This window comes from Malania oleifera, chromosome 10, assembly GCF_029873635.1.
Source record: "Malania oleifera isolate guangnan ecotype guangnan chromosome 10, ASM2987363v1, whole genome shotgun sequence".
NCBI lineage: Eukaryota > Viridiplantae > Streptophyta > Magnoliopsida > Santalales > Ximeniaceae > Malania > Malania oleifera.
This window is the reverse complement of record NC_080426.1, coordinates 50,947,447-51,091,625: the sequence shown is the minus strand read 5'-3', so window position 1 is coordinate 51,091,625 and position 144,179 is coordinate 50,947,447. Positions and strand designations below refer to the sequence as shown.

Below are 144,179 nucleotides of genomic sequence, written 5' to 3'. Positions count from 1 at the left end.
AGATACGTTTGCCAAGTTTAAGTTGTGGAAAACTGAAGTGGAAAACCAGAGCGGAAGGAGAATAAAATACCTTAAATCAGACAATGGGACCGAGTACGCTTATAAGAACTCAAACTGTGATATGTGGGTTTAAATAATAAAGAGAAGGGCAAAATTGGAATTTGAGCAAGCTTCATCGATGAAGCCAGATTTCGTCGACGAAGGCTTTGTTCTACTCGTCGACGAAGTTCAGAGGCTCGTCGACGAAGAGAAGTCAAGAGATTTTGAGAAATCAAGGATCTCAAGTTCGTCGATGAGATCACCGTCTCTTCGACGAAGTGACTACAAGGCCTCGTCAATGAGGTCTCCATTCGTCGACGAGGGCGGCTGAGTCAAAGGGCTATAAGTATCCAATTTAGTTGCTTCCAAGCTAAGTTAACTAAAAAACCTCTCCCTTTCTCTCTAGAACTCATCCTACTCTCTCTCTCTCTCTAGATTCCTTCGCCGTTCGTCGCTGGAATCAACGATCTGACATTACCACAAGGATCAGGGACAGATTCTCTACAAAACCTATGAATTGGAATCCTGTTTCGGAGATTTTTGGGTTTCGGCTTAAAATCTGGGTAAGACTCGATTTTCTTTTCTGATCCTGTAGTTTGATAGAGGACAGAGTCGTGAGTATTTTTTGTACTGTGTTTTGTAGATTTTGAGGACTCGGTTCATTGTTTAGGAGCCGTAGAGTTCGGGATTGGTCTTTTGGGGAAAAAGTAAAGGGAATTGTGTTTATATTGGTTATTTTTGAAATCGAACTTGGTAGAACTGTGGTTCATGTCTTTTGTGTGTTTTGGCTACTCATTTGGGGGGGATCAAACGGGGAAAAACTATGGGTTTTTCATGATTACAGTTTTGGGAAAAAGGGGGCGATAGGCTGCATTCCTTGGTTTTGTTGAAAACCAAACGTATATGTTGATTTATACTATGTTATAGGGATGGTTGTGCCTTGACTTGTTTAAACTGTATGTGTTTGGAAAACCATGATTTTTGATTACCAAGTGGGCGTGGTTTGTTTGGTTATATGAGCATGCATGTTTATGTTATATTTGGTTAAAATGCAGTAGGAACGAGGTTCCAAATTGTTCCAGGTACGAAAGAGTGTTCGGTTTTATATCCGAGGGCGTGTGTTGATCGCCTGCCATGTAGGTAAGAGTGTCCGGCTCTATATCCGAGAGCGTGAGCCTATACCAGTTGATCACCAAAGGTTGTGGATCCATCAGTTTAGACCCGGTACGATGCCATGGGAATCTGGGGCTAGTCATGTGCCGATGGTGCCGTGTTTCGCAAGTTGGCTACGGGCCAACGCCATATGTCGCAGGTCGACTTTAGGCCGAAGGGTGTGACGACACCAAGATTGCTGATCATGTGTGTGTGTGTGTGTGTATGCACTGTTGTGAAATTAGTATTGGAACTGCATCTAATTGTATATGTGTTGCGTCATGATAACACTCAAATGCCACATACCGATATAACATGTATTCTTCCTTACTAAGAGGTGCTCACCCCTGCTGTACGTACATATTTTTCAGATCCTTCGAGTAATTGGAACTAGCGTCCTTGTGTTAGGAGCGTAGTGGCTGGTGTACTACGGGTAGCGCTTGGGTAAGTGCTAGGACTTGTGTTATGTGGGTTGCCATTTTTAGATATGTTGGGCACCCGGTTGTACGTTGTATGATAGAACCTTGTATCTGCTCTTGTATAGACTCTTGTATGGTACCATGTATGTATAGAATGACATTTTTCCGCTGCGTATATTCTGTGTTTGGATGTGTATAGGGTGTCTGGGAACCCCATGGGGTCGGACCCTCATCCTTTGTACTATATCTTTGGATGATTTATTAGATAGAGGGACAGGTTAGATTACATTTTCACCCTTGGGTCCCATTTCTGGTTTTGGGGCGTGACAACGCTGATTCTAAGTTCATAGATTTTTGTTAGCAGCGGGGCATTAGGAGACACTTCACTATTCGTCGGACACCTCAACAAAATGATATGGCTAAAATAATGAATCAGACTCTAGTTGAGAAAGCTCAGTGTCTCAGGCTTAATGTAGGGTTAGCGAAGAAATTCTGGGCCGAGACAGTTAGTATGGCCTGTTTCTTGGTAAACCGATTGCCAGGGGCATCATTAGAGGGAAAAGTGTCAAAGGAGGTATGGAGGGGAAATGCAGTAGACTACTCCAGATTGAAGGTGTGCGGTTATTCGGCCTATGTACACGTTTCTAGTGAAGAGAGATTGAAACTTGACTCAAAGTCTATATGCTGCATCTTTTTAGGGTATTAGAAAGGTGGGAAGGGGTTCAAATTGTGGGATCTAATGACAAACAAGGTGGTGATCAGTAGAGATTTAGTTTTCAATGAGAAAGCTATGGTGAAGCGTACTCAAAAGATGAAGTAGGTAACCAGACTCGACTCTAGGGCCAACAAAAGCCTAACTGAGCGCTTGTGACCTCTAAATTCAGGGTTTCTTTTCCCCACGTCAAAGTTGTAACCAAATTTTCATACGTATGAGAAGTAAGTAAGAAATTCAGTAGCATCAATGTCTTGTCTTCCTCTTCGAACTCCACATCAACTTGCATCAAATCACTTATAATCTAATTGAATGCATTGATGTGTTGGTTGAATCCAAACCCTCTGCCATCTTAAGCCGATACAATTTCTGCCTAGGATACAACTTGTTCGTCAAAGACTTAGACATATACTGACTTTCAAGTTTCTTCCAAATAGCCGTCGGAGATTCCTCATCCATGATTTGATACAACATGTCATCATCCAGAAAAAGCCTAATAGTCATCACAGCCTTTTCTTCCAACTCTTTCCAACTTGTTTCGTCAATGCCTTCCAGTTGACTTCTGTATAATGCCTTCACCATACCCTATTGCAACAACAAATCCTTAACCCTCCTCTGCCATAGTCTAAAATTTTTCCATCTATCGAGCTTGACAACATCAAACTTTACAGAAGAAATCCCATAAGTCACTGTAACCAAATGCTTTGATACCAATTTGTTATCTAAATCAATGCGCAATGGAAACAAACAAACCATTCGAATCAATGCAGCAACCAACGATGAACAATATAGAAACACACAATCATACAGATTATAATAAAAGCAATAAAACAATGACATAAGGATTTACGTGGTTTGGCAATGCCTACATCCATGGGAGCAAATGGTTGTGAATTTTCACTATCTTGTGTCAAAAGACATAGAGTTAAGACATGCAATAATGCATGTGTGCTAACCCTCTTGAACCTCCGAAAGTTTTCCCCCCTGAAATCCAACCTATTCAACTTCCTAATCCAAAATTCGAAAAACAGCACTGATTAACCAAGCAAAATCGTCGACGGTTTCATACAAACCGTCGACGGTTTAATGTTGAGACCAAACCGTTAACATAATTCTGCAAAGTTGTTGACTATTTCTTTTTACCCTGAACAAAACTGTCAATGGTTTTAGGCAAATTATCATCGATTTCTAGCAAACTGTCGCCGTTTTAATGTCGAGACCAAACCGTCTATATAACTCTACAAAGCCATCGATTGTTTCTTTTTACCCTGAGCAAAACCGTCAACGATTTCTTCCTACAAGCCGTCTTCTCTATTTTTTCACCATGTTTTCTTTGTACATGTGTTCCACTTAATATATATGAGCCGCAAATTACAACAATTTTCCTTTCTTTTTTTTTTCCCCCACGTAGAATCCTTAATCCAAACAAATCCTAAAAATTTACAAAAAAACAAAATCAATAAAACAGCACCATTTTGATATACTTTTAAAAATTACACACAAAAGTTCTTAATGAAATGGTGCTGTTTCAACGCCTTTATATTTTCTTTTTCTATTTTCTAAATAAAAAGAAAACACAAAATTGTATTGTTTCGAGTGCATGTGCGCATGTAAGAAAAATATGTATCATTACTTTTGGAATCCGAAAGGGATGCCATTGCCCCGCCTTCAAGTTTGATCATTGGATTATTTACTAAATTTTTTTCAACAAAAAAACAAGTAAAGGCACAATACAAAGAGTGTCTAAGCATCCTCTCCTTCTAATATTTGGTGAGATATATTTTCCCAACCCAATTTACATTTTCCAATAACTGAGATACTACACGCGCATATATAAACTTTCTTTAAAGACAATGAAAAGCTTTAAATACTAAAAAGGGAAATATAAAATGAAAATCTTTTTTTTTTCCTTAAGTAAAACTTTAAGTTTTTGTTGCTTTCTTTTTTAAAAAAATTTCTTTTTGTTTTTCATTTTTCTTGTTATCTCGAACAAATGGGGTGTCAACACATATCAATGCTTAGTTGTCGAAGTAGAAACAATTAAGATATATTATAAATTACGTTCTATATTCTTGCTTGGTTTTATGATTTATAAAGTTAGCTTACAATTCTCTCATGAAAATTTTCTAACATGGCAAGGAGCAAATTGGGCAATCCTCCTTTCACCGAAAAAGGGCATGAGAAGGAAAAGGAGGAGAGGAGAGGAGAGGTCGACCCACCCTCTTCAAATCTAAAACAGCGTTGTTTCTTGTCATCCTTAGTGCATCTGTACATTGCATTTATGTGTGGGTTGTCACACGCGAATACATGCATCCACACACCTAATTTATTTATTTATTTATTTTTATTTGAAAGAGCACTTCTACCTATGTATAGGAAAAATAGTAAAAAATTCAAAATAAATCCCAACAAGGCTAAAAATAATTGGTAAGAAAAATCATATATATATATATATATATAACGGTTTATATTAAGTTTGATCTTAATTTAAGATCTTGACAGATTAAGGTCAAAGAAGAAATCATTGGTTTTTACAACCTTAGTAGGATTGTATGAATGGATAGTTATACCATTTGGATTAAAGAACGCTCCAAGAATTTTTCAAAGCCATGAGCTCCGAATTTTCCTAAAATGCCATTGAACTAAAATAGAGAGATAAAAGAGAAGTAACGACCCAAAATCAGGGAGAAAAATGAGATAAAGGAAAAGAAAAAAAACACTCATATGTTTTCCATAAAATATTTCTTTAAGGAAATATAAGTAGCAAGTGGATCTAGTGCTAGTGATCCCTACTTGCAAAGAAGTAGGGCCATCCTTTGACTGGGTCCACATCCATTTTGGCTTTCCATGTCCATTTGGCAGTTTCCAATTGGATGAGGACCACAGATGCACTGGTTATGCTACTAGTCCAAGAATACCTATAATTTTTCTAGCATATATTATGTGGCTATGTGCTGATGTATGGATAGTAAAGTCTACACCATGGCACACTGATTTCATCAATAGCCCATTAACCTTACCGCATAAATGGAATGGAATTTTGACCAAAACTCTATGTGCGTCTACAAAGTGGTTTCATTGTCTTAATAAAGCAGCAAAGGTGTTGAGATGTTACTATTGTAAATTGCCTTTTGGTAGGCCTGCTTTCTGTAATTCACTTATTTTAGAAAATTAAAAACATATAATATATTAAAATATTTTTTATGGGTATTTTATGCCTTGTAGTTTTGCATCCAAACACAAACACAAACAAATTATCACAGTTTATAATTAATACTAAATAATAATACCCATATTTTTTTTATAAAAAAAACCTTAATTTTGTCCAAAAATTAGTCCAATTTGATTATAAATAACACCCATAATTTTTTTAAAAAAAAATTTACAATAATATTAAATTAATTTGTACTGTTTTAATCGTTTGGATTAAGGATTTTGTTTAGACAAAGAAGAGGAAATGAAAATAAGGAGATAACTTATTTGCTTTTGTATTTTCCTTCTATATAATAGTAAACAAATAAAAAGTTAAAAAAAAAATAAGTAAAAATATAATATCAATAGGAATGCTAGAACACTAACCTTGAGCAACTAAAAGTCTTCCTATCCTAAAAAATATTTTAGAATATCGTAAGTCCACGACAAACCCAAGAGCCAATGGTGTAGTGTGTTAGGTATGCAACAATTATGAAGTTGCCATCTTAGCTTTATATTTATTAAAATATAATATAATATAAAAATAATAATAAAATTTTCAAAAGTTTTAAACAATCTTAAATATGTAATCAGAATCGAAGCTGTCAAATATGACGCTAATATATTTTTCTTTGACGTTTACCAGATCTTTCTCGAGATTTCAAAATTTTCACTCTCCTACCCATGAGATTGGATCGAAAAAAAATGTAAACTTTTCAATGTATTTTTTTGTAAAGGGTATAAGTGTCTTAAAGTTTTAATTTTAGAAGAAATTTGCATAATTTTAAAATTTTAAAGTAGATTTACATTTTCTATCAATTTTTTTAAATAATAAAAATCCATGAAATCTTTTAGAAATTTGAAAGAAAGTTTGTAATCTATTTTTTCCAACAAGTGTTTTACATTAAAATATGAAAGCAATTTGAAGCATTGTGAGTTGTGGGTTGGAGCAAAGATGGACTCTTTGTCGACTGATGTCATCAAATCGGATGGTTCAACTTTCCTTTACAGCCACAAAATAGATCCCATTGTTTCTTTTCCTTCTATTATTATTATTATTATTATTTCCATTCATATGAAGACTATGAGCTCAATTTACAAGCTATTTAATAATTTGGAGTAATAGCATGTGTAAATTTTGTTACTAAAAAATAATAATAATAACCAAAGAACTTATCATAGTTAATGAGAGTTTATTCTTGGGGTTCATTTTATTTTTCTCGTTAAGGGTTTATTCTCGGGTATTATGTTATTTTATTTTTTGTTAAGGGGCTATTTGGATTAAACATTTTGATTGGGGGAAAGGAAAGAAAAAGAAAATATGAAAAAAAATAAATTAGAAAACTCATTTTTTATCATATTTTTTTTCTATATTTGCTACTAAAAATGAACATTTATTTTAATATAATTAAATTTAAAAAAAATCAACAGTAAATGATGTAAAAATAATATTTTTCTTCGTTGATCTAATATAACTTTTATTTTTATTTTTTTATTTTTCTCGATAACCGAACATAAAAATATAAATTCTTTTTTATTTTCCCTTCCTTTCCTCTAATATTTTTTCAAGTTTCAAACAAAAATTAAGATAATTAATTATTAGAAAAATGAACATTAATTTTAAAGTACAACCTAATAAAGTGCATTAAATTCGAATATCAGGTTGCCCTCTTGAAAGTGAAAATAAAATGAAAATAAATATAACCAATCTTTTATTTAAAGAACATTAAACTTTAAAAAATGGCACCTACCAAAGAGCAAAACAAAACAATATTAATTTCTTCCATCATTAAATAATAAATTTATTTTTATGAAGGAAATTTCTTAAACTTAGTTCGATTTTTAAATACTTAAAAAATCTCTCTAACTATCCATAAATACACTCTTAAACAAATTAAAATGTCTTTGAACTCTTATTTATTTTCTCTAGAAATGTTTCTTTGAATTAAAAATAAAATTAAAGTATTTTCTATAATCATCTTTAACTGTGTTTTAATGAAAATCAAAATGCCTTTCATTTCTTATTTAATTTCTCTATAATTTTTTTTTTTTTTTCAAATTAACTTTTTATAAATTCATGTGATTTTTAAATTCGCAGCCTCAAACAGGTGCAAAGGCATATGAGAAAAAGGAGAACTACACTAATTGATGAGCTTGTTATTCAATTGTGGGCCGGCCCATTTTTCAAATCTCAGATCAACATACTTCGACGGCAACCCAACCATCTAGCCGAATTTTAGGCCCACCAAAGTTACCCCTACCTCGCGCTACCCATAGAACAAAGCATAGGCCATTGGGCCTAAGGCCCATTTGCTGACAATCCCGAAGAAGATGAGCAGAAGCTTTAGATTTTTTTTTATCAGTAAAAGTAAAGTATATTACTCAAAATATTATGTACGAGTATACTAGGCATTCCTAGGATTCTAATGAAAGGGAAAAGTTATGATACAATTTTCGCGACGTCCCGAACCCGACCCAGAGAACCACTCTAGAGAAAAGGGGTTCGGCTGCAAACAGGAAAAAATGGAAATGTGTGATTTTGAAAAAGATTTTTCGAGAAAAATGATGTGTGATGGAATCGCCACTAACCTTTTGGAGTGCGGTAAAAACACTTGATTGCTATCCCATTAGTGGTAGAATCGGTCTACTTTATCAGAGTCAGATTCAGGAGTACGGTTACGCTAGGGGAAGGTATTAGCACCCCCTACGTGCCCGTTCTTACGAATAGTATCAGATTAATCAAAAATTACCCCAAAATAAATCGAATAAACCTTTTAAAATTACTCCCTTTCAAAAATAAAAAAAAAAAAGAAAATACTATATAGGTATTCCTCAGAATCGGCGCAATTCAATACTCTGAAAAGTCTATGCCCTTGGCTACAATCATCGGAAAGGAAAATTAAGAAAATAGGATACAAAGTACGCTCCCGAAGATTTTGAAATCTGTAGGTTTTTCTAAGTAGGAAAATATTATTCCGGGAGATTTTTGAAATTTGTTCGAGACGGAAATGATTTTCTGTGCCTAAAAAACATTTTCGTGATTTTTTAGAAGTGTGAAAACATTTTTTGTGATTTTCTGTGATTTTTCCCGAACTTCAAAAATAACACAAATAAGATCAATTGAAATTAAAGTACGAAAATGTTTTTGGGATTTTTGAGAATTTTGTGATTTTTTGTGAATTTTCTGAATATCTAAATAATAATAAATAGAGAAAAGCGGCGTAAACCGGTTCAGGGAATGACAAACAGATCAAGCATTGACCAGTCCAGAAAAAAACCAATTTAAGGTTTTGGTCGAGACCATAGTTCAACACACGTTGCCGTACGCGTGAGCTATGTGTATTCAAGTGTATGTTAGTGTATGAATGATGCATGATACATGTGTGAGCATAAATGAGAATAGGCATGCTTGTGCAGGAGAATGTGTGTGGTGCCATGTGGTGAATGAGCATGCATATGCATGCATGCACGAATGAAAAATGACACATGAGATGTGTGAGCGGGTGTGCATATGCACGCATGAATAAGGACATGGATAATGATATAATGCATGTAAAAGAACGAATCCGCATGCATGCATGATATAAGATGGATAGGCATATGACGCATGCATGCATGAATGCATGTATATTATGCATGTGAGTATGTGAAAGTGTGTGTGGCTATGAGTGTAATTGTGTGTATGAATGTGTCTAAATACTAGGGCATGCATGAGTGTATGTAAGTGGTGCCAAAACAAACTCCACAACTCAACATCTCTCTAGCATTTCAACAAACAGCTTGCATGCATCAAACAAATTCCCACTTTATCAACACATTTTTTAAAAGCACCAACGAGACATTGTGAACTATGCTACTCATCCCCAAACCAATCAAGAACCAACAAATTAAAAAACTTGATGTAGCAATTCTAACAAAACCGAACAAACATAAGCACCCCAAATGCTAAATATCATAAAAGTAATAGGATCATAACTCAACAAGTTTGGTTTGGGCATTTTATCAAATAGGTGACAGGTGTTTGGAATCTAAGCACAAGTGCAAGGAAATGGGCACTGACCTGGGCATTTTATCAAACAGGTGATAGGCTTCTTTGAATTATAGCAATGCACAGGGGCAGATTTTTTATGACAAAATCCATTCACATACAGATGGAAAAAAATTTAGAACCGGATAAAATTGAACACAAGGGAGTTATTGATCCTGCTTGTTGCAACAGCAAATCATCTGCTTCACACCAAAGGTGAAAGCAAGAAGAGCATGCTCACGGGTCTGACCATCCTTGAGAAATACCAGCTTCAAAACCACCAGTTGTCGAGTCAATGATGGGGACAGCACAGTTCGCCTGTGAGGTACCAGTGATCGTGTTCTTGATAAAGTCACAGTGTCCAGGAGCATCAATGGCAGTGTAGTATTATTTCGGTGGTCTCATATTTCCACAGGACAATATCAACGGTGATACTGTTGGGCTTTTGTGGAGCCTAATTGTGTCTTAATTTGGATGACGACCTGACCTCTGTTTAATTAGAGATTTCTATCCTAAAGCTTAGTCCATGGAGCGAAAGCTTGGGCCGTGACCCCCGGGAAAAATTTTTGTAGCCCATTTGGAACGGAACCCTAGGCGCAACATATAAAAAGGGTGCTTTCGGGTGATTAGTGTTCGTGTGGTTGTATCCGCGAGAGCGAGAGAATTGTATCACCGCACTCTCTGTGCTTTCTTCCTGATAATATTGAAATCCCTGCAACTTCGTGGATGTAGGCAAAATTACCGAATCACGTAAATATTGTCTTGTGCGTGTGATTGAATTTTTCTTTGGCATTATTCTTTCTCTATTTGTTTCTCACACGTTTCGGGAATTTGTTCATATATTCCTAACAGATACCACGTTCACGCTCAGCCATGAGCTTGTCCGGCACCCACGCATACTTGAAAGAACGCTTGTTCATCTCAGCAGCAAACCTTTCAATAAGACGCTTGTCAATATCTCCAAGCTTGTAGATCAAGTGCCCGGTGGTGGTTGACTTGCCAGAGTTTGGTGAGGTCGGGAGCTGATGGTAAGGGAACCGAGGGAGAGGGAGAGCAGGTGAGAGTGAGGGAGATCTGGAGCTGACGATATTGGCCGTGAGTGAGAGCGAGAGGCCGAGTGGGTAGCTACTGTTGGTGGTTATGTGGTGTTCGGGTGGTTATAGTCGTGAGTTGGTGCTGCGGTTGGTGAGGGTTGGCGAACAAAGTGAAGCACTTGACTGGTTTGAGCAAGCTTGACAATGGTGAGAAACAGATGCCGAATGAGATGGGAGAGCTTGAGGGTGGTCTGCGATGGACTGGGGTGACAGTGATGAGGGTTCTGTGAGAGATGAAGGGAGATTAATCCGAGGGAGAGCAGGAGAGTGCAAGTGAATGGAGGTGCTGGCGTTTGGTGGTGTTGCCTAGAACAAATGGAAGCAGAAGGAGAATGTGGAGAGGGTGGCAGGGCTGTTATGGCTGGTTTGAGTGAGCTTGATGCGGAAGAGGAGGAGATACCGAGGAGATGGTGAGAGATAGAGAACGGGGAATTCGAGGGTGGAGAGTGGATAGTTGAACAGTGAGGGTGAGAGGCGGAGCGGAGTGATGGTAGCTCGCAGAGGGTGGCGATGGGGGAACTGAGCTATGGCAGAGCCGAGAGAGTGGAGGTGGGTCTGGAGATGTGAGCGTTGCGGCGGATCTGGTGAAGATGGAATGGAGGTTCCGTTTTCTGGTGCGTGCCCAGTGAGTGATAGAAGAGGGGCGAGAGGAGAGGAGTGAATGGTGAAAGGGAAAATGAACAGTGCCCCTGCCAGAGAATAGCAAAATCAATGAAAGAGCTCCCCCTCCGCGTGAAATGAATGGGTCTGTCCCCTTTTCTTGCGTGTGCCACTGACTCCCTTGATTGAGGTCTGTGGGTAAAACAAATTGGCGCCAGGAATTTTTTTTGTTTGCTGTTCCTTTATTCCCGCGAGGGAATATCAACCACATGCGCACATGGCCATTTCCGTTGGAAGCTATGCAATTTTTTTATTTTTTTTTATTGTTTTTCGCTATTATTTTTTATTTGCTTGGCATTTTTTCTTTTTATTCTTTTTACACATTTTCTTTTATATTCATTATTTTTGTGGACCAAATTTTGTTTTTCCTAAAAAGAAAGACCCGGATTTAAAAATCAAAACCCAGTTCCCGAAATTTGGAAGGACCCGGACTCAGAAAGACGACTCAGTAAAAATTCATTTTAAAAATTAGATGACTCGACTCCTAAAAATTTGAAAACTTGGAAAAACTCCGAGGCTCAAACCGAAGCACCGAGACTCGGTTAAAGACACCGAAACTCGACTAAAAGCACTGGGACTCAAATAAAAATAACGAGACTTGATAGAGAACATCGGGACTCAATTTGAAATACCGAGGCTCGGTAGGCATACTGGGACTCGGTTTAAAAACAACGGGGCTCGGTAGGCACACCGAAACTCAATTAAAGGGGTCCTCCAATTTTCAAAATTCGAAGTGAGATTTTATTGCACCGGGTCCTTCCAGGAAAATGGCATAGTTAAAATTGGGGTGTCGACAACAATCTAACCTGACATACTCAAGGCAACCAACCATTTAGACAATCATATTACAGTCAAAAAAACAAATCTCCAATATAGGAGTAGATCATCCAACTCAATATCTCAACTCCTCGAGGTATGGAAATTTCTCATAAACAGTTCTATAAACATGCATCTGAATATGTTTGATGATAACATCAATGGTGTATCCTTCCCTTCAAATTTCTTCATGTTTTTGAAGTGTCAAATCCCATAAACAGTAGAGGCCAGGCAGGCTCTTTTTCCTCTGACGTCCTTATGAAACCATTTCAATGCTGTTTTCAATGATGTCATGGAACGTTTTCATCCAAGCCAATCCCTTAGGTTGTTCCAAACTTCTGAACTAACCTTGCATCTGAAAAATAAGTCATCCACTCTCCAATTCAACATTGCACGGAGTGCAGGGCTTGATCTTTTCATCTCCCGAGAGCTTGTCACTCGTTAGCAACTTGGTTTTTGCTCCCAGCCAAAGGGCAGAGGCATTGTAGGTGGGACATATTTCATACGTTATAAATAATAATTAATATTTTTTTAGGTAAGAAGGATGAAATTTTTAGCAAATTATTTAAAATTATTGTTAACACAATAAGGTACAAATTTTAACTATTTTTATAATAATTTAAACTCTAAATGAAATTCTACAACTTGTACAACTAATCATTACATATATATATATATATATATATATATATATTGTAAGAAATTGATTTTTTAAATTTTATTAAAAATTTTCTAAAATAGAGTTGGGTTATGTTGTATTATATGACTCATATTGAGTGGAACACATGTATAGAGAAAGCAGACCGATGTCGTAAGTGGAGCAGAGCAGAGGGACATCATAAATCTTTTGGGCTTGTAATATATTATTTTATTGGTAGGGACAATTAATGGGTACGGTATAAGGATATTTGAAAAAATTTTCTAATACCTCTATACGGCTATAATTAGTATAAATACATATTATACAACCCTACTTTCGATATAGTGAAATTCAGCCGCTAATCACTCCTACGAATGTAGGCAGATTACCGAACGACGTTAAATCCGTGTGTATTTATTATTTTATCCATCTCTTTGTTTTTCATACTATTCATCATAATGGTCGCATGTTTCACAACAGTTTAGGCATAACTATAATAATTTTTTAAACAAATTATTAGTCGCTACTAATAATATTATCATTACAAATAAGAACTTAGTCATAAGAAAGAAATATAATTAACCCAATAAGAAAAAAAAAAATAGTCATTTTGTATCCTCATTTCTTGGTTTGCAGATTTCATCAATTTTGTATATGTGGCTACGTCCCAGACCCACCAAAGGTGCAGCTGTGACTGGGAAAGATGGGATGAATTATGATAATGTTTGATTGATGTATTTTTTAAAAAAAAAAAATTAAACTATATTATGAAATATTAAAATATATCATTCAACAATATTTATTTGCAATCACATGCAAATGACACATTCACTATTGCTTGCGTGAGTGTTATTAATTAAATGAAGAGAATATAATTTTATAACTCAACTCTTTCAAATCATTTCTCATAAAAAAGAAATGATCCGGCTAATTTTACAAATGCCCATTTAAAATGAAATATTAGGACATTTGGTTGCATAGAAGTGTTCAACTCTTTTCATGTTAGGAGGGAAGGGCTAAAGGGATTGATTGGGTAATCTTCAAAGTAACAATTGCAACAAGTTGTCAATTTAGACATTCTAAATTTGGTTGTTCGTGAAATGTAATGTTGGAGTATGTGACTCATATTAAGTGGAATACATGCTCAAGGAAAGAATGGTGAAGCAAGAATATGAAAGTTGAGCTACAGGAAGAAAGCGTCAATGATTTCAGTCTGAAATAATTCATTCTTAACATTAAACTGTCGACGGTATTGTTTGGCACTGATTACGGGATTTGAATCGGGAAGATCAGTAGATTGAGGATCTTAGAGGATTTTCCTCCGAAAATTGTTACAGGGATACTTTAGATACATTTTAAGTCTTATGTACGCATAGAGTTGGTATTTAAACAATATTTTGTAACCTTTATTGAGATTGAAAGTGAAAATCAATCTCTTACTCCTGTGGACGTAGGCACATCGTCAAATGATGTAATTCTTATGTCGTGTGCTTTTATTGTTTTTCTTTATTCTCTTTGTGATTAATTATTTTCGTATTGTTTATTGTTAATTATTACATTGCACATTTCGAATCTATTTGTGTTTGGGTTGTACATTCGTAACATGTAATTTTTTAAATGATCGATAAACAAGTGATCAATCTATGATCTAACCCTTACGTCATAAAATATATATATATATATATATATATATATATATAAAAAGAAATAGAAAACAAATATTTGATCACACTGTTGGTTTAGATTTGACTATGAAAAATAAAATTAAAACAAAAAGGACGAAGGAAAAATTATTTCATGCCTTGTGGCTTTTGAATTTAGGTTAAGCCTACTCTTCGAAAAACAATAGCTTGCCGACAGCTTGTCTCACATATATATTGCCACGGGATGCGGATGCGGGAGTGCAAGTCCTTCTGCATGCCCCTCCTGTGTCATCTCTCTCTCTCTCTCTCTCCATGCCCTGATGCCCATTAGTTTTTTGTTTTTTTCATTTGTGAGCAAAGAAGCTTTCATTACTTCCTTCCCTTTCAGCACAGCAAGACTTCTCAAACTTCCACTCATTCTAAGCTACTTGTTGAGAAAGCTATGTCCAATCATTTGCCTTGTGCCCAAAGAGACTCTGCATCAATCATAAACCTCTCTTAAACCCTCTATATAAGGTAAGTCACTCTTCAACCTGATCCAGTTCTCCATTTAAGGCATGTGTTGAATTCGATAAGCTTGTGGATTGTGGCCATATACATGATAGGCCTCAACTAGCTGTCTTTCATTAATAGGATTTTCCTACTGGTTTTGTTTTGTTTTTTTGTACCAAGTACTCTGCTCTGGGAGGGGGGTTGGGAGGATGAGGCAGGCTTCCGAAGTTAATGTTGCGGGATTCCGGTCAGTGTTGGCCATCTGGACGGTGACCATAGCCCTGCTGAGCTGCTCAAGTGATTCTAAATGTGAGTTTGAGGCGATCTTCAACTTCGGCGACTCGAATTCCGACACCGGCGGGTTCTGGGCAGCCTTCCCGGCTCAGTCAGGGCCCTTCGGCATGACCTACTTCAAGAGACCGTCCGGTCGAGCTTCAGATGGGAGGCTTGTCATTGATTTCCTAGGTAAGCTTTGGTAATTCTTCTTCATACACATTTCTGCGGTAATTGGAGTCCTTGACAAAAATTGAAGTCGAGCTGCTAAGGAAGCCTAATTTTGATTTTGTTATATTTAGATCTCTCCATTGATGTAATGCCCAAGTCTGCAATCTCAATTCCCACCTTAAATCTTCCACTTCTTGAGAGATTCCCTTCTGCCATTTCGGATTCCAATGTTCGGTAAATTTTCCACTTCTTTTGCCTTCTTTTCTTTTTCTAGACCATGACTAGGCCAACAGCCCATGCCAGAAGACAAAACACCAAGCTGGAAAAAGTTGAAAACTATTTGTTAATTTCCTCACTCGGTCACTCATCAATTATACATTTATATGAGTTACGCGTGGGGCTACCCTACCTTCACCACTTTTGTCCTTAGCTTGTTTTGGTTTTGGCCCGGCGTGCACCATTTGGTCAATCTCTGCCTCAGACCCTAAGTTCAAGTTCTTCATGTTTTTTCGTTTACTCTACCTTTGCGTCTGCGACGTCAGGCAGACCTGCGACTGCGAGAGCGAGAGCCGAGAAGATTTGCAGAAGAGCGGCGATCAAATATCCCTATTCTCGTGAACTTAAACGGGTCATCAGCGGATATCCAACTTGAACCATTTATAAACGGGTCATTTTTTATTAAATTTAAACTCAATTTAAAAGGAGTAACACCACTCATTTTGATCTATTTTGTCACCCGAGTTCAAAAATTTAGACCTAATTTCAGAATTGGGTGGATTTAAATAAAATAGTATAAAATTGTGTTAAATTTCTTCCAAATCTATACTAATTCAAATCCAAACTTTAAAATTTATGCTTCCATCATTAGCTTAGGTTTTTTTATTTGGTCCACCTCGTTCATTCTGCAAACCGAAGACGCAATGAAAGAAGATCGTGTCCAAAAAAACAATGTGAGAACGAATTCAAAATTTTTTATGAACTTACGTATTCTCTGGCAGCTCAAGCTCTGGGGTTGCCATTTCTGAGCCCATACTTGCTGTCAATTGGATCGGACTATAGACATGGGGCCAACTATGCAACATTGGCATCTACAGTTTTGCTGCCAAACACATCCCTCTTTGTTACCGGGATCAGCCCTTTCTCTCTTGCCATTCAGCTCAATCAAATGAAGGAGTTCAAGGCCAAAGTCGATGAACTTCACTCTGCTGGTGCAAAGGGTATGACTCCATGCTTGAATCCATTCATTAGTCTTGCTTCAGATTTAAAAATAGCCTATTACTCATTAGTTGTTCATGTTGTATTAACTGATTTTATAAGCTTGAATTTAGGATCAATTACCAATCTTCCTCCACCAGATGTCTTTGGGAAATCGATCTATGCATTTTACATAGGTCAAAACGATTTCACGTCGAACCTAGCAGCTATCGGTATTGAAGGAGTTAAGCAGTACCTTCCCCAAGTCGTATCCCAAATTGCTGGCGCCATCAAGGTTAGTTTAGTGTTTAGAGAGTCTTAGGCCTCATAGATGTGATGCTGCATTTTTCAGTGTCTTAACTAATGGTAATATTGCTTAATGAAAATTTTCTAGGAGTTGTATGGATTAGGCGGGCGCACGTTTCTGGTGCTTAATCTCGCTCCAGTGGGCTGTTATCCGGCGTTCCTGGTGGAGCTTCCGCACAATAGTTCAGATATTGATGCATTCGGGTGCATGATTTCTTACAACAATGCAGTATTGGACTATAATAAAATGCTAAAGGAAGCACTGGCTAAAACTAGAGAAGCTCTCCATTACGCCTCTCTAATTTATGTGGACACTCATTCTGTACTGCTAGAGCTCTTCCAACACCCCACATCTCATGGTATGTTTCTGCTTAACCAAAAATTAATCTGTGAAAATTAATCTCATTTGGTTGTCTTTTAGTAACTTACAATCTAGCTTGTGAGTAGTAGCATTTATTTCATGATATTAAACTAGAATTTAAAGATCTGGAAAGCCTGTCAATCGGACTATGCATCTTTGTGGCACATTATTAATTTACTACATGTGCTAACAACGAAAATGGCTAGAGACTGTTGATTATGGCCATTGTTTTCCTCATTGTGTATTGATTTGAAGCACTATTAAATTGTTTTATTTCGAAACAGGTCTCCAGTATGGTACAAAAGCTTGCTGCGGATATGGGGGAGGTGCCTACAACTTTGATCCTCGAGTTTTTTGTGGAAATAAGAAAGTCATTGATGGGAAGAATGTCACAGCAGAAGCTTGCAGTGACCCATCCAACTATGTAAGCTGGGATGGGATACATTCCACAGAAGCTGCAAACAAGCTAATTACATGGGCCATTCTCAATGGCTCTCATTTTGATCCCCCTTTCTCAATTCACCAGCTCTGTGATCTCCATCCTATAAGTTAATCCCATCATTTCAATTCAGATATTCAACAACAACAATGAACAAACAAGTATATTAACCTGTTGTTAATCTATTGAACCCAATTATTTTGGGTTCAAAAACATTTACTCAATCTCCATGACTTGACAAATGAATCCCTTTGTTGGCTTTTTGGTTGCAGCCTTGCCCTGATGTTTCCCCTTTTGCAGGCCTCAACAGTGATACCTTCTCTCATTCAACATGACCCAAAGCAAACAAAAAAAGAAAAAGAGAGGGAGAGAGAGAGAGATCAGAGAGTGAGAGCACATACTCCACTAAACAACTGAATGATCTATGTTCATTCAAATCTTGCCATTAAATGAATCCAATGAAAGTGGAAAAACAGTAAAGGGTGGTAATAGACCAACCTCTCAATCTAATTGCTGCTGCATATGCTCATACAATCTTTGTATTCTGAATCTGAAAAAAAAAATGGTATATTCAATTTGGCAAAGTGGGAAGCAGAAAAAAGAAGGGAAAAAAAAAGAGTAAAAATACACAAAGAAATGAAATCTGCCTAGAGAAAATCTCCATTTTCAAGGGCTGGTTGGGTTCTAATCACTGTTGCAGAAGGCATTTTGCTTCTCCCAATCCAAATTGTATCGAGAGTCACACCCTGTTCAGCCCCTCTCTCCATTTCTGCGATCTTCCTCTTCCTCACCACCTTAAAAACCATCATCCCTACCAAACTCATCAACCCAAATCCGACAAAGCCTCCTCCCAAACCTATCACCCACCATTTCCACACCCTCTCTTTCTTCTCAGGTACTGGTGAAGGAATGACAACGGCAAAATGACCCTGACCCTTGGCATAACATGTGTTTGGAGTCGTCATGTTGAAGAACTTAATCGATCCATGGTTGCCAAACTTGACACATTTCATAGTCACATTCTTATTGTCCAGTGCCGGTGATGGAGGAAAGCGTACTGAAATGGGGTCTCCCATGAAGCTGAGCTCAAGCTTCTTGTTGTGTGTTGGGCCCGAATTTGAAGAATTATAGGCTGCAAAGCCGATCACTGGAGTAATAAGAGAAAAACTGGGCACTTTGTAGTAATGAGAAGACCAGTTGCCTAAGTTTTCATAGACTATATCTAGTATCTTCACAAATGGCATTGGTATGATCCTTGGTGGGATATTGATGGAGCTGAAATTTGTTCCTCTTGCCCAGAAAGTCCCGCTTCGGATCCGAACAACCGAAACATCCATGCCGGAAAAATTAGCAGGGAGGGACAGAGCACCTCTGCGATGTTTCGCTAATGAATTAGAAGCATAGTGATGGAGAAACGAATGCAAAGAATCAGGATTAAAGGTGTCTGAGCCTTCAGCAGAGAATGACAATGCCTGCATTAACAGAAAGATGAACCAAAAAGCTTTCGCCCCTTTCATGCCAGGATGCTTGGAAGGAATTGGTCGACGTCGTTTGAAACTTGAAAGATGATGAAAAGGCAACGGCATCAGAGCTCTTCTAGATTCAAATTTTTCAGAATCATCTCTGCATGGATCCCTGCACAAAGGGTTGCTTTCTTTTGCAATATGAAAGATTGGATTAATCGAAGCTGCGATCTCCTGCTTGAAAATTTTCTGGCGCGCCAAACAATCCAATGAGAGCCCACTGCAAATGAAAATTATGGACTCGTCGTGATTAACCTTTCAAATTAATGCATGGGGTGCCGATGAAGATCACAGCTCATATTAATTTGTTGGCATGCAGTGATTTTCTTGGCATGCCAGGAAATTAGAAGGCAAATGGAGTTTGAAAAGGGGTCGGTCGGGGAGATTGATGGAAATTTTAAGAATGGGACATTAAAAATTAAGAAAGGGTCAATTGGATGCTCTGGCTTTTGTCTGTGTTGTGTGTTTGTGTGAAAGTTGAAATGGGTAGCCTTGTCAAACTTCCACCCAAAAAAGGAGGGTCTTTTGAGCTGTTCCTTGGTGTTCTTTTACTATTATTTTTAAATTTTTATTTTACATTTTATATAAATATTTTTTTCTAGAAAAAATTTATTCTTAAATCGACAAATAATTGAACAGGTGACTTGAATTTTCTGGAACAGGTGAAAAAAATAGGAAGTGGTTTAAATAGGGCTTGGGCCCTCAGGTGGGTGGATGTGGGCCAAGTGTTAGGCTTGGCCCAATTTAGGACCCTTGTGGCCCAACCAAAGGCTCAGGTTGGACCTGTCTGTATGGGCTCAAAGATTTAATGTAGCGCCTAAAGCCCAGCACCCGAGCTCACGAAGCTTAGGGTTATTTTAATTTTTCATTAAGTTGTTTTAGATTCACGATACTAATAATATTTCGGTATAAAATGATATTATTCCTAAAACCTTCTCACATTAAATGCTAATTGCACATTATTCCATAAACTAAGATAATTACCACATTCCAACTCAAGCATTTATAATATTCAATATCACACCATTTTAAAATGCCTCGATTCTCAAATTCAATGACCAATGAGGGTAGCTTATTTTAGATTTTTTTTTTCCCTGTATTTTAGTCTCCTTATTTTGGAATAATATATTTTTATCTTTTAAAATATTGTGTTGTCCCTTTGTTATATATATATATATATGTATAGTCTAAAGTAGTGTGCATGTGGGAGGGTATATATATATATATATAGTCTAAAGTAGTGTGCATGTGGGAGGGTAGGAGGTTGTATGCATAATCCATGAAACGTGGATATAAAGATAGGAAATCAGCCAATCAGGAACCTCAATCTATCCACGTGTCACTGTCTGAATTTGAAAATTTTCCCATTAATAATAATAATAATAAAAATCCTTCGGATAGAGTAACAATGAATGAACCAAAACCCTTTCCTCTCCTTGTCAACGCCTCCCCTCACAACACCCATTTCACATTTGCATCGCAGATTGATACAGAGAGAGAGAGAGAGAGAGAGAGAGAGAGAGAGAGAGAGAGAGAGTAAAGGGGTAGAGTAGGGAGGAATTGTCTGTGAGGCCATCCATGGCAACTGCTTATGCGGCGGCTGCACCACCCACTTCCATGGCGGCGGCCACTCTGTTGACCCCGCGTGTCCCCTCCGCCACCCGCTGCGCCGCCTTCCCGTCCCTTCCTCCTCCGCCTCCTCGCTTCTGCGCCACCTCTTCCCGTCCCTCTTCTGTCGCACCCATTTCAGGTATTTCCCCAATTAGTTAATGCGCTGCCTCATCCTCAAAGGCACAACTTTTTTGCTCAACAATGGTTAATTTGTGCCTTTTTGTGTTTCAAATGCCTCCTCTTCGTTAATGAAAGCGAGAAGGTTTTCCCGAATTGACACTGGATGATACCCTTTTTGTTTTGTTTATTTGCATTTTTCTGAATTCTAGTCCCAAGTTCGACGGAGCCTAGCTGTGTGCTTTGATTCATGGTTTCCTTTGTTTTATTGATTATTTTTCCCCCCTGGTGGTGGGATATGGGCAATTTTCATTTTAAACTGTGGCTTCGTAATTAAGGTTGTTTTCTATGTACTTTTGCTGATTTGTGGAACATATAATGCTTGAAAGCAACAATTTGATTTTGAGTTGATGTGATGGATATGAATTAATCAGTCTAAACAAATGCAGCAGCAAGCTACTGTTTGTTCCTGGGTCAGTAGCAACTTTTCAAGAAAACAAAATTAAAAACAACTTACTTAAACAAAAAACAGTTCTATATTAGTTATGGAGAAACATCAATCCTAAATGGCTTGTATGCAGCATAGTTTGCACTATTATTATTATTATTATTATTATTATCTTTTTTTAAGACATAAACTATTAAGAATGCAGACTATAAATATACATGAAAATGAAAATAAAAATACATGGGCAAGAAAAATTACATAAAGACAGATGAATTGTCAGAAGTCATATTAATTTTAGTACTGCCCTGTTCCCTCTCTGGTTGTGGTTCTCCTGGCAAGCTGTGAATATTGCCATGCTTCTATCCCTTGTCAGTATAAATAAGCTCCGTGGCCTCAATGGTTTTCTAGGTATAGAAATGCCTCCTGTTTTACTTGTCTAACTTCATAACTGAGAACCTCTGGGGAATTGGAAGGTGGGAAAGGGCTGGAAGCTCCAGATTGCCAATTTTATTGTTACCTAAATATTTGTAGCATCTTTGGAGACTATGCATGTGCTTATTTATAAACCACATTTGGAGTGTTTTCTCTGTTAGAGATAATCAGAAAGCATTACAATTAACATCTTCAGTTTTTAGATGAATTGGGTCTCTTTGGGCAAAGGTCTAGAGTTCTATCCTAACCCCCGTCATTCTTCTTATTTAATTAAAATTTCGGTATAAGGCATGGTGGTTGTGGTTTCTCCACACTTCAAGTCCAATGGGCTTGTGCAAAATCGTTCTTGGGGCTTCATCTAACAACATGAGCTTTTAGGAGAATTCCTTCTTTGGCAATCTACAAAAATTTTGGTTCTGCATGTTCTACCCCGAATCTCTTTTGAGGCTAAATCAGCCTTTTGCATCTAGGATCAAGCATGTGAGGTGAATTGGTAATGGCATTGTGTTTATGGATGTTAGCAGGAAGGAATTATAGTGCAAAATTTTAGCTATTGTGAAAGGGAGAATCTGGTGGCTGATGTCCATGATGATGAAATGTGTTACTTCAGGAATAGATCCCCTAAAAGATTTAGCTGTGTATACTATGTTGCATGCTGCTTAAGGAATATGTACTCCTATATTTATATGGAGTGGAGTTTGAATCTGCAGAAAAACGGATCTTTAGGAGCATCACTTTAATGTCATTCAAACATGTGTCAAATGTGGTGGAAAATTTTCTGAATTAGTTTGTTGCTGTGAATCATTGTTACTTAGAATGATATCATGTAAATTATGGTGAATCTAGGTGTCAAGTAGTTCTAATGTGGATAAAAAGAAGTGTGGGGTGACAGTAACACCATGCACTTGGATCTTGCAACGCTTTATTTGGTGATATGGTGGCTTTATTTTCACTGTTTGTACTCATGAAGGATATGGACATCAATATGCATAAAAATGAAGTTCTTAAAGCTAGCATACTTGGGCAACGAATCATTGTGAGAATGCCAATGTATTTTAAGATATGAAAGAATGATGTTGTAAAATTTCTGTCTTTAATTGGGGAAGAAAAATTTGGGACACCGTCAAATGGATTCTACTTGACTTACATTTGATAAAGATAAGCTATTGAGTTTGAAAAGGCTACACAAAAATTCCTTCATGTGCCTCCTATTAACCCTACCTCTCTTAAATTATTTTTGTTTTAGATGTGCTTGGACAATCAGTGAGGATCAGGTGGGTTCTGTCACCAATTTAACTCTCAAGTGCATCATACTTTATTACATGTGGCTGGAAATTCAAGTTTCCTATATTCATAAAAAGTTGATCAATCTTGTAATAACCAATTGATACACTTGGATTGAAGGGAGATCTCATGCATGTCAAGCATACGATGTCGCTGTTGTGATTGGATCGCTGTTATAAATTAGGAGTTGCTTCAAAGGATGCCAATTCAAGTTATATTTATCATGAAAAAAAATGAACTTACATGAAATTGGAATCATAATTATCTCCATCTTATTGCAAAAGTTCACTTATGATTTTCCTGTTCTCTGTGGACCAGAGCCTCGCAGGTTTTCATTGCTCCTGGTTAGAGCAACTTCCTCAGAAGAAACATCTGGTGCTGTTGATGCTGGAGAGTTATTTGAAGACTTGAAGGGGAAGGTTAGAAACAAAGCTGATATAGGTTGCATTAAAACCAGTGCTTGTCATTTCTCTTCTGCAATGTGTTTTCTGAATGTGTTTGTGCTCCATGTTTCCATTTCTTTCTAATACATACCATACATTATGTTACCATCAATAGTGGGATGCAGTTGAAAATAAGTCTACAGTAATTCTTTATGGAGGTGGGGCAATAGTTGCAGTTTGGCTATCTTCAATTGTTGTTGGTGCCATCAATTCTGTCCCATTGGTATGTTCTTTGATTTGATGAAATGCCTACGTCAATTTTTGAAGTTGGGTTAAACGTATTATTCTCATCATTTTTTCTTTGCATCCCCATTTTTACCAGCTTCCGAAGATCATGGAGTTGGTAGGACTTGGATATACAGGCTGGTTTGTGTACCGGTACCTTTTGTTCAAGGTAAAGATCATGACATTCTTTAAATTTATGTGTCACTTGGACTAAAAGGATTATCATTTTATAGCACATATGTTTAGTCATTAGACTGGTAACCCTTATGAATGTTTCACATGAGCTTCTCATTTAGCTTGGCATATGATTTTTACAATTTCCAATTTCCCTACACACTCTAAAATTTCGCTTTTAGAAATTTGAATTGACTTTTGTAGTATGTCTCATGTGCTATGCCCCCTATCTCAAAGCTTCAACCTTGATTTCAGCATTAAACTCAGGTTTAGCAGACGTCCAAAAATTTCCCACAAGCTTATGTCTCGTGTAAAATTCAACTCAACTGACAACAGAAGCATCTTTCCAATAATTTCTTCTTCTTCCTAAGCTAGTATAATATTGTGTTAAAAGTATATTTTTTCCCTAAGTTGCTATATAAGCTTGTGACCATATTGCTTTTGTTACTGACCATATAAATGCTTGTAACAAATGACATTTTGTTCTCAGTCGAGCAGAAAAGAATTAGCTACGGACATTGAAGCACTAAAGAAGAAGATTGCTGGAACAGAGTAGACCCACATGATTGGGTGCCTACTCTAGTTCTTTGTATGTCTGTTTTTGAATTCCATAATGTAGAGTTCTGCTGTGTTATAGTGTTCTTGTAGAATTGTATTTCCCAAGCTCATCTGCGGAATAAGATTTGGCGATTTTTATTTACGTCTTGCTCAGGACAGATAAAATATTGTGAAGGCCACTTCTGTCATTGAAATTGAAAATAAGATGTTAATGCTCAAAACAAATGGCAGCGTGTTGTTAAGTTGGCATCAATTGTCCTGTGGCCAAAGCAATAGGGTGTGTAGGTAATGAAATGCACATGTTGGAGATGATGTTACATTATCATTTGACACTAATCTTATTAAGTTTTTTTTTTTTTTTCTTTTTTTAATGTTGACAAAGATTGTTCTATCTATATCATACCATATGATTTTTTTTTTTAAATCACTGCTAAGAACAACATGATCTTCAATGTCAAGTATCTACACGACTGTTTCTAAGAACAATGATCTTTTAGCAAATATATTATAAATATCTTTTCAAAATAAGCATAATCATATTAAGATAGGATTAACATAGATTAATATCGAGTAATTACATTATTATTTTCAGTTTTGTAGAGTGAAAATTGAGAATATTTTTAATGTGGAAATGGTGTGAGAACTCAAGTTATCCCTTTTAGAAATGCAAGATTCCTACTGAAGTGAGGGGTTCCAAACATAGGTTGGAAAAGGGAGTGTGAAATCATAGAATAATGGAAATTGTAGAAAAGAGTGGGGTGGGAAGGGAGAGCAGTGACTAGAAAAATAGATGTGTGTGTGTGTGTGTGTGTGTGTGTGAGAGAGAGAGAGAGAGAGAGAGAGAGAGAGAGAGGCAATTAAAGATGAGGAAAAGAAAGATAAAATGACACCAACGCCAAAACTAAATTATTTGGTTCACTTTCCTAAATGCTTAATTTTGAAAAGATAGGTAAAATGACACCAACGCCAAAGCTAAATTATTTGGCTTTCCTAAATGCTTAATCCTGAATATTTAGCCAATATTAAAAACTTAAATCCCATATGTTACAACTTGACTTTCAATCTTGCAATCTTCGACAATGTCCTTAATATAGTTCAGATTTTGGACCGAAAAATATAGGAACTGCGTACTAAGGACATACTATTGGTGAAAGTGTTGTGATAGAATCACGTAGTAAAAGAGGCTTCTTGAGAATTAAAACCAGAAATACGAGGCTTCTTGGGAATTAGAACCAAAAATACGCTAGAAGTACCCACAACTTTTCAGAGAGACTCAGCATTAGACAATTCAGTACGGCGGCACAGGTAAGTGTTGATTTTGTTTGCAGGTTGGATAAGGTAGGTTGTGTAGTTTTGTCAGTTATTTACGGTTTCGTATATGAATTATCTTTGGGAGAGTTTTGTTTGATATTGTAATCTCCCAAGGCATTGTGTAACCATGGTATTCCTTCGCCACAAGTGAGAGTATTTAATAAACTTGAGACGGGGCCACTATGTGGTGGCTACCGACTCTTCTGTAGAGATGGATTGTGAATTAAGGATGTTATCAGTAATAGTTAGCAAATTTTGAGAATGAAATTTTTATAAGGGGGGAAGATTGTAGAAACCTGAACCCAGAAAATAAAAGGAAATAAATAAGAAAAGAAGAAAGAGAAATTTAAAAAGGGCAAAGCAGTAAGACTCGTCGACGAATCCCCTATTTTCATTGACGAGAGCCCTTCTATGTCTCGTCGACGAAGTTTAGGTGTCGTCGATGAAGAAATCCTGAAAGTCAGGAAATTTCAGGCTTAAGGTTCATCGACGAACCCTTTCTTTCGTTGACGAATGTTCTTCTGCAACTCATCGACAAATGCTCCATTTCATCGACTAAGTCGACTGAGTCAGTGGCCTATAAATAGGCCTTAAATTACTTGTTGATTAAGAAAAACAAAATCTCTCTCTCTCTCTCTCTCTCTCTCTCTCTCTCTCTCTCTCTCTCTCTCTCTCTCTCTCTCTCTCTCTCTCTCTCTCTCTCTCTCTCTCTCTTTAAACCTGCGAACCTTGCCCTTCTCTTTACGATTTCTCGTCATACGTCGCCCAAGTCAATGATCGGAAGTCACCATGAAGTTCTAGGGGCAAATCTTTATAAGTTAATCGAAACGAAATCGTGTTTTGGGGTTTTCCAAGCATCACCGCAAAGTTGAGGTAAATGTAGAAATGAGTTATTTATTTAGCAGTTAATTGATTAAATGGGGTGTATGGGTCTAGGGATGTTTAATGATTATTATTCTGGGGTTGAATTGTTTGAACTGGGGAAATGTGTTTTCAAAGTTTTGGAGCCCGTGTCGGCGTGGGTTGGGCTTTAGGAGCGTCGTAGGAACTCTCTCTCGGTAAACAAGTAAAGGGATTAAGTTAAGTCAGGTTCTTATTAAAGTTGAACCGATTAAACTACTATATTATATTATATATATATATATATATATATATATATATATATATATATATATATGATTTCAAGGGTTATTTTGAAAACCGACCATTCAAAGTGGGCTTTATAAATTTAGGATATATGATATGGTATTTTGAATAAAACGAATGGTGGAGAACTGAGTTTTATCTTACGAACTTCAAACTGTGTTTTCCTGATTGTTTAAATGGCTATGTTCAAAATACTGAAATTGTGTGGCAGGTGAATAATTTGTAAGGTTTAGTGTATAACCAAATTTTGGGTATGGTTGTGAAATACTGAATTGTTTGTGAAAATACTAGAACTGCCTTTACGAAATACCGGGTTTTATTTAACGGCCGAGGGCTGGGTTTTATTTAACAGCTGTGAGCTGAATTTTATTTAACGGTCAAGGGCCGAGTTTATTTAACAGCTGTGAGTCAGGTTTTATTTAATGGCCATGGGCCAGGTTGTATATGACGGCTGAGAGCCAGGTTTATTTAACGGATGGGGGCCAGGTTTTATGAAATGGAAGATTTTATACGAAATGAAATTTATACTATAGTTTACAATTTAAATTGCTTGATATGATTTAAGAACCTCGAGGACCAGTTGTATTGTGAGCACGATACTGTTGCTAGAAAATTATTATTTGGTCATGTGCGCCCACACTGTACTGAAAGGTGTAAGGTGGTTTCAGCTGATTAGCCTACGTAAAGGTGGTACCTTCGCTAGGGTTTGGACCAGGAAGTAGTAAGACAATCGAACCTGCAAATGTGTTGCAGATGCCTGCAGGTGTATTAGCAGATGGATACTTTGACTTTGTCTGGGTTGATCCCCAGGGCTAAGTCCAGCCTTCAAGCTGCACAACCTGTTATGGGGGTTAAGCATGTCGTTTAGTCTCAGGGAGTGTCTTTTCAACATATATGTTAATTTATCTAAATGGTGTTATTATTTATTGAACCGGTTTATACTGTGAAAATGAAAAAGGGTATTTTCAACTGTGCAGGGTGAGTATAATATATAAATGCTATTTTTGGTTAAATGGAGAATGGGATGTTTTCTATATACACCAAAACTCATGCTGACCACACACTGATATTAATTAAATCTGCCTTACTGAGAAATATCTCACCCTAATATACATATCATTTTTCAGGACCATCTCGATATCGAGTTTAGCAAGCTCTGGGGCAAAGCGGTAGCTAGTTTTTTCCGAGTGTCTGTAAGAACTATGTTGTATGTAAGTTATGTCGTAAGTCTTCGGATATGTAATATAGTTGTATGGACTGAGATAGTGTATCTTCAGTTCTAGTTGGCGTTATGGGTATCTAGAAACCCCTATGTATAATATTAGTTTAGAACTCTGGTAATGTTTTGGATAATGTATTATTTATATCCGCTGCTTTTATTTTATGAACAAGGTATCAGGAATACAGATGTTACTAAAGTAGCACCTCGGGCCCCACATGGCGGGTTCGAGGCGTTACACCAAGTGTTCGAAAGAATGACACAAAGGAGCGGGTGATTCACATTGCTATAGCTTATAGAACTAGATTTGATCGAACTATAGCAGATATGTTGGAATGGTTTGTTGAGGTTTGTAACACCCCAACCCCAAGGGGTCTGGGATATTAACTTTTTACTATTGATTTACAGCGGAAGCAAATAAACTCAATTTTTATTATACCAGAGCACTAATTATCCATATTACAATCATTTATTTCAAAGAAGAAAAATTATACAAGTATAAATATCTGACAACATACTAATATTTCTAAACAAATCTTTATTTTTCTATCTCCACCCGCATGCTTGCTAAGCTTGATTTCTAACATGCTCTTTAGAGTTATCTGAAATAAAAATATGATTGGAGTGAGACGACGCTCAGTAAGTAAATAAGATTATTATTAGTGTATGGCCAAAATGAGTTTTTTTTAAAAATTTCTTAAAATAATATTTAATATTATAACTTCAAAACTGTCTCTAGAATAAATATAAATTTAAAAATTTCTGCATAAAACTTTTACCATCAACTATAAAAAAATTTTTAATCATATACTATAACTGTTAAATTAAACTTTTAATTTTAAAACTATATAAATATTTAATGATAAATATACATATACTTTTCCTTATACGTTTTCTTTAGATCGTCATTTAAGCACTAGAATGATCCTTTTCATGTAAACTTACACTTTTCCTTCAAATTATCAGTAACTTTGTACACGTAATTAACTATGTATAAACATATATTATAAAAATCATTCTTAGGCTTGTTTGTCGTAAATCATGTTTAACCCCATGACTGGGTTGTGCGGTCCGAAGACTGGACTTAGCTGGCTGGCCAACCAAACTAAATCAACGTACATAAACTTTAAGTGAGATTTTCCTTATTAAGTCCTGGTCCGGAACCAGGTATGCACTCAAGAGAAATCCACTAACATAAATAACCACTCTGTAAACAGTGTGGGTGCACTCTGATCCGTATAAACTTTAAGCTGCGGTACCGAGCATCTGTAACTTTGAACTTTCGTTGCCATAAGGGGTTTTAAAATCATCTTATTATAATTTAAGCAATTTAAAATAATATTGTGAAAATCTCATCTTTACTCATATTTTCATAAAAAATGTAACGTAGAAATAAACTCATGCCACACAATTTTTGTGTTAAAAATATATATAATTTTATTTTTGAATAGAAATAAATGCTGAAAATTTACCCGAGGGGATTAGAACATTTCTTAACCCAAAAATAGATGCAAGTATATTAAAGATAGAACTGGTATAATTAAATACGCGTAAAAATAAACTGATGGAAATTTTGTGGAACTAATTAACATAATTGAAATTTGCTTATAAAATAAACTCGGGTATGAATTTTAAATAAAAAAAAAAAAACTAACATAATCAAAATTTACTTACCTTCTTCCTTACGAACATTGTAACTATCTCTAAGAAATGAGATCGGAAAGAGTGAGTGATTGAGAATTTATTCAAAAATTCTCTCTCCACCACAAATTCTTTCACTCACTAATCCTTTTCTTCCTTAAAAAATTATTGTGAAAAATGAAGGTTGAGAGCTCCCTATTTATAGGAAAATTTTAGGGAAGAAATGAAATTTATAAAAGTGTGGTGAGATGGGTGAAATTATAATTTTTTTAAAATTAAAGAATGGGCAAGGGATGGGCAAGGTATGGGTTGAGTATAGGATGGGGATGGAGGCCATGTGGGAGTGCTTGCCATCATTCCCATTAAATAAATTTTTAATTAATCACTTACCTAATTAATTAGTCAATTAGTTAATTAATTATTTTATTATTTTATTATCTTTCTTAATCATTATTATCATTATTATTATCATTGTTTTTACTTTTAAACTATTTTTAGTATTTATTTATTTTATTATTTATTTTTGAACAAAAATTAAATTTGAATTTTGAAAACTTATGTGGGCCCCACATGGTCTTGTGGGCCCCACACAACTTCGAGACTCGAATGAATCCTACGTAACTCGAATAACTCTTATACGATTTTATGCATCCTACATAACTTTGAGACTCGTGTAAACCTCCATACGGCTTCGAGACTCATATGGGCCCCACACAGTCTTGTGGGCCTCGTATAGGATACCTATATTATTATTATTTTATCATATATTTCTACAAATTATATCACTCAAAACATTATTTTATGTACTTATTTACGTATATAAACAGTGTCTTGTGGTTCCGGGACTCACACAGTCTTGTGGGCCCCACATATGATACCTATATTATTATCATCTTATTATGTATTTTTACAAATTATGTCTGTCAAAATACTATTTTATGTATATATACTTATTTACGTGTACAAACAGTATCTATCCTGTTTATCCTATGAAATTCCATTTTGATCAGGCCGACCTCCAGGGAGCGACTGAGCCGCAATGGTCTCTGAGCACTCGCTAAGACAAGGTCTTTCTTAGGCATCAAACATGGAATCAAGGATCCTATAGAAAAACACTTCTGTATTGATATTAACTTAATGACCATTTTTATTATTTTATTATTATTGTACTTTAATTATATATATATATTTTTGGGTCATCACAAGGTTCATTTGGAGATGTTGATTTCGCTGATTTTAACAAGGAGGATGTTGTTTGTGCGTTTGTTCGCATTGTCTTGAGTTTGTCGAAATTTCAGTGTTTTTGGTTTCTCTTTTTCTGATCGGATTTCCTAATTTTTGATTGCCTGTTGCGTTGCTTCAGTTTTCATTTCTATCTGGTTCTGGTGTTTGCTTATTGTTTAGCTCACTTTGAGGTGGTCCATGTTCCGGCGCCCGTGTTATAATGCAGTTGCATTATCGGAGTTCGATGCCTCTATTTTCTTCGATTTTATAGTTGCAAAGATTGCTGGTCTAGAGCCTCGCACTTCAGAGTGACTTCGTAGCTCTCCACTCTCATCTCTGGTTTGATCTACTAGTCACTATCGTTGTCTCCATCTCGTCTCCGGCTCACTTGTATTTGGTCTGATCTACTATTCAGCCATTCCCTCGCTCTGGCTATGCCGTGTCTCGTCACTCCTCCTCAGAGATAGTTGATCTCTTCATCTAAAGCAACTTCTGATCTTGCCTCGAAGTGTTTGATATATTTCAGTTGATGCAGATTTCTTGATCTGCTTTGTCTTTTTCTTTTTCAGATATTTTTTCTGATAGACGGTGTGTTACGACCTACTTAATTTCCACACACACACACACACACACACACACACACACACATATATATATATATATATATATATGTTTTTATTATTATTTTAAAAAATCACAAAACTCGACTCAGCAGATCATAATTCGTCTATACCCGTGGGAACCAGGGTTACATCAGAACACGTAACAGAAGCCTAAGCAGCAGGAAACATACAATCACAATATTATAAATACGAAAACATCCATCACATCAACATAAATACCAGAGTCACTATATCCATTGTATTTCAGTATATACATCATAAAAACAAGATCTAGAGACATTTCCCACAAAATCCAACTGTCCCTACTAAAACTTACCCTTCAAAGAGGGCAGATAAACAACACTAGATCGGCGGGGCTTTTCCCGCTTTCCTATCAGGGGCTCCTGAAAAGTTTATAAAATTTTGGGGTGAGACACCTCTAAGTAAGGGAAATAAAGTAATACTAGTGTGTGGCAACATGAGTATTCCGTGTTATACATATACCATACAGAACATATTCAGTAACTATGTTGTCAAATCTAGGAAAACATATATATCATCAAAACATGGCAGAACATACTGCATTTTCATAAACATATTTCATCTCATATAATAATAATAATAATAATAATAATAATAATAATAATAATAATAATAATACAAAAACATTCTTGATAGGTTAGCTGACTGTTGTCATGTATTACCCCCACATTACTGGGTTGTGTGGCCCAAAGGCGAGACCTGACAATGGTTGGCCGACCACTGCCAAGTCAAAAGTACAGTTTGTAAGTCTAATGGGTCTGCCTGACTTGGTCCGTACATCAGGGGCGCTCACACACTTCTTAAAACCACATTGACCATCCAATCTCACACAACTCCGTACAGCGGCGTTAACACAAATATCATGATCATGAAGACCATGGACACATAGCAACGGTACCATGTAAGTGCTAGCCTAGACCAAGTCTACTAGGTTCTGATATCATATAACATATACTGAAACTGTGATATATGGATATCTCATATTATTAATTATCAGATCAATCATATTATTTTGCATATTTACGTACATCATGAAAAATCATCGGCCTATACGCTGGTATTTCACATTTTACCATAACTCAGCCCATACGCCAGCAAATCATAGCACAGTCCGCACTGGCAAATCATTTTCATAACTCAGCCCGTACGCCAGCAAACATATCTATAGCTCAGCCTATACGCTAGCAAATCATACACATAACTCGGCTCGTACGTCGGCAAATCATACACATAGTTCGGCTCGTACGCCGGCAAATATATAAAAATCTCAGCCTATATGCCGGTTTTCCATTATAAAAATTTGTACCATTCACACATTCCCAGAAAATAGTATTTCATAACAATTTTTACTCATGCCACACTAACAGGTTTTTTACATATTCAACACACCATCATTTCCAACAGTATTTTCCCAAATATAAATCATATATATATATATATATATTTATTTCCTGAAATCAAATGCTATAACAATATACATATTTTCATAAAATACTAGCTTAGTTTATCCCCTTACCTGATTCCTGAAAAGCCCCTAAGAAAATCTATCACGCACCCGCAGGGTTCCCTGTTCAACACCCTGAAAACGAAATTTCCCAAAACTAAAGTTCAATATTCCTACGCGTACTACGCTTCCTTTAACTGTCAAAAATAAAAATATTGAGTAGAAAGCCTTACCCCGGATTTGGGATGGTTTCCACCTCAGTCCCACCGACGATCCGCTCCAGTAGACTTGCAGAGAACTTTCCCAGGAGCGTCGTGGTGGCTTCAGATAGTCGAACCGGCGGAAATTTGGCCTGAAATCGAAGAGAGAAGGAAGAGAAACCGTGTGAGGAGAGAGAGAGAGAGATTCGGCACAGGAAAATGAAGTGAAAATCACGTTTAACCCTATTTATTCTGCAGGATTCATCGACGAACCACGTCACTTCGTCAATAAGTCCTGTAGAAAGTTCGTCGACGAACTCCAACCCTCGTCGATGAATTTCAGGTTTCCAAAAATCCTCTCTCGGTATCTTCTCATCAATGAGGATAGAATTCATCGACGAGCTCCTGTTATAACCTCGTCGACGAGTCCCCTGTATTCGTCGACAAGGAGCTGAAAAATTCCTCGGGATTATCCTTTTCAAAATGCAACGTCGTCGACTGCCTCCTTCTGTTTCTAGTTTCCATTTCCCTTTCTTTTTATTATTTAAATACCATTATTCTTCGGGCCATTACATTCTCCCCTCCTTATAAAATTTCATCCTCAAAATTTACATTTTTACGTAACTCATCATCCTTTAATAAGAAAAGGGTCTACTTATTTTATTTCTTACCCTCACTTATGGCTGAGGAATATCGTGGTTACATTTCGAATCCTGGGAGTTTACATACACAAAAGAAAAATTCTCCCAAAACTAACATGCTACACTAATTAAATCATTACATGTACCTGCAAAAGAAATATTACTTAACTACTTAAGTTTCTTGAAATAGTTGTGGGTACTTCTGCTTCATCTGCTCCTCAGACTCCCAAGAAGCCTCTTCAACGGTATGATTCCTCCATAAAACTTTCACTTGAGGAATCTCCTTGTTACGTAACTCTTGTACTTTCCTATCCAGAATCTGTACTGGTACCTCCTCATACACCAGTAAATCACTAAACTCTAATTCATCATAACTGATGATATGAAAAGGATCTGGGACATATTTCCTCAACATAGCAATATGGAATACGTCGTGGATCCTGGACAACACAGGTGGTAAAGCTAGCCTGTAGGCTACCGACCCCACTTCATCTAGAATCTCAAATTGACCGATAAACCTAGGATTAAGTTTACCCTTCTTTCCAAATCGCATAACCCTTTTCATCAGAACTATCTTCAAAAACACATGATTACCCACATCAAATTCCAGATTTCTATGGCGATTATCAGCATAACTTTTCTGTCGGCTCTGAGCTGCACAGATCCTATCTCTAATAAGCGAAACCTTATCACGCTTTTGCTGCACAAGCTCTGGCCCCACTACTCGCCGCTCACTCACTTCATCCCAAAATAAAGGAGAACGACATCTCCTACCATATAAAGCCTTAAACAGTGTCATGCCAATGCTGGTTTGATAACTATTATTATACGCAAACTCTACTAGTGGTATGAACTGAGTCCAACTACCTCCGAAATCCAATACGCACGCACAAAACATATCCGCTAATGTCCGTATCGTCCTCTCAGTCTGCCCATCTAACTGAGGATGGAATGCCGTGCTAAATGACACTTGAGACCCTAGTGCTTCCTGCAGACTTTTCCAAAAACGTGATGCAAAATGTGGGTCTCGATCTGACACAATCGATACTGGCACCTCGTGAGAATGAACTATCTCCTGAGTGTAGATCTCCGCTAAATGGTTGAGGGAATATCTGATCTTGATATTTATAAAGTTGGCGGTCTTAGTCAAACGGTCAACAATCACCCAGATGGCATTCTGGTCATGTAATGCCGTTGGCAGTCCTGACACGAAGTCTATAGACATATGATCCCACTTCCACTCTGGGATAAATAACGGCTGCAATTGCCCTGCCGGCCTCTGGTGCTCAGCCTTTACCTACTGGCACATTAGACACTGCCCTACATACTCGGCAATCTCTTTCTTCATACCACTCCACCAGTACGACTCTCACAGATCCCTGTACATCTTCGTACTATCGGGATGAACTGTATACAAAGATCTGTAAGCCTCCTCTAAAATAGTCTTCCTGATCTCAATTTCGGCAGGAACGCATAATCTGGAATGGAACTGTAAAGTTCTGTCATTTGCAATACTGAATTCCTCCCTCTAACCACTCTGTACTCTGTCTATCACCTTTGCTAATTCTGAGTCTTCTTTCTAGGCGGCTTTAATTTTCTCCTGCAGAATAGGCTGCACCACTAAACTGGCAATGTGAGCCTAAGAGCCACTCTCAACTAATTCAATGTCAAATCTCTCCAAATCCATTATAATCAGATACTAGATCTTCATAGTCGCCAACGTTGATTCCCTAGACTTCTTGCTCAACGCATCAACTACCACATTTGCTTTCCCCGGGTGATAACTAATGGCACAATCAAAATCCTTAATTAACTCTAACCACCTTCTCTGTCTCATATTCAGTTCCTTCTGCGTGAAGAAATACTTTAAACTCTTGTGGTCGGAGAAAATCTCACACTGCTCGCTATACAGGTATTGCCTCCAAATTTTCAATGCATGTACCACTGCAGCCAATTCAAGATCATGTGTAGGGTAGTTCTTTTCATATTCTTTCAACTGCCTGGACGCATACGCCACTACCCTGCCATGCTGCATCAATACACAGCCAAGTCCCTTCAAGGACGTATCACTGTAAATGACATACCCCTCATCCCCTGATGGGATAACCAATACTGGTGTTGTGACTAATCTTTACTTCAGTTCTTGAAAACTCTGCTCACAATTGTCATCCCACTCAAATCTGACATTCTTCCTCGTCATTCGTGCCAAAGGTCCTGACAAAGCTGAGAATCCCTCGACAAAACGACGGTAATAGCCAGCTAGCCCCAAGAAACTCCTGATCTCCTAGACATTTCTTGGTCTAATCCAATTCACTACCGCCTCAATCTTGCTAGGATCCACAAAACACCGTCTCCAGATACAACATGCCCCAAGAACACGACCTTCTCAAGCCAAAATTCACATTTACTGAACTTGGCGTACAACTTCTTTTTCCGAAGTGTCTGCAAAACCTGCCTCAAGTGCGTCTCATGCTCCTCATAACTCCTTGAATATACTAGTACATCATCAATAAAAACAACAACAAACTGGTCTAGGTATTGGTGGAAGACTCTGTTCATCAAGTCCATAAATACCGCAGAAGCATTCGTCAAACCAAACGGCATAACAAGAAACTCGTAATGCCCCTGCCTGGTTCTGAAGGCTGTTTTCGAGACATCTTCTGCTTTCACTTTTACCTGATGGTAGCTGGATCTAAGGTCAATCTTCGAATACACCCGTGTACCCTGGAGCTGGTCAAACAAATCATCGATACGAAGTAGAGGATACTTGTTCTTGATTGTCACTTTATTAATCTCCCTATGGTCTATGCACATCCTCATAGTCCCGTCTTTCTTCTTCACAAATAAAACTAGAGCTCCTCACAGAGATACACTGGGTCGTATAAAGCCCTTATCAAGTAGATCTTACAACTGATTCTTCAATTCTGCCAATTCTGCTGGCGCCATCCGATAAGGTACTTTAGAAATCGGCGCTGTACCAGAAGGTAGATCAATAGGGAAATCTAGCTCACGATCGGGTGGCAAGCCTGGAAACTCATCTGGGAAAACATCTGTAAACTCCTTTACTACAGGCGTGCTAGCAAGTTTCAATTCATTCTCTAAAATCTCCTTCACAACAGCCACAAACCCCTGACAACCACTCAGCAGTAGTTTTCTGGTCTGGATAGCTGAAACTAGCTGAGGCGGGGATTGCACTCGCGACCTTACGAACTTGAATTCTGCTTCCCCCGGAGATCTAAATATCACTTCTCGTGCTCGGAAATCTATGCTTGCAGAATTAGCTGCTAGCCAATCCATGCCAAATATAATATCAAACCCGTGCATGTCTAACACTATCAGGTCAGTAGACAAAATCTTTCCTTGAATATCAACTGGACAACCTCGGAGCACCCTACTACACCTCACTGCTGACCCAGTCGGTGTAGATACCAATAATTCAACATCTAATGATTGTGTTTCAACCCCACATAATTTACACACACCCCCAAGACACAAACGAATATGTAGCACCTGAATCAAACAACGTAGTAACTTTAAAAGAAAGAATAATAACCATACCTATCACCACGTCACCGGTCGTCTCAACCTCACCCGGCATCAAAGTAAACACCCTAGATGGAGCCGTATTTCTCTGCTGGCCCCCACGTGGCGCCTGATAACCTCACCGGTATGGTTTGGGAGCTGAAACTGCATATGGTGGGGTAGGGCAGTCTCGCACCATGTGCCCCGATCTACCACAGCGATAGCACACTACACCACCAGCTCGATACTCTCCCTAGTGCCTCCTTCCACAAGTCTGACAGACTGGAGGACCCTACCCTGTCTGCACCTCGTGTCCTCCCGTCTCCAGCTTCTACCCTCTGTTATGATTTCCTCTCCTCCACTGACCCGACCTATGACACTGCTGGTAGCTCGTAGATGCGGATCTCTTCCTCTGTCCCTACTCCTCTACATCAAGATGCTCACCAATCTCTGCCAAGGTTACCCTGTCGACTAACTCAACAAAGCCCTGGATCCGCAGCACCACCACCTTCTTGAATATACTCCGCCTCAAACCCCTCTCAAACTGCCTCGCCTTCTTCACTTCATTAGAAACAATGTACAGGGCGAAATGAGAGAGCTCGATGAAACGTGCCGCATACTGCTAGACGAGTAGCTGTCCCTGCTTCAGACTTAGGAACTCTTCTACCTTAGCCTCCTTAACAGTAGTTAGAAAATATCTATCAAAGAACAATTCTTTGAACCGGTCCCATGTCATGGCTATTGGAGTCACCCTCTACTGCTCAAGTAGTCTCACCACAGTCCACCACCTCTTAGCCTCTCCTGTCAGTCTATAGGTGGCAAAGAGGACCCTCTGTTCCTCAGTACACTGCAATACAACCAAGATTTTCTCTATCTCTTGCATCCAGTTCTCAGCGACTGCAGGATCCACTTCACCTGAGAATGTTGGACCATTCATCTTCGTAAATTTCTCTATGGTGCACCCATGGCCTGCAGATGGATCACCTTGCTCCCTCGAGCTCCTAGTGATCTCAGCCATAACTTGCTGAGCCACGCTACGTAATTCTACGTCAGAGTCAGTCCCAGCTGTACCTGATGGTCTTGCTCCATCACTGCCACTCGCATGGGCACTATTTCCTCCTGGATCCATCATGAAAAATAGCAGTTACAACTCAATAATCCTATCCTCATATTTTACCCACCTATCCTCACCACTTATCTCAACATTTCTAACTCATTTCTAATCCTCAGTCTTACATTCTAGGAATAAAACCCGACAATAGCTTGCTATGGTTTTCCTAAAATCGTCACCCCAAGAAAAACACAAAAACTACCACAGAAGTCCTGCTTCTAGACTGTAGAACAAAACCTCAAATCATTTCCTAAACTCTGGTATTGTTTCCACTGCATTCTAAATTCTACAGAACCTAGCAACCTAGGCTCTGATACCAAACTGTGATGACCTGCTTAATTTCCATATATATATATATATATATGTGTGTGTGTGTGTGTGTGTGTGTTTTTTTTTTTTTTTTTTTTTATATATATATTTTACAAAATCACAAAACTCGACTCAGCAGATCATAATTCGCCTGGACCCGTGGGTACCAGGGATACATCAGAACACGTAACGAAAGCTTAAGCAGCAAAAAACATATAATCACAATATTATAAATGCGAAAACATCCATTACATTACCATAAATACCAGAGTCACTATATCCACTATATTTCAGTATATACATCCTAAAAACAAGATCTATGGACATTTTCCACAAAATCCAACTGTCCCTACTAAAACTTACCCTTCAAAGAGGGCAAATAAACAGCACTAGATCAGCAGGGCTTTTCCCGTTTTCTTATCAGGGGCTCATGAAAATTTTATAAAATTTTGAGGTGAGACACCTCTCAGTAAGGGAAATAAACTAATACTAGTGTGTGGCAACATGAGTATTCCGTGTTATACATATACCATACAGAACATATTCAGTAACTATTTTGTCAAATTTGGGAAAACATATATATCATCAAAACATGGCAGAACATACTGTATTTTCATAAACATATTTCATCTCATATAATAATAATAATAATAATAATACAAAAACATTCTTGATAGGTTAGCTGACTGTTGTCATGTATTACCCCCACATTACTGGGTTGTGTGGCCCAAAGGCGAGACTTGATAATGGTTGGCCGACCACTGCCAAGTCAAAAGTACAGTTTGTAAGTTTAATGGGTCTGCCTAACCTGGTCCGTACACCAGGGGCTCTCACACACTTCTTAAAACCACATCGACCATCCAATCTCACACACTCCGTACAGCGACGTTAACACAAATATCTTGATCATGAAAACTATGGACACATAGCAACGGTGCCGTGCAAGTGCTAGTTTAGACCAAGCCAACCAGGTTCTGATATCATATAACATATACTGAAACTGTGATACATGGATATCTTATATCATTAATTATCAGATCAATCATATCATTTTGCATATTTACGTACATCATGAAAAATCATCGGCCCATACGTCGATATTTCACATTTTACCATAGCTCGACCCGTACGCCGGCAAATCATAGCACAGCCTGTACGCTGGCAAATCATTTCCATAACTCAGCCCATACGCCAGCAAACATATCATAGTTCAGCCTGTACACTAGCAAATCATACACATAGTTCGCCCCGTACGCTGGCAAATCATACACATACCTCAGCCTGTACGCCGGCAAATATATAAAAATCTCGACCCATATGCAGGTTTTCCATTATAAAAATCTATACCATTCACACATTCCCAGAAAACAGTATTTCATAACAATTTTTACTCATGCCACACTAACAGGTTTTTCGCATATTCAATATACCATCATTTCCAACAGTATTTTCCCAAATATAAATCATATATATATGTATTTATTTCCTGAAATCAAATGCTATAACAATATACATATTTTCATAAAATACTAGCTTAGTTTATCCCCTTACCTGATTCCTGAAAAGCCCATAAGAAAATTTGTCCCGCACCCGCAGGGTTCCCCGTTCAACACCCTGAAAACGAAATTTCTCAGAACTAAAGTTCAGTATTCCTACGCGTACTACGCTTCCTTTAACTATCAAAAATCCAAATATTGAGTAGAAAGCCTTACCGCGGGATTTGGGATGGTTTCAACCTCAGTCCCACCAACGATCCGCTTCGGTAGACTTACAGAGAACTTTCCTAGGAGTATCGTGGTGGCTTCAGATCATCGAACCGGTGGAAATTTGGCCTGAAATCAAAGAGAGAAGGAAGAGAAACCGTGTGAGGAGAGAGGGAGAGATTCGGCGCAGGAAAATAAATTGAAAATCACGTTTAACCTTATTTATACTGCCGGATTCATTGACGAGCCACGTCACCTCATCAACGAGTCCTGTAGAAAGTTTGTCGACGAACTCCAACCCTCGTCGATGAATTTCAGGCTTCCAAAAATCCTCTCTCAGTATCTTCTTGTCGATGAATCCTATCCTCGTCGACGAGCTCCTGTTATATGTCGGCGAGTCCCCTATATTCATCGATGAAGAGCTGAAAAATTCCTTGGGATTATCCTTTCCAAAATGCAACGTCGTCGACTGCATCCTTCTGTTTCTGGTTTCCATTTTCCTTTCTTTTTATTATTTAAATACCATTATTCTTCGAGTCGTTACACGGTGCTATCTTTGATCAACGTTGAGTATTTTCTATTAAATGTCAAGTTCCAGTGGTTCTTGTTTCGCATTATCAATTCGTTGAGTTCGATTAAAGAATTCGTATTATACACGAGCTAGAGTTTCTTCATTTTTCTTGAAGGAAAATTTTCCTTCGTTTTTGTTTCGCTGTTGCCTTTGACTTGGCCATATTTTTGGTCTTTACTTTGCAGCAATTTTCTTCTTCGTCGGCATCTCATCATCCGACATCGTTGTCTTCCTCGCCTGCTCTATGCATCGACATGTCATCGCATGACATTGTTGTCTTCCTCGCCAGCTCTTGTGCACCAGCATCTCCTCCTGTGGATCATCTCCATCTATGCTTCACATCAATCTTTTTTTTTTTTCATCATCTTTTACCGCAAGATGGAGATGTTAAATCTTTATTTACCATCTCCATCTTGAAGGGGCGTGTTAAAAGATGTATATTCTTGATTTGTTAGTTTAGTTAATTGTTTAGTTAAAGTTGTTATTTAATTCTTGAGTTGTTAAGTTTAGTTATGGGTTATTATATATATATATACCTTTGTAATCTTCTCTTTGAATACAATTTTGGAATATACATTTTATTTATTTAATAATTTCGAATAAAATTTAGGGGTGCGTTTGGATCAAGGATTTTTTGGTACGAAAAGAAAAAGAAAGGAAAATGGGAAGGTTACTTATTTTTCATTATATTTTTATCTTTATATAAATACTAATAAAAATGAAAGTTTATTCTAATATGATTAAAAATTAACAAAAATTAAAGGTGAATGGTGTATAAAATCAAAATTTTGTTTAATAATTTAATATATTTTTTATTTTCTTTTTCAATTTTTGATAACTGAATATGAAAAATTGGATTCGTTTATGTTTTTTTTTTCTTTCCCTGATATTTTTTAAGTTCCAAACAAGGTATGAGGAAATCACATTATTTTCAATACCAAACTGGCTCCTAACCTAATCAATTTTGTTTGTTCAATAATATGAAAATCAAATCGATCAAATTTGTCATTTTCTTTAATGTATATTTGAAATTTGCATGACATTATGTATAATGAATAAATAACATTAATTTTAGAAACTTAGTATCAATATGCACATATTGGAAGTGTTAAATGGTTGGACCGGTTTTTTAATGTTATAATTCAATTTTTAGTTTAGTTAGTTCTTTCAAGTACTAACCTCCCCCCCCCCCCCCCAAAAAAAACCTCGTCCCAGAACTTTTAAGATCCAAATGATGCATGTGCTCCATACTTTGGGGCCCAGACAAGCAACAGACTTGCCTTACGATGCCCGAGGATAGACTAAAAAAAGAAAATACGAAAAAAATGGCATTTTTTCGAGTTTCCCTAATGATGACGGGATCAAAATGACATAAAAAAAGTCAATGAATTGGAGGAAACCCTGTGAAATTGTCCTAAAAGTATGTGATATGTTACGTCCTTCTTGTCTTCTGCAGCGGCAACTCATACTCAAGCAGTAGCACTGGTCTTGGTGGTAGGGCAGTAGGTGTCAAGGCAGTAGGATTAGTGCCTACCAGATAGAGGCTCAGAGCTATTGTTGATCCTAAGTACCAGTCAAAAATTTGTATCCTTTTTTCATTATATTATGCATGGATCAGATATATCGTGGCAAATTCTTTAGAAAAAATTGTATCTTCCACAGTGGAATCTAATAAGTGAGATTTCGAGTAAGTGTTTACATAATCTTCTTATGTCTGAAGAAATGATTCATCGAAATAATGAGTCACCACTGATATTGATACATCTGAGATCGCCAAATGTTCGGGAATTCCTCTATTCAATCCTTTCCTTCTTCTTGTTGCTAGATATCTCACTCGTACATATCTTCTCTTTGTTTCCCAAGCTTCTAGTGAGTTACAGATGGAGTTAGATCGTAAAAGGTCGAATACAGTACCTTGAAAATGCAGAGTGCATTTTTCTTCTTGATACAGAGAAGGGGGATCCTTTTAGGGGTAGTTCACGAAGGGACATCCAACTTACATACCTGACTCAACATTCTTGGAAAACAAATTGAATCAAGGGTCCGGAGGAGAATTGGCCATTCAATCTTGTGAACTAATGGAGACTGAAATTAGAGAGAGTTTACCTTATTTTTTATTAAGGGGAAAGGGCTTTTTTATAGATTAAGAGGTGAGTAAGGGGGGTGGAGCTTGAGGCAGTAGGAATGAAGGAGGCAGGAAGCTACCACTTCTAGAATGCAAGCTTATCCTTGACTTTTTTTTTTTAGAGCGTATTGCTATTTTTAAATAATAAAAAAAGGTTTATGGATGAAGTAATCAGAGTGACAAATGGTTACGGTTGCGGAAACCGGATAAAGTCGAGAACCGTCGGTTACCTTTTGAATCAAAGAAGCAATGAGCCCGTTGCTTATGTCACATGGTTTGGGTGCTGGCCACATGGGGGAGGATCAAAAAGTGTGTCGACGCAGTTGGGCGCATAGCCGTTGTCGTTTGACTCATTGCCATCGGTGAAATGAATCAATTCTCATCTTTGGTTCAACTCGGGAAATGTTTTGAATTCATGTTGTCAGTCTCAACTGGACATCTATGAGTGAAAACTCAAGTTCAACCCAAAATCCCGGTACACGGAAAATGGATGTCTCAGATAGATTGGTACCATTATCATTATATCATTATAGATGACACTAACAAAGATAAAGTGACAGAGATAGAAAATAAATCAATTTCTCATATGTGACATCTACTCATGATTCCAAAAACTTAATTATTTCCTTCTTTTCAGCATCTTTTCTAGGCAAATCAACCAATGAAAGAGTTACCCATTTAATGTTTAGCATGGCATTCTTTATCTTCAGTTAATAATAAGTAAAGTCAAGAATAATAATTGAACTCAATCCTTTTCCTTCTTCTTGTTGCTGGATATCTTATTCGTACACATCTTCTCTTTCTTTCCCAAGCCTTTAGTGAGTTACAGAAGGAGTTAGAAAAGGTAAAATCTTTGATGATTCCATCTTACATGATTGAGTAAAAAGGCTTTCCATTTTTCTTTTTCAGATCTCTCATCTGGTCAATGGTACACATTCTTTTATTCAACACCATGCCTGAAACGAGTTGAAGGAGGAGGGGGAGTATATGGTTTACCAACTAAAGCACCTCTGAATTTTGAGTGAGACGACAGTTTTTAAGTAGGCATTTGGTAGGTGCTAGGCATTGAAAAATCGATGGAAGGGACAAATTGCCATGGTCGGCTTAATGGTTTGTACACGGATGAAGCGGTGACATAGATGATATCATTAAAAACTTGATCGAAGAACCAACGTTTATTAAAGAAGCTATAGAGTCGATTACAAAAAGTACTAGTTTGAAAGGTTCATTGTAACTAATCTGCTACGAGATTTATATTATACGCAATAGAAGTACCTAAAGTACTAAACAAAATAGGTATTAGCTTGGTAATGATTGGAGCAGCAAACTCGAATTGGGCAAGGTTACTCTATTTAGGAGAAGATGAATCGGCCAGTTAACAATGACTTTTGAGCCGGGACCTTGATGAAAGACATCGCTTCTAAACTCATAAAGAAGACCAGAGAAATGTCACCCGGCCCCAAAAAAAAAAACTCTTAAGAATATTCGATTATAATTATGTGGATAGAATCCAACCGTTTTAAATATACAATCAAACCGTTCGAACCGAAATAGTTTGGTTCGGGTCGATCAGTGCAATAGGAGTTGGAAAACAGAAAAAGTTGTCTTCGTGAAGTCCTTGGAGCCCTAGAAACGAATAGTTCCACCCGGCGAAGCCCTTAGCACTGAGAAGCAGTCCTCGTCGGCGATTCCTCTCAGTCGGTCGGCGGTCGCTTGCGATCGACCATTGTTGGCTCTCCTTTTCTATATATAAGAAATAAGCCTTTTTACATCCATTTTGTCTCAAAAGGTCTAGTGATTGCTCTTGAAGATGATCCGAAGAATCACTACTCATGCAAATTCTAAACTTTTGACATCTTCCATTGACACAATGAACCACCAATTTTTGCAACGATGCTCCGTGAGTGGAACTGCAAAAGGAAAAGCAAAGATAAAGACTGGACAGCCATTGAAGAGATCAAAGCTGACTACAAAGAAAGGCACTGCAGATTCTGCTCCAAAAGGTCCTGCTCGTAGGAGTGAAATGGAGCAATTGATTGATGAATGCATAAACGCTCCAACACCTCTTAGGCACTTAACGGCCAAACAGAGAGCACGAGAAGCTGAGCGTGAAAAGCTAGGGCTTATTAGCAAAGACCGCCAGCGTGAAATTGATATGCTGAAAAAAAGGGCAAAGAAAGGCGGAGAGGAACCGCCAGTTATAATGGGAACTCCTGGGTTGGATTATATCACACTGGGTTTGGTTGATGCTGAAAAAATTCCACAGTATGAACTGACGGTTGAGGACGGGCGGCGGTTAGCAAAGGAGTACAGTAGAGTGTTGATGAGGCGGCACCGGGTGAGGCAGGCAGCAGAATCAACATTGTTGCGGTTGAAGAAAGAGGCGATTGAGGCATTGCCGGAGCATTTGAAAGCAGCAGCACTTGTCCCAGATTTGACACCATTTCCAGCAAATCGATTCATGGCAACGTTGACGCCACCAATAGAAGGGTATATTGATAAGGTCAAGGAGGCAGCAAAGAGAAGCTCTGCGAAGGAGAAGATTAGATGATGGGAGGTTAGTGACCTTATTTTGCACTTCTGTTCTATGACTGATGACCTGGTTGCTTGAGCATTTCATATAATTAGTTTTTTTTTTTTTGGTTTTGGACTACCGATTTTTTTCATTTTTTGAACACTTAAATTGGTGAATCTAGTTTCTGATTGAAGAGTGCAAACCTTTGGGAAATATACTACTTTGATGAAAGGATACTTCTTTTTATAATAATCATACTTGAGTTTCTTGCTTCTACAATGTAGAAGGATGCAAAGTTGTAGTTAGCATGATTCATTTTCCTTTTGAAAGATATTGCCTATGGATGAGTAAATGATGGAGAATCCACATTATATCTTCTGGTGAGACAATGCAGTATCTGTCACGCATCTGTTGAGATTATTGAAGAATGATTGGATGTTTTGCTTGTTGTCTTAGCCAATGATTAAACACTGTTTAACATGAAGATTCAATTTTTCACTTTCTATAGTGCACACATGAAGGGTTGTCACTGCACAATTTGTTGCATACTTTCTTTGCTAGAGTCTATCGCAATGTTATATTATATGCATGTGATTTGTGGCTAGCATTAAATGTTTGAGATCAATTTGTTTTCTGGTCAGTCTTCTGTCCAATTAAAAAGGTTAGCTGGGGTCTTTTACTTGAAATGCTCTTTTTTCTTGCTTTGGTGAAGCATGGGTGAAGCCTAGGCGTGTAAGGGATCCCTTACTTGTAGGGTTTGGGGAACGCAGAAATAGAAGAGTGTTATGGCGCTGTGCGATTTTGGCAATCCTGTAGACTCTTTGGATTGAGAGGAATGCTAGAACTTTCAAGGGTCCTCCTAGATCTCCTATCTCATTATGGGATACAGTAGCATACTGGTGCTTTGGTGTTTCTGTGGGGCCATGGGCTTTTTCTTTCGGTTGTTTCTGGGGCTGTCTCTGTCTGACCTTCAAAGAGATTGGATGGCATCTTTAGCTTAGTTTGTTTGTGTTATTTCCACTTTCTTGTGATTTTTTGGAGGCCATCTTGTGCCCTGTGCCTTGTAACTGCCTTCTATTCTGTTAACAAAACTTTCTCTTACCCAATAAAAAGAAAAACATGAATTGGTTCATGGGGTAGGTATGAAATGAGTCCAAAAGTGCTAAAATTCATGACATCTGTGAGTATCTTGATTAATTAGTTCTTGTTCAGTCGGGTTGTATTAGTTTATCCCTTCATATCTATGCACTTATGTTCTTGCTAAATATAATTTGAATCTGCCCTACATTTGTCTTTCAATGATGTATCTTATTTATTGAAACATTTTTGCTGTTCTAAATACACTTTGTCTTGCAAGAAGTAACTGAGAATGCATATAGGACTAGATATGACCTGATAGAGGTTTTAGAAGGTTTTCTAAAATTGGTATGCAAGAATAATTTCCAAACAATTTAAAAAAATTTGTCCAAATTCGGCATCAACATTGGTTACTAGATCACATGGAACATTAGCTCTGCAAAATGAATGTTAAATAGACTGCTTAACAAGTCTTATATATATTTGGAGAGCTCTCCTCAAGCTTCTCAGGAATCCTTGTTAATGCTTATTTCTTTGGACAGTGCACCATTTAAAATTATGCTGGCAGATTGCCCCTTGGTCAGACATATTAGTACCTGGAGCCTGGAGGGACAATGAGAGACAGCTTGCATCTCTTTCCTATAAAACTCATGTTGGGGCTGAGATGCCCCAAAAGAAAATTTAAGATAGAATTCATTGGGAGTATTTAACCTTTATACTTATATGGCAGTTACAGTGGTTAGCTTCCTTTGTCTTATGTTGTGTAAGTCTTGGATATGTAAGTATGAGAGGATGGTTATACTAGCCAAAATCTGTTCCGATAGTTCCATTTATCAAAGAAGTAGTTGTTTTTAATTCAATGAATTGGTAAATCCCTCCAATTTTTTTCCCAACTTTTTTTTTGGTGTTTGGTGGGGGTGGGGTGAGGATGATTGGGATTGGGGGTTGGGAGATATTTAAAAATGAGAGTGGATTCCAAAAGGTTTAAGATAAAATGGTACATGCTCAAGCTGTGAGTATGGCTTTCATGTACTTGGCATTCAACAATGGTGGAGGACCAATGATCAATTTGAGTTACACTAGGTGTGTAGTTCTGTTGAGGTGGCTGAAAGAAGCATTTTCATGCATATACACATTGCACAAGGACAAGGGGCTTCTGGTGAAGTTGGTAAGGTATTGCCAAAGGAAGGAAGAGTTATTGTATTCAGGGAGGTGAGAGGAAATGAAGTTAGAAATCTGACTGTGCTCGGCAGGTTGTAAGGGAGGAGGGTGGATCTATGTAGGTGTTAAAGTTGGAGCACTAGCCTTTGAAGGCCCTGAAATTAGTATTGGAGGAGTGGTGGAGATCATGGTTTTAAATAGCAGCTATGATCATCACATAGCAGCGTTATGTAAAGAATTTTTTGGGGTTCTGATACTGTTACACACTGCTATGGCAGTGGGAATAAAAATCACAGCTGTAGCAGGGCAGCAGCTGCGACTAACCACCACCATTGCATATGGCTGCTACAGGCCAAAGGCTAGGGGTGAGCAAACTATCGGTTCGGTGAAATTCGGTTTATTAACCGAATCAATCGAAAATTTCTGTTAATCATTTCCATTAACCGAACTGACCGAATAAGGGGTATTAATCGAACCTCACCCGACCGAATTACCTATTTGAGTAATTCGGTTAACCGAATTTAACTGAAATTATTTAAAACTAATTATTAAAAACAGAATTTTGGTGAAGCTTAATTATTTAACATATATTAATTTATATTTTAAATTTAATTAATTATTAAATCGGTTAACCGAATTTATATTTCCTATTCGCCGAACCGAAAATCGATTCATCGAATTTTGGTGAAGCTTAACCGAACCGAACCGACCGAACTGATTTTTTTACCTGAACCGAACCGACCAATTTCAGTTGGTTAAATTGGTTAATTCGGGTTTCCCCGAATTATGTTCACCCCTACCAAAGGCTGCTACTAGAGTTTTACAACTATATAAGTGTTATTTTTTTTTTTTTGATCAAAGGGTAAATGTATTGATCAAAATGAGTATTTACATGGTGTTGCATACCCAGATATAGGGGGGAAATGAGCCCCATCAAAATTACAAGCAGTAAGTCAACACTCAGGAGCACAAGAGAACCTGAGCAATCTAGGGGCCTTTTGGCCAATTACTACAATCCAAAACTCATACAACAAGATCCAAAATGAGATTAAACTCCTCCATCTGTGTGTAGCCCAAATCTTTCTTATACCACTGTGTATATATGTTTCTGAATGATCACAATCAGCTCCTTTGGGGATATGGATTTTCCTTCAAACCATTTCCTATTTCTGGCATTCCATATGAGATAAACAGTAGAGGCCAGACCAACTCTCTTGCCTACTGAATGAATCCCAGTGCCCCTGACCTCCTTTCGTAGCCATTTCATTGCAGCTCTGAGTGTTGAAATACCCTTGTTGAGCCCCAGCCAACTTCTAATAGTGTTCCAAACCTGATAGGAGAAACTGCAATTAAAAAATATATGATCAATGGATTCATGTTCCTGGCAGCAAAAGGAACAATACAGGTCTCCTTCAAAACCAATAAACCTATCACAAGTAGGTAGTTTCCTTATAATTCCTAGCCAAAGAGTGAAAGCATGTTTAGGGGTACTTCCACTCTTCCAAACCACCTTGGACCAATGAATCATAGTTCCGTTAGTTCTCCAGAAGTTATAGCAAATGGAAGAGCTAGTATGGTCGAGGTCCCATTCCTCAAAAAGCTGAAGCACTGCATCCAAGTGGTTGGCACATCTTGACATAATCTGGTTCTTAATTCCAATGAGCTTTTTGTATGGTGGGGAGTCATCATGTTTTATCCTGGCCTCCCAAAGACTTGAACCTTTCAAGTAGATTTGATTAACCCATTTGGACCAGAGAGAGTCTTTTTTAGAGTGGATATTCCAAAGGGTTTTTGTGAGCAAGGAAAGATTCCAGGCTTTTAGATCCATCACCCCCAGACCACCTTCTGATTTTGGTAGACACACATCCTTCCAACCAACCAAAGGCTTCTTCCTCCCACCCCAAAGAAAGGCCCTGCATAATTGACAACATGCTCCAAAACTTTATTAGGGATTGGGAAAATAGATAACCAAAAGCATTCAACACCCTGAATGACAGATTTAATTAACTCAAGTTTCCCTGCATAGGATAAAGTGAAGCCAGGCCAGCCCTTGAACAAATCAGCAATCCTATTTATCAGAGGAGAGTAATGACTAGAGTTCAGTCTGGATGTAGCCAAAGGGATCCCAAGGTATCGAAAAAGAAAGATCCAACGTTGAAACCTGTAGCCTGTTTGAAGCCCTCAAGGTCATATTCTTTTATACCTGCATCAAATAGGTGAGATTTCATACAGTTAGCTATCAATCCAGAGCACTTTGAGAAACCCTCCAGACAGTCCATAAGGGCATTAACCGAAGCAACATCCCCTTTAGAGAAGAGAATCAGGTCATCAGCGAAGGCCAAGTGAGTGATCTTGAGACTCTTACATCTAGGATGGAATTTAAAATCAAGGTTAACCCCTAGGGATTTCAACATCCTTGAGAAATATTCAAAACAAATCACAAATAGCAATGGGGACAGAGGATCACCTTGGCGAAGGCTCTTACCCCCCTTGAAGAAACCGAATATACTCCCATTAATGGAAATAGAGTATGAGGTGGTGGAGACACATTCCATAATCCAATTTACCATGGTAGGAGGGAAGTTTAGATGGACCAGCATTTCTTTAAGGAATCTCCATGAGATAGAGTCGTATGCCTTTTTAAGATCAATCTTCAGCATACACCTTGGAGAGATCCTTTTCCTTGCATATTTCCTTGCAAGTTCCTGAACAATATATATGTTTTCAACCATGCTTCTTTTCTCAATAAATGCAAATTGTGCTGGGTTTATAATTCCTTCCAATGCAGGCTTGATTCTTGAAGCAATGATTTTAGCTATTACCTTGTAAAAGACGTTGCAACAAGCAATTGGTCTATAGTCACCCACATAATTAGCATGGTTGGATTTAGGGATCAAAGCAATCACAGTGTGATTCACCTGTTTCAATAGCTTTCCAGTGGTAAAAAATTCCTTTACTGCACTTGTGAAATCAATCCCCACTATGTTCCAGGCTTTTTTGAAGAAGCATGCTGTGAAGCCATCAGGACCAGGGGATTTGCTATCCCTGATATTGAAAAGGGACATCTTAATCTCCTCCTTCGATATTGGAGCCATCATATTAGCATGTTGAGAGTCTTTAATCAGAGGACCCCTTGTATCTGTGTTCCCATCTATCCTTTCACAGTCCCTTTCCTTTCCCAGCAGCTGGCTGTAAAAATTCAAGAACTCCTCAGCTACCTGAGCTTGGGAACTGGTCTGGTCCCCATTTAATTTGGTAACCGCTGAGATGTAATTCCTATTCCTTCGACTTCTCATTAGGCTATGGAAGAAAGCAGTGCCTTTGTCACTTTCCTTTAGGTATCTACATTTGGCAATCCAAGTGATGAACAATCTGTTGGCTTCTGCAAGTCTAATAGCTTCAGATTTTTTTTCATTCAGAAGTAGCTGCAGGTAACCATCCGAGGGATTGTCGTGCAGATTTTGTTGTAGCTCGATCACATCATTGCCAGCCTTCTCTGCTCTAGCCGAAATGTGGGAGAAATGGGATGCATTAAGAGCCTTTAGAGGTTTTTTCAGGCCCTGAAGTCTCCTCACCAATTTGAATTGCTCAAAGCCCTGGACCTGCGCATCCCAACCTTGTTTAATAATGTCCAGAAAATTATGGTTTAGAGTCCACATGTTGAAAAATTTAAAAGATCGCCTTCCCAGACACCCCTCTTCAAACAGGGAAATGAAGCACATCGAGTGATCAGAGAGAATCCCAGGGAAAAGGAATTCAGCTTTAGCCCTCATACCCTCCGGAATCCATCTTTGATTAGCAATCACCCTGTCCAATTTGCTCCAAACCATACCATTTGTCCAAGTAAGGAAACACCCTGATGATCTCAGATCAGAGAGACCAGAGTTGAAGAAGCTATCACCCATATCTCTAGTGTCATAATCAGAGACAGGACGACCATTCTCTTTCTTAGCAGCTGAAAGAACACAGTTGAAATCCCCCAGAAGAAGCCAAGGGGAGGGGAGCTTACTAAGCTGATATATGCTATGCCACAGAGCTCGTATGGCCATGATTGTATTGAAGCTATACACAAAGCTAACATTGAATTTGTTAGAAGTTACTAAACATTCAATGCAACAGTGGATAACTTGGAGGTTCATGTCAATCATCTGAAGAATAACTTTCTGAGGGTTCCACATCACAAGAATTCTCCCTGCCTTATGGAGATCGAAGTTGTTGATTTGCTTCCAGCTCCTGAATCTTTTTCTCATCATTTCATTTAAGTTTTCAGTAGACATCTTAGTTTCTAGAATGCCTATGACATCTAGCTTATTCCTTCTCATGAGCCTAGAAACCCCATTTTGCTTCAGGGGTTTGTTTAGACCCCTGATATTCCAACTTGCAATATTCATCGGGCTTTAGAAGGGGCACTCAACCCCTTACCAAAAGCAAGTGGATTATAATGTGGACCTTTCCCTTTCTTCTTTCTTTTGACAGGTTGGAAATCATCAACCTTACCTTTTCCTTTTCCATTGGCATTTTGGTTCTGCTGTTGCCCAGGGGGATTTAAAACATTCACATTATCATTCTTCTCTTCCATTCTAACCTCCTCTATGGATTTGTCATTGTCAGGAACTGGAGGACCAAGGCAGATATTATTATTCTCCTCTGCTACATCTACAACAGCAAACTTTGAGGAAGCCTTACTATTATTTTCAAACTCTTCAGAGGGGACTTCAGGGACTAGAATCGTCTTTCCATCATCTGCATTTTTGCCTTCTTCCACCATCCTCATAGGACAAGGAGAAGCAACCTTTTCATTGTCTGACCTTGCACTTCCAGCGGCATCAGCCACGTCCATAGTGTTTGGTAGCTTGGCATTCATCTTGGGTCTGTATTGAGCAACCATAGGTTTTTTGACTCCACCTCTGGGACCACAAAAAGCCTCAGTGTGGCCAATGGACTTGCACTTTTGACAAAACCACGGAAGACTTTCATACACTATTTCTTGGGAGATCTCAACTTCATCAGGAAGAAGAATCTTAACTCTGTGCTTAACTTCTTTTGCTATGTCTTTCTCTACCATGGCTCGAGCATAGGAAATTCTACCCTTGGTAGTGGTTAGTTTATCCATACATAGAGGTCTACCAATTGCAGAACAGATCCTGCCAATAGCTTCAGGAGACCACAGTTCAAAAGGGAGATCCTTTAGTTGAACCCAGACAGGAACAACCGTTCTATGCTCCAAGCCAAATTGAAAGAATTTTGGCATTTTCTTGAGGATTAGAGTTCTTCCATATATAGAGTAAGGACCATTCTGTAAGACCTCATTAAGATCTTCCTCCCTTTGGAACTTAAGAACAATCCAGCCCTTATCATGTTGAGTAAAAACTACATTGACCTTCCAGGACCTTAGTAAGGAATTGAGAGCCATCTTACCAAGGAATTTCCCTGTAAAATACCCTACAAGATGTTTGTTTGTTATCCCCTCTGAATTAATCGCAGAATGAGGGATATGAATAGAATCACCAATATGCTCAAAAGCTGGGAGGGGATCACAGTTTGAGGGATTTCGGTTGTTGGCAAAAAGCTCAGCCTAAGCAATCTTTTTATTATGTCTAAGGGTTGTTCTCTCACCGTCAGGACCCTTCGGATCTTGTGTATTCTTTGAGGGGCCATCCTCATCAGCATCCAGATCATGACCCAACTCACTGCATAGTGGCACACTTTTTCTCTTTCTTTCGAGTCTTGCTTTTCAGAGACTAGGGGGTTCGCATCACAAGTTACATGGGGATGGACACTGTTATCCTTAGCAATGCGTGGTAGGCTAGGAGCCCTAATCCCCTTCTTAGGAATTAGGCCATTCTCCTTCTCAAGGGCTGGGGCTAAGGCCCCCTAAGGATCCGAGACCCCAAACTGATAATTGATAGCAACCTCCTTCAGACATCCTTCACTTGCATTACTCGATGAGGAACAGGATTCCTCACTTGGTCTCTGAATTTGCAGTAGAGGATTAGATGATTCCTGAGTCTTATCCTCAGGTTCCTGGGCTTCCTTCAGTTGCTCCCCAGCAAGCCGAGAGAACTTAGCCATTATCTCATGTTTTTTCTTTTTCATCCATAGATCCTTATTTCCACATTTTATTACAATGAATTTCAAGGCCTCCTCAACTTCCTTCTTGGATCCATCATCTTTACTCTCTCTTCGTTGAGCCCTAAGGGTTTCCTTCCGACCCATCTGGTTCGTACAGACAGGAAAGAAATTCAAATTTGACTTGGGCGGGAAAACCCCAGTCGTCTTCCAGCACTTGATTTCTTCATAGCTCTTCTAGATGGCCACCTCTCTAGTTGATAACCCAGCAGGAAATCAACCTCGGGGATCAGTACCAACACGATTTCAGCAAGGATATCACAGAATCACCCCAAAGCCATGCGCCTCTCTAGAGAGAGGAGAGAGCTTCTCTCTCTAACATGGCTTTTTTTCTTAACTATATAAGTGTTATTGTTATACTTGCTTTTTGTTTTTTTTTTTATTTTTTCCTTTTGTAAATCAATCCCAATCATTTGTGTGAAGAGGAGGGGGAGGAGAATTTCATAATGAGGATGATAACAGTATATTGTTATTTTTTTTTTGTAAATTTTCGCAATAGATGCATTAATAACAAGTTGATATGAAGTTACGAACATCGTTTGTTAAGAAAATTTTATTTATTTTTTTAATATTAGTATTGGTATTTCTTTTCTATATTGTTCGACTTCAATATTCTTTCCTTTGCAAGTATTTGTCTTGTTCAAGTTGTTAATACAAATTTATTTGTTATGATAAATTTTATGATTATAATCTTGTAATTTTTAAAGTTTATATTATACAATATGACTTGTTGGTCTAAATCTATTGCTTATTTTTTACTTAAATTAATAAATTAATGGAACTTGTTTAATTTATTTTATGTTTGATGTGCCTAATAGATTAATATTGTGTACTATATTTCAAGATAATTTATTTTGATTTATTAATTTATTTATCACTCATATGAATAATAGAAAGTGAAAAAATATAAATTTTTATCTGTAGGATTTTGAAAAACAATGTAAATAAAAAATACTTAAAACATATTGTTCTTGCTTAAAAATGTTATTAAGTTGAGCTAAAGGATCAAAGATACATTAAAATCTTGTTAGGGAGGGCTCAGCGCTTAAACCATGCAAATATACAAATATAGACAAGGTTATGCGTGCTTAAAAAAAATCACATCTGTTACACCTGTTTCCCATTCTCTAACATCTGCTACTCATGCTTTTCAGCACATCCGTTACTGTTTCACTACCTACCTGCTACTTGCAAGTTGCAATTTGAAACCAAGGTGGAGATGCAGTGAATTTGACATGTCATATGATTCTTGCAAGGAAAGACTGCTGTTCTTAAAGTTGTTTTCAACACTGACTTTCCAGTGTCTAGTTAAGGCACATTTTGCAATGGGTGGATCGGAGCTGGGAATCCATCCTTGAGTGGTTGTCAAGATCCTCTACAGGTACCTTATTCATGGTTGAATGCTCTTTTGTGAAAGTGGCTAGCTGGTTAGGAAGGTGGAGAAGTACTGTTGTAAATATGAAGGACATCCAGTTTCTTTATATATTGGTATGTGGTAGGTCCTCACGGCACCACAGCAGGGTCTTAAAATCTGCTGTCAAGAATCAAGATGGTGCTGACCAGTTTATTGGGTAAGCCAGGTCATTTGTGGTGCCAACTGCCAAATGCTGTTTGAAGTGTTGGAGAGTTTCTGCCCGCAAATCTGGAATTTGATAGAGAGATGACTGAGATGGGCTTCTCCAAGAAACTGCTCCAGCTACAGTGAAGGCAAGGATGGTTAATGGATGAGAAGCTTTCTTCCCTTCTGAAGCACCCCAAAGAGTCTTCCTGAAACTTTGCCCATCTTTTTCTCCACTAATTCTAGAATAGGAAAAATTGACATAAAGCCATAGAGGAGTTGGACGACTTGGAAGGGTGCTCTTTGTAAGTGTATCTACCCCTGCAGACAAGTACTATTTGTTCCACCTCCTCTAAATTCTTTTGAAGCCTTTCTATTTCTAACACTGCATTCAAGATCATCTTGGATTCTAAGGTTGAGTCCAGAGGGAGCCCAAATTTATAAGTTGGCAGAGAGCCAATTTTGTAATCCAAAAACACGGGCAGCTCCTCCAGATCCTTCTCATTGATTGTGACAGTTAACCTTAACCTTAAATCTGCTTCGCAGTGAAGAAGCACATAACTAAGGATTCTCTACTGAACCTTGTTGATAACATAGTTACCAGAATTGCTGCAACACCTGGAACAAAGTTTGATTGAAATAGATAATTATCTGTTGAAAATTACCCAAAATCCAAAGATTTGATTGGTTGTATAAAATATGACGTAATTAGATGCCCTAACTTTATAATTTCTCTGGATTGCTTGGGGTCTTGATCCCGATCCTGATCACGATTCTGGTCCCAAAAAGAGGCAATCCAAATTTAACCAAAAGGAGGTTGGGTGGGGGATGTGAGATTTAGGAGTCCTAGAAGAAGAAGATCTGAAGCAATTTGTGCCCTAAGCCTGAAAAACATCAGCTTCTCTGGGAGTGGGATTCAACATAGAACATACTATCCTGAAGTCCTTGGAGTCATCTTCATGGAGTGGAGAGAGAAAGAGAGAGGGGGGGGGGGGGGGTGGGGAACAGATGACGAGAAACAAGAATTCCCCATTTTTCTTATTTTATTTATTATTTTATAAAAATAACTGATGGTATTGTTATCTGGGAACAAAATGAGGGAAGTTGAAATAAATTTCCCAGAAAGTGAGTCAGATATCCTCTTGGTTTAGTTATTATCTTTGCTCGAGTTAATTTTAAAAGATGTGTAATATATTGATTGATTTATTTGAATAAAAAAAAAAAAACTCCACTTATTGACTTTGTAGTCATTTGTTTTTTTTTTTTTTTTGAAGCATCAGCATAATATATTCATTAATATAAATATCTCATTCCATAGGATGAATTTTCAGTACATTATCCTTACATAATAGGAGTCCAAAGGGACAGTCCTTAGTGAATTCCTTGCTGCCTTTTTTAACACGCAGGGCCATATGATGTTACAAGTCAAAGGATTACACATTAATTTGATGGGAAAAAAGTAATTCTAATAATGTAATTGAATAACGATGGTAATGGTTTAGGCTTTGTTGTTTGTACAATAGAAAAATCACAAAAATAAATTCTGAAAAATTTCTTATTTGTCTATTGTTAGTTTAATGCAATTTTTATGCTGCACAACTTGTTCTGAAATAGCATTCTATTAAGTGACCCAATAAGTGTCTTAAAGGATGAGATGATCCAAAATAGGTACCAACTGAGAGTACTTGCTTATACGACGTACCAAACTAAGTGGCATACCTCATCCCTGTACTTGTACCATGACCCGCAAAGCACCTCATTCAGGTAACTTGTTAATAGAAAATGATAAGAGTGATCTGTAAATAAGAGATGTGAAATTATAATGTACCAAAATAAGTGGCATACCTTGCCCCCGTACTTGTACCGTGACCTATAAAGCACCTCATTCAGGTAACTTGTTAATAGAAAAATAGAAAGTGTCATCTGCAATTAAGAGATGTGAAATTGTGACATCCTCCTTTAGGGCATTACACATGAAGCCCTATCTTCACCATAATGAAGAATAAACCCGCCTTGTGTCCCTCATTACTAACACACCCCGTTCATAGTACTAAAGCAATACAGGGAGCTCTTACTTACCAAAACAATTGGTGAATTGTCTAGTTTTATTTTGGCAGCAAAGTGAAGCTTTTAGAGGATAAGTTAAAAAGTGTGGACCCTGGATGCTTTGAGTGACAAAAATTGGCAAGAAGAAACTTTTGGAGGAAATCCTCAGTGTTGACTCTTAAAGATGTGAAGAAAGGGTTCTGGCCTTCTGGGAAGAAGAAAGAGAAAGATACAAAGAATGTGGAAAAGACGGGAATTTCATAGAGATAATTACCTAGGCCTCTTTGGCTCCAGAAAGGTGGGAAAACACTAGATTCATTAATGAAGTGGCCAATGCATACAAGATGTTACTTCATGGAGGCAGCGGAGATAGGTGGGCAGATTCTTCAAGAGGGAGAAATAAAGGAATGCATCAAGGGTATTTACAGAAGCATTTTGAACTAGAGTTTAAGTTTTAGTTCTAAACTGGAAGGATTAGAGGAGGAGGGGTTTTCATTGAAAGGACTATTTGGAGATCTGGTGGTATTTTAACAGTTAAATTCTCAGCTTTGATGAATGGACCCTTGACTGTTTGTTCTGTTTTAATTTCCATCACCAGAATGAATGGCAAGAGGGTGGAGCTTTCCTTGCCACTCCAAAAAACACACCCTGCAAATGAGAATCTCAAGTATCTCCGTTATGTAGTGATCTTCCTTGTTCATTACCCTTTTTGAGGCTAGATCATTTGTGTCCTGGTCGCATTCCCCTTGTCTTTGGCCTTCTGTGGCTTTTTTTAGCTTTTGCTACAATTATCCTTGTTCATCCGCCTGAAAACTTTCAATTAACTGTCAATGGTTTCCTATTTACTGATCAATTGCACGGTACAGTACATCCTGGACAGCTGTCTACCACTCACTCAGATGGGTCCCATGAGTATTTTTTCAAAGCCAAAAACGTTTCACCCTGTCCTATTCATTGATCAGCTGTCTGTTGCACCCTGGAATGTGTCTTACCACTCACTCAAATGGACCCCATAAGTATTTTCAAAACCAAAAAAAGACCCACTGATTCTTTGATGGAATTGTTATCAGGCGAGTCTTCACAAAGAACACAAAATCAGATTTTTGTGCGATTTGAAGGTGTGCGCCTCGATTAATTTGATAAACACATTTTGATGTCTTATGGTGCAGGCAAAACTAAGGGCAAAAATCAATATTAATCAGAATTTGGTGATGGATGGTGGTTGCTGAAGTCAGAAGGCATGTTTTGTGGCATGAGTAAAATCATCGAAAACCTGAGTAATGGATGCCTTCGTCTTGTTCAAAATAGAGGTAAATGACTTTCAAAATTTGGCATTTTGTAGATGGCTCAATGTCAGTTGTTTGAGAGGAAGCGATTGTTTCCCAAATAAAGGAAATGTTGTTCAGTGTAAAAGAACTTACATATATCGACTCTGGTCACATCGGTCTCTGGTGAGACGTTTTACATGAAACCTTTTTAATTCCTTGCTATCCTGCAGCTTGGGTTAGGATTACCTCATGACCACAGCGAGCTTGTTTGCCTGGAAAGGGCAGAGAAGTTGGTTTCCTTCCATGTATTCATATTCTTTTGGTTCCAGTATCCCAAATTTGTGCATTTTACATCCACCACGTTTTTAAGCAATCGCCTTTTGGGACTGTAGAGGACTCTTAACCAAAAATACTAGAGAAAGCAAGGGTGTGTTACTGAAAAATAGTTCATTTGTTGATGGGAGCATAGATTTGCGTGGATCTGAACGAAACTCATACAATTGTTAAGATAAATTTTTTATTATTCACATGAAAAGTGAAAAATGTTTTCACAATTAAATGTGCTCTATTTCTCTTTCTTCAAGTTGAGAACAGTGATACTGATGAGAAAGACGGATGGTAGTGTCATTGGACGGATGGATGGTAGAAACTAAAATGTTACCCAGTATTATGTGTTACACGTTGAGTAATAGGGGTTTATTAATTATGGGACAATTTTTTAAGTTATTTGTGTTAAACTCAATTAATTATGAGTCACTAAAATTTTAATATATCTTTAATTTTTTAGGCATTTTTTATGTGATTGAACCTAAAATGATAATAAAAAAATTAAAATAAAACCTTATATTAAAGGCTAACATGTACGTCCAAATTGTAGTATTTATTTTTAGATTTTTCCAATGCTTGTGTAAAGTATTTGCATAATCTCTAACAATGCATGTGTATATTGTAAGTTGAGCTTATTTACCATTTAATGTTATAATACAAATTAAACCGTTTTTTTTTTTTTGGGTGCTATATGAGTAACAAATGTTTAGAACTGAATAAAATAATTAATCACATGAAAATGTAGTTGAAATAATATATGTTGTTTCAATAAGTTTAGAAAGCCAAATACTATGAAGAGACTTTTGTCTTTGGGATTATAATTATTTGGATTGAGTTAGGCTTTAAGCAGTAAATACAAATAGTATTAATTTTACAGGGACAAGAACTGGATGCGGAGACTTCTCAAGCCATAATAATAATAAAGTTATATACTTATGTATTCATATTTATTCATTTGTTCCCACAAATTAGCAATTCACAAATATAAACAAAAACAATTAATTAATAGAAATAAATGAGCCTCTCTCTCTCTCTCTCTCTCTCTCTCTCTCTCTCTCTCTCTCTCTCTCTCTCTCTCTCTCTCCATATTTCCAATTCTTCTTTAAAAAATGAAACAATTTGTTTGGGGGAAACAAAAATATTTTTTAAAAGGATCACTAAATCTATAATTTGTCAACTTTAAAATTTATAATTTTGTAAATTCAGAACTACCAAAAGCTATTAGTAAGTACTCTGTCATGCAGATGAGGGGCTCCTTTTTTAAGGGGGAAGAAGAATTAATTGATGAAAGTTTATTATCTTACCTTGGTACTTCTTTTTTAACCCTGTACGAAGCTGTATCAGGTAATCTTTTGAATTCCACTATTATGCTTGGTGTCTAGATGGAACTTCTATGAACACTCCTTAATGAGCTTCTTTGGGCTTCCTTAGAATTTTAACCTTCACACAACAACGTTTAAGTGGAATAAAAGACATAAAGAGAGAAAAGTTTGGAACTGAATAAAACTTTTATTAATGTATCATAATTTTTCTTCCCCGAAAGGATCGTAGGTTCCTTTAAATAGACTTTTTAAGGGATAAGCACAATCACTTTGCTTTCTTATTGATAGACATAAAGAAAAAGAAAAGGCAAATGACATCAAAATGATTATCCACCTTTTGACTAAGTTGCTAAAAAAACAAAACATCAACAACTTTATCAAAAGTAACTTTAAATAAAAGCAACTTTAATAAAGTGTAATTATACTGATATGACCCTACGAATTGTCCGTTTGACGAGGCCTAGGATATGACATAGTTTTGGACAAATATCTGTATCTCATATTTGGCAAAGATCTCGTCCATCTTCAGAGATCTTTTAGTGCTTCGATGATTTCTTCATCATGTTCCTTTCTTGCTAACTCTACTAGAATAATTTGGAGATCACTTTTCATAGCCTGTGTTGAAGGAAGATGACACTCCTAATTTTTAATTTGATTAATCAATTTCTTTGCCTCTATTGCAAGTTCTGCTAAACTAGCTTCTTCAAATTTCTTGAGGTATTTTCCTTCAATAGCAATTAGAGTTTTATGATCTGCAAAGAAAATACAATCTAAAGTCATTCTAACTTCAAGAAGATAAAGTCCCCATTAATTCTGAACCAATTCATAGAATTTCTTGTGTTTCTGGAAATCTTTCCAGACTACTCCTTTCTAATCTTCTAGAAAAAGATTCCAAAACAAAACTTTTCCTGTTTTTAATTCAATTGGCTCAATGTACCCAATCCACCATAACCTTCCTGGATTAGTGAAATTTAATATATATTTTACCATGATAGTAGGAAATTAAAAGTCTGTCCTGTTTTGTTGAATCCAAAAAACTGAATATCTCCTGTTCTTAAAGCTTTCTGAGTTGCGATTAAATACTCAGGGTTTATATTCTTAGGAATGTGTAGTTTTGGAATACACAATCCGCTTCTCATCCAAAATTGCTTTAATTTCGGGTACTCTGAAATTCCAAATACTGCTCGGATAGTAAATTTGTATTTTTTTAAGTTGAATCTCCATTTCTTCCTTGAGCTTGATCTACTGATGAGTGAGTTTTGCTGTATTTTCCCTCTTAACTACTCCGAAGTTTTCTGAAATAGTAGCTTCAAATTCTTCCATAATTTTAATTACTTCTTTTAAACAGACTGAAAAAAGATATATTTGCTGGAATTGTTGGATTATTAATTATCTCTTCTAGAAAATTTCTCTTTTCTTTAGAGATTTTTAGAGTCCTTCTCAGAAAATCTTTAATGACAAAATCAACTTCGATTGTTTCTCTATCCTTACTGGATTTTGAAACTTTCTTGTTGATAACAACTGAATCATTTTTCTGTTTTTCTTTGATTGCCAACATGCTTTCTCCTTTTACCCTCCTGGTTCTAGGATTTTAGATACACTGTGTGTTGTAATGACCATACTGGCTACAAATAAAACATTGAATATGACTTTTGTCACTAGTTTTTTCTTCTTTTCTAGATTAGCTTCCTTTCTTCATCTGGCTTTGTTCTAAAATTGGAACTAGACGTTCTCTCTTCTGAGAAACACTTTCTCTTCCTTTATTACTTCCTTCTCCCTTTCTGAGGTTGGAAGTTAACTGTCTCTGTTTGTCTACAAATTTTGCAACTGGGCAATCTGCCACCTTATGCCTTTCTTGACAAATTGCACAATTTAGCTAGCTTCTACTGCTACTGCTTTCCATTAGTTCTGCAAGAATTCAAATATTTGGTTATGAGTATCAGCAATAATATTATCTCTTCCTTTAATTTATTGTACATTAAATGAGTAATATTGTAATTCATTTCTCCATCTAACCAATCTTGCTTGAGTGCATTGTTTTAACTTAATTCCAATGAAGTGCTTTACATATGAACTATCTGTCCTAACGATGAATGGTTTACCCAATAAAAGTTCATTAGCCCTAATTCTTTTAAGGATTGCCAATAATTCTTTTTTATAAACTAAGTAATTTAATTCTATTCCATTAAAACATCCACTCCAATAGCTGTTGAGGTGTTCTATGTTGTCAATTTTTCTAATTTTTAAAACACAACTCCATGCAATATCTAAAGTATCGGTTTTCAGAATTATATCTAACTCTGTACCATCTGAATATTCTAATTTTGGTAGATTCTGAACTTCTTTTTTCAAGGCTTTTACTACTTCGGTATCTTCCGAAGTCCAATTCTAAGGGTTCTTTACTGAAACCTTTTTCTAAATTGGTGTTGCATTTTCTGCTAAATTCTTAATAAATTTTCTAATGTAATTTAATATTTCTAGAAGGCATTGACACTGCCTTTTGTTTTCAAATTCATTAGGAAAATCACATAACCTTTCTATTATATGAGGCTGAAGTTCCTCTTCACTTCCCCAAATTTTTAATCCTAAAAATTCAATCTAAGGTTGCATCCATATGGTTCTTTCTAGTCTGTTCAAAAGAAGTAATTGAAATAATGGAAGAATTTGAAGTTACTATTTCAAAAAACTTTAGAGTAGTTAATTGGGAAAATACAGCAGAACTCATTTATTAGTAGATCAATCTCAAGGTAGAGAAGTGAAGGTAGAGATGGAGATTTAACCGTTACTTCTTTCTCTATTACCTTTACAGTTTCTCTGTAAGGTATCCATGATGTCTGATATGCTTCGGCTCAACTTGCTTGAGACATTCTTAATTCTTGACAATCCCTACTTTCTAACAGGATTTCCATATCTGCCGTCTGTACTACATTTTCTTCTTCTCCTGATAAAGAAAAAACCAAATTTGGTGCTTTGTTAGAAACTCTCATCATTGCTAATCTTAATTGATTTAGCTTGAGAAAATAAGGAGATTCTTCTTCTGAATCATCTTCTCCATCTTCCGATTCAGAGTATTCTGAGAAAATAGAGTAAATACTTTCATCATCTGAATCTATTTCCTCCCCCAAATTGGCTCATATAATAATTTTTAGGAATCTTCCATTAAAATCAACAAAGTGGTCTATCAATTGTGGAATTATTTCTTTTATTTAAAAATTCAACTATGTGATAAATTATTAGGTAGTAAAATTTTGTCACTTTTTTGACCTTTTGGGTATTTGACTTATGCTCTGTACTTATAAATTAAAATATATTCCTGACTAACATCAACCCACAAGCCATAGTTGTGCATGCATATTTAATTGATCCATTTTTAATTAATTAAACTATTTTTAAATTAAAAATTATAAAAAATTAAAATTAAGGTTTTGGAGGCAAGAAGGGGCTTTTTTTTTTTTCTTATATTTTATTTTTTAAAAAAATTAATAAAATAGATTGACTACACAGCTATTGAGCTAAGATATATATATAATGCCGTTTCACTTCATCTCAGTAGCATTTTTTAGGAGGCTCTATTGTTATCCTTTCTTTGTCTTATACATGTTATGGTTTCAGCTCAAACATGTATTCATGAAATATTGGTCATATAAGAACACACATATTATATTTCAACTTTATAGGATGCCTCTTATGAAACAAAATTATGAAATTTAATGAGTCAAAACGAGTAATATTTCACCATAATTTGGTAGAGACTAATACCTTGGCAGGTAAAGAAGTTGGTTCAAGAAATTAGGATTGGATTAGTAACTTGGAATATAAGGACACTTACGGGGAAAAACATGGAAATTGTGGACACAATGATTAGAAGAAGAATTAATATAATTTGCCTTCAAAAAACTAAGTGGGTAGGGGACAAAGCTAGAGAAATTGATAAATCAGGATTTAAACTTTGGTACACTGGAAAAGAAAAACCTAAGAATAGAGTAAGAATTATTGTAGGCAAAAACTTAAAAGATAGTGTTGTTGATATAAACAAAGTAGAGGATAGAATTATAAAAATCAAGATGGTATTAGGCCAAGAGATAATAAATATAATTATTGCTTATGCTCCTCAAGTCTGCTTAGTATAGAATCTTAAGAGACAATTTTGGCAATATATGGATAGTATTATGCAAAGCATACTAAGGATTAATAAAATATTTATAGGAGGAGATCTGAATGGACACTTTCGAAGGGATAATAAATATAATTATTGCTTATGCTCCTCAAGTCGGCTTAGTATAGAATCTTAAGAGACAATTTTGGCAATATATGGATAGTATTATGCAAAGCATACTAAGGACTGATAAAATATTTATAGGTGGAGATCTGAATGAACACGTTGGAAGGGATAATAAAAGTTATGAGAGGATACATAGAGGATATGGATATTGAGACAAAAATGAGTATGGGGAGATGATCTTAGACTTTGCTATGTCATATGATTTTAGTATAATGAATACTTGCTTTAAGAAGAGAGAAGGATTTAGCCACTCAGGCATAAGCTCAAGTAGTAAGGAGGTTCACCAGACGACCTTGGAAAAATGTGAAGTCTGGGGTTCAAACCTTACCGCTTGCAGCGTACATCCACGATTTACCTCCTACGTGTTGGCTGAGGGCATGACTGGCGTAGGTGTGAGATTATTCTGGCGCGTAAGTCAAGGAAACCTAGCGTATCAAAAAAAAAAAAGAAAATAGAAGAACACTTAATAACCTTTAAAAGTAGACAAAATAAAAGTCAAATAGATTTTTTTTTTTTAACTAGGAGGGTAGATTGTTTATCATGTAAGGATTGTAAATTTATTCCAGGTGAAAGCCTAACCACATAACATAGAGTCTTAGTGTTAGATATATGTATTAAGAAATGGAAGAAAAATAATAAAATAAATTAGTGTAAGAGAACTAGGTGATGGAACCTAAAGGGAGAAAATATAATAAAATTTAAAAATAAAATGATCAAAATGGGTATTGGACTATAGAGGGTGGGATAGATACAAATACTCTTTGGAGTAGATTAGCTAACTCTATTTAAAAGATAACAAAAGAGATTTTAGGTGAATCAAGAGTATGATTCTTGAATAGGAAAAAAAGTTAGTGGTGGGATAAAATGTCCAAAAAGTTGTAAAGACAAAAAAAAATGGTATAAAACATGGTAAAAATGTAGAAACATAAATAACTTTGAAAAGTATAAGGAGGTGAGAAAAGATGCAAAAAAGGTCATTAGTGAGGCTAAATAGAGATCATTTAATAGTTTGCATGATAGATTAGATACAAAAGAAAAGGAAAGAGATAAATTTAAACTTTCCAAAGCTAGAGATAGGAAGAGTAGGGATTTAGGAAATATAAAATGTGAGGATGATATTGTCTTGTTTAAGGATGAAGACATTAAAGAAAGATGGTAAAGTTACTTTAGTAAGTTGTTTAATAAAAACCAAATAGAAGACTTAAACTTAGATTTGACAAATGAGAAAAAATAATAAAAATATGAGATTTATTCGTAAAATTAGAATTAACGAAGTTAAGTTTGCACTAAAAGGATGAAAAATGAGAAAGCTATAGGACTGGATAACATCCCAATTGAAGTTTGGAAATGCTTAGGTGATAATGGAATTATATGGTTAATTAATTTATTAAATACAATTATAGAAACTAAGAAAATGCCAGATGAATGGAGGAAAAACACTTTAATACCTATGTACAAAAATAAAGAAGATATTCAAAATTGTAATAACTATCATGAAATTAAACTTATAAGTCATATGACGAAATTATGGGAAAAAGGTAATTGAACAAAGATTAAGGTTAGAAACTAAGGTCTTAGAAGGTTTTATACTAATGTCATTAAGAATATGTACGATGGAGTAATAACTAGTGTAAGGACTATAAATAGAGAAACTAGAGAATTTCCAATCACCATAGGTATACATCAAGGATCTGCTTTGAGCTCTTATCTTTTTACTTTAGCGATCGGCCAATTGACTAAGAATATTCAAAATGAGGTTCCATGTTGTATGTTGTTTGCAGATGATATTGTATTAATTGATGAAATTAGGGACGAAGTAGATGCTGAGTTAGAATTACGGAGAGAAGCTTTAGAATTTAGAGGCTTTAGGATATACAGAAATAAGACTAAATATATGAAATGTAATTTTAGTAATGGTAGGAGGAATATTGGAGACAAAGTTAAACTTGATGATGAAGAAATAATAACACTTATAGATTTTGATACCTTGGATCTATTATGCAAGTTGAAGGAAAAATTGAAAATGATGTAATTCATAGAGTAAAGTAGGTTGAGTAAAATAGAGAAGTGCTTCCAGTGTGCCGTGTGATCGTAGAATACTCTTAAAATTAAAAGCGAAGTTTTATATGATGGCTATAAAACCAGTTATGCTATATAGATCAAAATATTGGGCTATGAACAACTAAATATCCAAAAAGTAAAAGTTTCTGAAATGAAAATGCTTAGATGGATGAGTGGTATAACACTGAAAGATAAATTAAGGAATGAGCATATCCACGGTAAGTTAAGTGTAGCTACTATAAAAGATAAGATAAGGGAGGGACGACTTAGATGGTACAAACACTTGTAACATAGGCCACATAGTGTGTTAGTGAGGAAGAGTGAGTTAGTTACCATGGGAGGAAGTAGAAGGGGTAGGGGTAGGGATAGACCTAAAATAACTTGGAAGGAGATAGTGAGTAAAGATTTAATAGTCATGAATTTGTCAAAAGAAATGACCCATAATCGAAAAATTGGCGGAAAAGGATTCATATAGCCGACCCCACCTTGTGGGACTTAACGCTTGTTTTTGTTGTTGTTGTTATTTTACTTTAATTGTTCTACTTTCAAATTTTACTTTACAATAAAAATTTTATTGGACATTATAATTAAAAATAGTAAAATTATTTTGTATTTGGCTTTATTACAATTTTTTTAAAAATTTATGGTTTTTTTTTATTTTAACTATATTTAAATTCATATGATCATCTACTTTTGATTTTAATTTAAAAGTGTATAAAATAAATAATTTAAACCAAAAAATTATTTATAGATATTAAAATTTTAGGCAACAAGTTGCCAAAACAACTGAAAATCATAAAATTTGATTTTCAATTATTTGGCAAATAACTGAAAATTGACAAAAGAAGTAAAAATTGACAACATAAACGAATCTGTTTTTATAATTTGTTTCTTCACTATGGCAAAACAAACAAAAACAAAAAACAATGACGATACCAAATAGGTTCTAGACTAGCATTCCATGTTATGCACTATTAGGTGTGTTGGAATTGGTGTATTCCCAAGAGGGGAGGGGGGTGAATTGGAATTTTAAAATTTCTTCCTAAGTTAAATAAGATATCAGTAATACACAGCCTAGGATCTTTTTAAGCATATACCAATTGCGTAGATAAAAATAATATGCAGAAATTAAATCATGCGCAACATTCATAATATATCAAATATAATATATATGTGAAGGAATATAAAGTGCTAGAAATTAAAAGTAGACACACGATATGTTATCGGGGTTCAACCAATACTGCCTATGTCCCCGTCTCAGCTCGCAAGTCCTAGGATTCCACTAAAGCTCACTTAACGGGTGGAGCGACACCGTATACAACACTAGGTGAACATATAATATTTTCATTTTCACATATTTATTCAATCAGTAATTTTTAAAAAATAACTGTTATAATTTATTCCCTTTACCTGACTTACTAAGAGGCCTGCAACAACCCTAAATCCACGCCCACAGCGTTCAAAGCTCAAAGTCCTAAAATTCATATTTCCTCAGTTCAAACAACATCAACCCTAGAATTATTATCATTAAAACATATCCAGACCCAAACACTCTATTAAATCAATTAAATACCAACATTTAACATCCTTACCTCAACTATGGAGTGGTGCCTGGAATTCCAAAATTGAAAATCTACTTTGATTAAACCGCTAGGGATCACTTCTAGGATCTCATGGTAGCTTCTGATCGTCAATTTGAGCTATAATCGAAGCACAATCGTAGAGAGAAGGGAGAGGGTGTTGTAGGGTTCCGAGAGAGAGAGAGAGAGAGAGAGAGAGAGAGAGAGAGAGAGAGAGAGAGAGAGAGAGAGAGAGATTTTTGTTTGTTTAAAGCAAATGAAGCTCGCAGCCCCCCTTTAAAATCAGCACTGTAGACAAAACCGTCGACAATTTTCTACACCCCTCAAAATCGTCGACGGTTTGGGTCTTTAACCCACTCTATTTACCGTTTTACCTGTAACTAGCCTATAGTAAATACAAAATTGTCAACGATTTTTCTAGTCTCCCACCAAACCAAAAACCTTCTTTTCTTTTACTTTCTCATTAATTCAATTTTCTGAGTCTTTACAGTGCTTTCCCCCAGTACATACATTTCACTCAGAATATAAGCCACATCCCCAACAATATCCACCTTGACGAATATTCACCACTTAGGACAAATCCGAAAGCATAATCCCCGCTGCTCCACCCGGGCTAGTAAATTGGGACCCACCTCTCGTCTAATACTTGGAGACATAAACCAAGTCCAAGAAATGCTTGAACTTGACCGTGATAATAGGAACTTAACCTAACTGAACACTCAGCTCCTTGAACGGACCTCTTAACCACAATGCCACCTTGGTAGCCTCAGCCACTACTAAAAACTCCAATCCAGTCGTAACTAGCGTACCCTGAGACTGTACTATGGACTTCCAACAATTAGGCTTTCCCACAACATACCCCGTTGCAAGCCTCCTATCATTCAAGTCCCCTGTGTAGTTTGTATTTGTGAACCTCACAACTGACAGAACCCTCTATTGCCGGCCGAAATACCCCATTGCACTAGCATAGGAAACCTTTGACACGACTTGAACTTCATTGTTTATCCTTGAGTACTGAGCGGTAGACTGTTTACTTAGATTCGCCAATGGTGTACTAGAGACCGGTTTAACATTAACCATGCTAAACCTCTCCAACACCTAATCCACAAAATCACCCTGAGATAACCACAATCTCCGTGTAGTTTTATCCACATAGTCACCCTGAGATAACTCCAATCTCCCTACAGTTATGACCATAGTCACCTCGAGATAATCCCAATCTCCCTGTAACTTTATCCTCGCGAATCTTCAACACAAGAATACTCTTGGCAGCCCCCAACACCTTCATGTCAACTTCCTTTCTCAACGGAGTCCTCGACTGATTTACCTTAGTTGAAACATTTTCAGAAATCGACATGTCACTTATATAAAACAACAGAATAATTATCCATTTGCAGCCTATCTTCCTCTCCCCCTTTAGGAGCACCACCAACCCCCACCGGTCTGATTCTTATATAGTAACTTCATCTCCTCCACCATGGCACCTATCCACATACCCTTCTCTTGGTCGTGCATTGCCTTATGAAATGTAGTAGGATCCTTCCTAGTAGTAATGGTTGCATAAGACATCAAATCATACCTGGGCGGTGACCTGATAGTGCCTCTAAGCCCATTGTGATCCTGCTGGTCTCCCGAGCTTGAACTCACTGCATTTATGCCCTGAGTCCGTAACTCCACCTACATCACAATCTCATTTCTACTCCAATTTATCCTGTGATATTGCAAGTATCCTAAGCCGATACTCCCTGCACTTGTGGTCTCCAATGTCACCTGCACAACATGCTCATCGCTGCTGCTACTACAAATTTCTAGCACTCGTTTCTCTTCATATACCTGAGTACGTTGTTGCATGACTTTAACCCCAAAAGTCATGTCTCCACCTATCGCAACCTTGTTTGCCATTGGATCACCCAACTTGAACCCATCTTTCTTATATACCTGAAAGATGCACCGTTTAGACATCACACCAAGCCTAGATATCACCTAACTAGAAATGTGCATGGTTGGACCTCCAAACTCTCTCAAGCTAGAGAAGTCTACCACATGATCTATCCAAACTTCTCCTACAACTCTCCCATCCAGTGATACCTTTGGTGATCGATTAACCAACAAACATGTCAAACTCACTGACTTTACCAAGAAGTCCCTTGTAAGCCCTACATACACCATGCCCTACTCACAAAACTCAATAAACGCCAGTGTACTCGACAACAATATCTGACTTGGGGAACTCTCTCCCGGTTTGATACTCCACCTCAGCCACAAGTTATACCTGGCAAACAACTTCAACTTGTGCTGCATGAGATACCCCCAGACCTTTCGTAATAGCCTCATGAAATGCCCATGTCCAACCTGTTGGAATTGGTGTATTCCCAAGAGGGGGGGGGGTGAATTGGAGATTTAAAAAATTTCTTCCCAGGTTAAACCAGGTAACAACAGTATTTCGCAACCTAGGATCTGTCTAAGCATTTCCCAATATCACAAATAAATTATTGAGCAAATATTTGAACTAATAAACTAGTCTCAGTATTATAAATCATTCAATTGTGTAATGTAAACATGTCAGAGAAATAAATAATAACATGCAGGTGTAGAAAATAAATTGTAGAAAAATAAATGCTACACTAGATATGTTATCGGGGTTTGGCCAATGCTGCCTACGTCCCCGCCTCAAGCTCACAAGCAAGAGGAATCCATTAATGCTCACTTATCAGGTGGAGCAACACCGTTTACAATACTAGGTCAAATTACCAGGGTTGACCTCAACCTTTTCAACCGATCCTTATGGGCTAGATCAACACCCCCTCAGGCCACACCTGCAATATAACAAATAATCAATACAAATTTGTGTACAATTTCAATACCTCTAACACAAGCAAATATGTACCAGTATAACCAATGTATTTCAATATAATAGGATTTATAAGCTTAGTGAAGATAATATTACAGCTCTCAAGATAATGCAAATATTGCAATCAAAGTGTGAGAGTGTATGCGTAGAGATCTTTTATTCAAAATAACAATATCAATCACAATGTTCAATATCAAAGATCCGAAACACATAAGCAAAAATATTGTAAATGATTTTCAAAAGTTAAGCACACGAGATATTTTGAAAACCAGCTTATCAAAAATATTTTCTTCAAAACACAAGACAAGCTCTTGAGTCTTGCAACAAGAATGCAAAGACTCACTAGCTTAAGAAAGTTTCCCCAAAAATGAATATATGAATGAAATCTCCAGGAAAAACTTTTTGGCTTACTCTCAATAAAATCAACAAACAATCAAGTGTATGAGAGCATAAGCTAGTAGTAACAGTATATGATATCTTAAGATACTCTCACTAAAGGCATTTTTGCAAAAGAATGAGAAAGGGCAAAGTATGTAAGCTTGTATGAGAATAAATAGCTCAAGGAATTTTAGAGAAAATTTTTGTTAATCAAGGATCTAATTCTCTATCTAATTTTTGAAAATGAAGGTATATATATAGCCTCTAACAAAAAATATAACCATTTGGACGCAAAAGGAATTATTAAAAATATTTAATCAATTTTTTACCTCAATTACCCTTAATTACCCGCAGTAAAAATGTGGCAACCTGAAAGGTTTGGTCGACCATATTAAGGATTCGGTTGACCACTTTAGGAGCTTCGATTGGCCGTGGAGTTTTTCAACTAAGAATATGGTTGACCGTATTTGGGCGATTTTGAACCGTTCGTAGGTTCGGTCGACCAACAAAGAGGACGGTCGACTACTCATGTAACGACCAGGAAAATATTGATATTTAAATATTAAAGAGGGAGAAAAATGAAAACAAGAATAGAAGAGGGCCGTATACTTCGTCGACGAACGCGATAATAATTGGGGATAATAATAATAATTTCAAGGAATTGCGAACTCATCGACAAATATAGGGCTTCGTTAATGAGTGTATAAGGAAATTCATCGACGAATACAGGGCCTCGTCGACAAGAAAATATCGAGAGGGGTTCTGGGGGCAGCCTGAATTTCGTTGACGAATACAGGGCCTTGTCGACGAATTTATTGAAAGATTCGTTGATGAATTTTTTAACCATTCATAACGCTCCTCTCTCTTTCTCCCCTCTCTCTCTACGACTCTCTCTCACTTCTCTCTTCGTTTTGGGGCCGGTTTCTTGCCGGATCGACGATTTGAGGCTACCACGATGCTTTTGGCGAGATTCTCTGCAAGTCTGCTGGAGCTGATCGCTGGAAAAATTGAGTTGAATTTCGTCCCATTCTGAGGGTAAGACATTTAATTTAGTATTTGCCTTTTCCCCAGTTATAAGAAATGTTGTAGGTAAGAAAATACTGATATTTTGTTCTGGGGGATTGTGTTTTCAGGATGTTGAGTTAGGAACCCTACGGGTATAGAGCCAGAATTTTATAGGGGTTTTTCAAACTTAAGGTAAGGGAAATACGCTATACTATGATTTTTCATAATGTTATCAAAGATTTCAAAGACACATATTTATACCAGTTTATTATACAGTATTTATAAAATATGAGTTAAATGCTTGTGTGGCTTGAGTAGATTTTTATGTAATGAAGAATTTATACAGCTTTTATAAAGTATCATACTATACTGAGTACACGGATATAAATGGTATATACAATTTATATAGTTTTCCAGTATATGAGATTACACAGAATATACAAATATAGATTTATATACATAGAGAGTATACAGAGAAATTTACATGCATATATAGTTTTTATATGAGTAGTTTCATGAAACAGACATATATATATATATATATATATATATATATATATATACACATGTATATAATTTTATTCAGATCAGTATAATATCACAGTTTTATACAGAATAGTATATACAGAGTTATAGTATGCCATGTTTCCTATTACCATAACATACAGAGTATACAGTCAGAGTATATAGATAGAGTATACAGACAGAAATACAGAGGTAGCATCAAGATGCTACAGATGTAGTACACAGAGATTACAATATTTACAGTACAGAAAGATAGCGTTATGGTAATTTTGGAAACATGAAGAAAACAGTAAAAGAGTATATATGTATATATGTATATTATATCAGATCCCTGTGGAAAGATTACAAACAGATACATTATAGATATAGAATACAGAGCACGGTACCATTGCTAGATACAGATAGAGTGCAACCACATATCTCAGATAGTGTGTGGGTACTGTCAGCCGTGCTCGGAGAGTATGCAACTCTCCAGTTCCCTGGGTGGAGGGGGCCGCTTTGTGAGGTAGTAGCCAGTCTCGAGCTTAGGAGAGGATGCAGTTTGGCTGGACTGAGGTAATGTAGAGTATATTGACTTATCTGGAGGGTCGACCAGATGAAGTCCTGCCTACAGGCCGCACAACCCTGTCATGAAGGGTCAAATCATGACGTACAGAGTCTCAGGGATAAAACATAGATATGTATATGTATACAATTTTTATAGTATATAATGAGTATAGTATGATATTATCAGTATGAAAAGTAGATAAATACAGACGATACAGTATGTTTTAAATTTAGAAAGAAAAATATGTTTTACAGATTATTTGTTATATTACAGTTCAGTTATTATTTAAAAGTATCCTTAACTTTGTTGCCACACACTAGCAATAGTATATTTCCACTTACTGAGCGTCGACTCACCCCATTACTTTAACATTTTTTAGGTGAGCCAGTTAGGCGAGCAGATCAGGCTCGCGAATAGAGAGTAGTTTGATTACCCTGGTCATAGGGTAAGTTTTTGACAGAGTTGTGTATATTTTTGAGTAGATGATGCTGGGGGGTATTTTTGTATGGCTATGGTCTGTATATACTAGATTCTGGTATTGTATAGTATATATATGTGAATGGTTATATAATATGTGTTCTCGCTGCTTAGGTATGGATGTAGATATACAGATATATATAATGGCAAGAATTTTGAGGTTGTTACAACTTATATGGTTCAGTCATCCGTGGCCAAAGAGAACTAAAAAACTTGGTTGACCGAGTGTACGGGGTTTCAAGCATGTGGCGGTTCAGTCAAGCGAGGACACTATGTTCAGAAACTGGACGCTCGATCGTGCGAAGTCAAAATATTGACTTTCGTATGGTTCGGTCGACCGTAGCATTCATACTGCACAGGTTCGGTTGACTGAGGCTTAATCTCCTTAGCCAATAGTGGTTCAGTCGACCTAGCATAGTATAACTAGACTGGTTCGGTCGACCAAGGCCCTTTCAATGGTCATTTTAGGTCCTGATTTTTATTAGAAGTCACCCCTGTTCACATAAGTGTAACTTTTGAGTTATATGGGACTTTTCATGTGATGTTTAGGGACCTAAGGTCAGTCTATGGCTTAGGTATTTAAATTAAACCCAAAAATCCGGCGTCAGTCGACCGAAGTCAGGTTTGGTTCCCTACGATCACTCTATGGCCTTTTGAGCATTTAAACCCTATCATGCATGTAGATGCATTACTACAGATCATATTAAATATTATAGATCCAAAAGAATAAATGCAAATACAATAAGCAAATGGTCTTCATTCTTTTTGTTCCTCAATCTCTTGGCTCTTAAAATGCCATATGTGATGTGATCTTTGCATTCCTTATGATTTCCTTATGTTCCTACCCTCAGTGCATGCAAAGGATGATCCTATTTCAAGAGCTCGGTGTACAAGTAAGAACCATTGGATTTTTCATAATCAAAACGGGAAGGACTCATAGAGTCAACATAACCCATGATGTTGTCCTTATCGGTCCCCAAATATCCATAACAATGTAGTTACGAATATCCTCTGTTTTGTGTGTGGTTGATTTACACAAAATGGTATTATCTGACTCAGAACTCTCAGCTACAGCTACAGCTCCACCTACAACTAAGTTACCCAACAGTTCTTAGAAATTCCCTGCTTTCCTTTGTCCCTTCATTACCATCAATACACCATCACAAACCATCATCGTCCCACCTTTTGACTTGTAATTATACCCGTTACAATCTAAAGCACCCAATGATATTATGTTCTTTCGTAGATCAGGTACATGCCTTACCCCACACAACATCCTTACTACACCATCGCATATCTTGATCCTGATATCCCCCATTCCGACAACTTTGCAGACCGCATCTTTTCCTATCAGAATGAAACCAGGACTCACCAATCTAAAAGTGGTGAACTAGGCTTTGTTGGGCATCGTGTGAAAAGAACATCCTAAGTCTATGATCCAAGAACCTGTGAAGGGTTTTGAACTTGATGAAACAGAAAGCATCTCACAATCACTGCTCCCTAAGTCCTCTTCTTCCACTACATTAGCATATTTTGACGAACACTTTTGAGATTTTGCCTTCCCTTTCTCCCACTCTGGACATTTCCATTTTATGTGCCCTAATTTCCCGCACTTAAAATAGCGAACGTCCTTCCTTCTCCTGGACTGCAATTGAGTTTTATTACCACTCAATCCGCTCCAAGACTTGCCTTTCCCACAATTCTGATTACCCTTAGCCACGAGCCCTTCACCATGTGAACCCTCATCACTGGTCTTCTTCCTTTGATGGAACCCTAACAATGTACTCGTGATGTCCTCCAACTCCAAGGTTTCTTTCCCCCAAGTCAGCGTCGTAACCAGATTCTCGTATGTTGGCGACGTAGGTAGGGAATTCAATAACATCAATGTTTTGTCCTCTTCCTTAAACTTCACATCAACTCGCCCCAGATCACTAATGATTCGATTAAAGGTGTTGTTGTGTCGAGTCAAGTCTGAACCCTCTGCCATCTTAAGCTAATATAATGTTTACTTAAGATGAAACTTGTTCGTCAATGACTTGGACATATACCAGGGCTCCAGTTTTAGCCAAACTGCTGCCGAAAATTCGTCATTCATGATGTGATACAACACGTCATTGGCCAGACATAGCCTAATAGTGGACACAATTTTCGCTTCTAGCTCCTTCCAACTTGCGTCATCTATGCTTTCCGACTTCTTTTTGTATAGACCCTTCACCATCCCTTGCTGCACTGGCAAATCCTTCACCCTCCTCTGCCACAACCCGAAGTTCCCCCTTTCATCAAACTTACCAACCTTGAACCTCGCAGAAGAAATCCTAGTCATTGAGAATCAATAGCTTTGATACCAATTGTTGTTCACCACACCAATAATCACTTGAGTCTGATACCAATTGTTGTTCCTAAACAATCAGCACTCAAAAACCAATTGTCAGTGCCGAGTATTCGTAGTGGAAGATCTCACACAAAATCTCACGAAACAATCAATGGAAAAAGCAAGCAAGCACTCGATGATGAACTATACTAACCAAGCAATCACTTATCCAAGAGAATCAATAAAAGCAATAACCAAAAGACACAAGAATTTACGTGGTTCGAAAATTTACCTACGTCTACGAGAGCAGCGATTGTTTTCACTATCAATATTGAAGCTTACAAAGCCCTTGAAGCTTACACCAAGCTTATAAAGCTTGCACCAAGCTTAATCTTTTTAGGGTTACATAATGAGGGTTATATATCAATCTAAAGCAAACAGAAGACCTATAGTATATCTAAAACACTTCTGTAGTGATCCCCTAAAGGAAATTCCTTCACAAAATCCCAATCTACTAATCTCCAATTTGAAAATCCATGACATTCTCAAGCGAAACAGTTGACGGTTTGAAGCGAAATCGTCAACGGTTTGAAGTGAAATCGTCGACGGTTTGAAGTCGAGAGGATTGCCCCTGTAGCACTACTTGAAACCGTTGACGGTTATACCCAAACCGTCAACGATTTGCCGTTAAGGGCTGCCATCCTGCATTTCTCTCTTGGTCCCTTGCTTCACGGTGCTTTCCCCCGATACATGCGTTCCACTCAAAATATGAGCCACATCCCCTATAGGATTTGGATAAGATGTAATGTAAAATTATATTAAAATTTGCCCAAATCTATCTAAATTCAAATTGAATGTTCGAAATCCATGCTAAAAAAATAAAATAAAATCACAAACCTAATGATTAGTTGTTGCAGTGCATCAGCTTTTTAAACCTCCAGAGAAAAATAACAAGAAGTCTCCAAACCACAAAGTTTGTTACCGTATTAGACACTATACGTCGCTACGTCCTGGAGAAGAATCTGAAATGATGAAAAATAATAATATTAAAGGTTCAATGGAGTCATCACTAATATGTTATTTTTCTAGGTGTAGTTAGTTCACCTAATTACCTACTTATTGATTGGTCTCTAGATTAATCATAGCCCAAAGAACAGTAATGGTAATCTTCATTTATCAGAGTTGGGATCGGAAGTTCAGTTGTGCAAGGGGAAGGTGCTAGCACCCCCTATACACCCGTTCTATGAATGGTACCTAATTAACCATGATTTATCCCTAAACTGAATCTAATGTCTTTAATTAACTCCTTAAAAAGCAAATAAATATTAAAACTTTAAAAATAAATATGAAATAAAGTGTGATTTAGGAATGTCTAATAAAACTTCCAAATGAGGGGATCTTATTAGATAAACCTTCCTCAGAACTAATATATGTAAGGTTTAAAACACCCCCTTATCCTTTGTTTAATCATTGGGATGCACACACACAAAAATAAAATATATATAGATAATAATCAAACAAATTCATCAAATTTGAGCCAAAAAAAAAAAAAAGTCTTCAATACATTCCCAAGTTTTTTTTCCAAAATGTTAAAGAATTTTCTAAAAAATTTTCTGACATTTTTCTACAATTCTCTAAGATTTTTAAAGACTTTTTCTCTAATTTATTTATTTCTAGTATTTTTATTTTTCTAATTTTTATTTGGGTCAAAATAACTCAAATATATTTTATTTATTTATTTATAAAATATTTTTATCTGATTTTTTACTATTTTCTACAAATTTTTAAAATTAGTTTTTGATTTAGAAAAAAATGAACTGGCGGTTCAAGACGGGTCGAATTGGTTCAACTAGTCTGAATCAGGTCAACTCAGGCTGACCCAGTTAGGGAAGAAGGTTGCCACGTGTCATTCAAAAGTGGCGACACATGGTTTTGATATTTGATATATTTTTTTGAGTTTATTGTAGCAAGGTTACATCATCATGACGACACCCGCCACGTGGCAAGCTACGACAGGCGTTGGGCGTTTGACGCGAATTGCTGACGTTACAACGATCCACCCGTCAAGAGAAAACACACATTGGACGGTGAGGATCACACCACACCGCTTCTTAGACGTACGGTCTTAGTTATGTCATGTGTCATCATCCATATGGTGACACATGTTCCATTAATTATAAACTTTTTTTCAAAAAATAAATTTAAATACATTTTTTTCTTTTCTTTTCTTTTCTCCCTGTGCTCTCGTTCTATCTCTCTCTTCTCTTTCTGATCTTCGCACCTCTCTCACTTCTCTCCTCTCTGCACTCTCCCATCTTAGCTCCCTCCATGTCTTTCTGCTTTGTAGAGACCTAGAAAATTTAAATAATAAGAAAAAAAAAAAGATGGAAGATGGTTTGGTGAAAACCAAACCGTCGACGATTTGTTGGGGGCGTAGAAAACCATTGACGGTTTCGTGTTACCATAGCTAGGTAAAGGTAAAACATTTAAAATAAGTTTGGTTAAAGATCAAAGTGTCGATGGTTTCAGGGCAAACGGTCGACGGTTCCGCTGTGGATTAGTGGGCTATATAAGGTATTCAAGTCATTTTATTTGAGAGAAAATAAATCCTCTATCCTTCCCTTTCTAGGGTTGTAGCCACCACGTCTTCTCTCTTTGATTTCTCTCCATAATCAAGCCCGAATCAGTTGAAAAATACCATTTCAGGATCCCGACGACGATTCTTCGCCATTTGATCAGAGTAATTTTGTGTTTTGGGGTTTCTGACACCACTCCAAAGTTGAGGTAAAGATGATAACTGTGTTATCTACTTAAAATTTAACTGATTAAATGGAGTGTATGGGCCTAGGGATGTTTAAATGATCATAATTCTAGGGTTGAGTTGATTGAACTGGAGAAAAATGATTTCAAGGTTTTGAGTTCCAAACACTGCGGTGTGGGTTTAGAGATCTTGGCAGGCACCCTCTCAGTAAACAGGTAAGGGGAATAAATTATAAAATATATTTTTCGAAAATTAACTGGTTGGCTTAAAGTATGTGAAATTGAGAATACTGCATATGGTTTTAGAAAACTATGATATGGATATTTTCCCTGTGATTATTATATTATGATTATCAGTCTAAAATTGTGTAGCATAAGGAATATGAAATAACAGTTTTATACTGGAAATGTGATTGATACTTAAATATATGATTTGGCTAAGAAATGATGTTATAAGAAACACATATATGATTTTATACAGTAATGAAGTTATAAGATATACATATATGTTTTTATACAGATATGATGATATGAGATATACTGATATGTTTTATACAGATATGAAGATATGGGAAATACATATAAGTTTTACAAAGAAATGATAATATATGTGACATACAAATATGTTTTATAGAAATGATGAAATGAGACATATAGATATAATTTACATAGAAATGATGAAATGTGATATACATATATGTTTTATATGGAAATGACGATATGTGATATATATATATATATATATACATATATACATGTTTGATAAAGATGTGATAATATGAAATATACACAAATATGTGTTATACATATGTGATGAAATGAAATGTATACATATATGATGAGAATTATACAGATTTGATGAGAATTATACAAACATGATGAGATATAGAGACATGATGAAATATGAGTACAGAAATGTGGAAATGAGAATTCTGATGGACTAGAAATATACAAAGAGCATGGTACCGTTGCTAGCAAATGTGTTAGTGCAACCACATGTCTTGAATAAAGTGTGGCAGTGGCAGTTGATTGGGCCTGCGGAGAGATGTTGACTGCTCCTGGAGTACAGACCAAGCTGCGGTAGGCCAATTGTACTACAGACGCTTACAATTTTGATTTAACCAGGTAGGCCAACCACGGTTAGGTCCCGCCCTCGGGCTATACAACCCGATAATGTGGGGTGAATACATGACGATGTGACATGAATGTCCTCAGGATGGTTCCTCATTATAGACACGATAATTATGTTACAGATATGATAAACAATCATGAGCTATAGACGCATAGTGTTATATATTGGTGGATGCTCATAAGGTGGAAAATGTTTATGAAAGTGAAATGAAAAATGAACAGACATGAGTTACAAATGTGTTGTGTTATATACTGGTGGATACTTATGAGCTAGAACCTAAATATGAGAAATGAAAGCTTATGAAATTATGTTTATATATATATATATATATATATATATATATATGATTATGAGTACATATCTGTATGTTTTTCTCAGTTGATATAATTTTATTTAAACGAATGTGTATGATATATCAAAACTCGTGTTGCCACACACATTGTCAATAATTTATTCCGTTTTATTGAGAGGTGTCTCATCCAGAATTTAAACATTTCAACAAATCAAGTCAAACAAGCGGAGTGAGCTCCGAGGTAGAGGAGATCTAGTACCCTAGTATTCAAGGTAAGTGATTTCGAGTTGGGGATATGTTCTGTATAACCCCTAGAGTACTCTATGGATTTTTGAGGATGTATGTGTATATGTATGGAGGTTATAGCACTCTGGTATTGTATATGAGACTCAGACACTTTATGTATTCCGCTGCATGGATAGTGTGTATTTATGAACATATATATCCCTGGTATTCCACTATGGACCGGGTTGACATTGTTATCATGGTATAAGAGATATTTGATTGATGATTGATTATTTTTTATTATTGTAAATATAAAAAAAAATGGTAGGAAAATTAGGGCGTCACAGTTTGGTATCAAAGCCTAGGTTGTTAGGTTTTGCATATTTCAGCGGAATACAATACCAGAGTATAGGAATGAATTTTGGTGAGAATAGGAGATGAGTAGACTAGGATTTGAGTCAGTCATTGTTGGAGGATAAGATTTGAATTTAGGGTTCTATCTTGTAGCCCAGAGACGGGAAATAAGATTTGAATATAGGATTCTATCTTGTAGCCTAGAGACGGGAAGTTCCATGGTGGTTTCTGTGATTTTCCTGGAGCGACGATTTCAAGAAAGCCATGGTAAATTATTTCTGGTTTTTGTTTTTATATGGTAATATTGAATCTTAAATTGGGAATGAGAACGTTCAGATGAATGGTTATAGGAGAATATCTTATGGTTCTTAGTCTGATGAGTGTATTAGTTGTGTAATAATGATAGAGTTCTAAGACCGTATTGTGCCATTTTCAGTATGGACCCTAGGAACAACAATACGAATGCTGATGGTGGTGATGAAGTAGGCCCTTCTAATTTGGATGATGGAGATTCTGATGCAGTGCTATGTAGTGTCACGTAGCAAGTGATGGCAGAAATGGCCAGGAATTCAGGGGAACGGGGCTACACAATTGAAAAGTTTGCCTATATGAATTCCCCATCATTCTCTGGAGGGGCCGACCCATTCATGGTTGAGGACTGGGTCTAGGAGATTGAGGAGACGTTGGTAGTTCTCCCTTGTACCGGTGAGCAGAAGGTTCTATTTATTACGTTTAAGTTGACAGGAGAGGCTAAACGCTGGTGGAGATCAAGCGAGATTGCTAGAGGAGCAGAGACTTGTGCCTATAACCATGACTTGGAGCCCCTTCAAGGAGATATTCTTCGAGCGGTATTTCCCCACTACTATCCGAAGTTCTAAAGCGGTAGAATTTTTGAATTTGACCTAGGAACACATGACGGTACAGTAGTACGCCACTAGATTCATCGAGCTGTCCCGTTTTGCCCTATACATGTTGCTAGACGAAGAAAAGAAGGCGAGAAAATTCGAGGACGGCTTGAGGCATGGTATATATGAGCAAGTAGTGACTTTCCAGGTCTAGACTTTTCCTGAACTAGTAGATAAGGCCACAGTGATTGAGACCAACCTACAGAGGGGTGCTAGGGCACAGAGCTAGAGGAAAAGGCCTACTGTCACACCCCGAACCCCAAAAGTGGGCCCTAGGGTGTGATATGAGAACCAAACCTGTATCTGTATCATACAAACATCCATGATACTAATAAATATGAGGGTCCAACCCGATAGGGCTCACGGATACCCTACTCACAACCACTATTCACATGAATAACATAGCGGAACATATTTCAACCTATTACATTCATTCATACCAGAGTACTAAGTCTTTCATAATACAAAACGTCAACCCAAGGTATCCAACATAATCCAAAATGACATCCCAGCTACAGTTTAGTACTCACAATAGTACTTACAAAAACTAACAGAATACTACGCTCCAGAACCCTCTAGAATGCTAGGTCCGACTACCTAAAGGACCTGAAATAGATTTGTATGATTGGAGTGAGACACTTCTCAGTAAGGGAGAATCAGGTTATATCAATGTGTGGGCACATAAGTGTTATTCCAATAAGAAACAAAGCATTTCGCATTTCTAGTATTTTTACAAACAGTTCTAGTATATTTCACAATCATCGGTATAATCCGGAAAACTAGCATGTCATTATTGACCAACGGTATTGAACCGACATTCCACAATCCTCGATATTATTCGGGAAATGGGCATGTCATTATTGACCCACGATATTGAACCGACATTCCACAACCCTCGATGTTATCCAGGAAACTGACATATCATTATTGACCCCATGGTATTGAACCTGCGCTTTAGTAACCATAATCCGGCAAACCGGCATGCCATTTTTGACCCACGATATTGAACCAACATAAATCTAGTATTTTCACACTCTTTGGCGTAAACCGGCAATTTATGACCATCGGTACTAACTCGGCATGTCTTACGACCCCACAGTATTAATTCGAAATGTCTCAACCCCATAGAATCAAACTGACATGTCATTATTGACCCCACGGTAATTAAACTGGCATGTCAGTAACCACCATTCTTGAAAACAGTTTGGAACTCCAGTTCCTATATTTCATTTCAAACACATCAAAACTCAATCATCACAAAATATCCTCTCCTGCCACATCTATTTGGATAATTAAAAAAATCATATGATAATTGATATGGAAATACAGTTTAACATAAAATAAAGGTATGGTCATCTCTATACTTTAGTTTTATTCAAATAAACGATTTTCCAAAAGAAATGGAGATGATACTCGAAACCCTAATTTTCTTGAAAACCACACACCCTAAAAATCGACAATCTCACTCGGTGAAATTTTCCAAACAAGTAACCAAAACATCCGTATAAACATAACCTACAGTTTTACCAAATCAGATTTTAAAAATAACTGATATAAACAAATCCCCTTACCTGTTCTCGAATACTAAAACACGACTCGAAACGGCTCGAAACATCCACATGGATTCCCAAATCCTAAAACCGAAAGATCATATGTCAATATCACCCTATTTATTACAGATCTACAAGTCACTAGGCTTGTTTCGACCCTTACCTCAACTTCGGGGTAAAAACCTAGAAATCCTCAAATCGAGATTCTACTCTGTAGGACTTGTAGAGATTCACCCACTGATCCACATAGTAATGTTGGATCATTAATTTGGGCAACGAGCCACCCGAGATCTTATAAAGAGAGAGTGAATTCGCAATAGAGAGAGAGAGAGAGAGAGAGAGAGAGAGAGAGAGAGAGAGAGAGAGAGAGAGAGAGAGAGAGAGAGAGTATCTCCTCTAAGATATTTATATATAAATATCTAAAAATATCTCCTCTAAGGTATATATATATATTGTTTGAGTTACTACAATCTCTCCTCCTTATAAAATTTCTTCCTCAAATTTTGTTAACTGTTTCTATCACATCAGCTGAACTCTAACTGCTCTATCTTTAGGAAGAGCCAACGGCCACCCACATAGCAGCCTCATCCCAAATTTATTACCTGCCCTCACTTATGGCGGCAGAATACCGTGGTTACACATAACGTCTCGGGAGATTACAAATACAAGCTCTCTCGGAAACCAAACAAACCACTTACTTACCACTCTGCTTACCTATCTAACTCTAAGAATCTCTGAATAACTGAGGATACTTCTGACGCATCTCTGACTCTGGATACTTCTGACGCATCTCTGACTCTAACTCCCATGAAGCTTCCTTAACTACATGATTATGCCAAAGTACCTTCACAAGCGAAATCTTCTTAGCACGTAGCTCTCGTTCCTTAGAGTCTAGAATCTAAACTGGTATTTCATCATATACTAAAGTGTCCCTGAGCTCCAAGGACTCGTAGTTGATCACATGCGAAGGATCAGAAACATACCTCCTAAGCATGGACACGTGGAATACATCGTAAATACTAGACAGTGCTGAGGGTAATGCTATCCTGTACGCCACCGGATCGACTCTCTCCAGAATCGTCCTTTTTATCTCCTCATCATTTGGAACACATAACCTAATGTCAAACCTCAATACACCATCATTAGAGATGTTAAAATATGCAGCCAACCCCTTCTGCACTTTCTCTACAACCTCCACTAACTCCTCTTCATTGGCCTGCACAGCTTTAATTCTCTTAAACAATGTCGGCTGGATCACCAAGCTAGCAATGAATGCTTGGTAACTACCACCCACCAATTCTACGAAGAGACTTTCTAGATCCATTCTGATATGATGTTGATCTACCACCGATACTGACACATACTCTAACTTTCGACTCAACGCAATAGCTACCACGTTAGCCTTTCCTAGGTGATAACTGATGGTGCAATCGTAGTCCTTGATTAGCTCAAGCCACCTCCTCTGCCTCATATTCAACTCCTTCTTCGTGAAAAAGTATTTGAGGCTCTTTTGGTTTGTGAATATCTCACACTTTTCGTCGTACATGTAGTGTCTCTAGATCTTCAATGCATACACCACTGCCACCAACTCCAAATCATGTGTAAGGTAATTCTTCTCGTACTCCTTGAGTTGCCGAGAAGCATAAACAATCATTTTCCCCTATTACATCAGCACACATATCAAACCATTCAACGATGCGTCGCTAAACAATACAAAAACCACCATCCCCAGATGGGATGATCAAAATCGAAGCAATGACCAGTCGGTGTTTTAACTCCTAGAAACTCTGCTCGCACTCATAGGTCCAGTCAAATTTCACATCCTTCCTCGTTAACCATGTTAGAGAGCCAGATAACTTAGAGAATCCCTCCACGAACCGACGATAATACCATACCAGTCCTAGGAAACCCCAAACCTCCTGCACGTTCTTTAGTTTCATCCAGTCAACCACTACTTCAATCTTATCTGGATCAATTGAGATACCACCCCTCGACACGACATGGCCCAAAAATGCAGCCTATTCCAACCAGATTTCGCATTTTTTCAGCTTAGCATACAACTTCCTTTCCCGCAGTACCTTAAGTACCAACCTTATATGGTTTTCATGCTCTTCTAGACTCCTCGAGTATACCAGAATATCGTCGATAAACACCACCACGAATTGGTCCAGGTATTCATGGACAACCCTGTTCATTAGGTCCATAAATACCGTCGGAGTGTTAGTCAACTCGAATGGCATGAATAGAAACTCGTAGTGGTCATATTTGGTTCGAAAAGCAGTTTTTACCACTCCTCGGAATTGACCTTCACTCGATGATACCTTGACCGTAGATCGATTTTAGAGAAAACCTGCGTTCCCTGCAGCTGGTCAAAAAGATCATTTATGTAACGCCCCAGACCCGCCACGCAGGGCCCAATGTGTTAAGAGACCGACACACGCCTCTGATACCATTTACGTAGCGGAAATAATAAATATCTTTAACAGAAAATACCAGAGTGCTATATTTACATACATTGATCCATAATAATTACAACCTAATCCTTCATATTATAAATCTAGAATTAATACATAGTAAACATAAGCTAAATACATATCCGATTTGCTATATTTAACTCACAAAACTACCCTGCCTTGTAGTTACCTAAACTCGATCACCTGGATAACCTGAAAAGATTTAACATATGTCGGGGTGAGACACCTCTCAGTAAGGAAGAAATAGTTTATAACAGTGTGTGGCTGAAGTATTTATAATACAATTTAAAATATCCATCTTAGGTGTACACACAGTTCACAAGAAGCCAGATAACATGCCCATAATCGCACGGGATCAATGTCCATATCATCCAATCACATACCCATAACCAATCAGTATTTTAATGTTAGTTTCCGAGAATAGGGAAATCCACCCGCCCATACAAGTGGGTTCCCTCTGCTTTAGTGTTAACACCAGGGCACTCACCTTTCTCAGTAAGCCCTTAAGGATATGTATTCAGGTAAAGACATCAAGAATGGGGAAGATCACCCACCAATACAAGTGGCTTCCCTCTACCCTAGTATCCATAAATAATTACCAGAGTACTCGCCTTCCTCAGCAAGCTCTCGGGTGGAATAATTTACTTTACCCAAAATACTTAATTTATTAACATTCGTACACAACCAACATAATCGCTTCACAGAATTTCACGCATACGCCCATATTATAATCAATCCACACAGGATCAAATCACGCAGCATCAGTGTCCATATAGGACTAGTCCACACAGGACTAATCAAATCACACAACATCATTGTCCACACAGAACTGCTCAGCTACAACATCAACATCCACACAGGACTGGTCCACACAAGACTAATTAAATCACACAGCATCAATGTCCACACAAGACTACTCAACCCACACAGATTACAAAATAAACACCCCGTTCATAATAAATAGGTAAACAACCTCCTTATACCACTGCCAATGTTTTACCTCCCAGTATAAATGTCCATATAATGACCTCCTCATATCACTGCCAACGTTATATCGTCATTCACATAAACCACACCACAGATCAATCACAAACCTAACTAATCAACCATGTCCATGCAAATACCACAGTATACTCAACCATCCAGTATTTTCAACCAAACAATGTTCACAATCCAATCGGTGTATTCTACCAGACAAGAATTTCAGTCAAATAACATTCACAATCTCAACCATTTCCTCATTCCACATAAATGACAATCATTTAATTTGCAAAATGGTGTCAACCACACAATTTTTCCCAATCTAATACTTATATAATTAAAACAACATTTTCAATATCAGTTTGGTTTAGAAAAATTATACCTGTATATGTAGGATTTTTACCCAAAATTAGTCATTTTAATAATTACTAAAAAGCTATTATAAAATATTTTCCCTTACCTAATTCATGAAAAACCTCCTAAAATAACCAGTCCTGCACCCGCAGGGGTTCCCCGTTCAACGCCCTGAAACCACATTTCCTAGAACTAAATTTCAGTATTTCTTCGCATATAATATTTCCTACAACTAGGGTAAAGCCAAATTTTACGTAAAAAGCCTTACCTTAAATTTAGGATATATTCCTAACTAGTCCCACCAACGATCCACTCCAGAAGATTTGTAGAGAACTCTTCCAGGAGCGTCGTGGTAGCTTTAGGTTGTCAAACTAGTTGAAATTCGGCCCGAAATCAAAAAGAGAGGGTGGTAGTTCCGAATTTTAGTAAGAGAGAGAAAACATGCAGATAATTCCCGTAGAAATGAAAGAAATTCACTTTATATACATAGGGATTCGTCGACGAGACACATCGATTCGTCGATGAGACAGCCACCTCGTCGACGAATTTCAGTCATGCGAAGAACCCCTCTCAGTAATTCCTCGTCAACGAGACACATACCCTCGTCGACGAGCTTTGAAGAACATTCGTCGACGAGACTAGTTCGTTTGTCGACGAATGCTGGCTACCACATTTTCGAATTTATTCTTTCTTCCCTTCCCGTCTTCTTTACTATTTCAAATTATTTAAAAATTTTCAGGTTGTTACAATTTATATGAGACAACGGGTATTTGTTCTTAACTGTTACCTTGTTAATCTCACGGTAGTCAATGCACATCCTCATTGACCCGTGTTTCTTTTTCACGAACAACATTGGAGCTCTCAAAGGCAAAATACTGGGTCTGATAAAGCCTTTATCCAGTAGTTCCTACAATTGCTCCTTCAACTCTTTAAGTTATATTGGAGTCATCTGGTATAGAGCTTTAGAAATCAGTACCTTTCCTAGTAGCAATTTAATAACGAACTCCACCTCACGATCATGAGGTAAACTAGGTAAGTTTTCTGAGAATACATCCGAAAATTCATTAACCACTCAGATATCCTCGAGCTTTAACTCATCCCGCGATGGCTCCTTTACACATGCTAGGTACCCTTGACACCCGTCCAAGAGTAACCTTTTTGCCTATATTGCCGATAGAATCTATGGCGCCGAGCGCACACATGATCCCACGAACTTATACTCCTGTCCATTTGAAGGTCTGAACACTACCTCCTCCGTATTGATTTAGTGCAGGCGTAGCACTCATCGGCGCACGACAAACTCGTTCCATATAGCTCGGTTCACCGCAACGGTGATAGTTACCCATGAACGGCTGACACTCACCCTCATGCCACCTATGGCACTTGGGACACTGTGGGCGAGATGAATCCCCCTATGGACCCCGTGGTTCTACCTCCCTTCGTTTACCAGCACTGTAGATATTCTTCTTCCACTGCCCCTGACGAGCACCAGTCTGTGAACCAGTAGTTGCTGGCCCCTTCTTCTGATATTGGACTACCACTTCCTCCTGAAGACTAGCTTCAGCCATGGTGGCTTTATCCACCAGTATAGCGAATACTCCTCCAGCAGACTCACATCCGTCCACCATCTCTTAACTTCACTTGCTAGCTAAAATGTAGCATAGAGAACCCTCAATTTATCTATGCAGTGCAGAACTTCAGTATCTTCTCCGTCTTCTACACCCAGTTCTCGGCTACTATTGGGTCAAATCCTCTAGTGAACGTCGGAGGATGCATGCAGGTAAATTTCTCGATAGTGCAACCTACAGCAGTAGGTGGATGTTCCCGTCCCCTAACACTCCACCCAATCTTTCGCAAGACCTACTTAGTCAAGCCTCGAGGCATGGTAGGAGACCCATCGGTCGAAGTCCCCTCCGAGCTACCGTCCAAGTTATTATCCTTGGGATCCATTCTGAAAACAGGATAAGAATATATTAGTATTCTTATGTCATAGCACAATTAACACAATCATTGTAAAATAATCATGTTAACATCTAAATTCTCGGGTCCAGGTCTACCTCACAACACTGACATGAAATCATCAATGGTTTGCCATGATTTTACTAAAACCGTCATTCTAGGAAAAACCCAGAACACTATGAATGAATCCCTATCTAGCTACAAGACAACCCTTGACCTACTTTACCCATATCTCAATCTTCCCATTCCTTACATTCCTCTACTCTGGTATGTTTACCTAATCAAGCCTAATCAAGTCTATAAGACCTAACAACCTAGTTGTTGGCCTTACAAGGCTTAATATCCTATTTTGATGCTAACTGTAACGACCCGAATAAAATGGTAGTTAAATAATAAAAGAAAAGGGAAATTGAAACCGGAAATAGAAGGAAGCCATCGACAAAGCGTTCGTCGATGACATTGAATTTTGGAAGGACTAAAGGAAAGGGGGCCAATAGGGCTTCGTCGATGAATACAGGGGATTCGTCGACGAAGACTTTAAAGATTTTGTCGACGAACACAGGGCTTCATCGACAAGAAAATACCGAGAAGGGTTCTGAGGCAGCCTGAATTTTGTCGACGAATACAGGGTTTCGTCGATGAAATTTGTGAAGGACTCATCGACGAAGAACGGACTCGTCGACGAAATCCTCTGTTTTATATATACAAAAATCTGAAATTTTATCTTATGAAAGAAGCCATCACTCTCTTCTCTCTCTCCCCTTCAGTTCTCTCTCTCTCTCTCTCTCTCTCTCTCTCATCATTTGTGGGCCAGATATACGTCAGATCGACAATCTGAAGTCACCACGACGCTCATGGTGGAGTTCTCTCCAAATCTGCTAGAGCGGATCGTGGGAGAAAGCTAGTTGGAAGTCATCTCAGAGTTGAGGTAAGGCTTTTTAAGTCATATTTAGTCTTGCGCTAGTTAGAAGAAATGTTGTGCGCATGAAAATATTGAAGTTTAATATTGGGGGTTTTCAGTTTCAGAGTATTGGTCAGGGAACCCCTCAGGTGTTAAACTTAAATGCTTTTAGGTGAAAACTTTCTACTCAATATTTGAGTTTTTGGCAGTTGAAGAAAATATTGTATGCTTCGAAATACTGAACTTTAATTCTAGGATTTTTCATTTTCAGGGTGTTGAGTTAGGAACCCTGCGGGTGCGGGGCAGTTTTATTAGGGGCTTTCCAGGAATTAGGTAAGGGGATAAACTAAGTTAGTTTCCGTTTTTGAGAAAATGCTTATATATATTTATCATTTGATTTATGAAAAATGTATATGTTTATATATATATATATATATATATATATATATATGTTTTACATTTGCAAAATACTGTGAAAATATCGTATGTTGAATATGTGGAAAATCTATTATGTGGCATGAGTAAAAATGTTGTGAAATACTATTTTTCTGGGAATGTGGATGATATGGATTTTTATGATGGAAAACTGGCGTACAGGCTGAGATTTTTATGTGATTTGCCGGCGTACAGGCCGTGCTATGTGACTGTGATTTGCCGGCGTACGGGTCGTGCTATGTGACTATGATTGCCGGTGTACGGACCGTGCTATGTGATTACTGTTGCCAGCGTACGGGTTGTGCTATGTGTAGCTGGCGTACGGGCCAAACTATGATAAAATGTGTAATACCGGCGTATGGGCCGATGATTTTCATGATACATGTATATATGTGAAATGATATGATTGATGTAAAAATAAATGATATGAGATATTTACGTATCACAGTTTCAGTATATGTATATGATATCAGAACCTGGTTGGCTTGGTTTAGGCTAGCACTTGCACGGTACCGTTGTTATGTGCCATGGTCCTCGTGATCATGATATCTGTGTTAATGCCGCTGTACGGAGTGGTGTGAGATTGGATGGTCGATGTGATTATTTTCAAGAAGTGTGCTGTTATCGCCCCTGGTGTACGGACCAGTCTGGGTAGACCCATCGGACCTACAGACTAGACTATTGACTTGGCAGTGATTGGCCAACCATTGCCAGGTCCCGCCTTCGGGCCACACAATCCAGTCATGTGGGGGGTAATACATGACAACAGCCAACTAACCTATCAGGATTGTTTTATGTTATTATTATTATGATATGAGATGAGAAATGTTTATGAGAATGCAGTATGTTCTGCCATGTTTTGATATACTTATGTTTTCCCAGATTTGATAAACAGTACTAAATATGTTATGTACGATATATGTAGAATACGAAATACTCATGTTGCCACATATTAGTATTAGTTTATTTCCCTTATTGAGAGGTGTCTCACCCCTAAATCTTATACATTTTTCAGGAGCACCTGATAGGAGAGTGGGAAAAGCCCCGCTGATCTAGAGCAGTGTTTGCTCTCTTTGGAAAGGTAAGTTTTTGGTAGGGACAGTTAGGATTTTTGTGGGACCCTAGGTTTATTTTTGGGATGTACACATATTGAGAGATAGTGTTTGGAGTACTCTAGTATGATGTATTGTACATTATGACGAGATGTATATGATTTTATACTTTCTGTTGCGTAGGCTTCTGCTGTATGTTCAGATGTATCCCTGGTACTCACGGGTCCAGGTGAATTGTGACCTACTGAGTTGTGATGTTTGATGTTGATATTATTTTTTTTAAAAAAAATGTGTAGAAAATGAGCGGGTCGTGACACTAACAAACAAGTAGAACTCAACATGTGTTAAGTGATGGATTTTAGGACTCAAGGATAGAGCGTTAAAGAATTCATGAAAGCTTGTACTTCAAAGAAGGAATTCAATATAAAGTTAAAAGCATGGATTCAAAAATAAAAGCTTGAAGACAATGAGAGCATGAGAATTAAAGGGAACTTGATGAAAGCTCAAAGAAAGATGAAACAAGCATGAAGACCTCAATGAATTTAAGAATTGAAAATTCGAAAGAGTCTAGGAAATTTCATGTAAGTACTTCAAAGAATTTCAATATGGATGCATGAAACTCTTAGGTAAAATTATTGAACCTAGATACCTTTGGAAATACTTAGAAAATATTTTTATAAGGTCAAAAATTGTTTCAAAAAGGTTAGAATCATTTTTTGAATGAAAAACACCAAAAAGAGGATTTCTTAAATGCTGTTAATTTTTCTACATCCGCATTGATGTACATTTTTCTCTATCAAACAATCTTTATTTTAAAATGTGTTCAACCATACGGGAGTACATTACTTGATTAACATCTCAAAGATAAATTAACTGAGAGTTTATTTGAATTCTGAATATTGGGAAAAGTGTAGATATTGTGTTGATTGGATTTTATATTACATATCATATTAAGCAAATCAATTAATATAAGGCTTCACATCAGCAAACACAAATTATCATTCACTATAGGGTTTAATTCAAATTTATGACCAGGGCTGACAACAAAAGCTGAAAGTTGAGTTTAATATATTGATATATTGTGGCTAAATAGTTTAAAGTTTGAATGTGTTTATATTCCAAAGAGTGTTGAAGCTTGCGTACTTCCATTAATCTAATAGTGCTGCAGTTAACTTATACTTGGGAAATTAATTGGTTGTTTTGTTTGAATATTGTGCTTAATTGATTGGTTGTTTAATAGTATTGCTGATTGGATAAAAAAATCTAAGTTCTTTTGTGATTAAAGAGTTAAACAAACAAGTCGAGAATTGTTTAAAAGAATTAAAAGAAAGTTTTAAAATCCAGTTCACCCCCCCCCTCTTGGGACTATACTTTACTTTTCAATTGGTATCATAGAGGGGTTATAACAAATTCTAACAAGTAGTTATAAAAAGATCTAATGGCACACTTAGGTGTAGCTCCTTTTGGAGAGGGACAATCTTCAACTAGGCCACCAATCTTTTGTGGACACAATTATACATTTTGGAAAAAGAGAATGCAAATATACCTTCAAAATATGAATTGGAAAGCTTGGAAGGTTGTCACAAATGGTGATCTAATTCCTACTACATTAGTAGATGGAAAACAAATACCTAAGGAAAAGAAAGACATGATTGAAAGAGATTATAAAATGTTGCAAATAAACTCTAGTGCTATGAATGCTCTATATTGTGCTTTAGATGTCAATGCATTTAATAGAGTAATGACTTGTAAATCAGTTAAGGAAATATGAGACAAGCTAGAAGTCACTTACGAAGGCCCTATAGATGTTAGGGATAATAGGATCGATATGATTACAATTGAATATAAAGCCTTTAGGATGAACTCGGATGAATCCATAACTAATATGTTTACTAGGTCCACTCACATAATAAATTCCCTAATTGCACTAGGAAAAACCTATACTACTTATGAGATGATAAGGAAAATTTCTTAAAGGGTTGCCAACTATATGGGAACCAAAAGCCACTGCCATAACAAAAGGAAGAAATCTGAAAACCACTTCCTTAGATGAGCTTATAGGTTCCTTACTCACATATGAAATGACAATTAATGAAAAGAGTGGAAAAATCAAAACCTAAGAATCAATAGCCTTTAAAACCTTAAAAGAAAACTCAAGTAGTGAAATGGATGAAAATGAAGTAACCTTCATATTTAAAAAGCTAGCAAGGATACTAAGAAGGAAAAATAAATTCAAAAGAAGAAAACAAGATTTTGAATTAGAAGAAAAAGATATTAGCAAAAAGAAATTAAAGAAAAAACTCCAACATGCTATAATTGCAACAAAGCTAGACATTTAAAACAAAAATGTCCTCTACTTAAGAAAGAGTCTAAGAAGAAAAAGCAAAAAGTCATGAAAGCCACTACTTGGAATATGATGAGTACAAATAGTTCAGAAAATGAATCAAGTGACCAAGAGATTGTTTATACGTGCTTTATGGCTTGGGACGATGAGGAAAGCTCCTCATCTAAATTTTCAAATAATTCTTGTAGTGATGAATCTAGTGATGAGTGTATGTCATCTTATGATGAATTACAAAATGATCTATTCAAAGTACATAAGATGCTGATTAAAGTAACCAAAAAAAACACATCATTAAAAAACAAGAATGAAGGAATGATGAAAGAACTAAAATCTCTTAGAAATGCTGAAAGAGAAAAGGATTTAAGAATCAAGAAAATAGAAAGTAAAAATGAAGCTATAACAAAGGAGTTAGATTCCAAAAATCTTGCTGAAAAGGAAAAAGACTTGAAAATCAAAGAATTAGAATGCAAGAATGAAAAAATGATAGAAGACCTTTGATCCCTATCCTCTACAGTATATGAGAAAGATATACATATATTTCTGAATTAGAGGATAAAATAAGAGAATTATCTCTAAAGTTAGAGAAATCTCAAAAGAAGGTTGATAACAAGAAAGATAAAGAGATAAATGATCTCAAGAATCAAATTGAAGATAAAGAAATGATCATTTATAACTTTACAGAAGGAAAAACAAACTTTGACAAAATGGTAGGTTTCCAAAGAATGTCTCTAAACAAAGAAGACATTGGATTTAATGGAATTGAAAATAAAAAGAAAAATAATCTTTACATGGGTTATTTCTCAAAAGCCTCCAATGATAATGCAAGCACATTCTTTAATGCTTACATTAACACCATATGCTATCAATATAAGAAAAAGGGACATATAAAATTTGAATGTCCATTTAAAAGAAAATATGTGAAAATTAAACAAATATGGAGAGTTAAAGAAACATCCTTTATCATACCAATCAGACCCAAGAAAGTGTGGGTACCAAGATGAAAGACTAGTTCATAAATAAAAAACTCCAAGGATTAAGTCATTCCTTTTTAAAAATTGAGAAAGTAACTTAATTCATGATCGACAAATGAGTTTAAGAACTTATTATAACAAATTCAAAAATGGCATTGTTGGCAAAATCATAGGATGATTTTTTACAAAACTTAACTTAAGAAAATATCAAATTGAGCTTATTGCATAAGTACTTCAAGTTGATTTAAGTATGATTTTTTAGCTCACTAGGCAAAGAGGCTTAGAGACCTTAGTATTAAGTCTTGGAACTTATTTTTCAAAGAAGAACAAATTGAGATTTTAAGTCTAAATAAACAGAGAAGAGAGAAATAAAAAATGTCTTGAAATGAGGAACAATTGGTTGACAGACGATTGCCTGTCATGGACAGTCAACTGACAAATTAAAGGACCTTAATTAAGTAGACAGAAGCATGACAAATGATTGTCAAGTTGTTGACAGACGATTGTCAAGTTGTTGACAGACGACTGTCAGTGACAATTGAGACGATTGCGTAGGTTTTGTCAGTCGTCTGTAACCCTTCTGTTCATTTTTAAAAACCTAGTTATTTAGTGCCAGACGACTGCCCCCTGTTGACAGGCGACTGCATAATTTTTTTTAAAGATATTTGAGAATGAAATGCTATATGCTACATGCTTACATGCCTATATGATATGCTATATGCTACATGCTTACATGCCTATATGATATGTTATATGCTTCATATGTATGACTTGACTTGACTTGACTTATATTGATATTTTATGACTCACTATGTTGAAAATTTGAGTATGAGATTATTGAGTATAAGAATGAATTTTGATATGAGATTAATTCTTGATCATAGATATACTTAATACTTTTTAATTTTGATGAATTACATGCATAGACTTACTGCTTTTTATATTGATATCCATGAGCTATGAGAGATATAATGGTTATATTGGTATCCATGAGTTGTGTATAATGTGATAATGACTTTGGTATCTATAAAGTCTTTAGTATCCATGAATACTTTTGGTATCATATTTTAAAAATTTTAATTGGTATAAATTCTCAATTGGTATCATGATTCTTAAATAGATATCATGAATTCAACTTTAAATCGTTATCATAAAATCAACAATTGAAATCTTCAATATTGTCTAAAAGAAAAAGCTGTTAGCAATAAAGTTACAACTCATATACTTGAATGTTATAACACACTACACATGCTATATTGAAAAATAATAAATTGAGTGTATTCATATGTTTGATACGCATGTTTGATGATATGCTCAACATGTGATTTTTCTTGAACTTAATCATTTTTTTTTTCTCTTTTTGATTGATGTCAAAAGGGAGAGAAGTTTTAAAGTAAAAATTGAGCATAGTATTGCAAATTGCAAAAACTGAGCATGAACATAATATATATCAAAAGGAGAAGTATTTGATAGTGATGAGCATGATTGTAAAAAAGGTTTTGAAATTCATATTGATCTTACAAATATTGTTGAGAAGATGCTTATTGAAAGGGGGAGTCTTTTTAAGGCTCACTCCAATTTTTACTTCTTGTTTGTCATCATAAAAAAAGGGGAGATTGTTGGCCTTACAAGGCTTAATATCCTATTTTGATGCTAACAAACAAGTAAAACTTAACATGCTATGTTAAGTGATGGATTTTCAAGACTCAAGGATAGAGCGTTAAAGAATTCATGAAAGCTTGTATTTCAAAGAAGGAATTCAATATGAAGCTAAAAGCATGGATTCAAAGATAAAAACTTGAAGATCATGAGAGCATGAGGATTAAAGATAACTTGATGAAAGCTTAAAGAAATATGAAACAAGCATGAAGACCTCAAAGAATTCAAGAATTGAAAATTCGAAAGAGTTTGGGAAATTTCATGTAGGTATTTCAAAGAATTTCAATATGGATGCATGAAACTCTTCGGTAAATTTATTGGACCTAGATACCTTTGGACATACTTGGAAAATATTTTTATAAGGTCAGAATTTGCTTCAAAAAGGTTAGAATTATTTTTGGAATGAAAAACACCCAAAAGATGATTTCTCAAATGCTGTCAATTTTACTACATCCTCATTGATGTACATTTTTCTCCATAAAAAAAATATTTATTTTAAAATGTGTTAAACATGAAATTATTAGGATTTTCTCTTAGCTTTCATTTGACACCAAGAACGTCAAATTTGGAGTTACGTAGAAAACGTTATGATCAAATGATTGAAGGGTGCTTAAAGTTGACAGCCTGATAGATAACTGTCAAGAACTGGACAGCCGACTATCAGTGCACTTTGAGGCGTCTGTTCGTGTTTGGATAGCCGACTATCACATTACTGTCCATTTGGTTTAACTGGATAGACAAATGCCAAAAATGGGCAGTCATCTGTCACGTGGCTGTTTTGAATTTTTTCATAACGGTCAAATTTTTAAATGAGGGTGCTTGGGGCTCAAAATTTGTGAAAACTTGGGGAATACTCCAAGTCACTTGAGGATCAAGTTATATACTTTTAAAATCTATAAATAAGTCTCAAAGATCGTTGAATCAATGCACCAAGAATTCAATTCAGCAAAAATTCAAAATCTCTCTCAATTGCTCTCAAATTCTCAAGGCTCTCTCTTGCTCTCAACTTGCATGAATCCAACTGAGTTTAGCTGATTTTATTCCACCGGAATTGTGCTACAAATTCTAAATCTTTCAATCATTGAAAGAATTAATCAGTGATATACTTCATTGAGCTTCAAGTTAAATTTCATATTGCTATTTATTTTGAAGTATACTATAGTTCTGAATTGTTGTACTAATCAGCTCTTTGTGTGAGTAATTCTTTGTACATAAATATTTGATTTATTTCTTGTAGATTGATGATTCCAAGTATTTTTTAGATCATTGGCTAAGCAAGGGGATATTGCTTAGAGAGGCAGGCTCTAGCCTAGTTAAAGAGTGACCGGACGAGGGGATATCATTTAGAGAAGGCAGGCTCTAATCTTAACCAAGGAGTGTTGTAAAGGTATTGTTCTACCCGTCAAAGGAACAGATTTAGTGAATCCTTTGGTGGTTTGCCAAAGGCGAGGACGTAGGCTGAGTATAAGCCGAACCTCGTAAAAATCTTCCTCTCACTCTTTCTTTCCCTACTATTTATTTTCAGTACATATTTAAATTGCGTGGATGGTTTACATTGAAAATCATATATACTACGTATAGTTGGGAATTAAGTAAACTTAAAGTTTAATTTTGATTTGGGTTGTGGAAACCGAAAGGGAGTACGTTGGTTAAACCATATCTTGTGGAAACCATACGGGAGTACGTTACTTGGTTAACAACCCAAAGATAAATTAATTGAGAGTTTATTTGAATTCTGAATATTGGGAAAAGTGTGGATGTTATGTTGATTGAATTTTATATTACATATCATATTAAGCAAATCAATCAATACAAGGCTTCACATCAGCAAACACAAATTATCATTCATTACAGGGCTCAATTCAAATTTATAACCAAGCAAAAGCTAAAAGTTTAGTTTAATATATTGATATATTGTGGCTAAATGGTTTAAAGTTTGAATGTGTTTATATTCCAAAGAGTGTTGAAGTTTGCATACTTCCATTAATCTAATACTGCTGCAGTTAACTTATACTTGAGAAATTAATTGGTTGTTTGGTTTGAATATTGTGCTTCATTGATTGGTTGTTTAATAGTATTGTTGATTGGATAAAAGAATCTAAGTTCTTTTGTGATTAAAGAGTTAAACAAACAAGTCAAGAATTATTTAAAGGAATTCAAAGAAAGTTTTAAAATCCAATTCACCCCCCCTCTTGGGACTACACCTTACTTTTCACTGGTTAGCTCTGATACCAAGTTGTCATGCCTTGAACCCCGAAAGTAGGCCCCAAGGTATGATTTGAGAACCTAACCTGTATCTGTATCATACAAACATCCATGATACCAATAAATATGAGAGTCTAACCCGATAGGGCTTGTGGATGCCCTACTCACAACCAATATTCACATGAGTAACGCAGCGGAACATATTTCAACTTGTTACATTCATTCATACCAGATTACTAAGTCTATCATAATACAAAACATCAATCCAAGGTATCCAACATAAACCAAAATGACTTCCCAACTACAGTTCAGTACTCACAACAGTATGTACAAAAACTAATAGAATACTACGCTCTAGAACCCTCTAGAACATTAGGTTCGGCTACCTAAAGGACCTGAAACAGATTTGTATGATTAGGGTGAGACACTTCTCAGTAAGAGAGAATCAAATTATATCAGTGTGTGGGCACATGAGTGTTATTCCAATAAGAAACAAAGCATTTTGCTTTTTCAGTATTTTCACAAACAATTTCAGTATTTTTCACAATTATTGGTATAATCTGACAAACCAACATGTCATTGTTGACCCACAGTATTGAACCGACATTCCACCACCCTCGATATTATTCGGCAAACCAGCATATCATTATTGACCCCACGGTATTGAACCTGCGTTTTAGTAACCATAATCCGGTAAATCATCATGTCATTATTAACCCATGGTATTGAACCAGTATTCCACAACCCTCAACGTTATTCGACAAACCGGCATGTCATTATTGACCCCACAGGATCTTAGAGAGAGAGAGAGAGAGAGAGAGAGAGAGAGAGAGAGAGAGAGAGAGAGAGAGAAAGATTTATATAATAAACATAACTTAGCCCTTAAGTAATCTAAAAATATCTCCTCCAAGATATTTATATATAAATAACTAAAAATATCTCCTTTAAGATTTTTTTTTTTTATTCAAGTTACTACACCTACGCCTCCAGAATTTCAAGCAAAAACCAGTCAGGGGCCTTGGAGGAGGCATGGTGGTAGAGGAGGTTAGGGACACGGGATGAGAGATCGAGCTATACAGGACAGACCATTGCACCCTCCTTGTCCCAGGTGCCACAGAAGACATCCAGGAGAATGTCAGGTCAAAGAGGTGATTTGTTATCGACGCAGTCGACTCAGACATATAGCACGAGACTATCGTGCACCACTGGGAAATATGCTTGCTCCTAGACCATACTAAGGAGATAACAAAGCACCCCGAGGCAGTCAGCAGAGGAATACCTTCGCGGAATGGGTCTATGCTCTAACACCAGGAGACGCTAAGGCGGCAGACGATGTAGTGACAGATATTATTTCAATTTTGTCATATAAGGCTATTGTTTTATTTGATTCAGGGGCGACTCACTCCTTCATAGCCTGAGATTTTATCAAATTTTGTGGAATAGAAACTCAGCCACTAGATGTCAGTTTATCAGTGGCTATGCCGACCGGGACTGTAGTGTTGTGTAGGATGGAACTCAAAGATTATCCAATCAGTATTCAGGGGAGGTCTTTTCTAGCTAATTTGGTAGTCCTAGACATGCATGGTTTTGAGGTAATTTTGGGGATGAAATGGCTAGCTGTCAACTATGCCAACATTAATTGTTATAAAAAATAGGTAGTATTTAGACCTCTAGGAAAATAGGAGTACAGATTTGTGGGGAGATATGTGTGCACCCCGTCACAGATATTATCAGTTATTCAGGTGAGGAGGTTGCTTATGGAGGGATGCTAGGGTTACTTGGCCTGTGTAAAGGAAGCGCCGGAAAGGGAATTAAAGTTGGAAGACATCCCGATAGTGAGGGATTTTCCTGATGTGTTTTTGGAGGATTTTCCGGGACTGCCTCCTAATCGTGAATTGGAGTTTGCTATTGACCTAGCTCTAGGAATAGCGCTGATTTCTAAAGTGTCGTATAGAATGGCACCAGCGGAACTAAAAGAGTTGAAAGAACAGCTATAGGAATTGTTAGACAAAGGGTTTATCAGGCCCAACGTGTCACCTTGGGGAGCATCGGTGTGTTTGTGAAAAAGAAAGGTGGGTCGATTAAGAATAAATATTTACATCGACTACAGAGAGATAAATAAAGTGACCATTAAGAATAAATACCCGCTTCCCCTCATTGATGACTTATTTGACCAGTTTCAGGGGACACAGACTTTCTCCAAGATCGATCTACGATTGGGTACCATCAAGTAAAGGTCAAGGAAGAGGATATTCTGAAAATAGTGTTCCGAACTCGGTATGACCATTATGAGTTCCTGGTTATGCCGTTCGGACTGAAAAATGCTCCTATGATATTCATGGATTTGATTAATAGAGTTTTCTATTAGTACTTGGATCAGATTGTTGTGGTTTTTATTGATGATATTCTGGTGTATTCAAAGAGCCTCGAGGAGCACGAGAAACATTTGAGAATAGTTCTTCAGGTACTGAAAGAAAGAAGGTTGTATGCCAAATTCAAGAAGTGTGAGTTATGGTTGAAGCAAGTCACTTTCTTCGGACACGTGATATCCAGGGGTAGCATTTCTGTGGGTTCGAGCAAGATTGAGGTGGTAGTGGACTAGGAAAGACCAAAAAATATGCAGGAAGTTAGGAGTTTCTTGGGATTGGCAGGAGAAGAGAGTTTTGTAATCTACAGTGATGTGTCACACAAAGTGCTCGAATGTATGCTAATGCAATAAGGGAAAGTTGTAGCTTATGCTTCCCGATTGCTTAAAGAATATGAAAAGAATTACCCTACCCATGATCTAGAGTTAGCAGCGGTGGTTTGCGTTGAAAATATGGAGGCATCATTTGTATGGGGGTAGGTGTGAGATCTTCACAAATCATAAGAGTCTGAAGTATTTTTTCACACAGAAAGAATTAAATATGAGGCAGAGGAGGTGGCTAGAGCTGATTAAATATTATGACTGCACCATCAGTTACCACCTAGGAAAAACTAATGTGGTAGCTAATGCTTTGAGTCATAAATCAATGGATTCATCAGTATCAGTAATGGTGACTCAGCATCCAATTAGGATGAATTTAGAAAGGTTTGGTGTGGAGCTAGCAGAGGAAAATCACCAGGCACTCATTACTAATCTAATACTTCAGCCCACTTTACAAGAAATAATTAAAGTTGTTTAGATAAAATATGTGGAATTAATGAAAATTATGGATAAAGTGCAAAATGGTCGGGGAGCAAAGTTTAATATCATAGATGATAGAGCTTTGAGGTTCCGTACTAGACTATGTGTACTTGTAGATGCTGAGATTAAAAGAACTATCCTGGAGGAAGCGCATCGATCCCTTTATATAGTGCACCCTGGAAGCACTAAGATGTACGTGGATCTTCGGGAGTCTTTTTGGTGGAGTAATATGAGGAAAGAAATTGCTAAATATGTGGAACAGTGTTTGACATCCTAACAGGTGAAAGCTGAGCATCAGAGACCAGCAGGATCGTTGCAACCACTTCTCATCCTCGAATAGAAGTGGGAGCACATTTCTTTGGATTTCGTCCTATGATTACTCCGACATTGCATGGACAGGACGCCATTTGGGTAGTCGTTGACCGTTTGACAAAAACTGCCCATTTCCATTCAATCAGAGTTAACTACTCCATGAGTAGATTGGCAGAATTGTACATACATGAGATAGTTAGACTGCATGGTAAGCTAGTGTCCATTGTATTGGACGAGACCCACGGTTCACATCTTGTTTCTAGAGGAGTTTACGAAGAGCCATGGGTTCTCAGGTGACGTTTAACACAACATTTCATCCTCGGACTGATAGACAGATAGAAAGAACCATACAAATACTAGAGGATATGTTGCGAGCTTGTGTGCTGGACTTTAAAGGTAGTTGGATACAATTTTTGCCATTAGTTGAATTTGCTTATAATAACAGCTACCAAACAAGTATTAGGATTGAACTATATGAAACATTGTATGGTCAGAGGTATCGATTTCCATTATATTGGGATGAAATTAGTGAAAGGCAAGTTTTGGGGCCAAAGATTGTTCATCATACCTCAGAAAAGATCATACTCATCAGGGACAGAATCAAAACAACTCAGAGTTGATAAAATAGTAATGTTGACACCTGCCGACAAGAGCTGGAGTTTAGTGTGGGGGATCATGTATTCTTGAAAGTTGCACTGACGAGAGGAGTTATGAGATTTGGAAAAAAGGGTATGCTAAGCCCTAGGTTTATTGGACCATTTAAGATATTGGAAAGAGTGGGTCCAATTGCCTATAGGTTAGCGTTACCACTGATACTGTCTAGAATCCATGACGTATTCCACATATCTATGTTGAGGAAGTACGTCCCAGTTCCCTCCCATGTGATCAGTTATGAGGAACTGGAGCTTGAGGATACTTTGTCATATGAAGAAGTGTTAGTGCAGATTCTGGATTCGAAGGAAGAAGAATTACGCACAAAAAGGATTCCATTGGTAAAGGTGTTATGAAACAATTATGCAGTTGAAGAAGTTTCATAGGAATTGGACGATAAGATGCGTAAGTAATATCCACATTTGTTCAGTGTGGTCTAGAGTTAAGTTAGGTGGTTTTGTTTATTGACTTGTACAATGTAGGATAATGAGTGTTTTTGGTTTAGATTATAAATGGTTTTGGGAGAATTTTTTTTTTTTTTGAATGATTGTAATCTCCCAGAACCCTCCCTCCCTTGTAACCACAGTATTTTTCCGTCATAAGTGAGGGCAATTAATAAAATTTTGGTGTTTTTCTTTAAGGTTGGTATCAGTGATAGATAGCAAATTTTGATGATGAAATTTTTATAAGGAGGGAAGGATGTAGAGACCCGGAAAATTTAAATAATAAGAAAAACAAAGAAAAGATGAAAGATGGTTTGGTGAAGACCAACCGTCGACGGTTTGGTGGGGGTGTAGAAAACCGTCGACGGTTTCGTGTTACTGCATCAAGGTAAAGTTAAAATGTTTAAAATGAGCTTGGTTAAAGACCAAACCGTCAACGGTTTCAAGGCAAACCGTCGACGGGTTTGTTGCAGGTCGGTGGGCTATATGAGGTAATTAATTCATTTTATTTGAGAGAAAATAAACTCTCTCTCCTCTCCCTAGGGCTGCGACCACAACCTCTTCTTTCTTCGATTTCTCTCCAGAATCAAGCCCGAATCAATTGGAAAACACCATTTTGGGATCCTGGTGATGATTCTCTACCGTTTGATCGGAGCAGTTTTGCGTTTTGAGGTTTCTAAGCATTACTCCAAAGTTGAGGTAAGGATGATAACTGTGTTATCTACTTAAAATTTAACTAATTAAATGGAGTGTATGGGCCTAGGGATGTTTAAATGATTATTATTCTGGGGTTGAGTTGATTGAACTAGGGACAAATAATTACAGAGTTTTGAGCTCCGAACACCGTGGGCATAGGTTTAGAGATCTTAGCAGGTACCCTCTCAGTAAGCAGGTAAGGGGAATAAATTATAACAGATATTTTTGGGAAATTAACTAGTTGACTTAAAGTATGTGAAATTGAGAATACTGTATATGGTTTTGGAAAACTATGATATGGATATTTTCCCTATGATTATTATATTATGATTATCAGTCTAAAATTGTGTGGCATGAGGGGTATGAAATAACAGTTTTATACAGGGAATGTGATTGATACTGAAATATATGATTTGTACTGAGAAATGATGTTATGAGAAACACAGATATGATTTTATGCAGTAATGAAGTTATGAGATATATAGATATGTTTTTATACAAATTTGATAATATGAGATATACTGATATGTTTTATACAAATATGAAGTGTGAGAAATATAAATATGTTTTACACAGAAATGATGATATATGTGATATACATATATGTTTTACAGAAATGATGAAATGAGACATACAGATATGTTTTACACATAAATAATGAAATGTGATATACAAATATGTTTTATATGGAAATGACGATATGTGATATATATACAGACATGTTTGATAAAGATAAGATGATATGAAATATACACAAATATGTGTTATACAGATGTGATGAAATGAAATGTATACAAATATGATGAGAATTATACAGAAATGATGAGAATTATATAGGCATGATGAAATATGAGTACAAAAATGTGGAAATGAGAACTCCGATGGACTAGAGATATATAGAGAGCACGATACCATTGCTAGCAAATGTGTTAGTGCAACCACACGTCGTGGATACAGTGTGGCAGCGACAGTCGATTGGGCCTACGGAGAGATTTTGACCACCCCTAGAGTCTGGACTAGGCTGCGGTAGGCCAATTGTACTACAAACGCGTACATTTTTTTATCTAACTTGCTAGGCCAACCACGGTTAGGTCTAGCCTTCGGGCCGCACAATCCGGACATGTGGGGTGAATACATGATGATGTGACATGAATGTCCTTAGGATGGTTCCTCATTACAGACGCGATAATTATGTTACAGATATGATAAACAGCCATGAGCTATGGATGCGTAGTGTTATATACTAGTGGATGCTCATGAGCTAGAACATGTTTATGAAAAGTGAAATGAAAAATGAACAACCATGAGTTACAGATGCGTTGTGTTATATAATGGTGAATACTTATGAGCTAGAACCTGAATATGAGAAATGTAAGCTTATGAAACTATGTTTATATATATATATATACACATATATATATATACGATTATGAGTACATATCTGTATGTTTTTCTCAGTTAATATAATTATTTAAATGAATGTGTATGATATATCAAAACTCATGCTGTCACATACTGTCAATAATTTATTCCGTCTTACTGAGAGGTGTCTCACCCAAAATTTAAAAATTTCAGGAAATCAAGTCAAACAAGCGGAGCGAGCTCCAAGGTAGAGGAGATCTAATGCCCTAGTATTTAGGGTAAGTGATTTCAAGGTGGGGATATGTTTTGTATAACCCCTTGAGTATTCTATGGATTTTTAAGGATATATGTGTATATGTGTGGAGATTATAGCACTCCAATATTGTATATGGGATTCAGACACTTTATGTATTCCGCTGCATGGATAGTGTGTATTTATGAACAAATATATCCCCAATATTCCACTATGGATTGGGTTGACATTGCTATCATGATATCATATATATTTGATAGATGATTGATTATTGTTTATTATTGTAAATATAAAAAAATGATAGGAAAATTGGGGCATCACATGCTTGCCGCAACCACCAGCCATCGCCACCTTCTTTGGTGACCTCCGCCACCTACAATGGAGCCTAGTAAATCATCACTCTGGCAAATTCTCTCAATCTTCTATTTTTTCTCTCTCTATTTTTTCTTATCCTCTCTTTACTCACCTCTTTCTTTCTCAGGTCTTCACTCTCTTTGATCTCTTTTCGCAAGTCTTCGAATGGAGCTCAATGGCAGAGAGCTACGAGTGTTTTGCCTTTGTTCCTCAAATCTTGATCGGATCTAACCAAAGGTAAACCCCACCCCCAATATTCTCTTTTTGCTTTCTTTTCCTTTCTTTCTCTAATTTCTTTTTATTTTCTTGGTATTTTACTGAGTATGCTCACACTTTCTCGTGAGCCAAAGAGGACGGGGGTTTAGGTTTGACTAATATAGGGTTAATAGTCAAGTTAGTGTTAGGCTCTGGTTTTGAGTTAGATTTAGAGTTTGAGTCGAGTGACTTGGATGTGCTTTGGGCTAACTCTGGTTGGGCTTAAATTAGGTTTGGCCAACTGGGCCATAATTTTGGGCTTTATTAAGAATTGGGCTCGAACCTAATTAAATGAGGCTCAACCCAATGGGCTCAATTTAGGAAATAGGCTTGGTAAATGAATCTAGTTTAGGCTTCTAATTGGGTTGGGTTCAAGGTTTAACAGTTTTGAGTCAATGAACTTGGACCCAGGTCATGATGACCTTGATTTTTGGGTCGGATCTAGGAGTACTCGGATATGGACATTTGGATTTGGTGTAATCGAGTATGGGTGTTTGGATCTGGGTATTCGAGTATGGGTGTTCCAAATTTGGGTCAAATACTCGAATCTTATTTGGAATATTCTAGGAAAATTATTAATTCTTGTTTTTTTTTTTTTTTGAATTTAAGCTCTAATAACAGATTCTTGAGTTCAAAATTCAACATTGCTAGAAATTAAAATAAAAAATAATACAAAATTAACGAGTACCTATATCCGTTCTTGAATCCTCCACTTTGCAATCTTTTCTTCCTTTAGCTTGTACTTCTTGAATTTTTTACTACTAGTCTTCCACCGCTTCTACAATTCATTCCTCTTGGTCTCCTATCTATCTTCACCTTCTCAATTTCAAACACTCAACCTTCTCCTTACGATTCTCTCTCAAAATTTTCAGTAAGCAATTCCTCTTTTTTGTCTATTTGTGTTTTTGTGTCTGTCCCCTCCCCTTTTGAAGCTCACTATTTATAGGCTTCGAGGGATCAATTCAATCAATTCTAATTTGATTAATCAAAATTTAATTGAACAATCAAATTTAAATTGAATTACTAAATTCACTTTGTTTAAAACTCTTATTTCATTCACATGTTAATTGTGCAATCTTCCACATGTCTAATTTTCATTTTCCTTTTATGCTTGCAGGTTTGAAGGTAAAGATGCTAGCCCACTAATTTTTATTTTTGTTCCGTTTCTTTTTTTTTTTTTTTTTTCAATGTAAAAATTTTCATTTTCCGTGTGTGTGTGTGTGTGTTTTATTTTTTTATTTTTTATTTTTCTTGTATTTTCTTATTTTATTGTATTAATGGATATTTACCCAAATTATGTTATATAACCCCTAGAAAAAATGGGGTGTCTACTTTGTAATATACAACTTTCAATTCGTTTTTCTTGGTAATTAAATAGAGAACAAAAATCGGAAAAGTAAAACAAAAAATCGTAATTCATGTGCACTCAAATGCTAATAAACTTACAAGTTGAGTTTATGATCTAAATTTGAATTAATTGAGTTTGAAATCAATCAAAATATTTGCAAAACCTAAAATATTTTTAAGTACATTTCTATTACAAAAATAAAGCTTGAAACCACAAAATCCATAACAAAAAATATTTGCATTAGACTCATAGTAGAATGAAAATTTCAATTCATTTTTCTGGGCAGTTGAATAGAGAATAGAAAATAGGAAAAAAAAAAAAAAAAAACCATAACCATTTGTGCTTAAATACTATTAAATCTACAACTTGAGTTCATAATCTAAACCTTGTAATAAAATGTTTAGTTGCAATAAGGGTAGCAAAACGGATCGAAACCCAATGACTAACCCGTGATTCGTCCGTTTAAACTGAATTTGGGTTTAATAGAAGCCGACCCATTTATTAAACGGGTGTCAGATTCGGGTCAGTGACCTATTTATCTGCCTTATATAAGTGAACATTTTAACCCTAATTTCTAACTTGCCTCTGACTCTCTATCTTTTCAATTTCAGTCTTCAAAGGAAGACTGCAACTAGGGGTGAGCATTCGACTGATTAAGTGAATTCGATAAATTAACTGAAAAAATTTTGGTTAAAAAATATCATTAACCGAACCAACAAAAATTTCATATTTAACCGAACTCAAAACCAACCGAATCGAATTTTGGTTAAATTGGTTAACCGATTTTAACCGATTTAATATTTTAATATATATATATATTAATATATATATATATATATATATATAAAATATAAATAATATATATAATTTTAATATATACTATATAAAATAAAATAAAATTTTAGTATATATATAATATATAAAATATTTTAATATAATAGATATATAATTTATTATTAATTTATACTATTCGGTTAATCGAATTAACTGAACCCAAATATCGAACTGACAACCAAAAATCAAAATTCAATAAAAATAAAAATAAAAATCAAACCGATTCAAATAAATTTTTAACCGAACTGAAGCGATCCAACTAAATATACTCTGTTAATTCGATTTTAACCGAATTATGCTCACCCTTAACTACAACAAGACCTTCTTGACTGCCCACTTCTACCCGACTACAGCACACGACACTACTTAGGAATCACGACTCTTCTGCAGAAGAAATTTCATCCAGCTGCAGCCGTCTCCTTGTCCCAGTCCAATTTCTCAAGAGTCACGACACTAGGTGAGGGAGATGGTGATGGAGTCGCGGCACTCCAGATCTCTTTGCTCACAATAGAGGTGATTGTCCTCAACTCATTATGCTCTGTGGTTGCCATACTCCATGTGGATCCTCCACATCAGAATAGTAATGAACAGAATTCTAAGCTTCCCCTTACTCTTGAAGTCGTTAGAGAATAAGACGTAAGGTGCCCTCGACCTGTTTGAAGGTGGCGGAAGGCTGTGTTTGGTCGGGCAGAGCTGGCATCTCTAGTGATCAATAAATAACAAGGAAGCTTTGGTTGAATTTGTATTTTATTCAACAAGTTGGGCAAGAGATCTTTTTACTTTTAGGTAGTGAGGGAGGTTCTGATCTTGTCAAGTAAGAAGCCAATTCCAGCCTCCCTCACTCCGCGAGGATTCCCCAGTACGCAGGCACGCCGCACGCAGACGCAGCCAGATCGCACGCAGATCTGTGTTTGTTTTGTAGAGATTAGGGCTAACTGCTGAGAGGAGATTTGGTCGGCCGTCAGGACATAGTGAATGGCAATGCTCACTGTGTTCTGTGTTTTATGTTTTTTCATTTAATTATTAATTAATAAAATGAAGGAATTTTTTTTTTTTTTTTTTTTTAAGTTACCATTTTATACAAAACATTTAAATTTTTTTAAAATAAATAAATTAAAATTTTTAAACGAATGACCCATCTATTAAACGGACAGATTTGAATTTGCATAATAATCCTCCATTAATAAACGCATAATAATCCTCCATTAATAAACGAGTCTGAACCTTTATGATCCGACACGTTAATCCATTTTGCCACCCTTAAGTTGCAACAAAATAATTTTAGTTTTTTTAATAGCTTTTGAATTTCAAGCTCAAAACAATGAACTTCTATTTGTTGAACAATTTTTATAAACCCAAAAAACAATTTTTGCGAGCTGAAAGGGCTAAAACAAAAAAAGTAATAAAATGATTCTCACATGGACAGCTTAATATATTCACAGTTTTTAATCTTATGCAAAGTATGAACTATTAGCTTAATTTATCTTTTCATGCATTCATGTTTCATTTACAGAGGTAGAAAACAATTAAGATCCAAAAATCAAGTGCAACTGCAGCCCTCAGGAGCACCAGACCAGAAAAAAAAGCTCAATAGTTCATAAACAGCGTGCGAAATAAAAACAAATTGAAATAAAAATTGAGCATAAATCAGCTTAGCAGGAGGCATGGGATTCAGTAGAGAGGCAGAGCTAGCAACAATAATCAAGATTTTATTTGGAAAAAAATAAAGGGAAAAAACTCCATTTTTTCATTGTTTTACAAAATATTCTCGTTCTTTCCCCCTTTCCTAATAAAAGCCAAGAACATGTAATAAGTGAACCCTTCCAAGCTCCAGCCTGAAGGGTAAAGGGGAAAGAGGAAAGCAAAGGCTCCCTTCTCAGAATGCAATGTTTTGAAATCTGAAGTGGAGCTTTCAATGGACCGATAAAGCAGTAAAGCTGCATCTCACTTTCCCTAAACCCCAGACATGAATTTCTTCTTCTTCTTCTTCTTCTTCCCCCCACCCCTTTTCTTCTCTCTCCATTTCCCCCAATTCTTAACGCCTTTCTGTTAAAATAACGGAGAGAAGAGGAGAAAACCCTCAAGTTTCTATTCTCTTCTCCCATCATTAAAGAATCAAATAAGAGAGAAGCATCATCAAAACTCTCGACTAAGTAATCAGTGAGTGCAAATTCTCATTATTAGCGCCAGATAAGGTTACTGAATTAATAGCAAGATATAAATCATTGCCGATACAGAAAACAGTCTAATTTGTAAACCTTACGCGTAAACATAAACTAAAATTTATCAACAATCAATAAAATAAAAGAAGGCGAAATTGCTCCCAGTGAAGATCATCATCTAATTAAAACGTAGGTTACTATTATTGCATCCAAGTTATAGCAGTTTTCATACATAAATCCAAATATCCCACACATATTCTCTAAAATTTCATAATACAAGCAAGAATCCGATGATTGTATTGATTATCATACGATTAACGAAAAGCAATATGTAAGGCAGCGGGCGAGAGAGAGAGATAAAGGATTACGAATCTCCGAACCCTAGATTTTGTCAATATCCTCATCCTCGAACTCGATGTAATCGTCGCCTGCGCCGTCGTCCTCCTCGTCGAGCCCGCCGGCGATGCCCTCGTTGAGCCTGGTGTTCTCCGGCAACTCGCCGTAGGCCTTGAGGAGACGAGCCTCGTCGGGCATGTACTTGAGGATGACGTCGGCCTTGTCGTCCTGGTAGTCACGGAGGCCGACGAGGATTATATCGCCGGCGGCGATCCAGACCTTCTTGTGCATCTTGCCGCGGATGTGGCAGAGGCGCTTCGTACCGTCGATGCACATGGCCTCGCACCGCCCGTTGCCGAGCATCCGAAGCACCTGTGCGTACTCTTGACCGTCTTCCTTGAAGACGAGCTCTCGCTTCTCGTCGTCGGCTTCGTTCTTCCCTCTCTTGCGATTCTTACCTCCCTTGCCCTTGTTCTTCGGCATGGCGAACTCTTCCTTCTCTCTCTCTCTCTCTAAAAACCCTAGATCTCCTGGTGAAGCTGCGATGAAAACTCTCTCTCTACTGTTCACTCTCGCTCCGTCTCTTTAGAAAGTGGCGTTGAAGCTACGAGGTATTTGAGGGGATTTTATGGACGATTTTGCCCCTGTGGAGAGACCAAGACGTATCGGGCTCCCAGCGCCTCAAATCAGGTCGTGGAGAGATCTTATTGTGGCAGATTGTACCGCTGAATAAGTGAATTAGCTTTCTGACTTTGGTGACGTGGAAGCATCGGGGAAGTACCGTGAGAGTTTTTTATACTCATTTAACGGTGTAGATTTCAGTGCGTATTGAGAACGGCTTCTTGCCGTCACCGTTGTTGGCAGTAACATTCCTCCGTCGGACGAGTTAATGTGGTTTTTAAATGTGACGTTTTTGTTGAGAGTTCCATAACTATCGTTTATAAATTTAGAATCATAAAAAATATCTTAATTAAATAAATACTCTTAATCGCTACTTAAGTTATAAATTCTTAAAATGATAGAGTGATTATTAATAAATAAAATTAATTATTAATTAACTAATAATAATTTATACAACAATAATACATTAATAGGGGCACGCACTTTTGACACAACTTACAATCAGTCAAAAACTTTTAAAACTTAGAAGCACACACTTTTGATATAAAGAATTTATGTTTAATATTTTAATAAAATATTATTCCAAATATTGTTTATGGGACCTCGAGCCCAATAAGGGAACATTGCATAATACGAGACTATTCCATCTAAACTTATCACAACCTAAAATGATAAGTTTATCTTATGTAGCAAGCTTTTTAAATTTTGTTTTCTTTGTTTACATATGATCACTGGGGATTTGTGGATACGAAGAAAAAAAATATAATTATAAAAATATCACCTTAATGTTTCATTTTTTTTTTTTTATACAAGTGTTAAAAATTTTAAAAATGGGGTTATATTGTCGTATTATTTGGAAAAAAAAATATAGTGCCTTGAATTTGGGTTTGTGTAGATTTGAACAAATGTAACACAAAATTGTGTTTAATATTTTTCAAATCTATACAAATTCAAATTTAAGATTCAAAATATTTGTTCCCAAAATACAGTGTAAATGGAAAATATTTTTCACAATTGTATAAATGATCACACATACATACTTGCAACAAACAAAATGATGATAAATAGAAAACATTTCACAACCATAGCAATGAAAAGAGAGTAAAGATAAGAGCAACGACACTAGGAATTATGTGATTCGATAAAGCCTACATCCACAGGAGCAATCGATAAGAGATTTCATTATAAAAATCAAATATATGCACTCAATGATCTTCTCTCCTTCTCTCACCCATCTCGTACTCTCTTACATTTTGAAATATGCCCAGAATGACATATATAACAACCCCTCAGAGGTTTCCCTCCGAATACCCAACCACTCTAACATTCAAATTCAAAATTTAAATTATTTCTCGCAACCCAGTGACCACTCGTCGACGAGAATAGGGCACTCATCTACGAGCTAGAGAAGGCCACTCGTTGACGAGTCTTTGCTGTTGCCCTGCACTAAGACCACATCCACATGTTTTTCCCTTTGCTTATAAACTCCCGAAGTATAAGAGCCACACCGTAAACAACAATCTCCACCTTGGTGATTATACACCCCTTAAGAGAATCCAAAAAACATATCTGACTGCTCCACCTTAAACTCTGAATGTTCGGTTGGGGCCATCTCCCTTCTAGCACTTGGAGACATGCACCAAGTCTAAGCAACGTCGCTTGAACTTGCCAATGGCAGCTTCAGCTTCTACCATCAAACTCAATACAGTTCTAGATACAACACCCGAAGACTTCACCCTAGGCTTCCAATAAGAACATCCCACAACAGTAAACACATAAGCTACTGCAAGCTTTATATTACCAAAGCCCCTTGTATAGTTTTCAACAAAACTAAAAACTAACAATCCATTCTGTTGCCAACTGAAACACCCCATTGTACAATCATGGAGGACTTTTGACATATCCCGGACATCACAGCCTGTCCTTGGGTACCGAGCGGTATACATTCCATATAGATTCTCCACAAAACTCCTCTGAGACAGCAAACAAAAGTCTTCTTGCAATTCTGTCCATAAAGCTACCCTGAGATAACACCAATCTCCCTGTAACTCTATCCACAAAGCCACCCTGAGATAACACCAATCTCCTTGCAATTTTGTTCAAACAAATCAGCAAACCAAAACCCATCTTGGCCTTACCCAACACATTCATGTCAAAATCTTCCAATAGAGTATCCAACTGATTAGCCTCAGACAAAGTCTTTCCAGCCAATAACATGCCATTCACACACAACAGATATATCATTCCATGACATCCTATCACCCTCTTCCACACTAGAAGCCTCACCAACTCACACACTTGAGTAGTGGTCTGATAGTAACATGAGTCCACCGTGACACTACTGGTCTCCTGAGTTGAAAACTCCCTGCAATATTAACAATATCATCTTTGCCCTGAGTCTGTTGCTCTACCTACATCACATGCCCATTCAAACCATGATACTGTTGACTCGAAATAGAACTCCTCGCATTTTTTCCTTGAGTTCCTAACTCCACCTAAATGACATGATTACTGCTACTGCAATTTTCTGGCATTTGTTTTTCTTCCTTTACTTGAGTATGCTACCCCATGACTTTATCACCAAAAAGTCATGTCCTCAATCACCCTTTTGTTTGTCATAGGATCACTTAGCTTGCACCCACCTTTCTTATAACCCAAAAATATATATTATCCGAACACAACACCAAGCCTAGATCCTCCATCACTAGAATAGTGCACCAGTGGACATCCACTCACAACCGAGTAGTCTACCGCAAAACCTGCCCACCATTCACCTGTAACTTTCCTATCTAGCGATACCTTTGGGGATTGATTACACGAGAAATGCATCATACTCATTGACTTCACCAAGAAGTACCATGCAAGCCCTGCATATAACCTGCCCTACTCACAAAACTTCTTGAACAAAACCAGCGTACTTAGCCCCAATGTTTGACTTGAAAAATCTCTCTCCCGATCTAGTTCTCCACCTCAACCACTACATGAAGTACACCAAGACCCTTTGTGATAATCCCACGAAAAACATATGTCTATCCCCTGATGTTATCATCATTGGTTCTCAAACATCTGAATATATGTGGTCATTCATATGCTCTAACCGCATATGCCATAAGAAACCCAACTCAGACTCAATAGTTGCAACTCCACCTACAACTGTAACATCCCGTAGTGCAAAGATATTTCCCGCTACTTTATCCCCTTTCATCACTATCAAGTTACCACACATTTTCATTTCTTCACATTCATACTCGTAACAATATTCATTACGGTCTAAAATTTCCAATGAAAATACCATTCTTCCTTAGACCCGATTCATGCTTTACATTACATATGACTTTTACAACACACTCATACATTTTGATTTTGACATTTCCAATAAAAAATATTTTGCATGAAATATCATTTTCCATCAAAATAAAACCAGTATAAACTAACCTGTCAGTGCCAAACCATTTTCTAGGATAAAAGCATCAGATGACTAAGATTCAAGAATCACCCGTGAGGCACTCCAAACTCGATGAAACACGTAACATATCTCCAACACTACATTTTGAGTCTTTCTTCACTACAATTGCAAATTTTTACGAACCCTTAGACATATATCGACATTCCTATTTTCACCAAACTAATGCCGGAGAATTCTCATCCATGACATGATACAACACGTCCTTAACCAAACAAGATGAATGATTGCTCCCAATTCATTCCAAGTCGTTGTATCCATGCTATCCGGTTGAATTTTGCATAAACCTTCACCATGCCTTGTTACAACACGAGATCCTTAAATTTGGAAGCCATACAACATGCTTTGATACCAATTATTGTGAAAAAATGGTAGCCTCTCTCAACAATGCGCAGTGGAATGAACATTGTATAAAGGATCACACATGCATACTTGCAACAAACAAAATAGTGATAAACAGAAAACATTCTAAAACCATAGCAATGTAAAGAGAGTAAAGATAAGAGCAACGACACCAAGAATTACGTGGTTCGGTAAAGCCTACATCCACGAAAGCAACTGGCAAGAGATTTCACTATGAAAATCAAAGATGTACACTCAATGATCTTCTCTCCTTCTCTCACCCCTCTCTTACTCTCTTACATTTTGAAATATGTATATAACAACCCCTCAGAAGTTTTTCTCCGAATACCCAACTATTCCAATGTTCAAATTCAAAATTTAAATTCTTTCTCGCAGCCTAGCGACCACTCGTTGACGAGAACAGGGCACTCGTCTACGAGCTAGAGAAGGTCACTTGTCGATGATTCTGTCCACTCGTCGACGAGTCTTTACTGATGCCCCTGCACCAAGACCACATCCATATGTTTTTCCCTTTGTTTAGAAACTCCTGAAGTATAAAAGTCACACCATAAACAATAAAGCACTTGAATTTGAATTAAAATTTAAAATGTGTGAATAGATTTTCAATATAGTTAGAACCCATCTTTGAATTAGAGTGCAATATTAGTATTGCTAGTATGAGTAATTTTTGGGTTAATTTTAGGCAGTTAAAAACTATTCAATAAAAATTAAGAGTAAATTTTAAAAAACTAAAACAGAAAAAAAATAATATATATGGAATCATGATTCTAGTCCGTAATGGTGAAATTGTGGTTCCAGTTCGTATGAGCTATAATCCCTCTCCATTTTATGGAATCAAATTCATTTATATTAAAAAAGTATAAAAATAAATAAATAGTAACAACATTAGTTATTATTATAATAAAAATAATAACTAATAATAATTAAAATAAAATAATAACAATGTAGTAATAATAAATAAGACCAAAGTAATAAGAGTCATTGTGAAATAGCAAACATTAGAAAGAAATCAAAACTAGAATTCCTGCAATTATCCCATGTTAATCAAACGCAGTAATTGCATTCCAAAGGCAATTCCATTTGTACTTAATTTTAATCCTCCCTCAATTCCTTTTCTTCTTCATTTTTATTTCGCAAATCACTTTTTGTGCTACTCCCTCTCATCCTATCCAAACAAATGTCAAATTACAAATTGTTAGGACATTTTGATAACATTATCTCCATCTATAAATTGTTTCGAATTGTATGCATCAAAGTTCTAAATTGAAAAAAAAAAAAAAAAAAAGTCACATCAGGCCTAAGCTAAATTGTGGAAATTAGTTGCACCTTCCATCCTATACTCCTCACTCTTCTCAAAACATAGATATAAAACCTACAACATTGATGAAGCCTCCTGTTGTGTCGATGAACTTTTGAATTTGGATCAAATCCAATTGGCACTGTTATACCTTTCATGTGTAGAAAGTATATATTCATTAACCCATACTTAGAGCATCATCATATTCATGTGTACTATAATTTCAAAGAACTTATTCATATCTCACACAAGCATTAATGCATTAACCAAGAACACCTTTTTCTATGAATTTTTTAATTGGTCATGTGCTAACAAAAAATTCTAGAAGAATACAATTGGTTCGTGCTAAAATAAATAATAGAATGCAAAATAAGTTTTTGAGAAAATGTCTTAAATAATTTTCATTGATTCAGAATTTTCTTCCCCATAGTATTGTACCAAAATACAGACTTATATACACATTTGTTGCATTCCTTAGCCACCACTCCTACGTTGCTGCCATGTTGTTGTGTTGGTGTGCAGGCGACAATAATAAATCACAAGAGCTTATGCTGGATGAACAATAATTCATCACAAGAACTCATATTACATGTTGGAGTCCTTGGCCATTAGCAATAAAAGAAATGTTGGTGCGCTGGCAACAATAAAGAAATCCCAAGCTGTCGGTAGTAATTAATAAATCCCAAAGAGGCATGTGTTATGTTCTCCAATTTCCAATGTTTTGAATTATTGAAAAGTAACATCACTGTATTTGAGAACTCTCTTTAACAGCCCCTCGTGATTCAAGCAGCACCTGACAGATGGTGAGGCTTGATCATAATAGCAAAAATTGAGAAGTGGAAAGTGGTTTGGTGAAAATATTAGCTATTTAATCTTTGCTAAAAATAAATGATACTTGAATAGTTTTGGCAGCTACATGATCTCGCAGAAAGTGATAATCTAATTCTACATGTTTACTGCGAGAGTGTAGAATTGGATTAAACGACAGGTAGGTAACTCCCAAGTTATCACACCACAATGTTGGAGGTTTAGACAAAAATATTCCAAGCTCTTTTAAGAGAGATTGAATCCATATAAGCTCACAAGTTGTATTGGCAATAACTTTATATTCAGCCCCCGTGGATGATCTAGTAATCATTGGTTGCTTTTTGGAACCCCATGACACAAGATGCGATCCAAAGTAGACATAAAACCCATCAATGTATCAGAGCAGCCAGCCCAATCAACTTCGGAGAAAGCGGAAAGATTGCATGAGGATGAAGTAGAAAAATAAAGACCAAAGTTGTGAGTGAGTTTAAGGTAATGTACAATTCTTTTGACTGCCTACCAATGAGGTAGTCGTGGACAATGCATGTATTGACAGACTTTGTTGACAACGAGAGAAATATCCGTTCGAGTGAATGCTAGGCATTGTAGGCTGCCTACTACACTACGACAAAGATGAAAATCCTCAACCATGGATCCATCAAGAGTTGTAAGCTTAGTAGAAGTAATCATTGGGGTGGAAACTAGTTTTTCATTGGACATGTTAGTGCAATGAAATAGATCAGTAGTGTATTTGGATTGACACATGAACAAACCATGAGAATTTCTAAAAACTTCAATACCTAGAAAATAATGAAGTTGACCAAGATTTTTGACCGAAAATGATGCACCAAGAGCAAGTATAAAATCAGAAATAAGAGAAGAACTAGAACTTGTAATTAAAATATCATCAACATAGATTAACACAAAGACCATATGTGATGAATTTTGAAAGATAAACAATGAAGAATATGATCTAGACTCAGTAAAACCTAAAGAAAACAATTTGGTGCTCAATTTTGAAAACCAAGCCCCGAGGGTTCTGTTTAAGGCCATAAATTGCTTTTTTCAATTTGCATACATAAGTGGGGAAGTTAGGATTTACAAAACCTTGTGGTTGTCGCATATCACGGCCTTCTCCAAATCACCATGTAAAAATGCATTTTGTATGTTCATTTGATGTAATGACAATTTGAGGAAATAGCAAGTGAGAGAAGAATCTGAATAGTAACTAGTTTGACAATAGGGGAAAAAGTTTCATTGTAGTCTAGGCCTTCTTGCTGATGGAAACCTTTGGCGACAAGATGAGCCTTGTGCCGTTCCAAGAAACCATCAGCCTTCCTTTTTTTTTTTTTTATAAGGATCCACTTGGGTCCCAAAATATTGAAGGAAGAAGATGGAGGAACTAGATCTCAAGTATGATTTTGTAATAATGCTTGAAATTCAATTTTTATGGCTTCACGCCATTCATGAATTTCAGAAGCTTCAGTGTAAGATTGTGGTTCTTCTGAAAATGGGGAGGTGGTGAGTGCAAGGGAGGGTTTACTAGAGGACCAAGGGATTGTGTCATCTGTGCGAGTGAGAGGACAGTGAGTATCAATTATGTGTTGTGGATTGTCTAATAAAGAAAGGCCCTATTTAAAAGTGATCGGTTATTTTGGATTATAATAGGCTTTAATGTATCCAAAACGGTTGTGGACCTTTAATGTGTAGATACTTTAATGGTCATTTCCGTTTATTATGAAGGGCGAAAACAGAAATACACATATATGGCCAACAGTTATATATATAATGGTTATGGTCCCTGGATTACACGAATGGTTCTATAATTTCTCTTTTGGCATCCCATCGCTAAAAGAGAATACAGAGAATGCAGAAGGAATTCCCTAGACATTACGTGTTGGTCTGGAAGGCCATTTGCACGGCTTGAGACATCTTGGAACGCTATGGATTCAGGTACGCTTTCGCATTCAGTTTAATGTTCTTGATGATTGGACATGACTGATTTTGGCATGATGATGGTTCTAGTCAATTAAAGAAATACTCTTTAAGTTCTTACAAGTGGTATTAGAGCGGCTTCATGTTGAATCATTGGGAAATAGTTTCTTAATTTTGGGTTGATTTGGATAAATCTTTGGTTTCTGTTTTTTTTTTTTTTTTTAAATCTGGAAATTCGAATCCAAAAATAATAATAATAATAATAATAATAATAATAATAATAATAATAATAATAATAATAATAATAAGAACTATTTTGGAAATTTTGTTCTTTGCGGGGATCGTGAGATATTTAGTTGTAGTTTAAATTTATTTATTATATTTTTGAGATAAATATTTGGTTTGAAGTAAATTCGAATCAAATTAAAATTATAGCCCAACAGTTTTTAAAGGGAGGATGGTCAAAGGATGGAAATTATAAAATAAAATCAAATATGGGTATTTTTAAGGACATATGTGTGTGTGTGTGTACATATATATATATATATATATATATATATATATATATATATATATATATATATATATTATGTTTTGAAACGAAGTTGATTAAAAAGCAAGTCGCCAAAGTCACCACTCTTGTGGCAATCAATTTTGTTTTAAAATATAAACGGCTTGTGTGTGTGTGTAACATATGTAAAAATTGATCAGCCAAAGGAAGATAATTTTTTTGACAAAATTGTACGTGCACCTGTGGTAATAAATGCATGATAATTTTTTGTCTATTTAACATGTGAATAATAATTTTGTCAAAAGGAAGATTTATTATTCGACATATATTATTATCAGCATTTGATTACTACACCAAGATATTACTTACAAATTAATATATTTGTCCAAAGATAAAATATTAACGAAGTACACGATATCTTGAGATGGGAATTACCTATTTTTGAATTTAATTTTGGTTCAAGATTTATGTGAGCTTGTTTTAATTTTTATGGTTGTTTGTTATTCTCTGTTCAGCTATGACTCCTACTAATATTACATCCAACATCAATTCTTTTCTTATGCTAAATGGCTCAAACTTTAATTCATGGAAAGAGAACCTTTTAATTGTTCTCGAAGTCACGGATCTCGACCTTGCATTAAGGGTTGATTCTTCCCCACCTATTATGGGTAAAACTACCTCTGAGGAGAAAATGGACTTTGAAAGGTGGGAGAAATCAAATCGCATGTGTATGATGATCATGAAGAGAGCCATTCCAAAAGCATTTAAGGGCACTATGTCAGATAAAATAACTACAGCTAAGGATTTTCTTATCGATATTGAAAAGAGGTTTGTCAAGAATGAAAAGTCTAAAATTAGTACACTCTTGACAAGCCTAATTTTGATGAGGTATAAGGGTAAAGGTAACATTAGGGAGTACATTTTAAAGTTGTCTCATCTTGCTTCTAAGTTGAAAGCACTTAAACTTGAACTCTCTGAGGACTTGTTAGTGCATTTGGTATTATTATCCCTTCTGACACAGTTTAACCAGTTTAAGGTGAGCTATAACTGTCAAAATGATACCTAGTCTCTGAATGAGCTCATCTAACAATGTGTATAGGAAGAGGAAAGACTTAAGCATGATAAGCCAGAGTATGCTCACCTAGCCTCAACCTTCAAGGAAAAAGGGAAGAAGAGGAAGAAGGATAAGACTGCTGTAGATACAGCACCTCAAAAGAAACAGCAAAAGAAACCTACCAAACAGGAAGGTATAGGTTGTTTCGTTTGTGGAGCTGAAGGGCATAGGAAGAAGTAATGCACCAACTATCACACCTGGCGTGCTAAGAAATGTATGCTTCTTAATTTAGTTTGTTCTGAGGTTAATTTAATTTCGATATCTGAACACACTTGGTGGATAGATTCTGGTGCAACCACTCACATCAGTGTGTTTATGCAGGGTTGCCTGAATTGCCAAAAGCCAAATGATGCTGAAAGATACATCTATGTGGGCAATGGCAAGATAGCTCAAGTTGAGGCAATAGGGCTATTTAGATTATTGTTAAAAATTGGATTTTATTTGGATCTTGTTGAAAAATTTATTGTACCGTCTTTTAGACAGAATTTGATTTCTATTTTTGCTTTGGACAAGTCTGGTTATTGTTGCTTATTTGGGAATGGAAAATTTAGTTTGTTACATAATTCAAAATTGGTTGGTTCTGGTTCTTTATTAGGTTATGATAATCTTTAACTAGGGAGAATTCAGCTACGTTATGGCACAAGGGATTAGGTCATATCTCCAAATGGAGAATAGAGAGACTTGTGTCAAATGAAATTCTAGACCCCTTAGATTTCACAGATTTTAATGTTTGTGTAAATTGTATTAAAGGAAAAAAAAAAACAATAAAAAGAGATTTGAAGCCAATAGGACCTTGGATGTCTTAGAACTTATACATACAGATATTTGTAGGTCATTCCCTATGGTTGCTTGGAATGGTCAACAATATTTTATAACGTTCATAGATGATTTTTCCAGATATGGCTATATATATCTCATTCATGAAAAGTCACAGTCACTGGAAATGTTCAAAAATTTTAAAGCCGAAGTTAAAAATCAACTCAACAAAAGGATTAAATTATTAGATATGACCGTGGTGGTGAATACTATGGCAGATATGATGGTTCAGGTGAACAAAGTCCAAGGTCATTTGCCAAATTCCAAGAGGAATGCGGTATTGTCCCTCAATAAACTATGTCGGGTTCGCCCACTATGAATGGTGTTGCTAACGGACGAAATAGGACTCTTAAGGATATGGCGAGGAGTATGATTAGTCATTCCACCTTGCCAGAAACACTCTGGGGAGAAGAGCTTAAGACTGCAGCATATATACTTAACAGAGTCCTAACTAAAGCAACTGCCAAAATCCCTTATGAACTTTGGACAGGTAAAAAACCCAGTTTAAAAGTGTTGTTAGCATTGATCAGGATTTTATTCCTTACCCTGTTCAAGACACATTAATTCAAGACATTGTTGTAGAACCTCCGACCCAAGAAATTATTCCATAAGAACAAACTCTTACCCCTCAAGAAATTATGCCATTAAGAAGATCCACTAGAGAGAAAAGAAGTGTAGTGCCAGAAGATTACATTGTATTTCTTCAAGAACATGAGGCAGACGTTGGAGTGATGGTAGATGATCCTATTAACTTCTGTCAAGCCATGGAAAGTTCTAATTCTCATAAGTGGATTGATGCCATGAATGAGGAGATTAAGTCAATGAAGGACAATGATGTGTGGGATCTTGTCCCATTGCCAGAAGGTACAAAACCCATTGGTTGTAAATGGACATTTAAGATCAAAAGGGATTCAAAAGGCAATGTGGAAAGGTACAAGACTCGTCTTGCTGCGAACTCTCCGGTTTCTTTGAAAGACTCTTTTAGGATTATAATGACATTAGTGGAGCATTTCAATCTTGAGTTACATCAAACGGATGTAAAGACAACATTTCTCAATGGTAACATTGATGAGACAATCTATATGGTGCAGCTAGAAAACTTTGTGTCAAGAGACTCAAAGAATATGGTTTGCAAAATAAAGAAATCCATCTATGGACTCAAACAAGCATCTCGACAATGGTATATTAAGTTTCATCAAGTAATTATCTTGTTTGGTTTTGAGATGAATTTAGTTGATGACTATGCGTATCATAAGTTCAATGAGAGCGAGTAGATTTTTTGGATTTTGTACGTTGATGACATCTTGCTTGCCAGCAACGATATAGGCTTATTGCACGAAACCAAGAGATTTCTAGCTAAAAATTTTGGGATGAAAGATCTTGGTGAAGCCTCTTTTGTGTTAGGGATACAAATACACCGGGATCATTCTTGGGGTACTTTAGGACTATCACAAAAGAGCTATATAGAAAAGGTTCTTAAAAATATGACATGCAAGATTGTAAACCAGTTGATACCCATGTGGCTAAGGGAGACAAATTTAGTCTCAATCAGTGCCCTAAGAATGATTTTGAGGTAAAGGAAATGCAAAAGATTCCCTATGCTTCGACTATAGGTAGTTTAACGTATGCTTAGGCTTGTACACGTCCGAATATTGCGTACGTTACTAGGACGTTGGGCAGGTATTTAAGTAATCCAGGAGTAAACCATTGGAAAGCAGCTAAATGGGTCTTACGGTACTTACAGAGAACAAAAGAATGCGTGCTCACGTATCGAAAGTCAAATCGGCTTTAGATCATCGGGTATACTGGCGGTACTTACAAAGAACAAAAGAATGCATGCTCACGTATCGGAAGTCAGATCGGCTTTAGATCATCGGGTATACTGACTCTAATTTTTCGGGATGCTGGGATAATATGAAATCTACATCGAGCTATATTTTTTTGCCTGTTGGAGGTGCCATCTCCTGGAAGAGTGCTAAACAGTCTCTTATAGCCTCTTCCACCATGGCAGATGAGTATATAGCATGTTATGAGGCATCTAATCATAGAGTATGGCTGCGAAGTTTTGTCATAGGGTTGCGCATAGTGGATAGTATTGATGGACAACTTAAGTTATTTTGTGACAATAAATCTGCAGTTTCATATTCCAACAACAATAGGAGCTCAACGAAGTCGAAGCATATAGACATCAAGTTCCTAGTTGTTAAATAAAGAGTTCAGAGTGGTCAGTTGTCTATAGAGCACATTGGTACAAACTCCATGGTTGCGGATCCGCTTACTAAGGGATTGCCACCCAGACAGTTTCATGAGCACACGACTCAGATGGGTGTCATATTTCTAGATGATGTTCAGTTTTAGTGGGAGTTTGTAATTTATGGATGTTTTTTTTCGATATAGACATGTTTTTTAGTTGTTCCAGTTTATGGATTATTTTGAGGTTATTTTCTACAGAAATAAAGTTTGGTTTTCACACTCTAATTTATGTTATGGTTTGATATCACTAAGGTTTAAGATGGACCAATTGGGAATAGGCATGTTAAGATCACATTGCATGAAATTTCCATGCTACACACCCACATCGTAATCCATGTCATTCAATTGTATTGCCATATGTGACTATTGATGGGTCGAGTTACGAATATTGTAACAAAAGCCGCTTTGATCCTATGCTAGTATAATTGATGGACCAGATTGGATATAGATACATTTCGGTATGGCAGCGAAGTTGAGCTCATTTGGTTATTTTTTTTGCAATACACAATTATGAGGTTACACATATAGCCCAAGTGGGAGATTGTTGGATCAAAATTCAATTATGGGCATATATGTGAAACAATTATGTGTTGTGGACTGTCTAATAAGGAAATGCTCTATTTAAAAGTGATCCGTTATTTTGGATTATAATAGGTTTTAATGTATCCGAAACGGTTGTGGACCTTTAATGTGTAGATACTTCAATGGTTATTTTCGTTTATTATGATGGGCGAAAAATGGAAATACACATATATGGCCAACGATTATATATATAGTGGTTATGGTCCCTGGATCACACGGACGGTTCTATAATTTCTCTTTTGTCATCCCATCACAAAAGAGAAACAGAGAACGCAAAAGGAATTCTCTAGACATTACGTGTTGGTTTGGAAGGGCATCCGCACGGCTCGACACATCTTGGAACGCTATGGATTTAGGTACGCTTCTGCATTCAGTTTAATATTATTGATAAGTTGACATGATTGATTCTTGCATGATGATGATTCTCATCAATTAAAGAAATACTCTTTAAGTTCTTACATATTGACCTTAGACTAAGTAACCATGGGGTGATTATTTTGCATTGGGACAACAAAAGGTGAGAGATCATGGTGAGGCGATGAAGACCCAAGAGATGAAGTCAAAGACTTTGGAATTTGAGTGGGTGAATGTGACGAGGTGAAAGGAGTCGAGGAGAAGTGGGTAGGTGTAGGTGGGCCAGATGTGAGGGATTGGGAGAAGATACGACACATGGTATGGGTAATTGAGGGGAGATGGGCCATGTGGATGTGGGCCAGGAGGGAAGGTGAAGACCCAAAGAGGTAGTTTGTGAAAGAGTAGCTGGTTGTGCCGAAGAGAAGGGGAAATGGGCCTCATTGAATTGCACATGTCAGGAGACATAGACATGGCCCAATGGAACATGGAGGCAATGATAGCCTTTGTGGTCTGGGGCTGTAGCCCATAAACACATAGAGTTTGGATTGCATATCCATTTTAGGATGGCTGTAAGGCCTTAAGTTAGGCTAGCAAGTCGAGCAAAGTGTTGAAGGAACTTGTAATCAGGTGGATGATGGAAGAGAGTTTGAAAAGGTGAGCTATGACTGAGAATTGGAGTGGACATTCGATTTATGAGAAATACAACTGTTTGAAATGCCTCAGACCAATATTGAGATGGCATTGATGCTTGAGTTAAAAGTGAAAGGCTGGTATCGACTATATGGCGATGATGGCATTCTACACTTCCATTTTGGGCATGAGAATAAGGACATGTAATATGATGAACAATGTCACATGATTGAAGTAATTTTTTAGGAGGGCAAAATTCCCCTCCCCAATCGGATTGCATGGCCAAGACATTTGTTGAAAAATAATTACTAACATAACATAAAAAGGCTAAGAAAAATTTAGACACGTCATATTTTGATTGTAGTGGAAATAACCATATATATATATGGTAAAATTGTCTATAATGGATAAGTAGAACCGAAATCTAGCTGTGGATAATATGGAGGCAGGGCCCCAAACATCAAGAAAAATTAATCAAACGGTTGCATAGATCTAGAAGCTGATAAGGGGTGAGGTAAGTCATATGTTTTAGATTGCAAACATGATGCACATGAGTGATTAGTGTTGGGAGTAGTCACAGGAAGTTCAAACCGACGAATTGTAAGAGAGGAGATCCTATTTGAGGGATGACCAAAGCGCATATGCCTTGTTTGTGGGCTTTTTCTTTTACCAAGAAAGGCTTGAGGAGGAGCAAGGGTTGAGACCGTGACATCATGAGGCAAGACATACAAGCCATTTTCAACGGTGCCCTAAAGGAGGACCTTCTGGTTATGTAAATCCTTCACAAAGAAATAATTGCAGTGAAATTCAAAGTCAACAAAATTATCAAGAAAAAATTGACAAACTGAAAGTAAGTTTTTAGTAATTTAAGGAAAATGAAGAATATGAAAAAGAAGAAAATTGCCAATTAAGGAGTGAAGATGAGTTGAGCTCATGTGTTGAATTGACAGTGATGAGCCATCTCCAATATTGACTTGGTCAGATACTCGATAGGAAGAAGAGTCCAAATTGAGTTTGTTGAAGTTTGCTGTGAAGTGATTAGTAGCAGTTGTATCTGGGAACCAAGCATTGTACTGAGCTGGTGGTGTGGGCACAGATATAAAATTGGCTATAAGAGATGATGGAGCAGGTGCTTGATAACTCTGATTAAATCTATGGTAGTAGGAGAGGGCGGTATGCTTAGGTTTGTGGCATACTTGACACAATGGCCTGTTGTCTGGTCTATTAGAGAAATAACTTGAGGGACCTTGCTGTGAATAAACTCGGATTTTGCACAGCAGAAATTAAACGCATCAACTAATGAAGAACAAATATGGAACACACACACACACACACATTATATATATATGAAAGCAAGAATAAAAACGCAAAGAATTACTTGGTTTGACAATGCCTAGATTCACAAGAGCAATCGGTAAATTTTCACTATATAAGTGTTAAAGGACACAAAACAGTACTTCTTACAATGTTCTTCTCTCTCTGACAATACACCTAGAATGATGTATATATAAACACTACGAAGGTTTCCCTCCAAACACCCAACCAACTTAACATTCACATTCAAATTTTGAAAATCTGTGTTGGGTTCCTAAGCCAAACCGTCAACAGATTGGGAACTGTCGATGGTTTAAGACAGTATGGAAATTGTCTTAAATCTGCTGCCAAACCGTCGACGGTTTCCCTGTTGCTCCTCAGCACTTGTGATTTTCCACTATGTCTTCTTCCTTGTTTATGCATCCCATCAAATATATGAGCCACATAACACAACAATCTCCACCTTGGCAAGTATACGCCCCTTAGGAGAACCTGAAAAACATAGCTCGTTGCTCCACCTTGACCTTGGAATGTTAGGTTGGGTCCGTCTCTCTTCTAACACTGGAGGCATGAAGTAAGTCCAAGTAATGCTTGAAATTTTCAGTAGTAACTAGTTTTATCAAAATTTTCGTTGCATTTTCATACGTGTAAACCTTCTCTAGTACAAGTTCACCTAAAGTAATCAATTCTCAGACCTTGTGGAACCTTACATCAATATTCTTGGTCCTAGCATGGTACACTTGATTTTTTGCCAAGTAGATGACACTCTGACTATCACAGTGCAACACAACTCCGCCTTCTTGTATACCCAGCTCCTTGACGAAACTAGTAAGTCATAAGGCTTCCTTTGTAACTTTGACAACTGTCATATATTCATATTTAGTTGTAGACAATGCCACCAAGGATTGTACCATGGACCTTCAACATATAGGTCCTCGCACATGGGTGTATACATAACTCGTTGTATACATTCTATTATCCATATCTCCTGTATAATCAGCATCAACAAACCCCATAACTGATGGACTATCTTGTTGCTTACCAAACATGATGTCATAACTAGAAGTACCCTGTGACTATCTGAAAATCCATTTGATGACTTCCTAGTGTTGTCTACCTGGATTAGAGAGAAACTTACTCACTACACTCACTGCATGTGCCAAGTCTAGTCTTGTATATACTATGGCATACATTAAACTCCCCATAATGCTAGCATAGGGGACCTTTGACATGTCCTAGATATAATCATCCATACTTGGGCATTCATCAGTAGACAATTTAAAGTGACTCGTTAGAGGTGTACATACCGGTTTAGCATTGGCCATGCTGAACCTTTCCAATAACTTCTCCACATAACCGCCTTGAGATAACCATAACCTCCCTGCAGTTCTGTCCCAACGAATCTTCATCCTAAGTATCTTCTTAACTAGATCGAGATCCTTCATGTCAAACTCTTTATGCAACAGATCCTTTAACTAATTTACCTCAGTTAAATTATTTGCCGCTACTAACATGCCATCGACATACAACAATAAGAAAATAAGAGAACCACCATCAAGCTTCTTTACATATATGCAGCAATCATACTCACGTCTTCTATAACCTATCCTGATCATATAGGAATCAAATAATTTGTATCATTGTCTTGGAGACTGTTTCAACCCGTAAAGAGACTTATTCAACTTGTGTTGGCCTTAAAAGGCTTAGAATATTATTTTGATGATAACAAATCAAAGGAACTTAACATATTTTTCTAAGATAAGTTTCAGGTCTCAAAAGCTTTTATAAAGAGATCAAACTCAAAAGTTCTTATAAAAGATCAAGTTCTTAAAAGATCAAACTCAAGTGGTTAAAAAAGATCACATATGCTTAGAGACATGGCTCATAATAAAGTAAAAGTCAATGGAAAGAAGAATCTCAAGAGCGATACAAAAAATGGAAGCCAATACATGAAGACTTAGCGTTTAGAAAGTTATAGTCTTTTAAGAAGTCTCAGGTAAGTACTTCAAACGATTTCAATATGGATACATGAAACTCTTATGTTAATTACTTGGACCTAGATACCTTTTAAAATACTTGGAAAATATTTTTATAAGGTCAAAAGTTATTTCAAAAAGGTTGAAATTTTTTTTGGAATGAAAAGTACCAAAACAAGATTCTCCAAATTCCCTTCTTTTTTCTATATCTGCATTAATGAACACTTTTCTCTATGAAAAACTCCTTATCTTAAAAACTGTTTAACATGAAAGTTGTGATTTTTTCTCTTAACTTTCTATTGATACAAGAACGTCTAATTTGGAGTTGTATAGAAAAAGTTATGACTACAATACTAAAATGTGGTCAAAGCTGATAGCTCAAGCGATTGACTGAACACAATCAGGTGACTGACACAGCATTGAATTTTGAAATATGTAGGATTTTTAAGTGACAGGTGCTTGACACTTTTTTATAGGTGACTGGCCTTCATAAAATTCAAATTTTAACAGTTAGGAAACTTTCCAAAAGTGATTTCTTGACCACCAAACTTTGTGAAAACTTGGAGAATACTCCAAGCAACTTGGGCAACACGAAAAATAATTTTTAAACTCTATAAATACATGCTAAACTCAAGGATTACATACACCAACAAAGATAATAATAAAAAAATCAGCTATTGATCAAATTCTTTCACATTCAAAGAGTTCTTGCTGAATATTTTTCTAAGAAGCTATTTGCTTAATTAAAGCTTGAGGTTCTTGTGCTCTAACTGAGTTTTTTTTTTTCAAATCTAATGAACCCCGAAGATAAATTCTTGAGCTTCACATTTCTACATTGAATTTTGATTGAAGTATATTGTGCTAATCAATTGTACTAATCTGCTCTTATCAAGAGTTGTTCTTGTATACAAGGCTCTTGTTTTTGTTATTGTTTTTTACGGTTCAGGTTATAGAATCATTGTATCAAGCATGGGGTATCGCTTGGAGAGGAGGACTCTATCCTATTTGAAGGAATGTGTAAAAGGTTTGCTCTGCCCGATCAAGGGAGCGGTATAGTGAAATCCTTGGGTGGTTTGCTTAAGGCGAGGACGTAGGCAGGGATAGTTGAACCTCATAAAATCTTGGCGTCTTGCTCTTCCCTATTCTCTTTAATTTTCTGCATATATAAATGGCGTGGTTGTGTACTTAATTTGCTGAAAATTAATTTGTCTTTGGGATTTGCGGAAACCGTAAGGGAGTACGTTGATTGGTCAATATTATATTGCAGAAACCACAAGGGAGTACATTGATTGATTAATACCAAAACTCATTAATATATTGGTTGATTACATACTTAAATTTAAGATACTTATTTGATATCAATATTTAAATTTTTAAAGCTTGGTTGAATTTTCTATTTAATTTCATATTGCAATATCAAGCTCACCTCATTGATTGGATTGATATTGAAAAGTTGGAATTTGAATATTTAAGTTTTGATAATCATCATCATTCATAAATAAATACTAAGTCTTGGATTGAGTGTTGGTTATTACAAATCAATTGTACTTGTGAAATTTTTTTGTTGTAGAGTGTGATTGCAAATTAACTCAAATTGAAAAAAAGGTTAATACTTAACCAAAAGAATTTGTAAAATCAAAGAGATTTCAAAGAAAATTTTAAAAACCCAATTCATCCCCCCTCTTGGGAGTACACCTTACTTTTCAATTGGTATTAGAACAAGGTTTTAGTAAATCTTAACCTAAAAGCTACACAAAGATCCCTATGGCACACCTATGCGTATCTCCCTTTACCGAGGGTCAATCCTCTTATAGATTACCCCTCTTTTGCGGTGTCAACTATACTTTTTGGAAACAATGAATGAGGATATACTTGCAAACCATGAATTGGAAAGCTTGGAAAGTTACCACACATGGTGACTTTGTCCCTACCAAAAACATAGATAATAAATAAATACCTAAAGAAGAAAAAGAGATGACCGACAATGATTAGAAGATACTGCAAGTAAATTCAAGGGTTATGAATGCATTATATTGTGCCCTTGATGTAAATGAATTCAATAGGGTCATGGCATGTGTCGACACCCGAATTTTAACTAGGCCTTCCCAAGAAACACGACCAAATAAAATTTGACTTTGAGTCCTGGGCAAAACCCTTTATTTTGAAATTAAGACCCTGAACCCCCATGGTTAAGTTGTTTTATTTCATTTGAATAAGTTCACTAAAATTTCAGTTAGTTGTTGAGTCTTTTTATTTTCAGTATAATGTTTCTTAGTTGCAAAAATCTTAGTTAGAATCCCATAATCAGCTACATTTATTAGGACTAGTATTGAGGTTTGAAATCTTGAAATGTAAAATTCTACGTCTTGGTTTGGAAACAAATTTAAGTCACCATAGAGTTTTCAATTTCTTGAAATTGGTGGTGAAAATTTTAAATTGAGCCTTCTTGAGTTAGGACCTTGTAATTAATGTCTTCCAAACTTTTAGCCAATTTTTAGGATCCAATTTTCCTAACTTGAGTCTAGGATTTTTAAATTGAGTCCTTTAAATCAAAGCATTAAACTTTAAACTGAGTTTTGCAGCCCTTAAGTCAAGTCTTTGATTTTAGGTCTAATAATTTTAAAACTGGGATTTTGTTCAGATATTAAAATCAAGTTCTATTAGTTATGGGTTTGTTTGGTCAAAATTAGTCAATTCTAAAGTCACATTTATTGCTTCTTAAGCAAGGAAGTCAAAATTAGTCAAACTTTTGGTTGGGTCAAAATTGAAAAGCCACTTTATTAAGGGGGTGGGGTGCACGTGCAGTAGATGTACACGCCAGAGTATTACAACAGGTGGGCAAAAAAGTGAAAGGGCAAACTTATATTCAAAATACAGAAAACAAAAAAATAATAGTGCAAAGTACAAAGATACAAGAAAATGAAAAGTATATAGGGAAAATAAGTTGTACAAACTATTGTTGCAAAAAATAAAACCCGGGGGTACATCACAACAAACCAAAAAGAAAAAAAATTACAAAAACAAAAATAAAGTAACAGATGCCCTGTCCTCCATTCCTGGTTTGCCACCTGGTCAAAAGTCCCAAAGCACTCCATTCCCAAATTGCCACCTAGACTACCCCAATCACCTGCGCACAAGAGATCCAAAAAATCATTCGGTTAGTAATAGAAATTTAAAAATAAAGGGGAAATAAAGTAGAACCACGTGGGAGAATAAAATATTCCCTACTAGCGCAAGTAATTTAGTTAGAGGGAATTGTTTTTGGTGCCAAAGCACCCCGAATCCACTATAAATAGGCATGCACTATAGCTGAAAGGACACAGAGAAGAAGCACAAAAACACCCAGCCAAAATTGAAGAGAAGAAAGCATAGAAAGGTTTTGCCGAATTTGAGAGAAAAAAGAAACTCCCCACTATACAGTGTGGAGAGCAGAGAGAAAGCTCTGAATCATTGAGGTTCTGAGGCGTGGGAGCAGAGGTGTTGAATTACAGAGAGCAGAGAACCTAAGAACCAGATCTTGAGAACCAGACCAGACCTCAAAGCAGACACAACCACACATCAAAAAGAGAAGGAGGGAAGACAGTAGGAGAAAAAGGACAGGTACAATCTAAAGCTCTCTCCCTGGTCATTTTCAATTTTTGCATTAATTGTGGGGGGTAAGTGCAGGTGCGTATATGATCTCTAGTTCTTGGTTCTTATGTGAACCTGAACCTCAACTCAGCAATGATCAGACCCAGTGTGCTAAACCTGAGCTTGAATTCAGATACCTTGAACCCTAAATAGAATCCCTGAACCAGATTGTCAAACCGAAACCCGGGGCCATAACCCAAACCTGAACTCGGGTTTTTAATTCCTTTGACCATTTAATGGTTCAGACCCGAGCCCCAGAGCCGTGTTCGAATTCAATTTTGAACCACCCAAACTAGTTAATAACCAGCCCAATCTAATCTAAAACCCCAACCCGGAGCTCCATTTGGAATAAAACCCATAGCCCATTTTTAAAACCTAACATGGGCTTTGTTTTAAAACTTAAGTGGGCCGACCCGTTTTAAAAAATAACTCAAGCTTCTTTTAAAACATAAGTGGGCTGGCCCATTTTCAAAAATAACTCAGGCTTCATTTAAAACTTAAGTGGGCCTACCCTTTTTCAAAAATAATTCAGGCTGTGTTTTAATACTTAAGTGGGCCGGCTCATCTTCAATTTTTTTTTTTTTTTAAACTAGGCCCACTTTTAAAACTTCACCTAAGGCCCATTTCTGAAGGTAACCTCTAGGCTCACTCCTTTAAAAATTGACCAGACCCGTTTTCAAAAACTACACCAAGCCCACACCAGACTCATTCCCACATGTGCCTACAAGCACATGACACACCCAGGTCTGTTTGAGTTCCCTCATTCACTAAGTTCACTCGCACAAGTCAACCTATTGCTCACCCTTCAGATTCGAGACAAGTTGGTTGGTCCTCATTTTCGAACCAAGTCCAAAACCCTAATCCTAATCTGAAGCCCTCCTATAACGACTCGAGGAATAATGGTATTTATATAATAAAAAAAAGGGAATTGGAAACAGGGACAGAAGGAGGCAGTCGACGACGTTGCATTTTGGATGGGAATAATCCCGAAAAATTTTCCAGGCCTCGTTGATGAACACAAGGGTTTCGTCGACAAGGGTTCTTTAGGATCTCGTCGACAAAGTTCCGTTTCGTCTACGAAAAGATACAGAGAGGATTTTTGGAAGCCTAAAATTTGTCGACGAGGGTTGAGGTTCGTCGACGAACTTTCTACAGGACTCGTCGACGAGGTGACGTATAAATAGGGTTAAACATGATTTTCAATTCATTTTCCTTCGCAGAACCTCTCTCTCTCTCACCCTTCGGTTCCTTCTCCTTCTCTCTAAGTTTTTGGGCTGGATTTCCCCCAGTTCAACGATTTGAAGCCACCATGACACTCTTGGAAAAGTTCTCTACAAATCTGCTGGAGCGGATCATCAGTGGGGCTGAGTTGGAAACCATCCCAAATCTAGGGTAAGGCTTTCTACTCAGTATTTGGTTGTTTGGAAGTTGTAGAAAGTGTAGTACACATAGAAATACTGAACTTTAGTTCTGGGGAATGTTGTTTTCAGGGTGTTGAATAGGGAACCCTGCGGATGAAGGGGTATTTCTCTTAGGGGCTTTTTAGGAATCAAGTAAGGGAATAAACTAAGCTAGTATTTTCTGAATATATATTTATTATTACAGCATCTGATTTCAAGGAAATAAATATATTTATATATGATTTATATTTGTGAAATACTGCTGAGAATGATGGTATGTTAAATATAAGAAAAAAATCTATTCGTGTGGCATGAGTATAAATTATAATGAAAAACTATTTTCTGGGAATATGTTAATGATATGGATTTTTATAATGGAAAATCGGCGTATGGGCCGATATTTTTATATGTTTTTCCGACATACGGGTCGTGCTATGTGTATGATTTGCCAGCATACGGGCTGAGCTATGGATATATTTTGTAGGCGTACGGGTCGTTCTATGGATGCGATTTTTCGGCGTATGGGCCGAGCTATGGATGTGATTTGCCGGCGTACGGGCCGAGCTATGGTAAAATGTGAAATACCGGCGTACGGGCCGATGATTTTCATGATATACATATACATAAAAAAAAATGATATGATTGATTTGATAATTAAGGATATGAAATATCCATGTATCACAGTTTCAGTATATCTTATATGATATCAGAACTTGGTTGGCTTGGTTTAGGCTAGCACTTACACAGTACCGTTGCTATGTGTCCATGGTCATCTTGATCATGATATTTGTGTTAACACTACTGTACGAAGTGGTATGAGATTGGATGGTCGATGTGGTTTTTAAGAAGTGTGCGAGTGCTCCTGGGGTACGAACCAGGTCTGGCAGACCCATCGAACTTACAGACGATACTTTTGACTTGGCAGTGGTCGGCCAACCAATTTCAAGTCCTGCCTTCGGGCCACACAACCCGGTCATGTGGGGGTAATACATGACAACAGCCAGCCAACCTACTAGCAATTTTTTTATATTATTATTATATGAGATGAAATATGATTATGAAAATGCGGTATGTTCTACCATGCTTTGATGATATATATACGTTTTCCCAAATATGACATGACAATTTACTAAATATGTTTTTATATGATATATGTATAATACAGAATACTCATGTTGCCACACACTGGTGTTAGTTTATTTCCTTTACTGAGAAGTGTCTCACCCTAAATTTTATAAACATTTCAGGAGCCCCTGATAGGAAAGCGAGAAAAGCCCCGCTGATCTAGTGTTATTGATCTGCCCTTTTTGAAGGGTAAGTTTTAGTAGGGGCGGTTGGATTTTGTGGAAAATGTCCCTAGATCTTGTTTTTGGAATGTGTATACTAAAATACAGTGGATATAGTGACTCTAGTATTGTGATGGATCTTTTTTCATATTTATGATATTGTGAATGTATGTTTCCTGCTGCTTAGACTTCCTTTATGTGTTTTGATGTATCTCAGGTACCCACGGGTCTAGGTGGATTATGATCTGCTGAATTTTATTGTGTTGCAAAAAAAAATGGAAATTAAGCAGGTCGTCACACCTCCAACATCAATCATACCCAGATAATATCCAGATCAACTTCACAAACAGCATCCAAAAACACACATAAAAATGCCATAAAGATTGAGTTTCAAACAAAAAATAAAAATAAGAAAATAAAAAAGGGGACTTAGCTATTGGAACTAGCATCAACATCTCGATTGGTCGAACTCGTCCCTCGGGTCTTCCAATCATATACAGTTTAAAACAAAGTCAAGGCATGACCATCCCTAATACACAGTATAAATTACAATATACCAACGGTTTTTCAACAAAAAAAGGGATGCAACCCAATACCCCTTTTTTTCCCAAAAATGTAACATGAAAAACCCATAATTTTACCCATCAAATTCCCCCAAATGAGTAACCAAACGCACACAGGACCTTGAACCACAGTTCTACTGAGTCCGATTTTAAAAATAACCAATATAAACTATTTTCCCTTAGCTTTCCCCCAAAAGATTAATCCCGAACTCTACAGCTCCTAAACAGCGAACTGAGTTCTCAGAATCTACAAAACACAATACAAAATATACTCACGACTCCGTCCTCTACCAAACTACCAGATCAGAAAAGAAAACCGAGCCGTACCTCGATTTTAAGCCGAAACCAAAAAATCTCCGAAACGGGATTCCGATCCGTAGGTTTTGTAAAGAATGCTTCCCTGATCCTCGTGGTAATGTCAAATCATCAATTCCAGTGACAAATGACGAAGAAATATAGAGAGAGAGAGAGAGAGAGAGAGAGAGAGAGTAGGATGAGTTATAGAGAGAGAGGGAGAGAGAATTTAGTTTTCTTAGCTTGGAAGCAAAGAGAAAGGATATTTATAGCCCTTTGACTCAGCCGTCCTCATCGACGAAATGGTTTCCTCGTCGACGAGGTCATATAAATAGCTCGTTAACGAAAAGGTGACCTTGTCAACGAGCTTGAGATTCTCGGTTTCCTGAAATCTCTCGGCTTCTCCTCGTCGACGAGCCTCTGAACTTCGTCGACGAGAAATACAAGGCCTTCGTCAACGAACTCTGGTTTCGTCGATGAAGCTTGTTCAAATTCCAATTTTACCCCTCTCTTCACGGTTCGAGTTCTTACAGTCTCTCATCCTTACAAAAATTTCATCCTCGAAATTTTCCATCTCTCATTCATGAACTCATTCATACAACTGAATACATACACGCAACTCTAGAAAGAAACTGATGACTACTACAATGCAGCCCCATCATAACACATACATACCTACATACCCTCACTTATGGCGGAGGAATATCATGGTTATAACATAAACTGTCTTAGGAGATCACAATCCACACCCCCGACGACTAACCACCTATCCTAGCCCAAAGTAGGGTGTCGTACACATACTCAAAACAATTGCGGGTACTTTTGGCGTATTTCCATTTCCAGCTCCCAAGAAGTTTCCTCAACCTTGTGGTTTCACCACAATACCTTCACTAATGGTATCTCTTTAGTACGAAGCTTCTGAACTTTACGGTCTAGAACCTGAATAGGTATCTCCTCATATGCTAAAGTATACCCAATTTTCAAATCATCATAACTGATAACATGTGATGGATCTAGTACGTATCTCCTCAACATGGATATGTGAAACACATCGTGGACCCTCGAGAGTGCTGGGGGTAGTGTAATCTTGTAGGCTACCAGACCCACTCGCTCAAGCACCTCGAATGGTCTGATGTACCTTGGGTTCAACTTGCCCTTTCTCCCAAATCTCGTCACCCCTTTCATCAGAGCGATACAAAGAAATACCTTACCTCCCCCACCTCGAACTCTAACTCACAACAACGAACATCTGCATAACTCTTATGTGAACTCTGAGCTGATTTAATCCTTTCTCGGATCAAACCCACCTTCTCAGATGCCTGCTGCCAGTTCAGGTCCTAAAACTTGACGTTCACCAACCTCATCCCTACACAAAGGAGATTGATACCTCCGACCATACAAAGCCTCGAACGGTGTCATCTTGATACTAGCCTGGAAGCTGTTATTATAAGCAAACTCTACTAGCGGCATAAACTGTATCCAGCTACCACCAAAGTCTAACACACAAGCTCGCAACATATCTTCCAAAATTTTTATCGTCCTCTCTGATTGTCCATCAATCTGGGGGTGGAACGTTGTACTAAAAGTAAGCTTCATCCCCAATGCTTCCTACAAGCTCGTCCAAAATCGAGAAGCAAACCTCGGGTCTCGATCTGACACAATGGACACCAATACTCCGTGCATTCGAACTATCTCTCACATGTACAGGTCTGCTAGCCTACTTAAAGGGTAGCCAACCTTCATTTGTATGAAATGAGCAGATTTCGTCAACCTGTCCACGATTACCAAAATAGCATTCTACCTGTGAAGCGCTGGTAGAAATCCGATAACAAAATCCATGAAAATATGCTCCCATTTTCACACCGGAATAGGCAAAGGCTGCAACAGTCTTGCTGGCCTCTGATGTTCAGCTTTCACCTACTGACACGTTAGACACTGCTCCACGAACTGAGCAATCTGCCTCTTCATACTAGACCACCATAAGGTATCGTGCAAGTCCCGATACATCTTTGTGCTACCAGGATGTACCGTATATAAAGAACGATGCGCCTCTTCTAGAATCATCCTTCTGATCTCATCATTGTTCGGAACACATAGCCTGGTCCCAAACCTCAATACTCCTCCTTCAGAGATGTTAAACTCTGTATCCAGTCCCTACTGTACCTTTTTTCTAACCTCTGCCAACTTCGTATCACTAGCCTGTGCGGCCTTTATACGCTCAAACAAAGTCGAATAGATCACCAAGCTAGTAATGAAAGCCTGATAATCACCAACCACCAACTCCACACCAATGCTTTCTAGATCCCATCTGATATAATGTTGAGCTACAACTGCAAATACTGTCACATGCTCTGACTTCCAACTCAACGCATCAGCTACCACATTAGCTTTCTCCGGGTGATAACTAATCATGCAATCGTAGTCCTTGATCAACTCTAGCCACCACCTCTGCCTCATATTCAACTCCTTTTGCATGAAAAAGTACTTGAGGCTTTTGTGGTTAGTAAAGATCTCGCATTGCACACCATACAAGTAGTATTGCCATATCTTCAGTGCATATACAACAGCAGCCAGCTCCAGATAATGCGTAGGGTAATTCTTCTCGTATTCTTTCAGTTGTTGAGAAGCATATGCTACTACCTTACCCTATTGTATAAGCTCACATCCCTGACCTTTCAGAGACGCGTAGCTATAAATCAGAAACCCGCCAACCCCCAAAGGAATGGTCAAAACCGGAGCAGTAACCAATCGGTGCTTCAACTCCTGAAAGCACTGCTCGTAATCACTGGTCCATTCAAACTGCACTCCCTTCCTGGTTAATTGAGTCAGAGGCCTAGACAAGTTAGAGAAACCTTCCATGAACCAACGATAGTAACCCTCGAATCCAAGAAAACTCCGAACCTCCTACACATTCTTTAGCCTCATCCAGTCAACCACAGCTTCGATCTTGCTAGGATCAACTAAGATACCGTCACCAGTCACCACATGGCCTAAGAACGCCTCCTAATCCAACCAGAATTCACTCCTCTTCAGTTTAGCATATAACTTCTTCTCCCGCAGAATTTGTAATACTAACCTCAGATGATTATCGTGCTCTTCTGAACTCCTCGAGTATACCAGAATATCGTCAATGAATACCACCATGAACCGGTCCAGATACTCATGGAAAACCCCGTTCATAAGATCCATAAATGTTGTCGGAGCATTCATCAACCCAAAAGGCATGACTAAGAACTCATAGTGGCCATATCTAGTTCAAAAAGTCGTCTTCGCAACATCCTTAGATCTGACCCTCACCTGATGATATCCTCACCGCAAGTCAATCTTTGAAAAGATCCACGCCCCTTGCAACTGGTAAAAGAGATCATCTATACGAGGTAAAGGATAGCAATTCTTCAAAGTTACCTTATTAATCTCACAGTAATCAATGCATATCCGCATCGACCCGTCCTTCTCTTCACAAACAATACTGGAGCTCCCCAGGGCGAAACACTAGGTCGAATGAATCCCCTGTCCAGTAAGTCTTGCAACTGCTCCTTCAACTCTCAAAGTTCTGTTGGAGTCATCCAATACAGAGCTTTAGAGATCGGTGTCTTACCAAGCAGCAATTCTATTACAAACTCTACCTCACGATCCGGAGGTAGACCGGGTAAATCATCTGGAAACACATCCAGGAATTCGCTGACTACCCGAATGTCCTTGAGTCTTAACTCATCCCACGGCAGTTCCTTCACCCAAGCTAGGTACCCCTGACACCCGTCCAAGAGTAACCTCCTCTCCTACAGTGCCGATAGAATCGGTGGCGTTGAACGCACACACGATCCCACAAATTCGTACTCCTTTTCCTCAGGAGGTCTGAATACTACTACCTTCCTACGACAATCGATCACATCATAATTGGAGAACAACCAATCCATCCCTAAAATAACATCTAACCCTGACATGTCGTATACTACCAGGTTCGCCTGTAGCAGCTTCCCCTGAATTACCACTGGGCAAACTTGTAAGAACCCAACTCTTGATAATGTTTTTTTTAATATTTAAAGATAGGGTCATTTTGGTAAAAGCGCATACCTCGTCAACGAAGCCAGATTTCATCGACAAAGTCTTTGTCCTTCTCATCGACAAAATTCAGGGGCTCGTCGATGAGGAGAAGCCGAGAAGTTTTGAGAACCGGTGATATCAGGGTTCGTCGACGAATCCTGCGTCTCATCGATGAGAAAACTATAGGACCTCATCGACGAGTACACCATTTCATCAACGAGTTGGGCAGGGTCAAAGGGGTTATAAATAGGAATCTCTTTACTTCCAAGCTAAGAAACTTCAAATATCTCTCTCTCTCTCTCTAGAACTCTCCCTACTCTCTATCTCTCTAGATTTCTTCGTTGTTCGTTGCTGGAATCAGGAATCTGAAGTTACCACGAGGATCGTGGAAGGATTATCTACAAGTTCTACGAATCGGAATCTCGTTTCAGAGATTTTCGAATTTCGGTGTAAAATCAAGGTAAGACTTGGTTTTCAATTCTAATCCAGTAGTTTTGTAGGAAACAATCTTGTGATTATTTTCTGTACTGTGATTTGTAGGTTTTGGAACTCGTTTCGTTGTTTAGGGGCCTCGGAGTTCAGGATTTGCTATTCAGGGAAAAGGTAAAGGGAACTGTGTTTATATCGGTTATTTTTGAAATCGGACTCGGTGGAACTGTGGTTCACGGTCCTGTATGTGTTTTGGCTACTCATTTGGGGGAATCTAACGGGGAAAACTATGGGTTTTTCATTATTACAGTTTTGGAAAAAGGAGGCAACAGGCTGCATCCCTGGTTTTGTTGAAAATCAAGTGTATATGGTGATTTATACTGTGTTATTGGGATGGCCATGCTCTGACTTGTTTAAAATGTATTTTTTTGGAAAACCATGATTTAGATTACCAAATTGGGTGATTTTTTTGGTTATATGAGCATGCATATGTTGTATCTTGGTGAAATAGGAACGGGGTTCTGAATTATTCCAAGTCTATAAATTTAGCTTTTGCCGAAGAGTGTGCAATACCACTAGATTGGCCGGCTTTTGAGCCAAAGGTTGTGCGAACACCAGATCTGCACCGATTCAACATTGATGTTATGCTAGGTTACCGGGGGCACCGGTGTTTGCCGAAGGGTGTGAAATATCACCAAACTGCCGACGTTGGCCGAAGGGTGTGAAATACCACCAAATCACTGATTTTTACCAAAGGGTGTGAAATACCACCAGACAGTCTGGCTTCGAGCTGAAGGGTGTGACGACACCAGATTGTATTGCTTGTTTTGTGAAAATACTGAAACTGGTTTTAATTGTTTTGATTATTGAACTATGCATGTTAGTATGTCATGATAACACTCAAATGTTACACACCGATATAACCTGTGTTCTTCCTTACTGATAGGTGTCTTTCCCCTGCTGTACATACATTTTTACAAGTCCTTCAAGTAACCGAAACTAGTGTGCTAGTGTAGGGAGCGTAGTGGCCAGTGTACTACGGTTAGCGCTTGGGAAAGTGCTAGGACTGTATTTTGGTGGGTTGCCATTTTGAAATGTATTTGGGCACCCGTTTGTACATTTTGATAGAGCCTTGTGTCAGCTCTTGTATAGACTCTAGTATGGTGCTGCATATGATATATAGAATGACCTTTTTTCACTGCGTATATGATTGTGTTGGATGTGTTTAGGGTGCCTTGGAACCCCACGGGATTAGATCCTCATCCTTTGTACTATATCTGTGGATTATTTGTATGATACAGGGGTAGCTTAGATTCCATTTTCACCCCCGAGTCCCATTTCCAGGTTCAGGGCTTGACAGCTTGGTATCAGAGCTAACCAGGTTACTAGATCTTGTAAACTTGGTTAGGCTTAGTTGTGAGTACATACCAAAGTATAGGATGTGGATATAGGTAAAGTTGGTTGGGGGTTGTTCGGTTGCTAGACCGTGATTTGTCGACTGTATTCCGTGTTTTTCCTGGGATGATGATTCCAGTAAAAGCTGGGCAGATCATTGATGACTTTCGTGTTGGTGTGATAGGACAGGCCTAGACCTGGCAGGGAGTAGTTAACACTATTAGTGTAGATCATTGTGTTAACTATATGTGTTATAGGGATACTGATAGATTCCTATTATGTTACAGCATGGAGCCCAAGGATAATAACCTAAGAAGTGGCTCCGAGGAGACTGCGAGTGATGAGTCTCCTTCTGTACCTCGAGGTTTGACGAGGCAGGTATTACGAGAGATCGAGCGAAGTGTGAGGAGACACGAGCGTTCTCGTGCTGCTGCGGGGTGCACCATTGAGAGGTTCACACGCATGCATCCTCCGACGTTCTCTGGAGGACCTGACTCAACGACAGCAGAGGACTAGATGGAGAGGACTGAGAAAATTCTGGAAGTCCTGCACTGCACGAATAGGCAGCGAGTCCTCTATGCTACTTTCCAGCTGTGTGGGGAGGCGGGTCGATGGTGGACTGCGGTGAGTCTGCTGGACAAGCAGAGAGCCAATTCAGAGGAGATGACGTGGAGCCGTTTCAAGGAGGTATTCTTCGACAGATATTTTTTGGCTTCTGTACGTGATGCGAAGGCAAATGAGTTTTCTGCTCTGACTTAGGGGAGTTTGATAGTGCCGGAGTATGCGGCTCGATATATAGAGCTGTCTCGCTTTGCACCATGTTGGATCCTAAGCGAATATGAGAAGACTCGAAGGTTCGAAAAGGGTTTGAGGAAGGATATCCGCAGGTTAGTGGGTATGCTTCAGATCCATGAGTTCTCGGTGTTGGTGGATAAGGCCACAGTGTTTGAGACCGGTATCCGAGAGGAAAATATGGACCAGGAATCAAGAAAGAGGACAGTACCTTCTGGTTCTCAGACAGAATCTCGTCAGGAATCATGGAAGAAGATAAATAAGGGCTCGGACTACTGTTAGAATACCGAGCATCAGGATTCTCATATGTGCCAGACTCGTGGACGTTGTGCCAGATGCCACAAATGACACAAAGTTGAGTGCCAGTCATTCAGGGGTAACTGCTATAACTGTGGTCAGCCAAGTCACATGTTTCGTGATTGTCATGCACCAAGGCGAGACGTGCCTGTATCTAGTGTGAACCGAGGGAGTAATCAGTTACCTCGGAGAACCGTTCAAATGAGTACAGCTCTGGCCAGAGTATATTCTCTTACTCCAGTGGACGCTGAGCATGCAGCGAATGTGGTGACTGGTACCTTATTATTGCTTTCGAATAAGGCTTCTATTTTGTTTGATTCAAGTGCAACCCATTCTTTTGTATCTATAAATTTTGTGGGATGATATAGGGTTGAGACCCGAGACATGACTGAGGTGTTATCTGTTACTACGCCATCTAGGAGTGTATCATTCTCTAGGAAGATGTTAGTAGACTGCCCAGTGGAAATTCAGGGGAAGCTGCTACCGGTAAATCTTGTGGTATACAATATGTCAGGGTTCGATGTCATTCTGGGGATGGATTGGTTGCTCTCCAGTTATGTTGCGATCGACTGTCGTAGGAAGGTGGTAGTTTTCAGACCTCCTGGGGAGCAG

At 37.1% G+C, this 144,179-nt stretch overlaps 4 protein-coding genes and 1 pseudogene across 8 annotated transcripts; 3 read left to right on the top strand and 2 right to left on the bottom strand.

The window, feature by feature from the left end:
- Positions 1–9,708: 9,708 nt before the first annotated feature.
- Positions 9,709–11,506, bottom strand: LOC131166679 (elongation factor G-2, chloroplastic-like; annotated as a pseudogene).
- A 3,073-nt stretch (positions 11,507–14,579) lies between these two features.
- LOC131166456 (GDSL esterase/lipase At4g01130) lies at positions 14,580–17,854 on the top strand. The gene is made up of 6 exons (XM_058125046.1): positions 14,580–14,910; positions 15,067–15,351; positions 16,329–16,547; positions 16,659–16,819; positions 16,919–17,189; positions 17,476–17,854. Exons 2-6 carry the CDS (start codon positions 15,096–15,098, stop codon positions 17,742–17,744), a joined length of 1,176 nt encoding a protein of 391 aa, XP_057981029.1. The 5' UTR covers positions 14,580–14,910; positions 15,067–15,095; the 3' UTR covers positions 17,745–17,854.
- A 2,694-nt stretch (positions 17,855–20,548) lies between these two features.
- Positions 20,549–24,587, top strand: LOC131166455 (protein CURVATURE THYLAKOID 1A, chloroplastic). Its single transcript, XM_058125045.1, has 5 exons — positions 20,549–20,903; positions 23,364–23,464; positions 23,604–23,711; positions 23,811–23,882; positions 24,378–24,587. The coding sequence occupies exons 1-5, from the start codon at positions 20,732–20,734 to the stop codon at positions 24,441–24,443; spliced, it is 519 nt and encodes a 172-aa protein (XP_057981028.1). The 5' UTR covers positions 20,549–20,731; the 3' UTR covers positions 24,444–24,587.
- A 19,979-nt stretch (positions 24,588–44,566) lies between these two features.
- On the top strand, positions 44,567–92,228 carry LOC131166925 (uncharacterized). 5 transcript variants are annotated; one of them, XM_058125570.1, is made up of 2 exons: positions 44,567–45,813; positions 58,912–59,232. In XM_058125570.1, exon 1 carries the CDS (start codon positions 45,067–45,069, stop codon positions 45,805–45,807), a length of 741 nt encoding a protein of 246 aa, XP_057981553.1. In that variant the 5' UTR covers positions 44,567–45,066; the 3' UTR covers positions 45,808–45,813; positions 58,912–59,232. The 5 variants fall into 5 exon arrangements, with proteins under 5 accessions (XP_057981553.1, XP_057981557.1, XP_057981554.1 ...); XM_058125574.1 differs by lacking the exon at positions 58,912–59,232 and adding an exon at positions 92,014–92,228 and having other exon boundaries at positions 44,640–45,813; XM_058125571.1 differs by lacking the exon at positions 58,912–59,232 and adding an exon at positions 46,484–46,903 and having other exon boundaries at positions 44,640–45,813.
- A 19,016-nt stretch (positions 92,229–111,244) lies between these two features.
- On the bottom strand, positions 111,245–112,129 carry LOC131166924 (eukaryotic translation initiation factor 1A). Its single transcript, XM_058125569.1, has one exon. It carries the CDS (start codon positions 111,882–111,884, stop codon positions 111,447–111,449), a length of 438 nt encoding a protein of 145 aa, XP_057981552.1. The 5' UTR covers positions 111,885–112,129; the 3' UTR covers positions 111,245–111,446.
- Between the last annotated feature and the right edge of the window lie 32,050 nt (positions 112,130–144,179).

Bases quoted from the DNA above. Each gene is read 5' to 3' on its own strand.
- LOC131166455 (XM_058125045.1), top strand. From the start codon at position 20,732: ATGGCAACTGCTTATGCGGCGGCTGCACCACCCACTTCCATGGCGGCG. The intron at 20,904-23,363 runs GTATTTCCCCAA...TCTGTGGACCAG, and splicing joins TTCTGTCGCACCCATTTCAG to AGCCTCGCAGGTTTTCATTG. The intron at 23,712-23,810 runs GTATGTTCTTTG...CATTTTTACCAG, and splicing joins CCATCAATTCTGTCCCATTG to CTTCCGAAGATCATGGAGTT.
- LOC131166925 (XM_058125574.1), top strand. From the start codon at position 45,067: ATGATCCGAAGAATCACTACTCATGCAAATTCTAAACTTTTGACATCT.
- LOC131166456 (XM_058125046.1), top strand. From the start codon at position 15,096: ATGAGGCAGGCTTCCGAAGTTAATGTTGCGGGATTCCGGTCAGTGTTG. The intron at 16,548-16,658 runs GTATGACTCCAT...GCTTGAATTTAG, and splicing joins TCACTCTGCTGGTGCAAAGG to GATCAATTACCAATCTTCCT. The intron at 17,190-17,475 runs GTATGTTTCTGC...ATTTCGAAACAG, and splicing joins CCAACACCCCACATCTCATG to GTCTCCAGTATGGTACAAAA.
- LOC131166924 (XM_058125569.1), bottom strand. From the start codon at position 111,884: ATGCCGAAGAACAAGGGCAAGGGAGGTAAGAATCGCAAGAGAGGGAAG.